The 144,179-nt window shown below is 38.1% G+C and overlaps 1 long non-coding RNA gene and 1 pseudogene across 1 annotated transcript; one reads left to right on the top strand and one right to left on the bottom strand.

Annotated features, from left to right (window-relative positions):
- Positions 1 to 25,250: 25,250 nt before the first annotated feature.
- Positions 25,251 to 97,699, top strand: LOC143666026 (uncharacterized). Its single transcript, XR_013167320.1, has 3 exons — positions 25,251 to 25,481; positions 82,675 to 82,854; positions 97,432 to 97,699. It is a non-coding gene; the product is annotated as an uncharacterized LOC143666026 (long non-coding RNA).
- A 4,285-nt stretch (positions 97,700 to 101,984) lies between these two features.
- LOC143666025 (G1/S-specific cyclin-D3 pseudogene) lies at positions 101,985 to 102,606 on the bottom strand (annotated as a pseudogene).
- Between the last annotated feature and the right edge of the window lie 41,573 nt (positions 102,607 to 144,179).

The following is a 144,179-nucleotide window of genomic DNA, read 5'->3' as shown; positions in this document are numbered from 1 at the left end:
TAGAAAAAAGAATTGTGACCAGATTTTAAATGGAAGAGGCTGTGAATTTACTGTTCTCTAAACAGGCTGATTTTCAAAACCCAGGCTAGTTCTTAACTATGAGAAAGTCATGAAAATCTTTTGAAAAGGCCTGGAATATTGTATTCAGTTTGAGGCCTTTTGCTGCCAGGAAGATGAAAGTACGCAGAGAAGGGAATTCAGAGGAAAGCGAAAACAAAAACAACAAAAGATTTCAGGGTCTGTGGACGATTGACTTTTCAAGAGAAATAACAAATAACTAGAATAAAGAAGAGCTTGGTTTGCAAAGTCTAAAGAGAGTGAGGTGATATGTCGTATGTGCCTAAAATTTAACAGAGCAAAATCACAAGGTAGCAGGCAGAGTCTCATTTAAATACTGTTAACTTATTTGTAGTCAGTGTGATTCTGCACTCATAGTAGGGTGGGGATTGAGCAAAGGACATTTATTTATCAGTAGTATTTGCATATATTGAACATTTGTAGACATGCACACACAAACCCACAAAGCCAGTCAGTGCCATCTCTGCTTTTCCTTTTGTTTTGAGTTGATGATCTCTGAGAGTATTGGAAAGAAAGCTTTATTTTCTCTAAGGAGAGTCAAAAAACTACACTCGATTGGCTGAACTGAAGGTTGCCCATTCAATTCTGGCTAAAGTGAGCTGTTATTATCCATAGGAGGATCCAATACGCTATTTTTGAAGGTTTGGTTTTGCTTACAGTGAATTACTGAGTCTTTACAATACTAAGAGAATTAGATAGATGCTCTCATTTTACTCTCTCTGTGAGATAGTTGAGAAACCCAGTGAAAGAAATTGAGAACTACAGAAGTAAAAATTTTAACATGCCTATTCAAATAAGAGGCTCAAAATATATAGATTTAATATTGTTGTGGCTGAGTTGTGACTGTTTTCTCCCATTTCATATTTTAAACCCAGTCATTCTCTTCTCTTACCCTATTTCAATGCTCTTTACATAGTAGGTGCACTGAATAAAAATGTATTCAATAGTTAAATGCTAATGGTTTTACAGATAAAATGGTCCCAGGAGGATAGACTGTTGTTTTCTAAAATGGTGGGATGTTTTAAAACTTATTTAAAGTCCTTTCTGGCTATGTAAGCTATAGATTACCTTGTGCTATGGTTGGGTGGCTGTGTATGCTCAATCCGGAAGGGCACTGGGCCAAGGCATTAAGCAAATGTTGTTTCGTGCTGCCAGCTGGGTTTTCAAAATGTGGCAGTCCCTGCGTTTGTTGCCGACTATTATTTTTTTGAGAAAATATAAAATTGTCATCTTCTCTGTCAGCGTGAGACTACTGAATCATTAAGACTCACCAGCATAGACTGTGATAAAAAGATGCTTTCGTTTGCCATGGATTTAATCATCTTATGAGGAGCAGTCTTCAAAAACCCTGGGTTTAATGCAATAAAAATGACATTTAATGCACAACAGGTATTCATAGAAGCTATCACAACTAAATAAAGGTGCATTGTATCTGGGAAAGTGGCAGTTACAGAGTGATAATTAGAATTAAATACAGAAGGCCAAGACTAAATTAAAAAAGGTTGTCATATTTCCTGTGACCAGCAGGGGTCACCCAATCATCAGTAAACCAGTTTTAGGTGGTTGCATTTTTCTGTGCTGAAATGAACTAAAAATGCTCTCGTGTGAGCTGTCAGAATGCCCTGCAGAGAAACACACAGAACGTGCCCACAGTCCAATCTCAAAACCGAAAAGCAGCAATTCACTTCTCATAACGATGGTTTCCGCTGGGTGATGGGGTGGGGGTGGGGGAACGCCAGGGCCGACTATGGGGCTCAGTTACAGAGAGGCAGGATGAAGAAAATTGGGGCTCAGTTACAGAGAGGCAGGATGAAGAAAAGCAGAGTCCCTCTGGGGATGGAACAAAAAAGAGAGGGACACTAGGAAAAATTCCCTGTTGGATTCAGATGCTATGATCTAACTTGAGAGGTCAGAGTAAGAGTCCAGCCCGGAGTTAGGCTTCCTTTGCTCAGTTCAAGTACGGAATATTGAAAATTGTTGTGAATCAATATATTTCAAAATACAATATATTTTGTAAAAATATATGCAGTATATTTTGTAAAAAAAAAGCACTTTTAAACCTTAACATAAGTTCAAATCATCAGGTTTCTCAACAATGATTCTTTCAGTCTTCTTATTTTCTCCTAGGAAAAGAAATCTGATTCTTAGTTGCTTATACGCTCTGGTATATGTTCTACTTCTTCTTACTCTATGCTTCCTTCTTTGTTCAATGTCTGTCATAAAACACACACACACACACACACACACACACACACACACACCCAAAACCAGAAGAAACCGTGTGTGCCCACTGATTCTTTGTTTTTAGATTCCTGAGTCATTTTCTGGGAAGATATTCAAAAGGGTGTATTAGTAGTAAAGGTAATAGCTAAAATTACTGAGAGTACAGTGTCATGCCCTGCCCTGAGTTCACTGAACATGCATTATATCTAATAACTTTTAAAAGTCTCCATGAGGTAGAAGCTATTTTATAGGTGGTGAAACTGAGCTTCACGGAGAGGAAAAGCAAAACCCATAGATAAGTCTTAATACTCATGCTCATGTATGACCACAAATCAACCCTCCAACCACCTGCTGTGTGATGCTCAAATTTCTCTGATGGCATTTCCAGCAGCTGGTCACATCTGCCCTGATGGGAACCGAAGACCCTATGCATAGGTCCATTCTGTCTTTGGACAGCTCTGACTGTAAAAGGGTTCTGCTTTGTGGTCAGTGGGAAAAGAAATCTGGTTCCTCATTGCTTGTACTCCCTGGTGGAGGCTCTTCTAGATGGTCAACATAAAGAAGACTGATTTTCTTCCCATGACAGTACTTTACACATTTGAAGGGATCCCCCAAATTCTCTTGATTGAAACTCACTAAGATCTTTCTTTAAACATGGTATTATTTTCAGTCCTCCTAACATCTGAATCAACTGCATTTTTCCATTTCCTTCCTAGTGTGTGGTTCCCAGAATGGAATACACCAGCTCAGGAATGGTTAACCAGGGTAAGCATGCCACAGGGCTATCTCCTCTGTTTTCATAGTTATTATATTTCTATTGATACTTGTTTACTGGAAAACACTCAAATTACTATTTTTTCTCTTCTGTTTCTTGTGTATTTTCTTTTTACTTCCCTAAAATGATGTGTGTGTGTGTGTGGTTTTTTTTTCTTGGCTAGGTCCAATAGTTAGAAAAAAAATGCACAATTACACGATGAAAAATATTTTAGCAAACATTAGGCTCAGGGGCAGACAATGGCAAGCCAAGCTAGAACCTCCGAAAACATTAACTGACTTTTCTTGTAACATCATGTGCTAATGATGCTTTGCAAATTGTGGTGAACACGTTACACTGGGTTGTAGTGTTTAAGTTGGCTATGTCCATCCCCAGTCTTGGAAGTTAGCACAATATTTCTGGCCAATTACCTCTATATTTTTATGAAAACTCACATTTAAGTAACTTTAAATGTATAGATTATAGAAAGAAAGCATGCTAAGGCAGGGAAATTTTGATATGTGTAACAACATGAATGAACCTTGAAGACATTGGGTTGAGTGAAATAAGCCAGACACAGAAGGATAAATATTGTGTGATTTCACTGATGTGAAATAATTAGAATAAGCAAACTCAGAATCTAGAATACAGGTTACCAGAGAAAGGGGTAGTGGTAAGAAATAGGAGTTAAGGCTTAAAATGTAGAGAGTTTCTATTTGGGATGATAGAAAAGTTTTGGTAATGAGCACTGAGTTATATATTTGATGAGGTTAAAAGGGGATAATGTTAGGTTGTAGATATGGTACTACAATAACAAGTTTTTAAAAGCCCCATGGGACTGTATGACACAAATAAGGAACTGTAAGTTAAACCAAGGGCTATAGTTAATAGTACAGTTATAAAAAATGCTTTCATCAGTTGAAACAAATGTACCTTACCAAAGTAAGGTGTTGATAATACAATTATATATGGGAATCCTGTATTTTATGCACAATTGCTCTGCAAACCCACAATTTCTTTAGGTATAAAACAAAAGGTAAACGTGCTTGAGCCAATGCCTTTTAAGAAAAAGTTAACAAGTACAATTTCTGACACAACCCAGCCATCCCAAATGGCTGCTTTGAACAAATTAGTAAACAAAGTTAAATGAGCATATCATGCAAAGTGGTGACTGAATTGTTTCTTTTGTTTTTCCAAAACACTTGAGAATTATATGAAAAAAAAAATCTGAACTAAGGTTACATAAGGTGTCAATTCAAAATTAGTAAAGTCATTCTACAGGTGATAAAAATACCTTGCATTATCATTCTCAAATTTTGTAAGTGGACAAAATCTATTTGCACCTAGTAGTACCCAGATGATACTAAATTTTAATGTAAACTCCATTTGAATGTGTGCCATGATTGAAGCAATGATCAGCTTATTTTGAAAATTGCTACTGGTGTTTTTCACCACTACTGATGACTTACATCAGAGTCTTCGTGAAGATTTCTTATGTGACCTCGAGTGGTCATAAAATTGAGCTTGACTGTCAGGCCTCCTCCTGACCCAAAGCAAATTAAACCTTCTACGGGATTTGACTTAATAGATATTGAATAATATTTGGAGAATGATCACAGAATTTAAACTATAGGGCAGAAGAAGATGCAGGATATGATTTAAGAAACATTTTCTTGCTTGTAAAGAAAATGGAGCCATGAGAAGTTCAAATGAGAAGGATCAAACTGATGGAATTTAGAATTAGGTGTCATCTGAATCTCTCAAAAAGGGCACATGCCACAGCTGTTTGGGTCTAAACAAAAATGAGTCTGAGATTGTCAAAACCTCAGGTAAGTTGAAGGGGTCTCCAGACAAAATCAGGACCTTTGCTCACCTAAAATCCAGAGACAAGGCACACTCACCAAATGGCTTCTACTAACCCTGGTAACTTTAGAAGAGAAAAAAAATGATGGTGTGATGTTCTTTATTAGTGGCAGTGTCACAAAATTGCATATTCCCTAAGGCAGTATCAGGAGGCGATTTCAGATTGTGTTATGGGTGCAGAGAAGGAATAGATTTGAGGTCCATGCCAATGGGACATTATCAAACACGATACAAGCAGAGACTGGGAAAGTACCTGCCAAGGGAGCTTTCCCTCTCTTGCTCATTTTGGAACCCTGAGACTAATATACGAAGAAGCCTGAGCTAGCTTACTGGAGGATAAATAACCACATGGAGCAGAGGCAAGTTCCCCGTGGGGCTACTTAAGTCAAAGAGGATGAGAATGAGGTCATCCCAGCCCATCAGCCCCAGCCTAGCCACCAGCTGACCAGCAGCCAAGCTGGCTCAGGCCAGAAAAACTGCCCAGCTAACCTAGAAAATGATGAGAAATAATAAATGATTGCTGCTCTAAAGAAAAAACAACTTCCATTATTATCCTCAAACTTCATAAGCAGAAAAAAATCAATTTGCACATTGTTTTCATCTAACACCACCCAGATGAAATTAATTTTTAATATGGTTAAACTCCATTTGAATTCTGGCCAAGATAAAGCACTTATTAGCTTATTCTCAGAAAATACTACTTTCATGTTTCATCATTATTGGACAGCCTCAAACTTTATAGTGTTAGAAGATCAACAAGAATGAGGCTAATGGTGTATACTGATGAAGGAGGAGGCTATTTATGTGCTGGGATTTGAGGGGTATGCTGACCACCCTATTATGGCAAAATTATGCCTGTCCTAGAATCATGCAATATTTGGGATTAATTCCTCAAGATAAAGGCATCTTAGACTTCTCTGAGATGTGAAGATCTAGAAAAACTTCAAAGATGATCTAGTCCACAGGGTGCCAGCTGGTATCTTGAAGGCCTGATTTGGCCAGTGGATGCATTTTATTTGGCCCACACAGTGCACACATTTGTGGACTCACAAATTTAAAAATTTGAACGAGTTATGTTGTCAAATTTTTGAAGTTAGGTAATTGCGTTTTAAAAAAAAACTCTGTATTTCCAGATTCTCTTGAAAAATTCTGGACGTTATGGCAATACTGAGCCTGTGGACAACAGTCCATTGAAGCTGAATATAGCCTGTTCCTTTCTTTCAAGACAGGAGCTCTCTGAGTCATGGAAGAAGTCGTCCCTCCCCATTGTCTTATACCTTAGTTTGCTTCACTCATCCATGTAACACATGCAGACCTGGTAAGTATTTAAATTTGCAACCGCTGAGCTGCTACAATCTACTCATTTTGCAGATGAGTAAACAGAGGCTCAGATAAAAGTGACTCACTCTAAAATACAGGTATAAGTTTAAAGCATTATCCACTGTGGAAGTGATATTAGGTCTCCTTCCTACCTGGCAGCTGGGAGACAGAAGAGTTAATATTGAATGAGGTGTGAGCACAGTGCAAGAGTTTGCGTTTTACAGGACAGGAAGACTGGAGAGTAGCTTGCAGATGCCAAACACCAGTGTGAAAGCTCTGAATTGCAAGAGGGTGAGCTGTCCCAGAAGGGAGAGGAGAGGAGCTAAAAGAGGACATAGAAGGACAAAATAATGAAGATAAGAGATGCTTTGTGGGTTTTGCCTTCTATGTCCTCTCTTAGCTCTTCCTCTCCGTTCTGGAGCCTCCCACCATAGAGCAACTTGAATTTTGCACATTCTGTGTTTCCCCCACTGAGAATATTTATCTCTTTTCCTTACCATGCCAATTTGGCTAAATCCTGTCCATCCTGCAGGCTTTATCTGGTAGGTTGTTTCTCTAAGATGTTTGCAGTGATTTTCCCAAGTTTGGGTAGTCGCCCCTCCTAAGTGTCTTCATAAGACCTACCTTGTACTTCACTGTTCATACGGTTTTTATGCTACATCATGAAATCTTATTTACTTTTCTGCCTCTCCTACTTTATTGTAAGCTCTGTAAGGGCATGGATTGCGTTTAGCTTGTTCACAATATTATCCTTAGCTTTAGCATGTGGTAATAAATATTACGAAATTAATCAATGTTGGCTAGACGAATGCCTAAATTAGACAACAAGAAATAGAAATATTTTAAAAATCAGTCAAGCAAACACAAATGACAAAACATGCCCTCTTTACTTATGATGGTCTTTATGTTTGAGAGCGCCACATTATTCAAAGACACTTTTAGTGGTCACAGTGAGATGAAGTAATTGGCTGGTGAATTTGTCATGACCTGTCTAATTCAGTCTAATTAGACCAGTCTAATTCATGCGAATTTCCTCACTTTATTTTTGCAACCTTTAAAACCCCACAGCTTAAAAACTCAGTAATAGAAGGACTTAATAGACAGTGTGCTCCAACAACACTATTTCTATATACATCATGCACTTACTCTTTACAAGCTTGGGAATGCTTAGGGCCCGCGAGGGATTATAGTAACTGAAACTATAATCATTTCCTTTGGCATAAATAAACTCAAGCAGTTAGTCAGACACCAAAGACCCTAGCAGTCATTTCAGTACGATTTGGAGAGAGGCAGATGAAATTACTGAGTCACATTTTATTTTTTTGGACGCTGTCCCAATTATGAGCTTAGTCACATCAGAGAGTTCAGAGAGCTCAGAAATGGGGGCGAGCAGAGGATAATTCCTAGTCCTTATTCCATGACAGGATCAGGTTTCCTTTGCTCTGACCGATATAAAGACTAGGGCTGGACCTCTGACCATCTGATCTTATATGGATTAAAAATGTCTCCCATATTCCAAAACCATTAGCTATGTTCTCTTTACAGAGCTCGACAGTTGCGCATCTGGTAGGGAGTGGGGGAAGGTGGGGGCTGGGGAATGATTGATCCCGAAGCTGTGATTATTTTGGGACTGGAAACAGAATTGAAATGACTCAGATGGTTAGCCTACTGAAGCCGATCCAAATTTGATGCCAACAGGAGGCAGAGCCATGTTTCTCTCTCTATGTGAGTGTGTGTGTGTGTGTGTGTGTGTGCAAGCACACGTGTGCATTCATGATTGATTTGGGGCTGAAAAGGACTTGGGGTAGTAGGAATGTTCATGTGGCAGGTCAAGGTGAACATGAATAGGAAAGAAATCTGTAGCAAAACGCAGAGCCTTTTCCTGGCATGGGTCTGGCCTCAGGCAGACCTCCTGCTCCATCTCAATTGAACCACTACAGAAAATCCTCTTTCCTTGGCTTTTAAAAGAGATCATACTTCCTGGGAGTGTGTGGTGCTTTTTGGATAAGGTGCTTGAGGCAGATCAAGCATAGCGGGGGATGTCTGTGCTGCTGACTTGTGCCAGGGCAAATGTCCAAAACTCCAGCCCTAGCAAAAGAATGGATATTGTGCTACACGCAGCAGCGACTGCTATGAATACCTTGTCTGTGGACTTTATGTATCAACAGAAGCTGACATACCTGCTGTAATTGTGTGAGGCAAAGGGCAAGGAGAGGGTTCAAGACTACCATAGCTACTTGGGTTTTATTGTTTTAAAACAATAAAAGTATGCTTTCTTTTAATTAAAGTAGTTAATGTATGTAACTGGTAACTTATGCCTTGCACAAGATATGCGCTAATTACATGCTACCTTTTATTATTATTTTATGATTCATTTAACATTTTAGCTGTGGTCCTTCCTGGGCTTCTAAACCAAAGATATTTTGTATTTTTAAATAAATGTAGAGAGTAGGGGCTTTTTGTTCGAAAGGAAGGGAAGAACTGATTACGGCAAGTACGTCGCCTTGGATAGATGAGACAAGCCTTAGTTTCCTTATCTATAAACTTTAATTATGATAGTGCAGAGTGTTCTTAGAATGTTCCCCTCAGTAGGGAAAAATAACATTTACCACGGACACACTGTATACTAGGACTGTATGGGATTTAATTTTAATCATTTAATTCTCACAATTCACTTTTTTTTTTTTTTTTTTTTTTTTTTAAAGAAAGAAAGACAGAGAAGGAAGGAAGGATGGAAGAAAGGGAAACATCTTTAAACATTTTCGTTTTTTATTATATTTTGTTTGTTTGTTTGTTTTTTACATGGGCTGGGGCCGGGAATCGAACCGGGGTCCTCCGGCATGGCAGGCAAGCACTCCTGCCCGCTGAGCCACCGCGGCCCTCACAATTCACTTTTGAAGTCAATTTATTAAGAGACTGAAATTCAGAAAACTCAAGTAACTTGTTAAAGATAACAACTACTTTCATTTATTGATCACCTTAATGTGTCAAGTTCTCTATACCACATATTATTATTTTCTCATGGTCACTCTCACGTTATATATTATTATCCTGTTTATAGATGAGTCAACCATGGCTCAGAGAGATTCAGTAATTCATTACAACCACACCACCAGTAAGTGCCGGGGTTAAGATTTGAACTCATGTCTCCTCAATTCTAACATCCATGCTCTTTTTGATTAAAGTAGACCCGCCTCATGAGACACCCTTCCTTATTAAGTCATATGGGTTCTAATCCTCCTTGAATGAGTCCAGGACGCATTTGCTTGATAATAGGTTCTACTGAGGCTATTCAAAAGCTCCGGGAGTAAAAAGCCTCCTAGAGAAAAGCATGTGCAAAAAGCACAGCTTGCCATATGTGCAGAGAAGAAATTAAGTGAGAAGAAACCAGATTGATGAGGACTTCCAGAGACACAGCGACACAAGCAATTTTGAAATTAGAGATGTGACGTGGTATTGGCCAGAGAATGTGAATGTGTATTTGTGTGCTGGGGGAGGAAAGAGACTCAAAGGATGCAGTTCTGCAGACTCTTGTTTGATAAGAGGAAAGAGCCGGGACTGCTGCTCACACCAGCGGCATGCGGATGGAGACGGGGCTGGGGGTAAGGGGGTCGGGGAGAATGTCCAGCCCATGCACCTCTGGCTGTGCAGTAGGCACTGTCATGTGGATTCTTCCCCGGTCTTGTATTTGGGAGGAGATTATTTGCGGGAATATATTATTGGCAGCGGAAGGGTGGCAGGATTTTTACTTTTGGTTTGAGTATGGGCTCCCCGCTTGGCTCCTGCTCAGCTGCCTGGACTCCTGCTGATGAATTGCTGGTAATGAATGGATATGTCTCCCAGGCTAGACAGCACACCGAAGTGCCAAATCGGCTTCCTTTCTGGTTGTGTAACCCCAAGCAAGTCGTTCCACCTCACTGAACTCTGAAGATAACAGTCAACCCCTACCTCCGAGGGATCCTGTGAGGAATGGCTAATCAACATGAATATAAGTGCTACCTGAATGCTAAATAATGCCATTAATCCTGCCGAGGACAGCTGTGTGTCTATCTAGTCTGCTAAATTTCTCTTGAGTGACAGGAACCCAGGGCCTCAGGATAGGATGTTCCTGTAGAAACACAGGTTAAACCACAAAGCAGGTCATGTTGGGGTTTCTCACGCCAAGGAGGGGCAGACGCGTGCAGAGAGAGAAGGCTGAAAAACCATCATTAACTCAAGCAAGCGGGCTCTGGGATCTGTAGCACATTCCATAGTGCTTCAGTGTCTTAGAAAAGTGACTTCCTCCGGTTACATCTCTTTACTTTCGTTTATCTGTCTAAACAAAACTTGATCTGAACTTTGTAAGTTTTTCATATTTCCATAAGAAAAATTGTACTGGTGGTGCAGAATAAGACAGAAGAATTTTTTTTTTTTTTTTGCCCAGTCGTCCTCTGAGCTGGTTTCAAACAGAATTGCTCAGCTGTTGGCAGTCATCTGTGAAGCTGCTGGCTAACCTGGGTTCCTAAATGGTTTTGAAAGCGGCTGGAAACCGTTGAAATAGGCAGCAGATGGGAAACAGCCATTTTTGCTGCAGGGAAACTCGGGGTTCAAGCTGCTGGCTCTTCCTGCCACCGTCATACCTCACCATGGCTCTGGGCGACGAGGCTTGCACATTTGAATTTTTAGGTAATGTGCTGATAATGAAAAATGTCTCTTCCAGTAAGATTCTGTCACATTATTCTTCGATTCACAAGTGATGAAATGGTTTTCACCCAAATATTCATTCATTGGACAAGATGCATATTTAACTGTTTGAAGATCTAGTTATCTGTTTCAGTTAACTGTTAAGATGTATAGCTCACTGTTTTAAAATTGGGATGGGGACAGATATTATTATTACTTTAAAGATAGAACTCCACTGTCTGATCTCCAAAGTCAGAGAGTTGCTGCTTCCAGAAAATTTTTTTGGCATGGTTTCCATAACACACACTGTTTCCGGGTCTATTATCTACCTCCTTGGTTATTTCTTGCTAGTTTTTTTTGTCTGGCTCCTCTGCCAGACCTCTACATTTTGGATTAATCCAGCATTTGGCCCTTGAACCCCTGCTTTATTTGGACCCTTTCCCTAGGATATCATTGACTACTGATAACTCCTAAAGTTATATCTTGGCTCTGAACTCTCCTTGATTTTCAGATTCATAGGTCCCATCTGACTACCTGATTCTCCACTTGGAAATCAGACTGGCCCTTTCAAATTAACATGTCCAAAAATGAATTTTGATTTCTTCTTGTCCAAACATGCTTCTCTTTTAGTTTCTCCTATCTTCCTTATTGCTAACATCCTCCATCTGATTGATGAGCCGAACACTTAAGGATTATCTTTGATTATTTGCTTTCCTTTATGCCCTTGTTGGACCCATTGACAAGTCCGCAAAAATACATTCAGAATCAGAATATTTCTCATCACCTAAACTACAACCAGCATGGTTCAAGCTACAATTACCTCTCATTTGGACTATATTGTAATAGCCTCCTGAATGGTTTCCCTGCACAATCACTCTTGGTCCCTACTTTTATTCTCTGCATAGCACAAGTAGAATTTGCCATTCATGTTTATTATTTATTTATGGTTCGTAGATGAAGAGACTTGAAGGAAGTGAGTGTCCTGTTTAAGATCATATGGGTATAAGGTAAAAGAAGGTTTTGAATCCAGTTTTCCATAGCCCTAAAATAGTTCGTCTTCAAATGATTTTAATCCTATCACCTAATTGTTTAAGTTACAAAGAGGTCAATTTAAGAATCTGCTAATAATGGCTATAACTTATATAATACTTAAATATGTGCTGGGCATGGTTTCAAGGGTTTTAACTGTATTAGACTCAATCTTCCAACTAGCCAAGAATACTATTCTTATCACTTTTTGAAGATGAAGAAACTGAGGCACAGAGAGGCACAGAGACTTGCCCAAGGTTATAAAGCTACTAGGCAACAGAAGCAAGATTCAAACCCGGGCATCTGTAGAATTATATTCTTAACTACTGTGTTTTACTGATCCTCCATTGTTTTTTTTGTTTTGTTTTTTTGCATGGGCAGGTACTGGGAATTGAACCCAGCTCTTCGGCAGGACAGGTGAGAACTCTGCCACTGAGCCCCCGTGGACCACCTGTCCTTCATTGTTTTATATCTATGTTTATATTTATATAGGCCATGAGTTTGATTCAGCATGACGCATTAGTTCATTTGGGGGTATTTGTTTTTCTTTCTGGTTATTGGCTATTTTATCGGTTAAATGATTTTAAATGATAGTAAAAATTATCCATTACTTTACCAATTGTACCTCAGGCACAGCTAAGGGAGAGTTGTAGTAGCTTTTAGATTTCTAATCTATGCACATGCTATTTTGGGTCCATATCTTTTTTTTTTTTTTTTTTCACATGGGCAGGCACCGGGAATCGAACCCGGGTCCTCGGGCTTGGCAGGCAAGCGTTCTTACCTGCTGAGCCACCGTGGCCCATTGGGTCCACATTTTTGAGTTTTAGGTGGTGTTACTCAAGGGGCAGGTTAAAAATGAATTCCCAGTGCTGGTGTTTGCGATAAAGAAAACTACATACACAAACTGTAATTTCTGTAGAAAAGTAGGGGGAGGGTGAATTTTTACATACATAATTTTCGTTTTGCTAATATGAAAAAAAGAGACCCAATTTCTTACTGTGATGGAATTGCAAACTTTGTTTTGATTGAAAATACCACTGAATATATATATATATAAAAGAAAGAAAGTTCACAATAGTTTTTTTTAATTGAAACTTGAAGTATTATTTTTAAAGAGATCAGTACTATAAATATGGGGATATCTTTACAAGTAATCTGTGAAGTATACTATTTGAGTGCAATAAATTAGCTTTATAAAAACTATAGTTATAAAAAAAAAAACTATATTCACTACTTTCCCCATAATACATAATGGACATAAACTTCATGTGTGTGTGTATGTGTGTCTATATATGTCTTTCTCTCTGTATATATGTTTATATATATATATTTTTTTTTACTTTTACCTTTCTTACCCAGGACCCAGGATTACACTGTTGGGTCCATTGGTCTGCAGTGCTATTTATACTTTGGGTGATGAAATAGGAGTTTCCTAGCTATAAACCAGGTTACTCATCTGTGCGTATAGTAATGAAATCAAAACAATTTCTTCAAATTTTAGACTATATCATGTTGCTTGCACTATAGGATTCATGAAAGAAATTTAGTTAAATATATTTGGGGAAATATATGCCTTATTCTAAATTAATTAGATTCTAAGTACTCTAAAAATATTAACTTAATCCTTAACTTTTTGTGCCTAGGAACTACAACGCATATAATATGCAAACACCAGCCTTATCACTGCATTTTTATGTTTATATTAGATTCAGATATTATTCATTTTGTGATCTTGTGAATTAAATCATGTCCCTCCTCTGGTATTAAATAATGATAACATTAGGAATACAAAATTCAAAACTTTTAGAACTTTAGTGTGAAGTTTTCACATTTTAAAAAGTTAGCATCATGTAAATACTCCTGTGTTTTAATTAATGAACCCTTTAGATACTGAATTTACCTAGTGTATCAGGACATCATAAGATATAACATTAAAGCTTTTTTAAAAAACAGATATAGTCAACTATATTTAAAATGCTTTCTTACAAAACAGATTAATTCACAGTTTCTTCAGTGTCATTTATGAACAGTTGAATGTTGTACAATGTTCTATCAATAGACAATTTGTCTAAAAACATACACAGATTTATATTAAAATTCAAAAATTAACACTTTTTCACTTGCAACAAATTTAGGTTTTAAGCTTTATTATAGCATGTGACTTTCATATTTTGTTACAGCTATCATATTTACATTTTATATTGTTTTAAACCATCTAACTAATATTTTTCTTGAATACTGAAATCTTGTATAATTGAAATTTTGCCCAGTGGTTCAAATAAGAGAGAATAGAAATAAAAAATAATGATAATTTAAAAAATGAATTCCCAGATTGCCTCAAGTGTTTTATTATTTGGTAAAATCTACCCCAAAGGCTCTGCCCTGAAAGCTGCTCTTTGAAACAGCAAATCCTATCATATCCCAAAGGGGCTGCTTGCAATTTAAAAAATAGTTGTTTTCCCTCTATTACACATGTACTGTGCTTAGTAGATTTATTTAGTGAGGGAAAACTTCAAAAATGTTACTCGATTGGAACCGAGCCTTGAAAAAATTGAAAGAAGTTTGAGTATTGATAAGAGGTTGCACTCATGCCAGCACCACATTGTGGAATGCACAGAAGCAACAAGTTTATTTGCCATTTAACAGTTGAGATGCTGATTTCTTTGTTCACATGTGTCCTAAGAGTAGCACACTATATACTTCACCTGGATAATCTGTGACGTAACATCATCCAGGAAGAGAATTTTGTTTCCTTTCAGTCCTTGTCTACCTCCACCTTGTGAATGATCTTTTGTTGATAAGGAATCCATCACCATTATTGATTTAAACTTTGTCATCTTAGTTTAATGTCAATGGATACTTTGCTCATTTTAATGTCTCAAGGCTGTGCTCTAGTTTGCTATGCTTAATTTGTCCCTCGATTGTGTTCACCTGATGCTGGTATAAAGATTGAGGACTCTCGGGGGCATTTGTGACTGACATTGAAGTGTCTGGAGATACTTGGATGGGCCTGGAGGATAAGCCTGGAGACTCATGAACAGAAGCCCTACTCAGGGACACGTCCCTGTGCCCGCTGACTTGAAACAAGACTCAAACTAAAGGAAGGATATACTAAAACCCTTAATCTGTTTATATGCTTTAACCAAAGCACAGCAGGATTTTGTTTTTCTTTTTGTTCTCTCCTCAACCCTGAACACTTTTTCTCCCTGTGGTGCTGAATTGTTCTACTGGCTTCTACAAGTAACAACTTTGTTAGATTTTTTTGTTGGGTTCAAGTTTCAGCAGATGCTTATAAATATGATGCTATTTTTGTCATTTTATTTTGAAATAATTTCACATTTACAGAGAAAATCGCAATAATAGAGCACTCTTCTGTATACTCTTTGCCCAGATTCCCCGATTGTTATTGTACTGTATTTGCTTTACATGATGCTAATTTAAAATGAATGTATTTAAATTCTCTATATTCTTTGCCTGCTTAGAGGATAGAAATCAAGATGTGAAGGGTGGTTCAGTGGTAGAATGCTCGCCTTCCATGTGGGAGACCCGGGTTCGATTCCAGGACAATTACACCTCCCCCACCCCCCAAAAAAGTGAAGGGTCCCATTTGGATGCTCATGAGGGGAGGGGATTTTTATTAGAAGAAGCAGGGGTCTTAGGATAGATAGCCTGCGGGTGCTACGGTCGTCCAACAGGGATCCTTCAAGTAGTGTAGTGCACCAGCAGCTCTAGTTTCTTCTAAGGTGCTCAGAAGATCTTACAAATAATTGAAATGTCTGCTTCCCCTTATAAATAGGTGACAAATAATGTTTCTATTAAAGTTGCAAACAGTGATGCAGAAAATAAAGTCAAGTGCGGAAGTTACCCCTTGGGGACCCTACATGGAAATGCGCAGTGCTTTGCCTCATGCTGGCATCTGAGGTCCCCTCGGATTAGATTTCTGGGTTCTTCCCCCTTAACCCCCAGTTCACACAGCCGGGGAGATTGTCCAGGAAGCAGCAGGTTGCCAGACCTTTCAGCCATGGGTTCGAATTCTGAAGGGTGGATTCACTCGCTTTCCTGCCTGGCTTGGGAGCGGAATGAGTCATGCGATTTGAATTGGCAAAAATCATGATTCTCACTTTTATAAGGATCTTTTATTACTGAGCCGAAGCCAGTGGAAATACCCTGAGCCTGGGCCTTTTTATTCAGACCAGAACAATGAGATCAATTTTCAACAGAAAATGATGGAAAGGGAGAGGGATGGCAGCTGAGGTAATAGGCTATAAAGGACAAAGTTTGAAATTAAATATTATGGCTTAAATAGTCTGTGATTCAAGGCACCCCACCTCCTCCTCTTCTAGTCTTGCTTTAAAGAAATAAAACAAAACAAACAAAAAAAAAACTCTCACTGTAAAATGGAAGACAGTCTTTCTCTAATAGAAGAAAATTCTTTCTGCAACATGAATTTGAGCTATAGCTATTTGATTTCTATGGCGATAAAGAGGCAGAGAAGTTAATGCTGTTTGGAAGGAAATGTAAATGTGGTGTTAAGGAGCAAGGAAGAAAACTTCACGCATGCTGGCTTATTAGAATTTGCTGTATTTTATCCTGTTTTCACTGAGCAGCAGAAGGAATGTAGGAAGCCTTTTATTTAATTCTTAGGGCAATTAGGGAAAGGAAACTCAGGCTGAGTGACTTTAGACTGCTTATTACCTTCTGGAGGGCAGAAGGAGAGTGCATATTTTAGATGTTAAGATCAGATTATTTATAAGTTTCACTTTGAAATTCAAGGGCATGGAAGGAACAGTAACTGATTAGCAGGGGAAACAGCCTTATGTGCACAACTGGTTTCATCTCTGTAATAGGTCAGAGGCTGAAAAGCCACATTTCTCAGTCTTTTCCTGGACATGACACATTCTGGGGAAAACAACCCTAGACACCTTTTCCCCCAAATCCTTTGATTTAACTAATGTCGTGATGGGAGGCAGGAGTTCCTAGATCTGAATTTGCTTATGCTGTAATGACAATTTTCATTCAACACTTTTCCTGGAATGAATTACTGACTCCTCTGGAAGTAGCTGGAAGACTCTGAAATCGGTAATTTCAATATCATATGTAACAGGATGTGTTGGATTGTTTCGTGAAACAAATGCCCCCACTTCTAAGAGAATTCACTGTTGTTTCATTTTCAGGCAACAGTGACTGGTTAACTACTTCCTCGGTCAGGGGACATGGGCTGGCCTGGGCATTCTGAAAAAAGTTGCTCAATGCCCTGCCCTGAGATTTTGTATGGCTCTCTTTGTGGGATTTTCTGAAGGTCTCTATTCATTAAAGGTCTTTCAGGTAAAGGTATTAAAAATGGACACTCATTTAAGCAACAAAGTGGTTTTGGACTGTGCACTGAATATGGAAAAGAGCAGATGAACCTAGCACTGAGAAGGATGAGAAAAGGGCACTCAGGGACCTCTTTGGTAGTCCTTCTCTCTGAGTGCTGACCCTATTGGGTCAGGTTCTCTCTCCCAAGAGAGAATCTGATTCCTCCAGCTTGTGTGGAGGTGAGGGGGAGTCACATAGTATAAATGTGACTAGGGCCGGCTGTCCCCAGCGATGTAGAAATTCCCACAGAAGGTGGAAGCCTTGTGTACCAGTTTGAAAGGATTGGTGTACCCTAGAAAAGCCGTGTTTTAATTCTAATCAATCTTGTGAGAGTAACGGTTTCCTCTAATCCCTATTCAGTACTGTAGGTTGGAAACTTGATAAGATTATCTCCATGGAGGTGTGACTCAATCAATTGTGGGTATTAAACTTGCTTAGATGGAGATGTGTCTCCACCCATTCTAAGTGGGTCTTGATTAGTTTACTGGAATCTTATAAAAGAAGAAGTATTTTGGAGAAAGCTTCAGAACACCATAGAACCACAAAGAGCCCACCAGCCAGCGACTTTTGGAAATGAAGAAGGAAAACATCTCCCGGGGAGCTTCTGGAAGGAAGAGGCCTGGAGAGAAGCTAGCAGATGCCATCATGTTCGCCATGTGCCCTTCCAGCTGAGAGAGAAACCCCAAGTGTGTTCACCATGAGCCTTCTCACTTGAGAGAGAAACCCTGAACTTCACTGGCCTTCTTGAACCAAGGTATCTTTCCCTGGATGCCTCAGATTGGACATTTCTATTGACGTGTTTTAATTGGGACATGTTTCTTGACCTTAAAACTGTTAAGTTAGTAGTTTACAATAATTTCCCTTTTTGAAAAGCCATTCCATTTCTGGTATGTTGCATTCTGGCCACTAGCAAACTAGAACACCTTGTGAGATGGGAAGCCCCTTACGAGTTATCTCTTTTACCCAACTAGTCTTTGTGTGTAGGAGAAACAATTTGTTGTTTAACATCCCAGTAGACTGCAGCCGCTTCTGAACCATGAGGAAGTGACAGAATTTCTCTTTGGAATAGATGAGTTGTTTGGCTTTGAAATAAGAATTTACAGGTTCCCAGGCCCTGGAAAAGGAAGAAGAGCTCAACTATAAAGGGAAAGCTAAGAAGTTTCACGGAATCATGGACAGTGAGTATGATTGAGGGGTATTTACAATAAGGGTATCTTATATCCAATTTTTAATTCAGTTTGCTGAGCAGGGCTGCAAAGGAACCCTCCTGCAGACTTCAACCCTTAGTAGAAGTCTGACCTATGCTGAATCTTCAGTTTGTTGGAATTTCAGTCAGGGAAGGAGTAGGTGGTTGAAGTAGCGTGATGCGGTAGTGAAATGATCCATTCAAGCCAACTAATGGAAGGCATAAGGCACTCAAAGCTAGAGCCAAGTAGAAGGAATATAAATGCTCTCCTCTCTTTCTCTGAGGAATTTCCTCCATAGGTGGCAAAGGAGTGCAGACTACACTCCTTTGAATTTCAAAATCCAGCTGAGTTTTGGGATAGAAAAGTAAGAATCATAAATATGTTGAAACAGTATGCATGTGGGAATAAAGAGGAATTTTTCAGGTGCCCTTGCAGGATTCACCTTGAACCTAAAACCATCATGGCTTCAATGTTTCCCAGAGGGAAAATGGTACGCATGCAGTGTGTGCTGTGAGAGCAGGGTGGGAGGCTGGTACAGCTTCTAAATGTGTACTTCTACCTCGAAAATGGTTCATCGTGAAGAATCCAAACTGTGTTTTATTTCTAGGGTTGCTCAGTTTTAACACTGACTATGTCTTTGGGCTAGGAAGGGACAAAAGTGTGGTGCCTCCTGGTCCTTTGGCTGCATTCTTGTGTCTGACATAAACTCTGAGCAGAAGTAAAATAGGCCATGTAGGAAACTCAGCTCAGTAAGTGGTTCTCAAAAAATGTTTTGCATTATCAATTTTCAATTTTTCATTCTGTGGAAGACGGATGAAATGCTAGGTGCCAAGAGAAAAAGGGTAGTTCTGCCGCAGTAATGATATAGTAGTTTATTCACCCATTTATTCCCTCATTAATTTTAGCAAACATATATTTAATGTATAAAATGTTTCAGAAAGATGCCGGATTTATAACAAGGCAGACATTGAAATAAGGTATTAGAATACTGAGATAAGTGCCAAGAGAAGGCTCTATAAAGTGCTAACAGGAATGCAAAGAACAATCAAATAAAATAATTTTGCATAAGATGAGGGACAGCACAAGACGAGAGAGAAGGTGGGAATTTCAGCTATGCATCACCCCACCTTTCTATCCTATTATTTGATTTAGTTTCCTAGGCTGCTAAAAGCAGATACCATGAAATGGGTCAGCTTGAGCAATGGGAATTTATCAGCTTACAGTTTGAGGCTATGAAGATGTCCAAATCAAGAGTTCATCAAGGCAATGCTTTCTTCCTGAATACCAGCTGCTGAGGGGCTTTGGTTCCTCTGTCACATAACAAGGCACGTGGAGCGTCTGCTGGTCTCTCCCCTCTCTTCAGGGTTTCATTGATTTCAGCTTCTTGCTTCCATGGCTTTTTCTCTCTCTATTCATTCCATAAAGGACTCTAGTAATAGGATTATGCCCCATCCTGAATGAGGTGGGTCAAACTTTAACTGAAATAGCCTTCCCAAACGTCTTCCTTACAGTAGGTTCACATCCATAGGAACGAATTAGATTTAAGAACATGTTTTTTTTCTGAGCTACGTACAGCTTCAAACTACTATGCCACTTATCAGAAAATCAATCCCTGTTTCTTATTGCTTCCAGTTCCCTACATCACTCGTTTTTTAAAAGACGCTCTCTTTTTGTTATAGGAAACTTGTTATAAATGGAGGTAGTATTTTTCTTTTTTGTAATTTTTTCCAGTGTTAACTTTTAATGGGCAGGCTTTTGGGTCCTGACCAGTAGGCATAGCATGACTTTAATAGTAAGTCATTTTTTTTTGTGATTCAAGTGAACCTTAGATATAAAATTTAAGTTAGGATTGTCTGTGATAATATTTTATTTATTTACTTATTTATTTATTTGCATGGGCAGGTACCGGGAATCAAACCCAGGTCTCTGGCAGGGCAGGCAAGAACTCTGCCACTGAGCCACCATGATCCGCCCTGTGATAATATTTTAAATGTGAATTTTTAGCTGTTAGCATAAATTTCAAGAATAGACCAATAGAAGTTGAACTGAACCTAAGAAAAAATATAGCTTTTCCCCAAATTGAAAAGGCCACAACACCAAATTCAGACTATCTTGTTATTCATTACCCTAATTGCTGATACCTACTTGAGGCTGGAGAAATCATTGTAATGTGTACTGCACTGAACACTGGTTTTAAAAGACTACTATTCTCTTTCTGAAATGGTAAATTTCTGTTTATGGGTTATCACAAGCCTATTCTTGTTTTCTGATCCATATCTTAAATGCAAATAGCAAATTCTGCATTGTGGTTTCAGGTAAGCTATTTTAGTAGCGGATAAAATAGTCTTGACTCAAGACATTCGTAGTGGATGCTGCGGTGTGCCCTGTGGAACTAACAGTCACATTTCTCCAGCTACTTGGAGAGTTAGCTGCCTGTGGCCACAGCTGAGTCCCTCCCCAGGAATTGCCTTCAAAAGAAGAGACATGTATTAGCCAAGGTTGTACCTCCATCCTCTATCTAGTAACTGGTTGATGTGGAAGCAAAAATGCCTGGCAACTTTGCTTCAATTTGGGATAACTCTAAAAGACTTATTGTAGCAGAGAACAATGTATCATTAAGAAATCTTGGTGACTATTGGGCCTTGGTAGAGATGTAATGCCTGAACATGCTGTCAGAGATGCCTCTTTTAAGGTGGATTGCTCTGACCTACCAAGTCATTGCAACAATCTGTCAAAGATGAAGCTGATACATTCAAGACCAAGCATGAGCAGGGACAGAGGGCAGAAGTAAACTGCATCATCAGAATTGCACTGGCATCAATCCCTCAGCTCACTCCTATGGCCACAGAGAGGATTTTTTATGACTAGTGTGACTGGAGGAAGAAAAATAAAAAGACCTGGCTCATTTTATGGATAAGTTGACTTACTACGTGGATCCATGTTGGAAAAAGGAGAGGAGCTGCAGTTGCATGATAGTGACAGGGTGAAAACAAAACCCAGATGATACAGTGGGACATCTGTTGATATGTCTATGACCAATTAAAAAAATTTTTTTTAACTAGAGAAGTTGTAAATTTACAGAAAAATTATGTAGAAATTACAGAGCTCACATATATACCCCCTCACACATGCAGTTTTCCCTATAATTAATATTTTACATTAGTGTGGTGCCATTTTTACCATTGATGAAACAATATTATTATAATTATATTGACTATAGTTCATAGTTTACATTATGGTTCACTGTGTTGTGAAGTCCTGTTTTTTCTTAGCTTTAATTCTAGTAACATACATACAATCTAACATTTTCCCTTTTAATCACATTCAACTACGCAACTCAACCTTGTTAATTACATTCACAAGGTTGTGTTAATTATTTCTTACACTGCTTGAGCTGTCTGCAAGCCGCATCTGTTTGCAGGGCAGGTTCTGGGAAGGTGAGTCACAGAGGAGATTCGTGGTTCAGCCTCCAGGCTGCCACCTGTTGGACTGGCACCAACATGCAGGCACCCTAGTTTGCACATAGGGGTTATTCTGCTCCCCTGGAAAAGGGCCAAGGATCTACAACGGAGCGTAGGCTGACTCCACACTGTGCTGTGGCGGGGTGGGGGAGTGTCCAGCAAGGGCATCATGAGCTTCTCCTCCTGTTTTTTTTTTATTACATGGGCAGGCACCGGGAATCGAACTCAGGTCTCCTGCATGGCAGGCGAGAACTCTGTCACTTAGCCACCATTGCCCACCCTCTCCTACTGTTTTTAAAGCTGTATTTTTTTGATTTGGTACTTCCCAGTTACTCCAATCCTTTAATTGTTTTCAGAGTTTTAGGAAGTTGGCTCTGCCAGTTTTGCAGGTTGTGCAAAGTTTCTGTGCAAGAATGGCACCCTGGAGTGTTTTACATCGCTCTCTTGGTCGACTGGAAGCCTCCCTTGCCTAATTTTGATGATGAATTGCACAGAAGCAGCAACCATGGACTGAAAAGGACCTGGAAACTATAGGTGCAGACTCCTCAGGGATGGGGTTGGGTCATATTACAAGGGAAACTATCTAGATTACAGTTAAGGAATGAGTAGCAGAAGAGAGGGATGGTGACCATCAGCTTTGGCACTCAGACCGGTTGAAGTGGTTCTTCTAATCTTCTTTTAAAAATTCCCCCAAGAAAAAAGACCAACTGGAATTCTGAAGTAGGTCTTTTATAGTGGAGTGAACTTATTACACGATGCAAGCAGATGCTTTAAAGAGTGGATTCAGTGGATGCTGCCCAGATGTTCCGTTCGGGAGTTAGATACACATTTTCTAGCTGCTAGAAGTGCTGGCTGCTGGTGGCTTATAGCAGAATTTTCCTTGCCAAAGGGAATTTTAGCCAAGTTATTCATCTTACCCCAGGCAAATTTCACCTAATGACAGATTCATGTAGGAATTCATGTAGGTGCCAGGGCTCCTCATGGGATTGGCTGGGCCCTTTCAGACAGTGTATTTCAGTTCCAGTTCTTGCTGTTCCCACTGCTGCTTCCCCCATTTCTTGAGAAGCATTGTTTCTGGGAGATTTCTCCGATAAATCTGCATACAAATCTCTGCTACATGGCATGTTTCCCTGGGAATCTGACCCTGACAGAAGATGATTTTTAAGCATGGGTACAACCCAAACCCAGGAAAAATGGTATTTTCCAGATGCAGGAAGTGAAGGATTCATAGGGATGCTGGGCATGTGGGGACATGGTCCCCAGAAGGAGAGGGTTTGATCTTCATTCCTGAGATTAATTAATACAACTTGGCTATACTATTTGAGTCTGTGACTCTCTCCATCTGTTTGCTCACATGTGCCAAATTCTTTATATACTCCCACATCAGATGGTATAGAAAGGGAATCTGATTGCCCCAACTGATAGCCATCCTTACAATTTAGACTGATCTTTCCACTCACTGGGGCATGGTCAACCAATGGATGATTGCGTTCAGGATACGTTTTGGCTCTGGGTTCTATCAGTGTCGCCAGGGTTGGGTGCCACCATCAGGCACAAAGTGTTTGTCTAAGTTTCTCTTGGAAAAGAGAAGAAGTATCTCTTTTCCAGCCAATGGGGGCACTGTCAAGCATGTCTTGTGTGTTTCTTAACACAGAACTTTCAATCTTTTTTCTTGTCATTAAAAATCTTATTTTTCACATTTTTTCCCCTAGTGCTGTGTTTCCTTGCCTACCAGATTTTGGATCCAAACAATCTTTATTGCATACAGGCTCAACTGCTTGCTGTGTGACCTATCATGACTCAGTTTCCCTTTATAAAACTGGTCTAACAATACCTAACTAAAGGGAGTATTGTGATGAGTAAATAAGTAATGGAAGTAAAGCACTCAGTTCAATGCCTGGCATATAGTAAGCCCTCTACAAATCACAGAGGTGGTGGGTAATTATAGTTTTTATTTTTATTACTTGCCATCTTTCAGTTGGGAGACTTTTTTTCATTTTAATAGTATTCGACTGATAAACGTTTGATACTTCTTACAAGGAGAGAGATTTCCTTTGGAAACTATCAGCCAGTCTTTTCTATCTCTATGCCCTTAGGTCTATAGTGAATGTTTTTTTTTTTCAATTTCTAGGGTTTAAATAAGGACAACACAATCTTGTTAGTATAGTATATAATTCTAAGACTTTTGGTTCTGTTCAGTTAGGTGCCTTATGATCCATTTTATTTGTTAGTCCTAACACATGGTCTTTAGGTACACGATTGCTTCTGTTTTCACTTGTAATTAGCTTAAGTGAGGTCATTTGACCTCAGGTAGGAACTTAAATTCAGTTCCTTCAAATCTTAGTATTTCACATGGTCCTCTGGACCAAGCCATTTCTCTGGATTACTGTGTTTTTGAGAAGGTTACAGATATAAGCTATTGTGCAAAAGGAAAGATCAAAGGAAGCCATATGACTTTTAATGAAAAACGTTAAATCCGGAAGACCCCATCAGTTCAGCATTATACTACTAGAGTTCTTTTTGTTTTAGTTTATGGATGCCATTTTCTTGACACTTTCTTACATGTTCAGTATTTTTTCCTTTGAACATTCATTATGATAAGCTGCTCAAATTTCATTTTTAATATTCGACTTCTTATAAATTGACTCCTCCCCAAAGCGTTGAGAATTCTTTTTCTTGGCAAGTCTGTTTCTTCTGTCAGGACAATGTAAAACCTACATAATAGGGCAGTGCAACAGTGGCGCTCTGCAGGCAGAATTCTCATCTGCCATGCCAGAGACCTGGGTTCGAGTCCCAGTGCCTGCCCATGTAAAAAAATAAAAAATAAAACAAAACAAAACAAAAAAAAAACTTCACTATTCTCACCTTCTATTGAAGGACGTAAGAAAACTAGAGAGAGAATGCGTTTGGAAATGTTGCAGTTCTAAATAGTGCTGTGCATTTTCCAGGTCTTTAAGGATGGCTTGGATCTTCAGAAGCTCAGGAGAAGATATTTTCTGGAAGCATTTTTCAGAGATATGAGGGAAACCTTTGAAAAGGCAACAAAGATAATGAAAAGGCAGTAGTCTTCGTTCCACTCCTTTCCACTCTCTAGCCCCGAAGTTCACTTTCAACTCTTTTTCCTTCGAATTTCAAAATAATAAATAAATACTTATTTCTTGATTATTCTTAATTTCAAGCTATGTCCATTGAAATGGAGTGCATTGACATTTTAGAAATGTGCATACTTATCTTTTACCATATAGCAAATTATCCCAAAATAGAGGCTTAAAATAGCAACAATTTGTTTTTTCACTATTTGTGTGTTTCAGAAGTGCAAGTACAACTTAACTGTCTACCTCCAACTAAAGGCTTCTCATAAAGTTGTGCCTAACTGTTGACTGTGGCCATAGTTTCATTTGAAGTTTCATCAGGAGTTGATACAATTCCAAGGCCACCTGAGTGATTCTTGGCAAAATTAGTTCCTTGCTGTCTGTTGGCCAGTGACCTCCTTTCATTCCTTGCTGCAAAGTGAAGCTCATGACATGAAAGCTGGCTTCCCTCAGAGTGAGTAAAAGAGAGCACCTAAGTCAGAAGCCTTAGTACATAGTATTTTATTTTTTTGCATGGGCAGGCACCGGGACTCGAACCTGGGTCTCTGGCATGGCAGGTGAGAACTCTGCCTGCTGAACTACTGTGGCCTACCCAATATCTAGTCTTTTTTATAACCTAATTTCAAAAGGGACATCCCATCACTTCTTTCATATTCTTTCAAAGTTAGTAAGATGGGTTGAATACCAGGAAGCGGGGATTCTTGGGAGCTATTGAAGAGATTGTCTTCTATAGTTCATCCTCTGCCATCAGTAATTGATGTCTATCCCTCATGCAAATGTATTCACCCCCAACCAATGTCTGCCAAAATCTCATCCCATTATAGTATAAGCTCAAAGTTGAGAATATTATTTTAAAAGGCCCAGGTGTGGCTAAGGCTCTTCAGGTATAGTTTCTTAAGTACTAGTCCTCAGAGATAAATTATCTGTCACTCCTACTCTCAGTGTATGTGGTGTGATAGGCGTGGGCTATCTGTTATAAACATTTCTGTTCAGAAAAGGGGGGAATGACCCAGAAAGAAATGGAGGATCTCAACAGCCCAATAACAAATAAATACGTAGAATTAATAATCAAAAACCTCCCACCAAAGAAGCTTCCAGGACCAGATAGCTTCACTGGAAAATTCTGCCAAATATTCACTGAAGAATTAACACCAATGTTTCTCAAACTCTCCCAAAAAAGCTTTAGAGGAGGAAAGACTTTCTAACTCATTCTATGAGGCCAGCATCACCCTTATACCAAAGTCATACAAATATATTACAGGAGAAGAAAATTACAGACCCATATCCTTTAAGAACATAGATACAAAAATCCTGAGCAAAATCCTAGCAAACTGAATTTAAAAATAGATTAAATGAATTATATGCCATGAGCAAGTGGGATTTATTCCGAGAATGTAAGAGTAGCTCAATAAGAAAACCAATAAATATAGTATTCTCATTAATAGATTATAGAAAAATGGCAGATGATTATTTCTACTGGTGCAGGAAAGACACTTGATGACATCCAGCACCCTGTCTTGTTAAAAACACTCAGAAAACTAGGAAGATAAGGGAGCTCCCTCAACATGATAAAGGGGACAAAACCCAAAAATAATATATTCAATGGTGAGACTGAAAGCTTCACCTCAAAGCTATTCAATGTTGCCCCACATTCAATATTGTAGTGTAAGCAGAGCAGTTAGACAAGAAAAAGGAAAAAGGCATCCAAATTAGAAAGGAAGAAATAAAATGATTCCCAATCACAGATTACACAAATCCTGTAGAAAGAAAGCTACTAGAGCTAATAAATGAATTTAGCACAGTGGCAGACTATAAAATCAATACTAAAACATCAGTTGTGTTTCCATACAACAGCAATGAACAGCCTGAAAAGGAAATTGAGAAAACTGTTCCATTTAAAATAGAAACTGAATAAAATTTCTAGTGGTAAAATGAATAAAATATCTAGTGGTAAATTATGTAGTGGTATAAATTATCTAGTGGAATAAAATTTCTAGTGGTAAATTTAACCAAGCATGTAAAGGACTTGGATATGGAAAACTACAAATGGTCTCTGTAAGAAATTAAAGGAGACCTAAATATGTGGAAAGATATTCTATGCTCATGGATTCAAAGAGTTAATATCACTAAGATGTCAATGCAGCCAGAATTGATTACAGATCTTGATGCAATCCCAATCAAAATTCAACAGCCTTCTTTGCAGAAAATGAAAAGTCAATAATCAAATTCACGTGAAAGTGTAAGGAGCTTTGGATAGCCAAAATGATCTAGAAAAAGAATAGAGATGGAGGACTCAAAATTCCCAATTTCAAAACTTATTGCAAAGCTAAGTAATCAAAGTGTGTGGTATGACATGAGAACAGCTGTACAGCCCAATGGAATTGAATTGAGATTTCAGAAATAAACCCACACATCTATGGCCAATTGATTTTTTTAGAAAATTTTTTATTAATTAAAAAAAATACAAGAAACAAACATTCTCACCACCTACACTCAACGATTCACAATATCATCACATAGTTGCATATTCATCATCATGATCATTTCCCAGAACATTAGCATCAATTCAGAAAAAGAAATAAAAAGACAACAAAAAAATATAACAAACAGAAAAAAAAAATTTACAGGCCATACCCCTTACTGATCCCTTTCATTGATCACTAGCATTTCAAACTAAATCTATTTTAACATTTGTTCCCCCTATTATTTATTTATTTATTTATTTATTTTTTTAAGAGAGAGGGAGGAAGGGAAGGAAAGACAGAGAAGGAAGGAAGGATGGAAGGAAGGAAGAAAGGGAAACATCTTTAAACATTTTCTTGTTTTATTATATTTTGTTTGTTTGTTTGTTTTTTACATGGGCTGGGGCCGGGAATCGAACCGGGGTCCTCCGGCATGGCAGGCAAGCACTCTTGCCCGCTGAGCCACCGCGGCCCGCCCTATTATTTATTTTTATTCCATATGTTCCTCTCTTCTGTTGACAAGGTAGATAAAAGGAGCATCAGACACAAGGTTTTCACAATCACACAGTCACATCGTGAAAGCTATATCATTATACAATTATCATCAAGAAACATGGCTACTGGAACACAGCTCCACATTTTCAGGCAATTCCCTCCAGCCTCTCCATTACATCTTGGATAACAAGGTGATATCTACTTAATGCATAGGAATAACCTCCAGGATAACCTCTTGACTTTGTTTGGAATCTCTCAGCTATTGACACTTTGTCTCATTTCACTCTTCCCCCTTTTGGTCGAGAAGGTTTTCTCAATCCCTTGATGCTGGGTCTCAGCTCATTCTAGAGTTTTTCTCAATCCCTTGATGCTGAATCTCAGCTCATTCTGGGGTTTCTGTCCCACGCTGCCAGGAAGATCCACACCTCTGGTAGTCATGTCCCACGTAGACAGGGGAAGGGTGGTGAGTCTGCTTGCTGTGTTGGCTGGAGAGAGAGGCCACATCTGAGCAACGAAAGAGGTTCTTTTGGGGGTGACTCCTAGGCTTAATTTTAAGTATGGCCAATTGATTTTTGACAAAGGTGTCAACTGCACTGAATGAGGAAAGAATAGTTTGGGGTGGGGAAAACTTTTGGTAATGAATGGCATGAGTATAATACAACATTGTTAATGTAATTAACATCACTGAATTATGCGCTTGAAGATAGTTAAAATGGGAAATGCTATAATCTATATAAGTTAACCACAATTTAAAAAAAAAAACAGGGAAAATGAGAAGCATAGGGAAATAATTGGTCCCTAGGAACTCTGAAATCCAGTTCAGCAAATATTTGAAGTTTTTTGATTAGGTCTAAAGGCCTTTAGTAGTTCTCCAAGGTTTTTTCCTCCAGCCTCTGAGCTCCTGATTTCACTTTCTTAATCAAATTTCCTTTTTCATGAAATGTAGTGTGTAGTTTGCATCTGTGTAGTTTTCTTATTCTTTTGCCAATGGAATCTCGATCCAATAGCTTCTTCTCATTTTTTCACAGTGTCTGTCCCTTTCATTTTGAGCGTGTGGTATTTCTGCTGCTAAAATTCTTTCAAAACTTTGTGAACCTCATTTGGAAACTTCCCATAAGCAAAAGTCAAAACCACATGCCTCTTCCTTAATCCTTCAGGAAGTTCTAGTATTTGACTGAGAAGATATGTTAGCACATCATTAATCTTTTCGGGGGCCTTTAGTTTGACTGAATGGTACTTTGAGGTACCACCTTTGATTTTTTGAGGTCCTAACAAGGATTTTATTGTCATACCTTCAACTTTATCTTCGGACCATGTTTTCCTGTAAATGTACTGAATTAGATCTTTTCTTGGGAGCCATGTTAAATTTTAGCATTGTTTTCCAGTTGGTGATTATGAGGGTTTATCAGCTGTAGCTGCTCAATAAACATTTTTTCCTTCAGTTTCTCTTTCTCCTCTTACGCTTTATTAGAAACAGAGGGGAGAAACTAGGTGGTACTTTCGATGCTGACTGGAAACATTTTTAGCCAGATCTCTCAGTTCACTAGGTAAATTTCTATTTTCCACATAACTATAAAATTCAGCGTTGCTAAAGTTTTTGGCACTGAATAACAAGGATCCCCCTTCCTTTCATTTGCCGTAAAGCTTTCTTCACTTTCCAGCAACCCCTCACCTGCAGCTCCCTCAGTCCAAAATTCTATGAACAGTTGATCAGTGAGTGTTAAGCTGTCATTAAGACCTTCCTCAGAATTCTCACAGCTTTTCAAGTTTTCAAAAGCTGCCTAGTACCAAAGTCACTCTGCATTAGTTAGGGTTCTCCAGAGAAACAGAACAAACTGGTTTATGTATTTACACACACATATATGTCCATATATACAAATATATGCACAGACATGCACACATAAATATATATAAGTATATGTACATATATATATAAATACAGTTAGCTAGAAAGAGGGATAGATGGTTGATTTATTATAAGTAACTGGCTCATGCAACCTTAGGGGCTTGGCAAGACTGAACTCCATAGAGCAGTCTGAGTGTTGGAAACTCCAATAAAGGTGAAGCCAAAGTTCTTATTCCAAATTCTCCAGGGGACGCTGGCTGCCTGGCAGTTCCAGCAAGAGCCAATGAAGTAGTTGAGTCTGAATTCCTCTTCTGGCCTCCAAAACCCTCGTTTCTGGCTTTTAAGGCCACTAATTGAATTGGATGAGGAGGCTCCCCACATTTGTTGTTCACAGGTGTTAGTGATTGATTATGCAAATCCCATCTTGAACTATCTCACCTTAACAAGCAGTGCTTGATGAAACAACTGGACACCATAACCTAGCCAAGTTGACACATGAAATTAACCATCCTACACTCTCACATTTCATGTTTTGTAGTGGGAGCACCTCGCTTTAAAGGACCAAAAAGTTACCCCTAATGTTAGCATTTAAGACCCCAGACATTTGTGATCTCGCAATTGCTTTGAGTCAGGAATGTGGGCATGGCATGGCTGGGTGCCTCTGGCTCAAGATCTCCTGTAAAGGTGCAATTAAGTTGTTGATTGGGACCACATTCATATCATATTCGTTTTATCCTCTCTAATAGAGGAGAATCTGATTCTGAGCATATTGATGGCTGTTGTTGACACAGTATTGTTGGTTTGTCTTTTATTTCCTTTTGTCTTAACTGAAAGCTTTTTGTATTGCATTTATCACTACTATTGATTATTGTTAACATCTCTTTTTTCATATTTTAGTATTTTCACTAGGATTTGCTTTTCACCTTTAACTTATCTTCAAATAATATTATACCATTTTACACAAAATATAAGAACCTTAAAACAGTATTCTTTCATTTTCTTTCTTCTATCTTATGTGCTATTGTTGTTACACATTTTGCTTCTACTTATGTTGGTACTCCCCGATACAGTGTGGTAATTTTTCTTTATACGGTCAATTCTATTTTAAAAAACTGGAAACTGAGAAAACAAGTTTTTTTGTATGTATTCCCATATTTACTGTTTCTATCAGTCCTCATATTTTTGTGTTGATCCAAGTTTCCATCTGGCATAATATTCTTTCAGCTTAAAGAACTTCATATAAAATTTCTTGTAGGGCACTTCTGCTGGATAAGAATGCTCCCATCTTTTGTTGACTGATGTTATTTATTTCAACCATTTGGCTTCGTTATTATTTAATATACTGTAAAAATAACTTTTGTACACTTATAAGAGCTGATGACAGAAACTGCTGAGGACTCCTGCATGCTGTGAAGAGAATGCTGATGATGGGTGTTTGCTGGTGTGAAAGTGTTACGAACCCCAGAAAAGTCATGTTTCTTTTAACCCTGATTCAATACTGTGGGTGGAAGCTTTGATTGGATTGTTGCCATGGGGATGTGGCACACCTCATTGTGGGTGTGTCCTTCTGAGTTGATGGAGATGTGACTCCACCCATTCAAGGTGGGTTGTGATTAGTTTACTGGTGTCTTTAAGAGAGCTCATGGAAAGGGAAAGAGCTCAGAGCCTACAGAGACATGGATGCTTAGAAATTTAGAAACCTCAGGAGATGCCAGGAGCTGAGACAGCTGGCAGAAGCTAGATGGTAGCTTCAGAGCCAAAAGAGATGTAGACATTTGAAGATGCTTGGAGTTCTGACAGAGAGAGCACATGCCTAGACAAGGATGTTTGGAGATGCAGATCCCAGCACATGTTGTCATGTGCCTTCCCATGAGATGCTAAACAAGCAAGAACCCAGAGTTTTATCCTGGAGGAGCTAAGTGAAGACCCACAGATACTTAGAGAGGAAACCACTGGCATCAGAAGCTGGAGGCAATGGAACTGGGAACAAGGACCAGCAGATGCCAGCCATGTGCCTTCCCATGTGACAGACATTTTCCTTCCTTGAGTCAAGATATTTTTCTCTGGATACCCTAGTTTGGACATTTTTATGGCAACTGTAAACTTGCAACTTGATAAATTCCCTTTATAAAAGCTGTTCCATTTCTGGTATATTGCATTCTGGCAGCATTAACAAACTAATATAGGTTTCCTCCTTTTTCAGTTCTAGAAGCTTGGGTTAAAAGCATCAAATAATAGACAATTATATTGAGAAATGCTAATGTTATCTTTGACATACATACCAATGACATTCCCTTCCTCACAGATAACTACTTTGATCAGTTTGGCATGTATCATTATAGACTTACTATGTATTTCCCAATATATGTATTTGGGTAAAAATATTTTTTCCCTCCAAGCATTTTTTATAAATCACGGTAAATAAAAAGTTATAACAAGGATGATACTTAATACTTCACAAATAATATACTATCTATTATAAAAATATTCTATTTCATTTAGTAGTAAATACTTGGTTGCCTCTTTACGTGTCTGTATACTTAGATTTACTGTATTATTTTTATTTATTTATTTATTTATTTATTTTGAATGTTTGATAGAATTCAGATGTGAAGCCATGTATTATTTTTAGTTGCTGTGTAAGAATTTCTTAGTATGGATATAATACAATTTGTGTAACCATTTCTCTGATATGCATAGATTGTTACCAGTTTTGGATGAATTTTTATATCAGGCAACTATTTTGTTTGACAAAAAGTATGCCAGTTACAGAGAAGAAAAAGAAATTAATAAAGGTGTATTGTATAACTCATGAAGTTCCTAGGAGGACTGAATAATCAGGTTCAGGTTTTATGTAGCTAGAAACATTGCCAGAACCCATACCACGAAAAAAGCTCCACTTCTGTGTTCAGCAAGTATCTGACAATGCAGTTGGCATGCCAACATGCATAAATTGGGTACTTTATATTGCCACCAGTGTAGCTGCCAGCACTACCCAAGATTTTGACCTTATTACAACTATATCATAGATTCTTCCCTTAGCTTCTCATTCCTTATATCACCAGCTCACTATCAATCAAAGTCTAAGCTATTTGATAAAGCCCAGACCATATTACCCTATTTTCAAGGGAGGTTGAAGTTTCTAGTCTGGAATGCTGAGTCTTTCAAGACTCAAAAAGTTGAGAATTCTTATAACACAGGGGACTGTTCTAGATGTTTGTCAGTCTGAAGAACCGAGAATGTTCCTTATAGAGATTTTTTTGTGCTTAAAAATGCCTTTGCTTATATATTCACTTTGGAAGAGTGCTAATTTTTACACCAAACCTTTACAATGATATATTTTTATTTTATCTTAAACTCATTTTGATGAAACTCAGCCCTGTAGTAAAGTAAACACTGTAGTAAAGGAACAAAGCATTGTAGTAAGGTAAAAAGGAAAATTTTAATTGGGAAATTATTGTACTTATATAATAGAGTTTTTTTTAAAACTAATATCTGTGTTTAGTGTCTTTCTTCAAGGGACTTTCTAGCTAATCAAAGGACAAGGATGATTAGTGATTTGGTCAGTCTGTACTCACTTGGGAATCCATTTTGAGATATCTTAGAGATCTTTGAGGACAGACAACATTGCTTTCAATGAATGACATATGGTTGACCTTTGGAGAAAGAAATCTGTTGTTACATTCTATTTGAAGGGCAATTGTATGTGTTTCTTAAATGCTCATCCAGCATAATATTATAAGTAGACCCTATCTCTCAATGATCTATTACTGAGCAATTGGTAGTTCAAGTTTATGAAGAATTCCTATTAAAAAAAGACCTTTGCATCTTTATGGATCAGATAAGACCAAGGTGAGACTTCCCATTCATTATTACATTTCTAAACTTTGGTGGAAAATACAGATTCCAGATCACTTTACTTATTAAAGACCTTTGATTTCCACAGTTAGTCGTTTTTAATCACATTCTTTGGAATATGAGTCCCTGATTTTTCTGTGATTTTAGTGAGTCAAATGAAACATACTTTCCTTGGCCACAATGGCAAAAAAAAAAATACTTCTTGCCTGCAACATCACAGGTGACTTTTGCTTAATACTTTAGGCCAATTACTTAGCAGTCACTTCTACTGCAGCAAAGTGTTAATTTACATGACAATCTAGTAAAATGATTGTATCAGCTAGAATCTCAGCAGAAAACAAAATTCAACTCAAATGATGAAGATCTTTAAATAGAGAGAGTACTTACAGAACTATGTATATTTGGGTGTGGGGGCTTAAGGGAATTTACAAGGAATGCTGGAAAATCCAGATATGAGCACCAACAGGAAATAGTTATCACTTTTAGTACTGAATGGGCAAGAGGAGAAAATATTCTCAACAGGTCTCAGTGAGTTTTGGAGCTAAGGAGAAACAACCTGGGACAGCAGCTAACCCCAAAGGAAGTTGCAGCCATTGCTATATAAATGGAAGCACAGCATTGTGAACATAATAAACTACTGAAATATACATATCTGAATGTGACTAGAAGCGGAAATGATAGATTGTATATATGGTAACAGAATAAAAATTTAAAAATATCCGTGGAAGGGTGCACAAGTGGTTCAATGGTAGAATGCTTACCTTCCATGCAGGAGACCCAGGTTCTATTCCCAGACTATGCACCCCGCAAAAAATAAATAAATAAGTAAAAAAATATCCGTGGAATTGCGGTACACAAACAATGAGCCCTAAGTCAAAGCGTCCGCTATAGTACAATTACAAAAATGTGCTTTCATCAATTGTTACAGCTGTTCCACACCAATGCAAGTTGTGCTGATGGTGGGTGGTACACGGGAATCCTGTATTTTATGCATGATTGTTTTATAAATGCACAGCTTCTCTAACAAAGAGAAAAAAAGGGGAAAAAGTATTCCAAAGTGGGTAGGGATGGGGAAGAAATACCTCTACCTCTTTCTTTTCCTTTCCTCCAGTTTCTGGCTAAGAAACTTTATTGTTGCAACCTAGTCAGAATATTGTTGCAATGTAGCGGGAGGTCAGCTAATGAGTGGTAGCTGTCCAAGGTGATGCAATTTATATTAGTTGGTCTCATGGGGGCAGGATCAAGGTAGAGAAGGACAAATAATAGATGAGGACGTGTTATTCTCTTACAGTTGAAGATGTTTTATTCAATCTTTTCTTGTCTCTGCTGAGATGCAAGGAAATGAGGCATTCAATATTTATGAACTGTCTTTGTTTTTCGTAGCAATATGTCTTTAGAAACTGGATCAGAAAGTAAAATGACCAGAAGTGGATCATTCTGCAGTATGTACCCAAAACATAAACACTTTTCATTTATTTATGCATTAAGCCAACTCCTGAGAATGAATTGAAGGCTGCTGTGTATAGGATATAGTCACAGCTTTTATCCTTGGGTAGGTTCACACACTGGTGGGGAGAAATGCTGGCTGAAGAAAAGAAATTCGGCTGAAATGGAAGAGAATCTGTCAAAGTGATGAAAAAGGAACTCTATGGGCTTTAGATATACTGCATGACCAGATGGACAAAATTAGGGATTTCTTGAAGGAGCTTCTACCCAGAAGATGTGATTGAATATAATTCTTTTGTGATGTACAAAATGCAAGTGGTGTGTGTGTGTGTGTGTGTGCATGTGCCTGGGGCAGCAGAGCAAAAGGAGAGGAATCAATAATACTGAAGGCAACACACAGAGAAAATGTTAGGGATACCTAATAGTTTTCTGAGATCTTAGAGGTTACATGACATTATCGGGAAACCCATGGTGAGGGAATTTCTATATTGACAGAAATTTTCATCATATTTTTATCTTGACTCTTTTTTTCATCTTGAAGAACCTCTATCAACATCTCATCAATTTTCCAATTCTCCAGGAAGGCAATAGCAGAGGGTAGTCGATGGCATTGCTGGATTTGCACATCAGAGAGTTAGAGTGAGATTCAGATTCTGACCCAAATTTAGATTCCAACCAGATTTTCTGACTCTTTATGTTCAGTGCCGAGTAAGTAGATCTTACTGCCTCTCATGAACTTCGGCTCGCCTGCCCTTTTGATGTAAACACTCATGCCTATCAGAGCTTCCCAGCGCAATTTGCCACAGGTGACCCCACTTCAAAGCAATGTTTGCTTAGCAAAGGTAGTTTACCCTGGCAGAGTTTTCTAAATAATTCACAGACGACTTCTAATAACTGAGAAGAACATGTTGTTCTCAATGTATAAAAAAAGAATAGTTTAAATGTCTGTTTCTAGTCAGGCAAAAAATGCATTAATCAGGGTGCCTAACATGCAATGAGAAATTGACGATAAATAAGTGCAAATTCCCATAATCCCATTATCTGTCACATATAGTGATGAGTGATTACAAAACACTTTCCTCGTGGCAGTTATTCCACAGCTTGGAACTGTGAGACTCCTGGTGTTGGGGTATTGAAAACTTGGGCTTACCTATAATTTTACATTCAGTAAACATTATTTAAAAATGTGAATATGGTCTTCAAATAGAATATTATCAAATTACTCTTGCTTACTTACAAATTTAAAATAAAAATGAGTGAGGAAAAATAAAATAAGGAGTGAAATGAGAAGGAGGCAAGGAATGCTGGAAATCAGTTGGTCTTGCTAATTGACCCCCTACCACTGACAACCTTTCTGACCCCTTGGAGCTTTTCTGATTCTAAAATTTTATGTAATTCTGTGACAACAACAGAAACAAAAGTAAACCCCTGGTGCTTATCTTGCTGAAATTAAGCATTCTTTGAAGTCCCTAAGTATATAAGTAATTCAGACCTCTTTATTTACCATGACTTGTAGAAATGGATTGTAGAAAAAAGCCAATCCTCAGACAAATCAACTTTTATGTGAATATTTATGCATTTAATGGATTTATCCTAATGTGAATAGCCTTAGTTCTTTAAACCTCTTGAGCATTCTTAAAAGCTCCATGGTTTTCTTGTTTGGGAGCTTTTGCTTATAGTTTTTCTTCTCCCTATTTCCTGCCTTCACCTGGATAAATCATACCCATCCTGAATCCTCTCCCAAACTGCAGTCGGTGAACTGTCCTGACCTGTACGTGGTATACCCATGATGGATAGGCTAGTTTCTATGGCAGTAATAACTAACCTCCAGTTCTCAGTGGCTTAACATAAAAAAATCTTTATTTCTCATCCTTACTATACATGCCATGACGGTGTACAGGAGGTTTCTGCATATCGTAACCACCCTGTCGATGAAAGCTTTACTTGTTATACACGTTCATGATTGCCTCCGTGGGGAAGTGTGACCTGGCTGCTGAAATCTCTGGTGGAAACGACACATGCCCCTGCCACGCGCTGCTCACACATCGTAAAGCATGGGACATGGCCACTCCCCACTAAATCCATAGAGGTAGGGAAGAACAATCTTCATATATGATTGGAAAGTGGAGAGTTGTACACGTTTTAAAGAGCAGGAGTAGTTATCAAATTTCCCAGTTGTAAAGAGCAGAACTTGAGCAAATTCTATCTCTGACTTTTCCATGCTGTAACTTCTGGCAAGTTAATTAATCTTTCTTTTCTCATCTGTAAAATGGTGCTTATAATAGTAACTTACATGGAGTAAATTATTTGGATTACTACCTGCAAAGCACTTAGAAGATTACTTGACACTGTGTTAAATCTATACTATCATTTTGCTCCATATTTAGCTTTTGCTGCAATATAATATACTTTTTTTGTTTATATATATACAACCTTCTCATCCACGTAAATGTAAGCTTCCTGTTAGTGGGATTCTCTTTGTTGAATGTTGTAACTCTAGCGCTTAGAGAGTAGGGACACACTCAGGTACTTTATTTTCATTGAGTTTTAGATGTAAGTATTAGCTATTTCAAATCACCAGGGTGCTGTTTATGAAAATTACTTCCTCAGCACAGCAAATTGTACTTTGTGATATGAAGAAATTAATTTAGTTTTTGCATATACTCAGCTAATGGAAGAGGGTCTTATCCTCTGAGATAATTTGGGTTAGTTATTAATAAAGAAGTAAATAGCTGGTTTCTACTTGCTTATCTTGTATTTCTAGGACAGTTAGAAGGACTTGTGAAAAAGAAAAAGACCCCTAAGACTCTTCACTTCGTTTTAAGTAAAATAGTTCCATCTTCCTAAAAATGGAAAATACTTTCTTCTTCCAGATGCTTTCAGTGAATTTTCCTGAACAATGTATGAATTACCTAGAGCAAAGTTTAATGGCATATGGGCAACTTCAATACAATTTTATTCGCAATTTGATTTGGCAAGGTGAGAAAAATAGGTTACTTAAAATCTGTCAGAATTGCAATGCAAGGTTGTTGACAACTGTGAAGAAAAGCTGAAAAACACTGCGCTGAAAAGGTCAACGTTTCTTGTTGATATTTGTTGGTGGGATGGGAAGGGTCTTCGGAATTATCAAGGGCTTCCCACCAGGGACATATATTGCAATAAAAGTTTCAGAGGTCAGGCTTTCTGAGATAAGGTGCAGGACTTGCTTTTTCGCAATAATTCTGAACTCAGAGGTCATTCATGAACTCTTTGGAACCACTTTTCCTCCAAAATCTCAGGTAAGAAAAGTGGGTTAATAAAACTGGGTATTACTAAGGTTTGCAGGAGACACAGAAATCATTATTCTGTGTGTTTTAACTCAGTTTAATATTGTGTTTGGAGACAAAGTGAAAACATAAAAATGCAGTAAAGAGACTTTTGATAAAGTGAATTAATAAATTAACAGATCTAGTTCCATTCTCCCCCTCCCATTATGGTGGATTGTCCTCCTTTAAATACCTTCTTCCTTTCTGAGCCTCGTGGTTTTTGAGGGCAGATCCATAGTTCAAATAAAATGATTGGCGATTGCCAAACAATTTCATTATGTGAATTAAAACACATAATTCCTTACTGGGAAATGTATCTTTTTGGCTTGTAATTTCTTCTGACGTGGACATTCCACAGGGTTTTATATCGGGGAATTAAGGATACTTTGCAATATGCCTTATTATCCCCGGTAATTAGTTATACATACACATATTGTTCCTTTATACTGTAAAACTACATGATAACAGGTATTGGAGTGAATAAAAAATTCATCTATATTTTCCATTAAAAAATAGGTCAAGGCTTTTAAGATTGAAGGCTTAAATTTTTGTTTTCCAAAACTTTCATCAGATGTTAGCATTGCGTAGACTTGGATTAAAAAATGATTTTTTTTTGGCCTACTCAAGATTATTCTGCAGCTCTAGAATTTAACTTAGTATGGTGGCAGAGGTAAGATTAATCCATGATTTGAGTCACTAGCTCTCATGCAGTTTGTACTTTCACCTTGCCTGACATTCTCAGAGCTACATGGATTGACTGTGGGCTGCAGTGAACTGGAATTGCTCAATTCTTAAATTGTCCATTTCTGTTGCAGTAATTGGGTAATACTTATTAAACACTTACTATATTCCTGGCACCTTTATGATCCTTTAAGTGCATTGACTCATTGAACCTTCACCCTCAAGTTAGCACTATGAGACACTTTTATCCTCCCTTTATAGATGAGCTAACGGGATACAGAAAGGTTTTCCTAAACGTGCCACAATTCTAGTAAATGGCAAAATCAGATTAAAATCCAAGCAGTCCTATTTCAAAGCCATTAGTCCTTAAATTCTCAGATACTTTGTCAGGCTTGACTTACTGATTCTCAACTATGTGAATGAAAACTGTGAATTATGTATATACAAATATATATATTTATGATATCTGGGAAGTTCTACTAGCTTGAAAAAGAGTACTATAGCATGAATGTAATATAGCTTTAATCCATTGGAATGAAAATCTTATTTCAGTCTGCTGTCCCTTCCACTTTGAGTCTATTTCTCATAAAAATGTTTTGATATATTAAACATTTTTCTTTGATAATTTGTAGGAAGTTTGTAGAAGTAAATATTACAATGCTTTAATTCTTAGATTTAAATAATGACAAAGTTGAAGTTCATTTATATTTATCTGCATCAAGTAACTAATTTGTTGCTTCAATGATTTCTTCTCAGAGGCTAGATAGGAATATACTATAAAAAGGCTTTGATTTTCTTTTTATGGTAGTAAGAATGCATTGAGGGATCAGTAGTAAGAAAGCAGGATTTAAGTTTCTCTAAATATCAGTTTTCTTCTATCACGTTTGGGATATTGAAAATATAAAGTGACATTCTAAAATCCTCTATGTTAACAAATGAACTATTCAACAATAAATAAGAAAAGCTGAAATGCATATGCTTACAGAAATAAAATTTGGTCTCATTTATTTTGCTAGGTATGTGTTCATAGAATGCGTGATGTTTGCCTCTGTGTATTTCTAATATGGAAGAGGATTATTACAGGTCTGGGTAAAATAAATGAGAATCTGGGTAAAGTGGCTAAAAAATTATTTTTCTCAAAATATAAAAATAGAAAAAAACCTCAAAGTAAATATGTACATTATTCCATTACTCACTTTGTATAGTCAGATGTCTCATTGCATGTCTTTGCCTTTTCCATTTAGAATATTCCAGGCAGGTGGCATGCTAGCTCACGTTTATCATAATTACACTGCATCTTACCACCTGAGTAGAAAACTACTAAAAGGTTGCACATAAATCTTTCGATGTCCTAAAGCTGCATATCAGGACATACATATAAAGGTAAGGAAGATGTGAACAGAGCATTAGATATATTACTAATGTTGACGATATAGTTTCTTGAATGATTAATAGTACTGCTGTCTTTCCCCTACCCTTATCCCCTGTACAAGAGGAGAGTAGATGCTCAAGGTCACTGTTATTCATTCTGTGAAGTCCTAGGGACCTTTGAATGATTCAACATAACCAAGTGACTGTACTGTATCAAAGCACATTAACATTCCTATTAAGCTCTTGAGAGTTTTGGCCTTTCTTAAATGTCAGAACAGGGATATTCAGCAGATAAATTTTCTTCACCTGGATGCATGATATACCAAATGTTTGGGCTCTTGTATCTACCTCAGCCCCCACGGGAGGTGGTGGGCTTAATGAAATGCTGCTTTCCATTATGCAAGAGTTTTTGAGAATTTGCTTAGTGGCGCTATTGTCACGGAAAGTACTGCAAGATGTGACATTGGTGATCAGAGTTGTTTTCATTGTAACCACTCCAGGAATTTTACAAATGAGAAATCCGAGGCTCAAAGAAATAAAATGATTTGCCCCCCAAACAGCCAGTCAGTGGCAGAGCTGGGAATAGAATCCATGCCTTTTGACTCCCAGACCAGTATTCTTTTTATTTTATGACCGTGAACTGCATTTCTCACGCATGTGCTTCTCTGTCCTTTTACACAATTCACTAAATGTTGACAGTCTAAGCAGAGGAATTGAATTTTTCATTAAAATTATAGCAAGGTGTCACATTACACGAGATTCACATTTGAATTTCAACTTTCTTTCTTAAACCATACAGAGGTGTGAATAGTAAAGACCTAACCAGGTAAATTATCATTGTGTCTGGACTTCCCAATTTTGATGTTTTTTAAAATATATTACTAAAATTGAAACATCACTTTTCCTCTACTTTTCTAAGATTTACAATCCTATAGATAGCTACTTATCATCCTGTCAGCTCTTTGCCTAATTTTGCTTTCATCTGGTTCAAATATTCCTTGCATAGGTCCTAGAAATCTCTTTGGTTTTCTTGAAAAATAGCAAAACATTTGTCAAGAAAATGAGAATATGTGCATGTATGTGTGTGTGCTCTTGACCTGTGTGAGTTTCCTGTCCCTTCATAAAAATGCAAGGAATTTTTTTTCTCCAGAAAACCCCACAAATACTACCATTTCCTAAGTGTGTTGATTCTCCTATGCTTAAACTGCTAGTTTCCTACATGAAAGGCTGGGTAGAATTGTGTTTGGTAGTTTCTGAAATAATTGGCATTTGCTGGGATTAAGTGAGAAATCCATTGGCTAAAAGATAACATTTTAAAAAAGGATGTCCTAAACCAAATAGGAAACTACATGAAGTCAGATTTATTCCTTCTTAAAATTAGCTGGAATCCCTGTAAACTGCACTTTAATCTCAAAGAACACACTTGTAATATTATCTATGGAGCTAATTTTAACACTTCTATGATATTTTCAGTTCTGAGAAGATGCTTTTATCTGATTTCAATTTATTATGCCAAGTGAAATACCGCAGTTTTGGACAGTGTACCAGTTTTCATATTATCGATACAAATTTTGAACACTGAAATGGCAGTTTCTGAGCCTTCCTGCTAGCTGGCATCCTCCCTCCTCTCACTTTCAGCTCTGAAAACCACTTTTTCTTTTGCCCAAATCCTTTGCTGGGTCCAAGTCACCCACCAAGTGAGGCACAGCTTTGTCTCTCTCTTTTATTTATGACCAGCCTCCTTTTTTCAGATTGCTTAGAGAACTGCATGTTATTACTGAAATAGAACGTGAAAACTGAAAAAGTTATTGGCAGTCACTCAGTCCAGCCCTTTGATGTGATAAATAAAGACCGGAGAGTTTTAAGTGACTTGCCTAAGTTCAAAACTTGCCAATGACATTGCTGGAGACAGAACCCAAGTTTCCCAATGCTAACTTCTTTTTAGCTTTGCTTTTTCTCTTCATCTGTCTTTGGAAAAGCTACATGAATTCAGTCAGATTTATATGATAAAATTCTTGATAGATCTGGTTGGCTGTTATAAAGCAACATAGTTTTATCACCAACAGAAGGCCCTAAAGTGCCCATACTTGGTGATCTCTGGAGATTTCTTTGAATTTTATACATTGAATCTTTTTGTCTTAACAGATGTTGAGACATCTCACATATTGCCTCAACCATGTTTCACTGAAGACCCAGCTTGAACCTGACCTGCAAACACTGCTGGGGACACCTGGGGGTCAAATGAGGGGACCTACCAGAAGCATATTTAAATTAAAGACTGAAGAGGTTTTTGAAATGAAAACCTGTGCTACTGGAGGATGATGGAGGAAAATACAGAAGCTGGCAGGTGAAGTGTAGGGATAGGGGTAGGCAGTGACGAGAACATCTTGGCTTCTCACTAAAATTTGTCCTCCAGCTGTGCTGCAGGAGCCAGTGAATAAAACCAGGGGCAGTAAGAGGGCTAACAAAAGTTTGTAAAAGAATTTAACCTAAAAAAAAGCTGTTTTAACTAAAATCTCTATAAGAGATTTAGTGTACAATGCAACACATTTTTTTTGGAATCTGGTTACAACTGGAACACAAAAATGCACTGAAGTCGGTCTTTTATCTTCAGCATGGAATTCAGCATTGCTTAAATCTATTAAAGCCTTCAGATAATCCAATGTCTGGCATCAGTGTGATTTATTACTTGGCTTTTTCCCTATATCAGCCCCCAAACTCTTAACCAAGTTCTTGTGTGAGAAAGAAAGCTTAGAGTCTAAGTTTGAAGGGTACAGTCTATTTGAATAAGATACTGAAGCACTTTTAGGAGAAGGATTTTTCTGTAAGGTCTGGGGCACACACAATCTTGCTTTGACATCTGTTTTGGGGAATGTGCACCACAAAAAGAGGGTGAAGTTTTCCTCTCCTGTGCATCATTGACCGCCACTTAAATTTTGTATTTTGAAGGGCCCATGGTGTTCTGGTGGTAATGATGGTGCCCAGTGTTACGTGCTGGGAGTGACAATTGAAGACCTGCTTAGCAAAGAATGCAGTGTCTTTTGAGAGCTACACATAGTGGGGGCAGCATGCCTGGGGTGGTGTGGACGCCAAGCTGATATGGCATGGTTACCCAGGGGGTGCCCATCATAGTCTCTGCAAACACTTGTGAGACCTTCTGTGGCACCTCCCAAGGACACATGGTGAGGTGGATTGACTCATGCTCCCAACAAAGACATGTGCAAGCCCTAATCCTTGGTCCCCTAGGTGTGGACTCACTTGTATGTGGCTCTTCAAAGATCCTATTAAGATGAGGTAAAGTGAATCAGGGTGGGCTTCAATCCATCATGACCGTAGTTCTTATAAGCAAAGGAGTAGAAACCAGAGGAGGAGACAGAAGAAGATGGATGGTCACATGGCAGAATCTGAGACTGAGCCGCTACCAGCATGCTGCAGACTTTGGAGAAAGCATTGCCTATTGATACTTTGATGTTGAGCTCCTACCCTCCAAACGTGTGAGACAATAAATTCCTGCTGTTTAAGGCCATCGGTTTGTGGTACTTGACATAGAAGCTCTGGAAAACTTGGGAAGAGAAGTCAGAGGCTGCTGTGATTCTACGAGAGCAGGTGGAGAAAAAGTGTCAGAAAAATTTTATAACAGCACGATTATTATTGTTAATATGACCTCATTTTTACCCATAAGTTGCAGAAGCCTGGGGAATCTTGAGTTACAGTGTTTGCTCTCCATTTCTCAGGGTTTTTTTGTTTATTTCATTGTTTTTTTTTTAATCTTATTTGAATTGCCTAATTTGGAGTTTTGAAGTACATCTGTTTACTTGTAGTTTCAAATTTATTTATTAAAGGACACGTTCATGGATACTGCAATTTTTATTAATGATCTCACATTATTGTTTTGTTAATTCTTCTAGAATAACATCCTCTAATGAACAAAATGAATGTTAACTGCTCTGTATTTCCTATTAGAATTATAGAGTTTATTTCTAATTTTCTCTTTTGTAATTCTCACATGTCTAAAATTTTCAAGTACGATTCTCAATTCTAAAATTTCAGTTGTCTCTGCTCCAATGACAAATAGCCTAAGGGTAAGGAGAGGAATAGAACAACTTCATCTGCAATATTTTCTGTGTCTGTTTCTAATTTTCCTTGAGGTCATGTGCCCTTGGTCAAACAGGGTCTCCAGATGGCACTGCTGTCAGAAAGATCTAGGGGAATAAGTGATCCAAATGTATTTTTATATCTACTTTTAGCTTCATAAATCACTAGTTTTGTTTTTGAAATGTTTTTCAGGTCAAAGCAGTTTTAAGATCCCTCTTCAGCAGTTACTTGCCATTCTTGCTCTATTCTTCCCATTTTCTGTGTATTAGATACTTTTTCAGTCTAGAATTTATAGTTCCCCGTGCAATACCAGGCATAGAGTTTGTTGAGAATCCACTTTTCATTTCCTGGTAAAGTTGCTTTTAGCAGCAACCAAAGCACTTACTGTTTTGTTTTAAAGAGTTTCTACTAACATAAATCACTATTATCAACACAATCGCATACAACATAAACCCACAAATAGTGCGTACTTTTTCATTTAAGGAGATTTCTGAGCTCTTCTCCAAGAGTTTCCTTTTTATGGCATATTCTTTATTTTGCAATAACCTTCATGCCCATCAAAGATGGAACTTGTAAGCAGAAAGCGTGTGTGCTTTTGTAAAAGTTAACTAAACATGGCGTGCTTTCTTTCCATGCAAATGTTTGTATACCTTTGTTCTGGGAATTACTTCTCTGGGCCAGGGTGAGCTTTTTGTGCATGTGAGGATGAGAAGGCAAATGTTTTTAGGTTTTGGCTATTTTGCTGAAATTATTCATTACTGTTTCTTACGAATAGGATCTCCATTAACATGACAAATAAGATGCTAATTAACATATTCTCTGTTGAATAAGTGATTCAGACAGCTGTATTCATAAATGACCTTAGAGGCACTACAAGGTTCTCCCTCCAAACCACTTGCCCTGGTTCTAAATCCATCCTGCTCTATCTTGGTGGTGCTCTTTGAACAATCACTTTTGCATTAAAGCACCGGTGCAAGGTGTTCTGCAAGCCCCTGTCAAAACCTGCATGCTGTGTGGAGGGACAGGAGGGTTGTTTCATTAGCATTGGCTGGCAAACTGCCACCTTCAATCATTTAACAACTAATAATTGAGCTCCTTTTATGTGCAAGGGAGTGTAGTCAAATGATGGGAATGTGATTCCCTGAGGACATGGAGGATTGTTAATATTTGGTGACTATGAAGGCAAAAAAAAGTCTGAAGCAAGGGAAAAATTGCAGAATGCAGGGCAAAGAAATATCTAGATGGGTTGTTGCAGCTGGGCTCACTTACACATTGGTGAATATAATTTGGGTATGTGTAAATAATATCAAAAGGGAATGGTATTTTTCTAGGGATCTTTTTATTCATCCAAGAATAGTTATTGATCACCTACAATGTGTTTGGCATCAAGAACCTAGGGATTCAGAAGTGCACAAAACTGGGAATTCCCTACCTTCAAGGAACTTACAGTCTAGTGGGGAAAGCCACAAAGTCATAAACAAGTAAATATATAAAGGCAGATAATGATAAGTGATATAGAGAAACCTAAGGGGGAGAAGGAGGGAGTGCTGGGTGAAGAGGGATGAGAACTGGGTGAGATGGTTGTTACTACTTTGTTTAGGGAGGGCAGGAAAGCCTGGCACAAGTGAGAGTTCGAGCCCTGCATTTTGGGAGGGAGGGCAGAAAGGGATCATTCCAGGATAGGAACAGCAAGTTCAGAGGCAGGAAAATACTCAGTGTGCCCAAAGAATTGTAAGGAGGCCAGTGGGCACAAGGCGAGTGAGCTAAGAGGAGAGTGTGGGAGGGGACGTTAGAGAGGAAGGGAGTGAGAAGCAGATCATGGAGGTCTTTGAAGCTGTGGTCAATACTTTGAATTTTGCTCTGAATGGGCTGGTAATTCATAGGCTTTTGAGATGAGGAATGGCATTATCAGACTGGCTGCCATCCTGAGATTGACACTAAGAGCTCAAGGACAGAAACAGGGGGATCCATTAGGAGCATGTTATAAAAATACAGCAAAGAAATGATGGTAGCTTTGATTAGAATCATGTTGGTGGAGGAAGTGATTAACGCTCAGATTTTGGACTTTTATTTGAAGGTAGAACTGGTGAGATTTGGCTGGTCTTTAACTTGTAAGTACATGAGTGCTCTTCTCCCTTCAGGGTGGAGATGTGAGTTGGGGATGGAGGGGGGCAGTGGGCTCTATGTAGAGAAAGCAGTCATGTATTTTCTCCAACTAAGACTTGATCATTTAAAGCCACAAAACTCACAGCTATGTGACACTGGAGCCATGTGTAAAATTTCCAGTAATGAAACTAGCCTACATGATTATAGTCTATCCTTTGGAGTCCAGTATAACAGGATATCTTGAGAAGCCATGCACTGTTCTAATGACCTACCTATTACCACTGTAAGGACAATGCTTGTTTCAAGGGTCAATGCAGGATACAGGACAAGCCAGTATTTTCCTCTAGCTCAGGGGTTGAAATTCTTCTTTTGGAGACCATTAGGCTACAGAAAGTTTCTATTTGAGGGTTCAATTATTTGGAAATAAAGTTTGGATAAGTTTTAAAGGAAGTAAGAATCGCCTTTCATCTGCCTCCACATTCAGGGACTTATCTCTCTACTGCTCCTAACAAATGCATACTATATCACATTCACATTTATCTTGACCCTACCTAGCTGCCAATAAATTCCAATTCCTAGCAAAAGTATTTACTCATACCTTAATAGAGTAACTCAGAGACCAAACTCTTATATGACCTGTAAAAGAGTCTCAGAAATAAAGCTTTGAGGTTGATGGTGAGTAGTGGCTTGATTTATTTTTCTGGTGGGTGGCCCTACCTGGTGCCCACACATCACACTTTTTGTGCAATCTCTCCTTGCAAGTGAGATGCATTGTTCTGTTGAGCATACTTGCTAAATCCAAATGACCAATCTTTTATCAATAAATGTTTACTGAGTGCTTAGCATGTCCTAGGCCCTCTGCTGGATGTGGGGACATGGCTGTAATGAGGCAGGCAAGACAAAGGTTCATATGGAGTTACTTATTCCTGGAGGGTGGTTCAACAGTGGCTCGGTGGCAGAGTTCTCACCTGCCATGCCAGAGACCTGGGTTTGATTCTCAAAGACTGCCCATGCCTATATATATATATATATATATATATATATATATATATATATATATATTCCTGGAAAAAGCATGTTAGGTAGTGGGGAAGTGAAATGAGGAGGGAAGAGGCCCAGCAAGCATGTAGTACTAAATCGTACTAAATCAGAGTCCCACAGTAGGGAACTGGATCAATCTCACAGCACACCTCAGAGTTGTCCAGACCTTGAAGCAAAGGAGCTGGTGTACTTGTCTACTAACGGGTTGCTCCTGGAGGAATGCAGATGCCAAGGAAATTCCAGCTCTCCCCCTCTGGCAGGCAACGTGGGTTTGGACAACCTGATGGCAATCCTCCAACAAAAAAGTGCACGGGTTTAATGTTAATGTTGGGAGAGAAAACACATCTGCGAGGCTGTGAGCATGAAAATTGGTAAGGGGATCAAAAGTGATATGGGCAGAGTAATGACAGTGTCTGAAACAGACCACTAGTTATACCACTTAGGCCCATTCTTACTGCACATTACATTTATTCTACTTCCAGGATCAATTTCTGCTCTTCTCAGTGTGGAATGGATCTGATGCAATAAGCTTGCCACCAAGCCGTTGTTGGTTTCTGTTCTAGTTTACTAGCTGCTGGAATGCAATATACCAGAAACAGAACAGTGTTTAAAAAGGGGAATTTAATAAGTTGCTAGTTTACAGTTCCGAGGCTGAGAAAACATCCCAATTAAAGCAAGTTTGTAGAAATGTCCAATCAAAGGCATCCATCCAGGGAAAGATACTTTGGTTCAAGAAGGCAGATGAACTTCAGGGTTTCTCTCTCAAGTGAGAAGGCACATGGCAAACACAGTCAGGGTTTCTCTCTCAGCTGGAAGGGCACATGGTGAACACTGCATCATCTGCAAGCTTTCTCTCCTGGCTTCCGGTTTCATGAAGCTCCCTGGGAGGTGTTTTCCTTCTTTATCTTCAAAGGTTGCTGGCTCATGGCTCTCTGCTTTGTGGTGCTGCAGCATTCTCTGCTCTCTCCGAATCTCTTTCATTCTCCAAAATGTTTCCTCTTTTATAGGACTCCACAAACTTATCAAGATCCACCCAAATGGGTGGAGACATGTTGTCACCTAATCCAGCTTAACGACTACTCTTGATTAAATCATATCTCCAGGGAGATGATCTGATTGCAGTTTCAAATATACCATATTGAATAGGGATTATTTTGGCCTTTATGAAATGGGATTTTGATTAAAACATGGCTTTTCTAAGGTCCATATATCCTTTCAAACCAGCACAGTTTCTGTGAAGGATGGCACTGTACTGAGGGCTCAGTGTCTTTCTCTGCTGCTGCCTGGTTGGATTTTCAACAGAAAGAATAGTCAGCTTACCCTTGGTTACAGAGCCCATGCTGTTGACCACGTCTGCTTGCTATATAACTTATTTGTGGTGTGCTGTCCTAGGATCGGGTGAGCAAGAGCAGAGGCTTCCTGACATCGCCAGGATGAGACATCCTGTTCACAGGTTATCACGTGCTCTACAATAGATGCTGACTGGTGGACATGAACATGCAACACAAACATTCACACTTTGTGTCCATTCTCATAGAGTGATTCATGCACCTTTTCCTTGTCACCAGTACTCCAAACTTACTGCTTTCAGGTCTCTAGCCAACTAGCTAACCCCTCTGATACTGCCTGGAAAAGTACACATATAACCTTGACTCAGTCTACTTCTTTCGCCACCAGTGTGGAAAACCAGACATCCCACTTGATGCTCTGCCATTGGAAGATTTTCCCGCAGCAGCATTATCTTTCAGGGACACCCCTGATTGTAAATATAGAGTGACAGCAGTCCATTTTAAGTAGAATCCACACACTGAGCCGTTTTCAACCATAAACCAAGTTTGGGTTTTATGTTACTTTACAGCTGGTGCTAGGAATCATCCAAGAGATTGAGGTGTTGGTACAATAGAGATGGATTATATGGGAGTCAGAGACACGTGTTTGTGTAACTTGTACTGTCTGGACATGCTTAAACCAATCCTGTATGTATAATGAATGGCTGCTTACCTGTTGGGCCTTAAGAGATTTTTCAGGGCATATGGTCTTCTTCTGAGTTCTCAGATCTTACATAACCAGCTTGCTTACCTCTTTGACCGTGCAGATCTCTTTCTCAAAACTCTGCCATTGGAAGTTCTGCATCTTTACCTCAATTAATGTGGGTCATTGTTTTTTCTAAGTTTTGAAGAGCCCAATCAGCAAATGTATTAGGGCTGGCTGAAGATCCTCCTGCAATGGTTTTGAACACTGGGTCACAGGAAGGTACTGCAAATCAACAAACTGTCCCCTGTCTGGCCTTCTTGTCTATTTTTATTTTTTTCTTTATATTATAATTCTATATCTTTTTCTGTTGTTTTGCTAGTTCTTTTCCTAAATCGATGCAAATGTACTAAGAAATGATGGTCACACATCTATCTGATGATATTAAGAATTACTGATTTCATATGTAGAATGGAATGATTTCTAAATCTTGTGTTAGTTAATTTTTTTTTAATTAAAAAAAAAAAAAAAGACAGTACAGCCACATGTCAGAGCCTCCCGAGCAGGGGACAGGGTAGCGGGAGTATTTGTACTTCTGAGCCTGTGAGCCATTGGTAAAGGTGATTGCCACGCCTGGGAAATAAATTCTCAGGCAGTTCCAGTTTTCTGTGTGCACAAAAGGTTCTGACACCCTGAGGTCAGTCCTCAGACAAACTGGCTGTTGAGAGCGAAAACACACGGGTGGCTGTGTCTGGTATGAGCAAAAATAGTGTTTTAGTTTGTTAAATGCTGCCTGAATGCAATACCAGAAATAGGTTGGCTTTTATAAAGAGAATTTATTAAGTTACAAGTTTATAGTTCTAAGGCCATAGAAATGCCCAAAGTAAGGCATCCAGAAAAAGATACCTTGATGCAGGAAAGGGCAGATGCTATTCAGGGTTTCTCTGTCAGCTGGGAAGGCACATGGCGATGTCTGCTGGCTTTCTCTGCCAGCTTCTCGGTCCAAAGGGCTTAGCCAGGGGGTGTTTCCCTTCTGCATCTCCAAAGGACTCTTCTCTGTGTCGGCTCTAAATCTTTTTTCCAAAATGGTTCCATCTTGAAGTACCCATCTTGAATGGATGGAGACACATCTCCATGGAAACCATCCAATCAAAAGGTCACCCACAATTGAGTGGGTCACATCTCCATGGAAACAACTCAATCAAAAAGATCTCACCCAACAATACCGAATTAGGAGTAATAAACATGGCTTTTTGGGGGGGGGGGGTACACAACAGATTCAAATCAGCACAAATGGTAAAGAGATTCAAAAAGATTTGGGAGGGTGTCTTCTAAAAGAGTGATAATGGCATCCAATAAACAAATTATTAACCCTTTGAGAGAAAATATTTATTTAAAATTTTATTAGAGAAGTTGTAGGCTTCCAGGAAAAAACATGCAGAAAATACAGTTTCCATATTATCCCCCCGCCCCCGACCATGCACCCTCATTATTAACACCTTGACTTAGTGTGGTTCATTTGGGGAACAATATTTTTTGAAGGTATTTTACATCATAGACAGTATTGCCACCTTACTACCTCAGGAGGTTAATCTTCAGAGCAGATTTTAGCCTCAAAATTTCAAGATGACATCTCATTGTCAGTTTTCATTGGATAGCTACTTAAACAATCCCTTATTCTTTCTCTTCCTCTGTTTTCACATGCTTGTTCAAGAAATTTAGGAAACAATCAGTCATTGACTGTATTGTGAACATTTTTGGTGTTTGGCTTCCTAATTTTTTTCTGGGTATAAATTTCAAGAAATTTTATTTAAAGAGATTTCGAATGGCTGTTTTATTCCCAAAGAAACTGTACTAATATGGATCAATTGTTCAAAAAACTTATTAAGCACTTTTTATATTCTTGACTATATTTTAGCCACTGAGTTAAGAACAATGAGCAAAATATACTTGTCTTGTAGTTAGGGGAGAAAAATGATAAACAGATATATAATATGCTAAATAGAAATAAATGCTATGGAAAAAATCAGATATACGAGGTAAGGGGGTTGGGGGTGTGTGTGTGTGTGTTTTATTTTATGGAGGGTGGTCAGGGCAGGTCTCTGGATCCCAAGACAGTGAGAGAGACCTGAGGGCAAAGCTGAGGAAGGTCCAGGCAATGGGAAGTTCGAAGGCCTGGAGGCAGGAGCATGCTTGATGCAGGTAGAGGGGAGCTGGGAATCCCCTGTGGGAATTAGAATTGCTGTCAGTTGGAATGGAGCAAATCTGGAGGGCAGCTGACACTATAACAGTTGTGACCAAAGCAGAGTGTGGGCTGCAGAATAGCCAGGTCTAGGGACCATTTTTTTTTTTTTTTTATTAATTAAAAAAAGGAATTAAGGACCATTTTTAAGGCTCTGTTTTTTGCTTCATTGTTTGCTTGTTTTTAAATTCTGAGATGGGAGGTCATGGGAAAATCTGAAAGACAGGAGTGTCACTGTCAGACTCACATTTTAAAAGGCTCGCTTTTGCTGCTTTGTGAAAAAGGTTCCCTAGGGAGCAGAGGCAGAAATGCAGATTCTCGTCAAGAGGCTGCTGGAATAATCATAGTTAGAAATGATTATAGCTTGAACAAGGAATAACAATAATGGAATAATGAAAACACGTAAGTTTCTGGGAAAACAATTATTTTGCCCAAAATGTTAATAGGATTTGATGATGAATAATATGGATCAGATTTGGAGTTTATAATTTGATATTTCACACTTTTTTTTCTAAATTCACTTCTAACTTATATCCTACTTAGTTTTGTGTCATAGTTTATACTTTGAGGAAGAAATTTTCTTTATGGGTAATTCAATTACCGTGAGTAATACTAAAACTACAGGCATTTCCATGGGTTAGTGATAGCTCATAGAAACAGATTAATCAAGCAAGGATGGTTTTAATCATAGTGAGAGTTACACAAAAAGGAGGAGACTTATCTCTGCCTTTGCTGAGCTATTGAATACATGGCAATAATTTATACCTAAGGTTAAGATATGTGGAGTAGGCATAATGTATCTGGAGAGATTTATAACTATAAAACATCTATGGAAAACACTTATTCTCCAAGTGATTTCCCCAGACTCTTAGTACAATAAAAATTCAGAAAAAAATCAATCTAGATTAAAGTCAGTCACTAAAATCTCTTTACCAGGGAACAACTTTAGAGTTGACTTCCAAGGAAGTGCAATATATGTAAGAGAAAGTGGGTGAATAAAAGAAGTGAAAAGAGGGAACAGGCAGAGCATATAATGGAACAGAGACTGGTCTGTTGTGAATGAACAATAGCGAAACACGTATGACTGAGTTTTCTTGAGATAAACATTTGTGAAGAAGACAGTAGTTTTACAGATTTTTTTTCAGGACTTTCAGAATAAGTCTGACATTTGGAAAATCTAATAAGTGAGCAACAGGAACTCTCATTCATTGCTGGCAGGAATGCAGAATGGTTTAGCCACTTTGCAAGAGAGGTTGGCACTTTCTTACAAAGCTAAACACCAGTTTACTATATAATTCAGCAGTTACATTTTGTGCCGGTTTGAAACTGTTGTGTACCCCGGAAAAGCTATGTTCTTTAATCCTTGTTCCTTATGGTTGGGTGGGATCTTTTTGATTAGGTGGTTTCCATGGAGATGTGTCTCCATCCGTTCAAGGTGGAGTTGCTTACTGGGGTCCTTTAAGAGGGAAGCATTTTGGAAAAAGCTGACAGAACCCGCACAGCCTGACACCTTTGAAGATGTGAAAGAAAATGTCCCCAGGGAAGCTGTTTTGAAATGAGAGGTCTGGAGAGAGAGCTAGCAGACATCGCCATGTGCCCTCCCAGCCAACTGTGGTGTCCTGGACCCATTGTCTTTTCTTGAACCAAGGAATCTTTTCTGGATGCCTTAGTTTGGATACCTGTCCTTAGAACTGCAAACCTGCAACTTAATAAATTCCCTTCTTAAAAGCCATTCTGCTTCTGGTATATTGCATTCTGGCAGCTTTAGCAAACTAAAATACACTCCCAGGTATGTACTCAGAAACCCTGAAAATTTATGTCCATATGAAATGTGCACATGAATATTTATTGCAGCTTTTTCATAATTGTCCAAAATTGGAAGCAACCAAGAGGTGAATGGATAAACAAACTGTGGCACATCCATATAATGCAGTATCATTCCTTGATAAAAAGAAATGAGTTATCGAGCCATAAAAAAAAATGGAAGAACCTTAAATAAAAGTGTTAAGTGAAAGAATCCATTCTGAAAAGGCTACATTATGATTTCAACTATATGACATTGTGGAAAAATCAAAAGCATAGAGTTAATAGTAAAAAGAGCAGTGGTCTTCATGGGTTCAAGGGGCAAAGTGGAGGGAGGGGATAAATAGTTTGAGCACAGGGCATTTTTAGGGCAGTGAAACTGTTTTGTAATACTGTAATGGTGAATTGTGACATCACCTTTTTGCCCAAACCCACAGAAATGTGTATACAAAGATGAACCCTAATGTAAACTTGGACTTCAGTTACTAATAATGTATCAATATTGGTTCAGTTACTAATAATGTATCAATATTGGTTCATCAATTGTAACAAATGTACTGTACAAAGGCAAGATATTAATAACAAAGGAAACTGCCTGTGTATGGGAACTCTGTACTTCCTGTGCAATTTATCTATCAAACTAAAACTACTATAAAAATAGCTTATTAAAGAATCTGATCAGTGGTAGAAAATGCACATTCACTCAAAATTTAGGTGCAAAGAGTTCATAGATATTCTGAAGCTGGGGGATCCATGGAATCCAGATTGCAAATTGTTCAGAATGTTTTTTAAACCCTTTGCTTTTGCCATCAAGCAACAACAATGCTTTCATAAGCCTTTTCTGCTGAAACATTCCAACCAACTTTTTCATAAACTGTACCAAAATGAGAAAATTACACATCCAACTAGCAGTTAAAAAATAGATTAATTCTGTGACCTGAGAATGATAATTAAATCCCTAAATTTCTTCCTTTTTTGATGAGTAGAGAGAGGAAAAATGCTTTGGTGTTTGTAAACATTTGATTGGATTGCCCAATATAAGCTGGGTGGGCATGTAGGGGATGTTAAATGCATTGTTATCTATGCATAGATGCAGCTGCTCAGTGCAATATGCTTACCTTAGAGAGACGAGCAAAGACATTTGAAGCAAGCTAAGGAGAGATCCGTCAGCTAATAATTTTAAGGAATAAGCTAAAAAATGAAATTCAGCTTTTTCTGCAACATAGAATTCTGCAAGTAATCACTAGAAGCGTCAGGCTAAGAAGGGTAAGGGCAGCAAGCCATGGTGTTTTTTTTTTCTCTAGTAAATTATATATCACCTATGAGCTATTTATTTATTTACCTACTTCCAGGCTTATTAAAATGCACCCTTTATAGAGTTTTCTGGGCATAGGTACAAAATAATAATGGTTTGGTAAGCTGTGTCCTCTGAAAACCCTGCATGTAAGCAGATTCAGGTAGAATTGACACAGCTGAACTGAGCTATCTATCAGCGAAGTGTGGGTGACCTCTAAAGGTGTAAGGGTCGCTGAAGGAAAGCACTTTGTGAGCAGCGTGAGGGGAGAAGCAATTGTCTCTTTCAGAACAGCAGTCTTGGGGACAATCATTTTCTCTCTCTGATTGCTGGGTCGAAAACTGTACTAGACATTTTAGGAAGATGTCTTGAGTTTTATGCACTGCATTGTACTTTGGCATGTCACCTGGGTAGGAATCCAAATGGCAACCAGATGACATTGGTCCCAGCCAACAGAGAAGTAACAGACCGTGTTGATTTGACTAAGACCATAAAATTAAGACATGTGGGTCCAGAGGCAGCGCCCACATTATTTTACCGGCATATACAGAAATGGTTAAAAAGCAAGGTCTTAGAGTTAGCTAGGTCTGAATTCTTGTCTAAGTTTGCCTGAGCTGCTATCACAAATACCATATAATGGGTTGGCTTAAACAACAGGAGTTTATTGGTTCATGGTTTTGAGGCCAGAAGCCCAAAATCAAGATGTCAGCAAGGTTTGGTTTTCTCCTTAAGACTGTGGCATTCTGGTGCTGGCTGCTGGCACTCCTTGGGGTTTCTTGGCTTTTCCTGTCACATGGTCGTCTCCTTTCTCTTCCACACCCCCAGTTCACTTTATCACACCTCCAGTGATCCAAATTAAGACCTACCCTCATTCATTTTGGCCACACTTTAAAAATAACATCTTTCGTAGGTACTATTTATATGAATTCACTCAGGAATGTGGATTAAGACCAAGCACAAGTCTAAATTTGGGTGCATAATTCAAAGTTCTGGTATGGGAGTGGCCACTTTACTAAATTCATTTATTAGTTCTAATAGCTTTCTTATGTATTTTTCAGGATTTTCTGTACATGGGACCATGTCATCTGAAAATAAGGAAAGTTTTACTTCTTCCTTTCTAATTTGGATGTCTTTTATTTTTTCTTGCCTAATTGCTGTGTCTTGAACTTCCAGTACAACGTTAAATAATGGCAGTGACAGTGGGCCTCTTGTCCTGTTCCTGATCTCAGGGAAAGCTTTCAGTATTTCATCATTAAGCAGGACATTACCTGTGAGTTTTTCATATATGTCCTTAATCATATTGAGGAAGTTTCCTTCTATTCCTAGTGTTCTAAATGTTTTTTTATCAAGAAAAAGTGCTGGATTTTGTTAAATACCTTTTGTTCATCAATTGAGATGATCGTGCAACTTTTTTCCTTCACTCCGTTAATGTCATGTATGATATTAATTGATCTGCTTAGGTTGAACCAATCTTGCATACCAGGGCTAAATACCACTTGATAATGGTGTAACGTTCTTTTAGAATGCTGTTGCATTTGATTTTCTAGTATTTTGTTGTGAGTTTGGCATCTATATTTATAAGTGATATTGGTCTGTAGTTTTCTTTTCTTGTGGTATCTTAATTCAGTTCTGGTGTGAGTGTGATGCTGGCCCAATAGAATCAGTTAAGGAGTGTTTCCTCCACTTCAAATTTTTGGAAGCGTTTGAGCAGAATTGGAGTTGAATCTTCTTGGAATGTTGGGTAGAATTTCCCTGTAAGCCATCTTGACCTGAGCTTTTCTTTGTTAGAAGGTTTTGATTACTGATTCAATCTCTTTATTAGTAACTGGTTTGTTGAGATCTTCTGTTTCTTCTTGAATAGAAGAATGTAGTCTTGAGTCAATGTAGGAGTTTTTGTGTTCTAAGAATTTGTTCACTTGATATAGGTTATCAAATTTACTGGTAAACAATTGTTCATAGCATCCTCTTACAGTCCTTTTGATATCAGCAGTGTTGGTAGTAATGTCTCCATTTTAATTTATGGTTGTCTTTATTTGTACCCTCTCTCTTTTTCTTTGCCAGTCCACTAAAGGTTTGTCAATTTTATTGACCTTTTCAAAGAATCAACTTTTGGTTATGTTGTTTCTGTCCACTGTTTTGTTTGTTTGTTTTTTTCTATTTCATTTAGTTCCACTCTAATTTGTGTTATTTCCTTCTTTCTGCTCACTTTGGGTTTAGTTTGCTCTTCTATTTCTAGTTTTTCCAGGTTTGAAGTTGGGACTCCGATTTGAAGTCTTTCTTCTTTTTTAATGGAAGCATTTAGAGCTATAATTTTCACTCTCAGCACTGCCTTTGTGGCATCCCATAATTTTGGTATGTTGTATCTTCATTTTCATTCACCTCAAGGTATCTCTTTATTTTACCTCTGATTTCCTCTAACCAATTCGTTATTTATGAGCATGTTTTAATCTCCAATATTTGTGAATTTCCCATTTTTCCCTGTGTTACTTATTTATAGCTTCACTCTGCTGTGGTCAGGGAATATACATTGTATGATTTCAATATTTCTGAATTTGTTGAGACCCAACATATGTAGCAACCTAACATATGTTCTATCTATCCTGGAGAATGATCTATGTGCACTCAAGAGGAACGTGTAACCTGGTTTCACTGAATGCAATGTTCTACATATGTCGGTTAGATCTAGTTGGTTTAATGTATCATTCAAGTCTTGTACATCCTTATTGATCTTCTGAGTAGATGTTCTATCCATTATTGAAAATGGTGTTTTAAAGTCTCCTACTATAAATGTAGAACTGTAAATTTCTTCCTTCAAATTTGTCAATATCTGCTTCATATATTTTGAGTCTCTGCTGTTAGGTGCACATATATTTATAATGGGTACATCCTCCTGTTAAATTTTCACCTTTATTAGTATATAATGAACATCTTTGTCCCTTGCAACTGTTTTTTATTTGAAGCCTATTGTATTAGTTAGGGTTCTCTAGAGAAACAGAATCAACAGGGAACACTTGCAAATATAAAATTTATGAAAGTGTCTCACATGACTGTAGGAATGCAGAGTCCAAAATCCACAGGGCAGGCTACAAAGCTGATGACTCCAATGGATGGCCTGGATGAACTCCACAGGAGAGGCTTACCAGCCAAAGCAGGAATGCAATCTGTCTCCTCTGAGTCCTCCTTAAAAGGCTTCCCATGATTGGATTTAGCATCACTAATTGCAGAAGACACTCCCCTTTGGCTGATTACAAATGGAATCAGCTGTGGATGTAGCTGACGTGATCATGACCTAATCCTATGAAATGTCCTCATTGCAACAGACAGGCCAGCGCTTGCCCAATCAGATGAACAGGTACCACAACTTGGCCAAGTTGACACCTGTCCCTAACCATGACAGTCCACCCCTTGTCAACTTGGCACATATATATATATCACCTTAGACCATACTTAATTTCCAAATGAAAACAAGCACACATTTTTTCTTTTACCTGACAATACTCAACTGTCCTGCATACAACTGGAAACACATTAAATCTCTCCAGAATAGGGTGCAAATCCTTGGGCAACATTCATTCTTAAACTTGATATCTTACAACTTAAATAGTATAACACAAACAAAACAGCATTACAGTCCTCGTTTCTGTAACTGATCACGTGGTCAAAGTTCATATTTATCACTACCTTCTTCCACTACCCATTCCATGTTCCCTTTCCCCTCAGCAAGCACTTCAGCTGGCCGTGGTTCTTTGCCTGGTGGGGTGACCCAAACCTTCATTCCTGAAGTCTCAGAGACATTGGTGGTCCTGCCTGGATTGTGTTGTTGCAGTTTTCCATTGATTTTAATCACAGGGCATGGTAGTACTAATAGACGCCCCAGGGGATCTCCTATATTCCAAGAAAACTCTTCTTTACCTCCATTATGTAGTTGCAGTCCTACTTCCTTCTGATAGTCAGGGTCAATTACCCCAGACAATAATGTAATCCCCTTCTTGGTGTGTTGATCCAGAGGCATAAGTAGCCCAAAGTGGCCAAGTGGCAATCTTAACTTCCAGTTCAGTGGTATCACTGTTGTTTCTCCTGGAGAAAGCACACCCCGTTTTGGAACTAAAACCTGTAGACCAGCAGAACTCAGGGTAGCAGGGACAGGAAGCAAAAATTTTCCTAGTGGATCACTAGGAGTAATAGTGGGTGGCACCACACCCATTTCCACCCCTTGGTTCCTGGACCCATGGATCCTGGCTATGGGAGAAACAGCACCATACAGTGGACGCTGATTCAGAGCATACACAGCTTCCTGGAGAACATTACCCCAACCTTTCAAGTTTTTGCCACCTAGTTGGCACCGTAATTGAGTTTTCAAAAGGCCATTCCACCGTTCTATCAATCCAGCAGCTTCTGGATGATGGGGAACATGGTAAGACCAGAGAATTCCATGAGCATGTGCCCACTCCCGCACTTCATTTGCTGTGAAGTGTGTTCCTTGATCCGAAGCAATGCTATGTGGAATACCATGACGATGGATAAGGCATTCTGTAAGCCCACGGATAGTAGTTTTGGCAGAAGCATTGTGTGCAGGGAAAGCAAACCCATATCCAGAGTATGTGTCTATTCCAGTTAGAACAAATCGCTGCCCCTTCCATGAAGGGAGTGGTCCAATGTAATCAACCTGCCACCATGTAGCTGGCTGGTCACCTCAGGGAATGGTGCCATATCGGGGGCTGAGTGTGGGTCTCTGCTGCTGGCAGATTGGGCACTCAGCAGTGGCTGTAGCCAGGTCAGCCTTGGTGAGTGGAAGTCCATGTTGCTGAGCCCATGCATAACCTCCATCCCTACCACCATGACCACTTTGTTCATGAGCCCATTGGGCAATAACAGGAGTTGCTGGGGAAAGAGGCTGACTGGTATCCATAGAACGGGTCATCTTATCCACTTGATTATTAAAATCTTCCTCTGCTGAAGTCACCCTTTGGTGTGCATTCACATGGGACACAAATATCTTCATGTTTTTAGCCCACTCAGAAAGGTCTATCCACATACTTCTTCCCCAGACCTCTTTGTCACCAATTTTCCAATTAGGGTCTTTCCAAGTCCCTGACCATCCAGCCAAACCATTAGCAACAGCCCATGAGTCAGTATACAAACGCACCTCTGGCCAGTTTTCCTTCCAAGCAAAATGAACAACCAGATGCACTGCTCGAAGTTCTGCCCACTGGGAGGATTTCCCCTCACTGCTGTCCTTCAAGGACACCCCAGACAGGGGTTGTAATGCTGCAGCTGTCCACTTTCGGGTGGTACCTGAATATCGTGCTGAACCATCTGTAAACCAGGCCCGAGTTTTCTCTTCCTCAGTCAATTCACTGTAAGGAACACCCCAAGAGGCCATAGCTCTGGTCTGGGAAAGAGAAGGTAATGTGGCAGCAGGAGTAGAAACCATGGGCATTTGGGCCACTTCTTCATGTAACCTACTTGTGCCTTCAGGACCTGCTCTGGCTCTATCTCGTATATACCATTTCCACTTTACAATAGAGTGCTGCTGTGCACGCCCAACTTTATGGCTTGGTGGGTCAGACAACACCCAACTCATGATAGGCAACTCAGGTCTCATGGTAACTTGGTGGCCCATGGTTAAGCGTTCAGTCTCTACTAAGGCCCAGTAGCAGGCCAAAAGCTGTTTCTCAAAAGGAGAGTAGTTATCTGCAGCAGATGGTAAGGCTTTGCTCCAAAATCCTAAGGGTCTGCGTTGTGATTCTCCTACAGGGGCCTGCCAAAGGCTCCAGACAGCATCTCTATTTGCCACTGACACTTCCAGCACCATTGGATCTGCTGGATCATATGGCCCAAGTGGCAGAGCAGCTTGCACAGCAGCCTGGACCTGTCGCAGAGCCTCCTCTTGTTCAGGTCCCCACTCAAAATTAGCAGCTTTTCTGGTCACTCGATAAATGGGCCGGAGTAGCACACCCAAATGAGGAATATGTTGTCGCCAAAATCCAAAAAGACCCACTAGGCGTTGTGCCTCTTTTTTGGTTGTGGGAGGGGCCAGATGCAGCAATTTATCCTTCACCTTAGAAGGGATATCTCGACATGCCCCACACCACTGGACACCTAAAAATTTTACTGAGGTGGAAGGCCCCTGTATTTTTGTTGGATTTATCTCCCATCCTCTGACACGCAAATGCCTTACCAGTAAATCTAGAGTAGTTGCTACTTCTTGCTCACTAGGTCCAATCAACATGATATCATCAATATAATGGACCAGTGTGATGTCTTGTGGGAGGCAGAAACGATCAAGTTCTCTGCGAACAAGATTATGACATAAGGCTGGAGAGTTGATATACCCCTGAGGTAGGACAGTGAAAGTATATTGCTGAGCTTGCCAGCTGAAAGCAAACTGTTTCTGGTGGTCCTTACTAATAGCTATTGAGAAAAAAGCATTTGCCAGATCAATAGCTGCATACCAGGTACCAGGGGATGTATTGATTTGCTCAAGCAATGATACTACATCTGGAACAGCAGCTGCAATTGGAGTTACCACCTGGTTGAGTTTACGATAATCCACTGTCATTCTCCAAGACCCATCTGTTTTCTGCACAGGCCAAATAGGAGAGTTGAATGGGGATGTGGTGGGAATCACCACCCCTGCATCTTTCAAGTCCTTAAGAGTGGCAGTAATCTCTGCAATCCCTCCAGGAATATGGTATTGCTTTTGATTTACTATTTTGCTTGGTAGGGGCAGTTCTAGTGGCTTCCACTTGGCCTTTCCCACCATAATAGCCCTCACTGCACGAGTTAGAGAACCAACGTGGGGATTCTGCCAGTTGCTCAGTATGTCTATGCCAATTATACATTCCGGAACTGGGGAAATAACTACAGGATGGGTCCGGGGGCCCACTGGACCCACTGTGAGACGGACCTGAGCTAAAACTCCATTGATCACCTGGCCTCCATAAGCCCCCACTCTGACTGGTGGTCCAGAGTGACGTTTTGGGTCCCCTGGAATTAATGTCACTTCTGAACCAGTGTCTAATAATCCCCGAAATATCTGATCATTTCCTTTTCCCCAATGCACAGTTACCCTGGTAAAAGGCCGTCGGTCTCCTTGGGGAAGACTTAGAGGAAGGTTAACAGTATAAATTTGTGGCAGTGTAACAGGTTTCTCCCCCATAGGGACCTGGCCTCCCCTTCATTCAAGGGGCTCAGGGTCTGTAAACTGTTTCAAGTCTGGAAATTGGTTAAGGGGCCGTGACTCTGTGTTTTTGTAATTCAGGTTAGACTTCTGTTCCCTTGACCTAGAACTCTTTTGTTTATACAGCTCCAACAAGAATTTAGTAGGCTGCCCTTCTATTGTATTTCTAGGCACCCCATGATTTACTAGCCAATGCCACAAATCTCTGCGTGTCATATAATTTTGATGCCTCCTTTGAGTTTGTTGTCTATTATAATACCCACGTCTACCCTGTCTTTGGTGATTAAGTGCTGCCACCTGGCTTCTGCCAACTCGGGATCCTGTCATCCCCATTGTGTTTAAGGATTCCAGCTCAGTGACAGCAGTTCCTACAGTAATATCTGACCTACAGAGAAGTGCAACCACAGAGCTCTTGAGGGATGATGGTGCTAGTCTCACAAATTTATTTCTCACTGTTCTGGTAAAAGGTGCATCCTCTGGACCTTCCTGGGGTGTAAGGGTAGGCTTTGCATGATAAATCCACTCTAACATCCCAATCTCTCTAAGCCTCTGGATCCCCTCATCTACATTATACCAGGGAAGTTCTGGCATTTCAACCTCAGGTAATGTTGGCCACCTTTTGATCCATGTTTCAACCAACCACCCAAACAAACTGTTAACACCTTTTCTAACTGCTCTAGCTATAACATTGAATGCAGAATCTCTGCTTAGTGGGCCCATATCAATAAATTCAGCCTGATCCAGCCTTATATTCCTCCCACCATTATCCCACACTCTTAAAATCCATTGCCACACATATTCCCCTGATTTCTGTCTATATAAATTGGAAAACTCACACAGTTCTTTTGGAGTATAACGTACCTCCTCATGTGTGATACTTTGTACCTCACCTTTAGGGGCCTGTTGAGACTTTAGTCTAGTTATAGGTCTAGAGGAAATGAGGGGTGGTGGGGGTGGGTCATGAAAAGAATTAGAAATATCTTCCAAGCCATTTGCTTCAGGGCCTTCATTTGCAGTTTCATCTGGTGAAACAGGATTAATAACTCTAGGGCTAATCCCTTCAGGAGGAGGTTGGGTGGCCAATTCCTCAAGGCAGGCTGGAGGTGGGGCGGCTATGTCCTCAGGGCAGACTATTACAGGGTTATCTAAAGAAGGCTCAGCATGGTCTAGGGTTTCAACCTCACCCCCAACATCATTATCAATCCATATGTCACCATCCCATTTTTCAGGGTCCCACTCCTTTCCAATCAATGCCCTCACTTTAACGGCAGACACCATGGAAGACTGAGATTTCAGTTTACGTTGTAAAGTTGCTACTCTAACAATAAGATTCTGAGTCTGATTTTCAGAGATCTCAAGTCTACGGCTACAGGAAATAAAATTTTCCTTCGGGATACTCATAGAAACCTCTACATCTTTCAGACGGCACTTAAGCTTCTTGTTTGAAGCCTTAAGCCCATCCCTTTCACCCTTTAATGTAGACAGTATATCTAACAACAACCAACCAACATCTCTATAACTCTTATTTCTACAAAACTCTGTAAAGGTGTCAAAAACGTTATCCCCCAGAGTCTGGCTTCGTACAAGCAAAGCATTAGGAGAATCGAATGATGATATTTTGACTATCTCCTTTGCCAACACAGTCCATGGATTGGGAGTGTCATTCTGATTACGGGAATCAGAGTCCTTAGTGTCTCTGAGCCCAGTCAGAGTAGAAAACCATTCATAAAAACCCATTTTTAAGATTCTGTTCCTTAAGAACCACTCCTGGTACCAAGATGTATTAGTTAGGGTTCTCTAGAGAAACAGAATCAACAGGGAACACTTGCAAATATAAAATTTATGAAAGTGTCTCACGTGACTGTAGGAATGCAGAGTCCAAAATCCACAGGGCAGGCTACGAAGCTGATGACTCCAATGGATGGCCTGGATGAACTCCACAGGAGAGGCTTACCAGCCAAAGCAGGAATGCAGTCTGTCTCCTCTGAGTCCTCCTTAAAAGGCTTCCCATGATTGGATTTAGCATCACTAATTGCAGAAGACACTCCCCTTTGGCTGATTACAAATGGAATCAGCTGTGGATGTAGCTGATGTGATCATGACCTAATCCTATGAAATGTCCTCATTGCAACAGACAGGCCAGCGCTTGCCCAATCAGATGAACAGGTACCACAACTTGGCCAAGTTGACACCTGTCCCTAACCATGACACCTATTTTATCTGATATTAATAAAGCCACCTCAGCTTTCTTTTTATTACTACTTGCATGGTGTATTTTTTTCTTCCTTTCACTTTCAACTTACTTGTATCTTTGAATTTAAAGTGGTGTCTTGCAGACAGCATATAGTCGGGTAATGCTTTTTTCAAAATTCATTCTGCCGTTCTCTGCCTTTTGACTAGAGAGTTCAATTCATTTGCATTTAAAGTCACTACTGATAACACAGGACTTTCTTCTGCCATTTTGCTATTTAGCCTTTGTAAATTTTATACCTTTTTGTCCTTCACTCTGTTAAAGCCTATTTTATATGTATTTGCTTTTTTTCATATTGTACCTTATTGAATGCATTCTTACTACTATATGGATGTATATTTTCATATATTTTCCTTGTGGTTACCATGGGGCTAAAATTTAGCATTCCATATATAAAACAGTGTTTGGTTGGATACCAACTCAACTTCGATAACATGCATGTATAATTTTCCTATAACCTTCTGTCCCTCCAACACTTTTTCATACTTGTTGCCACATATCTTCATACATTGTATGTCCTAACATGTATGCTTATCATTATTTTTAATGCATTTGAGTTTTAACAACTGTAGGATGTAGAAGTAGAGTAACATATCAAACAATATAGTACAATAATGCTGACATTTATAATTATCCAAATGGTCACCTTTACTGAAAGTCTTTATTTCTTTATGCTGCTTTGAATCACTATCTAGTGTCCTTTTCTTTCAGTCTGAAAAACTCCCTGTAGCATTGTCCGGTCTAGTGGTGATGAATTCCCTCAGCTTTTGTTTATTTGAGAATGTCTTAATTTCTTTCTCATTTTTGAAAGATAGTCTCTTCAGAAAAAAAATTATTGGCTGGCAGTTGTTTTCCTTCAACCCACTGCCTTCTTGTCTCCATGGTTTCTGATAAGAAATCAGCACTTAATCTAATTGGAACTTCCTAATAAGTAGCATGTTTCTTTTCTCTTCCAATTCTGGAATTTGCTCCTTGCCCTTTGCATTTAATAGTGTAATCAGTATATGATGGGCTGCATTTTTCCTTATGTTTATCATGCTTTGTTTTTTCTCAGCTCCTTGGATGTGTGTATTCATGCCTTTTGCCAAGTTTAGGAAGTTCTCTATCATTATTTCTTCGATTATTCCTTTTGTATCTTTCTCTTTTCCTTCTCCTTCGGGGGCGTCGGTGCACTTGGTTGTGCCTCATGGCTGTCTTAGGCTATGTTTGCTTTTATTATTCCTTTTTTCTTTTTGCCAATCAGCCTGGCTCATTTCAAGTATTTGGTCTTCAAATCCACTGATACCTTCTTCTGACAGCTCCAATCTGCTCTTGAAATCTTCCTGGGCATTTTCCATTTCTGTTATAGTGACCTTCAACTCCACTGGTTCTGTTTGGCTCCTTTTTAAAATTTCTATCTCTTTACTTAGAGCTTATATTGTTCATTATTTTTTTCCCCCTGATGTTCTTTAATTCTTTCTCTGTACTTTGTTTCAAACTCTGAGCATTTTTAAGGTTTAAAAGCTTGCTTAGTATGTCCACATTCTGATCTTTTTTGGTGTTTTCTGTATTTTTATTCTCTTCCTTTAGACGGGCCACCATTTCCTGTTTCTCTGTTTTTCTCTTTTGTTGCACAGAGCACATTGTAATATTTTAAAATGTTAACTCTGGCATTTACTCCCTGAAATGTCTGTTTCTTGGTTTTGTACCCAGCTGGTGATAAGACAGAGGTTTTCCTGAGCTTCAGCTCTCTTATCAGGAAGCTCTGCCCAGGGCAAATGCAACGTACAGGTTTTTCCCTGTCTTTCTTGGTCTCTAACTTGTCCTGGGATTTTGTTGTTAGTTGTTTTGGAATTCCCTGTTGACAGGTATTTGGCTGTTCCTTCTGTTTCTTAGGGACAGACTTCCCTCTCTTGGATATTGCATTCCCAGCCAATGCAATCCTTCAGTCAGCTTACCCTTGTAGCCGTGAGGAAGTGCTGTGTCTTTAAATCACTGCTTCAGCCCCTGTCCAGGGAGCATTAGCACAATGGCTGCTCTCCGTGCAGAGAACCAACTACCTGAATACGACCATCAAAAGCCACGATGGGCTGTGCCCATCCCTGCTCTTGGGGAAGAGGATTTTTATGTCCCTTTCTGTTCTCAGAAGCTAGTTAGAGACTGGAGCCCACAGTATCCTGCTGTGAGAGTGGGGACGTGGGTGCCAGTAGCAGCTACACTGGAGAGAGCAATTAGTTTCTTACTGTAATTTATCTGTCACTCCTTCCCACTCTCCCAGATGGTGTCCAATGTTCTTCTAGCCTCTGGAGTTTCAAAATACTTGTTTCAGACAGTTCCTGCCTGTTTGATAGTTGTTTTGGTAGGAGGACTGGGTCCTGGAGCTCCCTACTCTGCCATCTTCCCTGGAAAATTCTGAAGCATTAACTTCTTGAATATTGGATTCTTCTTCCCAACGATAACAGTAGCTTATTCCTAAGGTTGTTTTGAGGATAATAGGGGTAATTCATATGTAGAGCTCTTAGCAGTGTGCACAGTATATGGTAAGCCCTCAATATCTGTCACTTTTCTTGTCAGTCTGACCTTGGACATCTCAATATCATGGACATCGCAGATGCTCTCCCTCAGGTCATCTCTTTCCTAGATGCTAAGTTTGCTCAGTATTCCTCCTCTGCTCTCTGTGCTGTCCTTGCAGTCATGGGAGTTTTGTTCCAGGTGCTAAGACTCAGTGTATAGGTGACTGCAGAAACATTCCTTCCTCACTGCCAAGGCTTCATGGAGGCAGCTGGATTCCTAGTCTTGTCCATCAACTCACAATTTGGATCAATTTTCCCATGAAAATGGCACTGTAAACATTTTGGTGTATAAAAATGATCTTTTTTCATGTATAAGTAAGTTTGATAATTATATTGTCTATTCTGGCTGGGGACTTGGTTCTTTTCACTTAAAAATAAATTGTGAGCATTTTCCAGTTCCACGAAGTATTTCTTCAATGCAATTTAAAGTGAGTTGTCCTTTATTCTTTGAAAATAAGATAAAAAAGAAGATATCTTTGTTTTAAAATAATACATGACTAATAGCCCCTCATCCTACTTCCCCCAAATAACCATGCATAAGAATTTCATTTTGTATATTCAATATATTTCTATAAGTTTAAATTTATAATATATATATTTTATTTAAATAGTTACCCTAAGCATTCTAATTTGTAAGCTGCTTTCTAAATCAAAAAAATATTGTGGACATTTTTCCATGCCAATATAGCAAAAAAAAAAAATCTATGTTAAAAAAAGCTAAATACTGATCCATTCTATGAATGGATTAATATTTATTTACACAAATCTCCTATCTTTGGACATTTTGAATATTTTCAGTTTTCACTATTGTACAAGATGGTAATAAACATCTCTATATCTGTACACACCCACTCTTATCTCCTTAAGATAAATGATGAGAAATGGAATTTCAGGATCAAATGTTTTGCACATTTTTCATTCAAGCAACCCTTCAGAAACGTTGGCTGTTTTACAATCTCTTTCAAAATGCATGCGATGTCTCATTATTTTCCATAGTTTTGAGAAAGATGGACTAATGTCTTTTAAAAATTCCTTGCTATAGTTAATATATCTTTGTAAGCTGCCTTAAATCCTTATTGGAATTCAATAGTGTATAAATAAAAAAGTCAAACATTGGACAAAATATTACAGCTGATTAGTCTGGTCCAGAGCCTTCCCTTTCTATAGCAACCACATTATTCCCAAAGGAAAATGCTTTCTAAATTTTAGACCATGGACCAAAATATCATGCTTGTAAATTTTTCTGATTCAATGGTTGAATTGCTCAGTAAATATTTAATCAATACCTGTAATAGGCAAAAGTTCCCATGCCAGAAAACTTATGAGCCTGACTTCTGTGAAGGTATTGCGGCTCATTTTAACATTTTCAGATAGTTAAGAAATTGTCTCAATGGGTTAACTTTCAAGGACTTCACCGAAGACTTTGGAAAACTTGAGACCCAGTTATTCCTTCTAGACATGCCATGTAAGATGCATTTATTTGGTCTGCTACCATACTTATCTTGAGAGCTCATTATCTGGGAATGTGCCATGGTTCTGTGGATTGAAGTCCTAAGGGAAATATTTCCACCCAGTATAATATCAGCCTCTCAGTTTCGAAAGTGGAATGTGAATCACAAATTTATACTCTAGTCTTCAATTTGTAAAAAGATAGTGCATAGATAAGATGATAAAAAAGTAAGTGGATGAGAAAGCTCTTGTCCTTATCTCCAGCAGGCTGAGTGTTGTGTGAGGCTACAGACACTGCTGTAAGAGGTTGACACATTCAAGTCATGAAAAGTCTGTTCAATACGAAGAGGACTTTAATAACTCTGCCATCAGTTGAGCACGAGAATATATAACAATGCTCTTAAAGTATCTCCAGGAGATATTTGATGATACACAAGTGCAGCACTCAATTAAGAGCTGTGCCAGACAGCTTAGGATATAAATCAACACATGACAGGTCCCTGAGGATATGCTGGTTAGAATTGATTTATTTTCTCCTTCCCTCCCTTCTTTCGCCCCTCTATCCCTCTGTCCATCTGTCCCTTCCTTCCTCCTTCCTTCCTTTGGATGAAATCATGATCTTTAGGTATGGCACAATATTAAAACCTTGTTTTTTATCTCTTCACGTTTTGGAAGAACTGTAAAAAATTTTCTTTTCAGGGCTGGAATTTGGGGAGTCTTTAGTATAATGGCCAAGGTACTTATAAAGGAGCTAAAAAAAAGAAACTAGTCTTACTTCATACAATTGTTTCCACACATACGTATTGTGATCCTATAGTATTATGCTCATGCCTCTAAATAGCATTTTTCACATTATGCATTCCACTGGTTTGTCTCCTTTAAGCAGGAAAATTATTTCTCTGTCTCCCAAGAGCACCTTACAGAGCACATCAATAAATATTTAAAGAAATATTTTTAATGGTCAAGCAATTTATGCCTTAAAAACAATTTAGCCCCATAACCCTTTCTTCTTTAGAAAAGAGAGAAAGGGGAGTTTTAACGTGAAGATCCTCGATACACGAAGAGAATCTCAGTGGGCATGAGGAGAACATATGAGGGAATAAACATCATTGAGTGGGAGAATAAATTGAAAGAACTTGGCATAAAAGAGTTTGAACATGGTGATTCTTAGAAAGCAGCTTTGGAGGGAGTAGGGACTATCGCAGTAATAACGTGATCCCCAGAAGACAAGTTGATCCTCTCATATTATAGTAGAGATCAGTGATCTCTCATTCATTCTCTCACCTTCAGGGATATTTCAGTATCCAAAAGGTCTCTTGGGGATGTTCATCTTGTGGAAAATAATGTGCAATGTACAACAAACCTATTCATATAAGGATCTTCACTAATCCAACAATTTTTTTCAAAATAAACCTTCACCAGTCAACCAGACAAACACAAATCTACCGACTATAACTCAAAAAACATCCATAGACTCTGGTGAATAAGCACTAAGTAGTTTATACACAAGTTGTTTCCTGACCTACACACCCAACCCTCTACTTCTCATGGGAGGTAGGAGGTGATGACTAATTCAATTCTGCCTGGCAGAACATTCTAAGCTGTGGGGTTTTCTTTGAACAGCTGTGGAAAATGGCTAAGACACTGATTCTTAAAATCCTTTTGGAAGACTAAATAGGGATTTCATGCAGTATTTCAAGCACTTGTAAGCAATCTCTATTTGGATGCTTTTCAACCTTTCTCTCTCCCTTATGATAATTAGGCTGTAGAATATCATCTACAGAAAACACACACAACAAAATTTCCTGGACAGAATCTCAGTTCTGAACCAAAAATATACTTCGAAACCATTTCTTAATTCATGGACTGTACTCCACACCTGCGTCTTTTTCCTTTTCATCTCATTCTAATTCAGAGATAATTTGCCTGAAAAACTATTTGTCATTTCTTTCCTTTTCAATCCTATTGCTTGGAATATTTGGGGAATAATGGCTGATAATGTCTTCCATGGGGAGGACAAATTTAAGACTCTTCACCTAAAACCACAGGAAAATAGTTTGAGATCTATTGTTACATCAGTAATTATCACAATTGTCTTTTCTTTCTGATTCATATTGACTCTGGAGATAGCTAAGTGGACTAAAGATCAGTAGATAATATTTTGAACTTATCTTAGAATGAATTTCTCATTCAATATTCCACTGTTTTTTTCTGCAAGTGATTGAGCAAGTCAGATAAGCAGAAATTCTTATGAACCTTACCTTACATTTTTGACCTCTGTAGTCACAGCATTGTAGGTCCAGTCTCACTATTTTCATTTATTTATTTCTGTCCTAGAGACAGATCAAAGTCGGACGCTTTAAGAGCAATACAGGACCTATCTTCTTAGCAATAATAATAATAGCTAATATTTACTGAGCTTTTTTCTATGTGACCTTTTTCGTATTTGAGCCTCTTACAAACATAGTGAGGTAAACTGCATCATTTTAATCATTTTACAGAGGAGAAACTGAAGCTAATAAGGTTAAAAATTGCACAAGGTCAATTGTGCAATTTCCACTTGGGTCACAATTCTTTTTCATAACCTTACTGTCCATGGAAGAGTCAATCATTCATCATCGCAATTAAGAGCCAGCAAACTTTTGTTAGAATTTATCACATCTACTGTCCCCACCAAAAACCTGAATTCTAGCCTCATGGATCCAGGCCATACAGTGCAAAACTGTGGGGCAGGAAAACATTTGGATAGAGACAAACATCCGAGCATTCTAGTGAATGTGGGTCAGAAATGCGTGGGGAAAACTAATATCTCCAGGAAGTGTTTTTTGTTTTGTTTTGTTTCCTCCTAGCATGGTCATTTTTTTTTTTTCAGCTATAGGAAAGAATGTTATTTAACAGTAAGTTTAAACAGAAGCATGAAGGTATGCAATGAACCACAAATGCCATTACTGAAGTCACAATGACTAAGAATTTCCAGCTCCTTAGAAGATGCAAGGAACTCAGTCTGAACCCACGTCTTCCTCCTCTTCCTGTCTCCCTCTCTGCAAGTTTCCACTTGGCATTGATCTGCATCTGCATCGCTTTGGCCGTGCAGGGCTGCTGCTCATGGGGTTCCCGGCTGCGCGGGTCCGGGAATGGCTGAGTGGGCGCCGGTTCGCATGCCCGGTCCGGCTGTGCAGGCGCCCCTCGCTGCCTCCACGTCCGCCCACCCTCAGCGCTCGGGGCATCCAGGGCTGTCCAAATATTCGTTAACCTCCCAGCAGTGCTTCTCATCCTGCTCGGCCTTTGGTTCCTGTATCTGAAAGAAGAGCCTTAAACTTCAGCATGTAGACCCCCCAGCTGGGGCACCTGTTTCCATATCTCAGGATGTCCCGTCTTTTCCTAAGAAGTGAGGAAGGGACTCGCCCGTCTGCTGGGTGTATGCGAGTCCTCTCCGTTTATCTAGGCTGACGGTAATTCCTTTCACTGACATCTTACCCCTTCGAGACTCTGCAAACACTTGTTGGAGGCTGGTACAGGTCAATCAACATACTTAGTAAATTTGCCTTGACCCAAAATTCATATATAGTATATACCAAAATATCACAATTTGTTCCAATGCTATGCTTGATAGCCTTACCCCGGTCCCCCGGATCCAGGGACCAAGAGCGTCGTGCATTGCATTTAATTGTCATGTCTCTTTAGTCTCTGTCTGGCTGGAACAGTTACTCAGTATTTGTTGCTGTTGTGGTTGTTTTTGTTTTGTTTTGCTTTTGTCTCTGATTGCCCTGATATTTTGAAGAGTTCAGGTGCATTATTTCATAGAATGCTTCTTAATTTGAATTTGCTTGCGTCTCTTAATGAAAAAATTTAGAGTATGCTTTTTATTTTCCTTTGGTCAGAAATGCTACTTAAGTCATGTTGTAGTTTCTGTGCATCAGGACTGGAGGCACGTGATGTCAATTTGTCCCACCATTGGTGATGGTAACTTTGAATAATTAAGGAAGGTGGTGTGTGGTGTACTTTTGGCTATATAAATATCCCATTCCTCAGTAAACATCTGCCTAATGGATTTAGCAACTATTTATGATTTTCGCTTAAAAATCATATTGTGATGAAGGTTGCAAAAGGGTGATTTCTTGTTTATTGCTAATTTTACGTTTATTAGCATTCCATTGTAGGGAAGAGTTATTGATTGATCAATTGGATGAAGTCAGAGATTTCTATAATCAATTATCTCTATTACTGTTATTGTTCATTCTGATATTCAAATTTTGCCAGATTTTAAGTTGGCTTCTGTATCCTTTTGATACAGCTCCATAATTTTTGGATCTATTATCTATTTTCTCACTAAACAGTGTGTCCCAGGCTCATCTTGAGCTTTCTTTGCCTTAGCTCTGGAATCAGACATTTTCCCACAAATTTCTAGATCTTTTTAGTCAGGAAAAGTTTTTAGAAACCAAGATTAAAACACCCTTTGTATTTTAAATTATGTTTCTATATGTTCAATTTGCATTTCCAATTGTATTTTGAATGCTTTGGTGGAGGCTGTCCAATGTCTGATTACATGTATGTTTACACCTACTACAGGATTTAGTACAGAGACTCTCTTTCACATAATCGTATTTTAGAAGTAGAAGTGGCCTCAGATAGCCCTTGCTCAATTATCTCATGTTATGAGTGGGACTCAGAAAAATTAAGTGGTTTAATTAAGATAGTTTTGTAATGGTGGATTTGATTCTAGAGTGTAGCTATTCTGTTTTCCAGTTCACTTTTCTTTTTCATATATGTGCAATACATATGCTCAGAATGAAGGTATGCTATTTGTCTTGGTTTCCCAGCTGCTAAAACAAATACTGCACCATGGGCAGGCTTGAACGGTGGGAATTTATTGGCTCATGGTTTTGAGGCCAGGAGAAGTCCACAATTGAGGCAAAAACAAGGCAATGTTTTTCCCCTGAGGACTTAATGCTCTGGGATGTCTTGCTTGGCTTTCCTGTCCCATGGCCATGCACTTGGTGGCATTTTCTCCTTTCTTGTCTGGATTCCATTGGCTTCCAACTTCTTGCTCCTCCCTAGCAGCTTTCTCCCAGTGGCCTTCTCTATAAGATTAGTAGGATTCAGACTCATTCTGATTCAGTCGGCAATACCTTAAAAAATAACATCTTCAAGAAGTTCTGTTACAATGGTCCATACCCACAAGAATGGATTAAGATTAATAATATTCTTTTCTCGGGTCTGTAATTCAACCTACAATTATTTGATGAAAGTTGAAATTGCCACATTTGGTAGATTAAAGATGGTCACAATTCTTTGTTACTCCTCCCTCCAAAACCTGTTTTTTGCCTTTGAAGGTCTTGGCTTTGAAGATGATGGGTGTCAAGGGCTTATTTTCAGAACTCAAAACTAAGAATTTGATTCTTTCTGGCTAAACCAGCTCTCCTAGGAGGAAAGAAAAAAAGAGACATGAAAGTCTGAAGGGAAATGTTTCATTTAACACCTCAAAACATTATTCCGCTACACAAGAACAAAAGAAATTAAGGTAAGGTGCAGTTTCAAATCTTTAAGGAATACAGATAACATAAAGTTTAAGGAAGACTTTGTCTTGCCAGATGATGACAACATTCCAATGTTTCCTGAATAATGTGGTAGGGTTATTAAGGAAGGTGCTGGCAAATTGAGCAGGTTTTAACATCTTGTCCTCTGTTTATTTTGTAGGAAGCTAGTTTCTATAATTTGTATTTATGTTGGGTTAAAACAATATCCATAATATAATTTGTTGTTTTCCCCAAATGTCTTATTTTCCACGAGATATCGATCTTTCCAGAAGTAGTGTCAATACCTGTGCTTTTCTGTAGTGTAACTGTGGGGTTGAATAATGATTAAAGTGTTTGATCATAGGTCTATCACAATCGCTAGACTATGCATCTCTAGGGCAGGATCCTTTTGCATATAATTCATCTTTAAATTCTCAGTCTCTAGTCCACTGCTTGTGAAAAATTGCACACAAATGTTTTACAAATGAATGCCAGGCCTTTGAAGAGTTTAGTTTTATGTGAATGATGTACGTGCACGTGTGTGCATGTGTGTGTGTGTGTGTTTAAGAGATTTACTGTCTATTGCTTTCAGGTTGACTGTTCTTACTATAGAGAAATTAGCTCTGCACTCAGATCCTGCTGGAGGTTGGAGACCAAAGTAAAGTTCATGCGTTCCTGGAGGTGAAGAGATTCTTTCCTACCAATTATCCAGAATTGAGTTTCAACAGGGTTGTCTTTGTAAGGATTCAAAAGAAAAACATTTTATGAAAGAAAGCAGTATACTATTGGTTTTAAAAAGTTTGGCATCTTCTTTTTGTGCTACTACTAGTTTTCTTATTTTTAACTTCATTTAATGGTGCACTTAAACTCTCATGTTGATTCAGCATTTTCAAAGAGCGATTAACTTCATAGTTAATGATTTTTCAACATATTTTTTTTAAGCCTCTATGTGTACATGCACGTGCTTATGTCTAACATTTAAAGAAAATAACTTATCCATGTAGATCAGTTCTCTAAAGGTATCCCTGAACAACTCAAGTTATATTCATGTTGGTTCTTCAAAGTGACTCAGAGTTGCACTTCTCTGAAGTACAGAATTACACGCAGCTGCCTTCATGTAGCACAACCCAAAATAATTACCATCGCTGTCCAACATCTACATTTTAAAGCTGAAAGTGTGGAAGAGAATTCATGAGGGAAATAAATTGAGTGTAATCTTGTTCAAAGCTTCTCTTCCTTTCTTCTTTCTAAACAGCTAGTATAAAAATTTCACTAAACATATGTGTGTGTGTGTGTATATATATATATATATTAATAAAAGCTGTGGCATCTTATCTCCAACTTGACTCTACATAATACTTTAAGGTTTAACTGTGTTTAAAGACACCTTCTAGTTTTCTCCAAAATCAGAATTATTAGGCATTACTTTCCACCTCTCTCATACAAATTTGGGATACATTTGCCAACAGGATTTGATGTAAAAGTTTGAATTTTTAAAACAAATGACCATGAAATGTGATAATATATTGGCCTTCTCTGTAAAATTATGTAAAGTAGATGACTTGTGGTTGAGAATTACTACACTGACTGCTCTACTTTTTGATGTGTTTGCCATATGGGAGAAATGTAATGATAGCATCTACTGCTAATATTTGAAACCTATGGTTTTTTTAAAGTGTAAATAATTTTTTTTGAAGACCATTCAAGTTAATCTTGATACTCAGATGATGTTGTGCATCCTTAAACTGTATACATAAAAGATTCTGAGCAGAATATTGAAAACCTTAAATTTTGAATCTGCTGGCTGCAAATTTCTCGCAACAATGTCCTTTGACCTTTTATCGTCTCTTGCTAGATCTCATCCAGGATCATGTATTACAGTTCATTTACACTGTCTCTTTGTTGTTCTTTCTTTTTCTTTTAATTATAGGAATATATATATCACAAGCTTCCCCATCTCAACCACTCCCAAGTATAACATTCAGTGGTATTATTCATATTTCTACTGTTACAGTGTCACATTTATCTTCCATTACTAAAACTTTTCCATCTCTACAGACAGAAACCCTACACCCATTATGCATTAACTCCCTGTTCTTCCTGCCACCCCACCCCAATTTCTGAAACCCAATTTTTGTCTAGGAGTTTGCATATTTTCTGATTTTCCTTGTTGTATGGGCCCTACATTTAACATCCTAAACCTATAACACACCTGTTGCTTAGAGACCAACTTAATATACCTATGTTTCTATAACTTTCTCACCCCCACTTTTATGTAGGTTTTTCAAAAATCGTATTTTAATGCCTTGTGAGTCCCAAACCATTGATTTATCATTACATTTATGCATTTGCTTTCTAGACCCTGTAGAATATGAAAAGTGGAGTTACAAACCAAAAACACAATAATACTAGCATTTGTATCTATCCATATTATTATCCTTATTAGAGATCTGTATTTCTTCATGCAGCTTTGAACTATTGTCCTCTCATTTCAACCTGAAAAGAATTCTCTTTAGCATCTCTTGTGGACCCAGTCTTGTGATGACAAAATCCTGCAGATTTTGTTTATCTGGGAATGCCTTAATCTCACCTTCATTTTTGGAAAGACAGTTTTTCTGGAAATTGAATGCTTGGCTAGCAAGTTTTTGCTTTCAGTATTTTAAATATGTGACACCATTGCCTTCTTGCTTGCATAGCTTCTGGTCATATACTGGCATTTAATTTTATCGAGACTAATTTGTATGTGACACATTGCTTCTCTCTTGAAGCTTTCAGGATTCCCCTTGGCATTTGACAGTTTAATTATTCTATGTGTTATTGTGGGTCTATTTGGGTTTATCCTGTTTGGAGTTCATTGAGCATCTTGGAGGTATATATTCATGACTTTCATTAAATTTGATGAAATTTCAGCCAATATTTCTATGACTATTTTTCTGCCCCCTTCACTCTTTCTCTTCCTTTTGGGATACTCACAATTTGCATATAGATATGTTTCATGGTGTACCACAGGTTTCTCAGGCTCTGTTCGTTTTTTTTCATTCTTTCTTTTTTTCAGACTAGATAATTTCAATAGCCTTATCTTCAGGTTCACCGATTCTTTCTTCTGCTACCTCCAATCTGTTGCTGAATCCTCTTCAGAATTTTTAATTTATTGTGTTTCTCAGCTCTGTTTGTCTCATTTTTGATAATTTCCATTTCTTTTATTGATATTCCTTTTCTGTTCATCTATCATTTTCTCGGTTTACATTAATTCTTTGTCCATATTTTCCTTTAGCTCTTTGAGTGTATTTAGGGCCATTAAAAAAATCTTTGTCTGATATGTCCCAGCCCTTGTCTTCCTTATTGATAGTTTCTAATGTTTTCATTTTCAGCTTTGCCTCGGTCTTCCCTTCTTGTTTCTTTGTATTTTTTTTTTAATTTTTTGTTGAAACCTGGGCATTTTGATATTATAATACATTATCGCTGGAATTTAGACTCTGAGGTGTCTGAGGTTTATATTAAGCTAGTGTTATGACAGAGCTGTCCCTGAAGGCCAAAAGCTAACCAAAAAAAAAAAAAAAGAAGAAGAAGCAAAGAAAGAAAGAAAATACCTCTCCCGATGTTTGCAGAATGACCATGCTACTGTTCTCCACAGATTATCCATGCAGTGAGTTTAGAGACTAACTCCAAGCTTAGGGCTTTCCTGATGCCTTGGGTTCATGCATCCTGTCCTGAGCAGGTGCAGGTGACCTTAGGAATTCCTCCATTTATAAAGATATGACTATTTCTTCCTCCCTAAGAAATAGTTTTCTAATGGCCCTAGGTGCTGTGCTGTTGCCCCTCAACCAGCAATTCCTTGCCCCAGGCAGTCATTTGACTACACTTCCACAGGGTTCTGTGGGAGTACTCTGTGAACTGCCTTTGACATGGAGGGTAAATTCATGGAGAGTGAGTCCCTGAGGCCACCACCAGGCAGACTATGCCAGACATACATGCCCTTGGTACGTGCACCAGGATTGCTCTGCCATCTCCAGAACTGGGCACTCAGGGAGGCTCTGAACTGAGCCAATGAGGAGTGGGGGAGGCTCAGAACATCCTGAGATCTGACTGTTTAAGTAGCTTTTTTCTTGATTTAGTGCTCACCGTTTTACTGCAGTTCTTTAAATGTTTTCTGGAGCTTTGAGAAGATGTTTTCCCCAGTTCTTGCTGGTTGTTCCAAGCACTTGTAGGTCAGAGCCTTGAAGTTTGTCACTTCTCCATGTCAGCTGGAGTAGAGCCCTCAGTTTTCAAAAGTGATTGCAAAATCATGAACAACAGTAATTTGACACAAAAAACTGGTGCCACATAAATTTAAATTGCTGAAATAATTCTTCATTGAAACAAGTGAAACTGAGCAGTGTAGGGTAAATTTGCGTTTTACTTATGGGTGGTAGATATTCTCTCATAGGAAGAGTAGAAGCAATGACCCTGACTGATATTTGGTCCTAGAGTTCCAAAGGCAGAAACTCAAATGGTTATTATTAACATAGTCTTGGGGAAGAAAGAAGAAAGAAACTAATGTTGAGTCTCCAATATTGCTCTGGCTGCACTGATATTTTGGAATGCAATGAAAAATGGAGGGGGCAGTACACATCTGCATTTTTCCCTCTACAGAATGCCTCTCCTGCTATTTTCATTTGGTCCCAAGGTTTTGGAGAGATCAATACACATACTTTTCAAGAAAGGAAATAAGACAGGAAGGAACATGTGCCCTGGTGGAGATACTTAGAATATTGAATAGTTTTTGACATAACTCGATGTAGAGACAAGGCAGTACTCTCCAAGGAGAGAATTGCTTCTGTAGTTTGAAGCTCATAGGGGAAAAGGAAACTAAATGAAAACTGGAAGGAGAATGAGTGGAATTTTTTCTCCTCCCCACCTCTCCAGTTGGAAAATAGTATGGTGAGTTGAGAATGCAGGAGCTCAAAATAAAACAAAAACAACAATACTTTACTCTGATGAAAACTGTTTCCCACCCCAGCATCTCTACAGAAGAGGGCAATGAAAATGCCGCTGCTATTGCTTTACATCAAAATCCATTCTTTAGGGTAATATTTGCTTTCTTTCCTGTTTCATTTGATGGTTGCGCTGCTGACATGGATTCACAATGGTTACTAAAATATTCACTGCAAAGAGCTGGTGTGAAACAGCCTCACACTCTGCTACTTTTTTTACTCATCTGGATTAACCTTTCTGCAGCAATCACAGAATTGTAAATACCCTTCAGCATTAAATAAAAAGCAGCAGTGTGAAGGTTTAAACGATTGCTTCAGCTTTTTTTCTGGCCCAAAGCGTGACTTGTTTTATTTAGCAGTCCCTGCATTCCCCCACTGTTTAGCAATCATGCACAGCTGAAAGTTTTGCCTTTACTTTCTTTCTCTTGTCTAATGAGGTCCAGCATAAAATGCTCACATATCCTTTTTTTTCTTAAAGGTCAAGACTTGAATCAGAATCTGATTTGAAAAGTCAGTGTTCAAAGGTTGCTCTTTTAGCCTAAGTAGTACCAAGAAAATCTGCAAGACAGTAGCACAGAGAGAAGCAAAAATTAAGACATGATTGGTTAAAAAGCTTGTATATATTAATGCAACATTATGGCTGAGAATTTAAACTCATAAAAGTCAGTAAAATCAAAGTTATGATCCTCCCAGCTATCGTTATTCGTTCCTTGCACACATGATAGTATTTTATGTACTATATTTGCTGTTATATTTATGCCCTTATATAGAATGTGCCAAGATATAGTTATTAGGGGAAGCATAACTTTTCATTTCTCACTGTCCTGCATTCTAATTCCTCAGTCCAATTAACATGAAGACGGGGTTTAGCAAGAAGTAGCTCTTTGCTTTCCACCCTAGTTCCCTAAAGAAAAGAGTATGAGCTGAGCAGACATCTCCTTGTTCTAATTATTGACTGACCTTTGGGACTTAATATATATTTGCTAGTAGGGCTGTAGCTTTGAAATTTTTTTTTTTTGTTTGGAAGAAGAGCTTTCTGAAGCTTGCTGATGCTTTCTGCAAAATCCAGCAATCGTTTGTGGAAGAAACAGTCAGAAACTGGATCCCCAGGGACTTGACACACGATCCTGGCACTACCCATGGCTTTGGGTACACTGCGTTACACTTTTTCCAGCTGGTACTGTAAGCTTGAAAATAAGTATAGTAAATAATAGAATAAAGAATATTGTAGTATATGTATGTGTCATTTCACAAGTGTGAGAGTGAAATGGGAAGTAACCAGCTTTCACTACATTGGACATTGTTCTGTTTTAACGAGAGAATGAATGGACTTTGCAATCCTAGGCATAGATCATCGAAATAATCTGTTCTAATCAGACAGACTAATTGATAGGTGGGCAGAGACAAAAGTTTCATTCAAATTCAAGACAGGCTATGATTATTCAGCATGATGTAGGTTGTGGTAATATATAATATTAGAAGAATGGAGCAAGTGGATCTGGATTTAGTCTTGATTCCGACACTTACTAATAGGTTGATTTTGGACAAGTGACCACCTTTCTGAGTCCTGGTCCCTTAATGTATTAAACTGGTAATAAATACCTTGCCTCATAGTATCATTTAAAGTTGAATTACTAATTTATGTAAAAGTAAATTGCCTATCACCTGACGGATCCTCATAAATGAAAGCAGAATTGTTAGAAGTGGGTGTCCTGGAGCCAGACTGCCTGCGTTTGAATTGGAACATTTGCCACTTATTAAGCTGTGCAGACTTGGGCAAGGCAGTTGATCGCTTCTTTCACTTTTTTAAATCTGTAAAATGGGGATAATCATAACTCAGGGAGTTCTTGTGAAGATTAAATGAGTTAACGTGTGTAAAGTGCATGCATAGTGCCTGGCACATCTTAAGCACCATATGGATGTTAGCTTATATCATTGTTTCTTTCTAGATATTTAGTGCTCTTATTAACCACCTTCAGAGATTTCCCATTTATTAAATATTTTGCACATTTTCCAAATTGCCTATGTTGTTTTCCAACTTCAGAATTCTCCTCTTATGATAAATAATTCCTTTACAACTTGTTTCTAATGTCTGGTAAAACTGTGAATATTTGTGTCTAGTTAAGATTCTAAACAAAAGGCAAATTGTTTAGCATTGTTTTGACACCACAAATCACTGCTATTTTTGCTTTTTTAATCTGTGTTTTTCTTTTTTATATCATTTAGACATTTTATTAAATTTATTAGCATTCAGATTTTGATTAACTTAAATCATGAGTTTGTATAAGCTATTTTTAGAATAAATCACTCAAATTTCATATAAATTATGTTGATTTTTAAATTAAAATATCAGCTTTAACCAGCCTATGTATGTTCTTTATGACATACATTTTACTTGTAAACTCTCTTCCTTCTTTGTCTTGGTATTCCAACTTTATTCAATACTTACTCTTTGTTTTGAGTACAATTCTTTACTTTTCAAATTTATCTTTCTTAGTACTAAGCCTCTAACATGCCGATTACCCATTTCTGCACACTTATGAAGCATTTTTGTTTCCCTGGAGAAAGTGATAGCTAAGAAATCCTTATTTACTTTCATTTATTCTTTTTTTAAATAAATATTTATTGAACAGCTACATTATATACCAAGGGCTGGGGATTATGAGAAAATCTCCCAAATTAGTTTGGGTAATAGGAGTAAAGAACACAAACACTGAACTTGCCATGATAACATTAAAATTTCTGTGTCAGGGGGCTGCAAGGGTAGTTCAGTGATAAAATTCTCGCCTACCATGTGGGAGACCTGGGTTCGATTCCCGGTCCATGCACTTTCCCCCAAACAAGCAAAACAAACAAACAAAAACAAGCAAACAAAAAAATTCAACAAATAGTGCTGCAATAATGGATATTCACATGGGAAAAATAATGAAATATGACCCACTATATAACATACAAAAAAATCCCACAATTTTTTGGTATTAGTACTCTTCAGTAGAAGTATAATGTGAGTAAACATGTAATTTAATTTTTTTCCCATAGACATATTAAAAAAGTAAAAAGGAACCAAGTGAATTTAATTTTAGTAATATAATTTATTTAACCCAAAATATCCATAATATATCATTTTGACATATTAGTTATTTAAAAATTATTTATGAGATATTTTACACTATTTTTTCTCCATACCAAGCCTTTAGAATCTGGTGTGTTTTATTTATTTATAGCACATATCAATTCAGACTCGTCATGTATCTATTTCTCAATAAACACGTACGGCTACTGCTACTATACTGAAAAACACAGGTCCCTTTAAGATGGGAGTTTCATGTCAAAAAAAAGGACAGCAAAATGTGGAGTTAAACAGCATTAAAGCAATATAAGAAGTACGTTTCCCTCTGCCCTCAGTAAAATGGCCTTTGATATTTTCCCATAAATCAATAGATGCTGGTTTTCCCAAGATAACAATTAACATTAAGAAGAAATTGTTTACATCAATGTTTCTTTGATGAGAATGTTTTAATCAATTAGCAAGTTATAAAAGCTGTCTATAGTTGAAATAGTCTTGAAGATCTGTACATTATTACCTCTAAAAAATATTTTTTACTCTTGGTTTAAAAAAATGGCTGAAGTTTAGATTTCAGAATGGCATAAATTGAATTGAAAGTAAATTCTGGGGGTCTAAATTGGGATTTTTTTTTTCTTTAAAGAAAGTAACACAAAAACATATAGGATCAACGATAAAGTATACACAGGCAGGAGACGCTGGCAGTGAAAGAAGTTTCATCTTCAAGACAGTCACATTTTCAACTAATCCAAGGAAGCTCTGAAATTCACCTATAAAAGGCTGGCAGTAATGGCCTGTGCAGTGCTACATAGCAGCTCCCAAGGTATTTTAGAATGCTGGTTAGAATATTATCTTATATTTCAAGGTGAATCCTGGTGCCCACGGAAATCTATCAGTGTATACTGCAAGCTAGTCATTTAAAAATTAACAAGAGGGGGTGAAAAAAGGAAAAAGAAAATGAAAGGTCTGATTGAAAAACCCAGTGACCTTCAAACAAAATACCCAAACTTTTCATTAAGCTTTTTTTTTTACTTCTCAGAGTAGTTGATTAATATTTCTGTTGCTATTTCTCTTATGCAGAAAATAAGGATTAAAGACACATATTTTTAAGTTAAATTTAAGCTACTTAGCTTGTCTCCACTTTAGTAAAGTGTTTTTCTGCAAATCAAAAGAGGGATTGTTCTTTTGTCAAGGCTGAATTTTCTCATGCTGCGTGGGTTTACCTTTATTGCAGGCACAGAGGCAGGTGACTTTTGATATGTGCATCTCTAAACCTGTTTTGGGAGCAGAAGAATGAAATGCACAAGGCAAACTTGTGAGTTCTTTTTTTACGGTATCAGCTGCCCCATTTTCTTCATTGACTGTGTCAGTTCCACGCTTTTGGTAGGAAAAAGTAAAAAAGGAAGGACATTGTTCCTATACGCGGAGAAGTGGAAATCTATATGAACTTATGATAGTCTTTTCTTTTTTATTGTCAAGCGGAAGGAAATACACTAAAATTTCCCTAAGGAAAAGGTGGGCTATAAATCTGTGGTGGGGTAAGTAGAGGTCTGAAGGAGAAAAGCTCTTATGCCATCATTTTCAGTATGGCCATTACCCATAAGAAATGTGAAATGAAAAAAGGGAAAGCGTAGTGAAAATTAACTTTAAGTCATGGAAACTGACAAGCAGCTTCTGTGATTCAAGATAGAGTCATGTCAAGTCCAGCGTTGAAATAAGAAACATGGAGAACAGCCGTTTTTGTTATCTGTAATTGGACAAGTGGAGAAAATGATTTGTTGAAGGTGATGCTAATGACAACAGAACAATGTCAAGTTGTGGCCCGGTTTTCTTATGGGGGAAGAAAGGATGGAGAAGGAACATACTGTGCCCAGCTTGAGTTTATGAGCCAAAAGAATTTGTGCCAGAGGGAAATATCTTGTGACCACAAAAAAGTAAATGAGGAGAATTATCTCTCTGGCTGTGTTTTTATTTTTATCGCTATCACCTCTCTCGTGTAGTCTAAATGTGTTGTGTTTTATTGAACGTACTCCTGACTTGTCCTGCAATTGCTATTACAGGTGGTATTTAAGAACTACCTATTTTCAATTATGGTAATATATGCCCTGCAATCTGTTGGACTGGAGATAATTTCATGTTTCAAAAATAGCCAAGCTGCCAGAGGGATAATTTTTTAGTAATCATTGTGGCCACATTTTATTTCCAACCCTCTCAGACACCGTCCATCTCTGGACCAGACTCAGCATTAAAATAATCATTCAAGTACCTCATTCACATTAGCCTTTTCTGCCGACTCCTTCCTTTGCTCCCATCCCATTTTCCTCAAAGCTTAGCCATTCTCTTTATACATGGTCTTTCTTTCAGTTAGGACGGAATATTTTTCTCCGGCTAATATTAAAGAGCTTCCAAATTAAAAAAAAAAAATCCCATGAAAATGAAACACAGAGAGAAGGAAGAAAAAACGTTAAAATATTTACATTTACATCCAACATCTAGCTCGACTATTAAAAAAGTTGACTTGTTTTATGTCCACAATTTTTAAAGAGGCTCCATTTAAAAGGTTCTACCCCAGTGTCAGGCCATATGTCAGACAAATCCTCCCTATCTGAGAAATATAGTAATTATGTCCTGAGAAGGCTTCATGTTGAGCAGACCTGGACTAATTCCATAAAGACCTCAGGCAAAGGCTGTAAGTCATTATTCATATTTTCTAGAGAAAATAATGAAGATGCCTGATACTATGAAGGCAGTAGAGGCATGCAATGGGGGACGAGCTGAGAGCATTTAGAATTCCATAACAGGAAACTTTCCACGGGCAGCTCTAAGAATTGCTCTCAAAATTACATTCTTAATATTTTTTATCCAAATCATAATTTTGATTATTTTTCTTCCATTGTCATAGGAGTTAAAGCTACCGTTAATAAGTAAAATTCATAGAGAATTTAAATGCACTAGCTTAGCCAATAGTTTCCTCTACTTGTCTGTTTCTTTTAATAAAATGTATTTCTTTACTCTATAAATAATAAATTATGGGGTTCAAAATTCAAAAGCATAAAAGGTATTTATCATAGATTTTTTTCCCTACTCTGTTTCTCAGCCAGATAATTCTCCTCAGATAGAGAATCTGAGTTTCAGATATCAGTTTCCCATGTATCCTTACCTTATTCTTGCATATCTTTTTCTTTTATTATAGTATTCTTTTAAATATTTTTACACAAACATTTTCATTTATTGTTATATATATACTACTTTATTTTTTTTTGACATTTGCAGAATCAAAAAAGCTGGAAGTGGCTGCCATTTGTTTTGAAGTAATCAAACCACAGACATTTTTTTTTTAATGAGAGAAATTGTAGGCTTTGGGAAAAATCACACAGAAAATGCATTCAACATGATATCTTCAAGGTTCATCTAGGCTGTTGCATATGTCAGAATTTCCTTGCTTTTTTATGGCTGAATAATATTCCATTGTATGTATATACCACATTTTAGTAAGTACATACCAAATTTTATTTATCAGTGGACATGTGTTCTTTCTTCTTTTAGCACTTGTGAATAATGTCACTGCAAATATTGGTGTTCAAATATCTGTTCAAGTCCCTGCTTTCAATTCTTTTGGTTATATACCTAGAAACGGGATTTCTGTGTCATATGATAATTCTATACTTAACTTTCAGAGGACCCAAAAGACAGTTTTGCTAAAGGGCTGCACCATTTTACATTCCAGCAACAACAATCGCCTGTTCTTATTTCCCCATATCCTTTCCAACACTTATTTTCATTTTTTACAATAGGAATTGCTATAGTTTCTTTGGCTGCTCACGCAAGTACTATGCAATGGATTGACTTAAACAAGAATTTATTTGCTTATGGTTTTGACATTATGGAAAAGTCTAAATTGAGGCATCATCAAGGCAATACTTTCTCCTCTAAGATTGTGGCCTTCTGGGGCTGGCTGCTGGTGATTCCTGGTCCTTAGCTTGCCCGCGGCAAGGCATATAGCGGTGTCTTCTGCTCTTTCCTTTCTCTTCTGGGTTCTGTTGATGATAAGCCTCTGGCTGCTCCCTCTGTGGCTTTCTCTTTTATGTCAAACTTTCATTCCACTTATTAGGACTCCAGTAATAGGGTTAAGACCAGTCCTGGAGGGTTCAAGGGTAGTTCAGTGGTAGAATTCTTGCCTACCATGCAGGAGACCTGGGTTCGATTCCTGGTCCATGCACTCTCCCCAAAACAAACAAACAAGCAAACAAACAAACAAACAAACAACAATTCAACAAGTGGTACTGCAATAATGGGATATTCATATGGAAAAATAATGAAATGTGACCCTGCCATACAGCATACAAAAAAAAAAAACAAAAAAAACTTGTCCTGATTGAACTGGGACACACCTTAACTGAAGTAACATCATCAAAACGTCCTACTTGTAATTGGTTCACACCCATAAGAATTAAGTTTAAGGAACACTTTTTTCCTATGGTATATACAGCTTCAAACCACCACTGTAGTTGAATGTGAAGTGGTCTCTCATTGTAGTTTTGATTTGCGTTTTCCTAATGGCTAATGATGTTGAGCATCTTTTCATGTGCTTTTAGGGGAAAGGTTTAGTCAAGTCTTTTCCCTATATTTTAATTGGGGTAGGATTTAATATATACTGGATATTAAAATCTTATTGGATATGTAATTTCCAAATATTTTCTCCCATTCTGTAAGTTGCCTTTTTACTTTTGTGATGAAGTCCTTTGATGCACAAAAGTTTTAAATTTTGATGAAGTCCCATTTATCTATTTTTTCTTTTACTGCTCATAATTTTGGTATAAATCTAAAAATCAATTGCTTAGCACAAGGTTCTGAAGAATCTTCCTGTATTTTCCTCTGGGAGCATTATGTTTTGGTCTTCATGCTTAAGTGTTTTTTTTCTTTTTATCCATTTTGAGTTCTTTTTATATAGTGTGAGGTTGGGACCCACCTTCATTCTTTTACATATGGACATCCAGTTTCCCAGCACTATTTGTTAAAAGGACTATTCTTTCCCAATTGAGTGGACTTGACACCTTTGTCAAAAATGAGTTGGCGATAAAAGGGAGTTTTAATTTCTGAACTTTCATTTCAATTCCATTGGTCTACATGTCTGACCTTGTGTCAGTAACATGCTATTTTATTTACTGTAGCTTTGTAATAACTTTTAAAATAAAGATGTATGAGTCCTCCAACTTCATTCTTTTTCAAGATGGTTTTGGCTATTTGGGGCCCCTTACTTTCCATATGGCTTTGGTGATTGGTTTCCATTTCTCTAAGGAAGGCAGTTAGAATTTTGACTGGGATTGCATTGAATCTGTAAATCACTTTGGGTGGAATTGACATCTTAACAATATTTAATCTTCCTATCCATGAACACCAATTACCCTTCCATTTATTTAGGTCATCTTTAATTTTTTTTCATCAATGTTTTGTAGTGTTCTATGTATAAGTTCTTTATGTCATTGGTTAAATTTATTCCTAGACATTTTATTCTTTAGTTGCTGTTGCAAATGAATTTTTTCTTGATATCTTCTTTAGATTGTTCATTACTAGTGTATGGAAATACTACTGATATTTGCCTGTTGATTTTGTATCCTACATTTTGCTGAATTCATTTATTAGCTCTAGTGGCTTTGCTGTGGTTTTTCAGAATTGTCTTTATAAAGGATTATGTCATCTTCAAGAAGGGAAAATTTTACTCCTCCTTTTTAATTTAAATCCCTTTTCTTTTTCTTATCTAATTGCTTTAGTCGAACTTCCACTACAATGCTAAATAAAAGTACTGATGGCAGGCATTCTTGACTTGTTCCTGATCTTATGGGGAAAGATTTCAGTGTTTCATTGTTGAGTATGATGTTTGCTGTCAGCTTTTCATATATGCCCTTTATCATGTTGAAGAGATTTCCTTCTATATCTAGTTTTCAAAATAATTTTATCAAGAAAGGCTGCAGGATTTATCACGTGCCTTTTCTGTGCCAATTGAGATGATCATGTGATTTTTTCCTTTGTTCTATTTATGTGATGTATTATGCCACATTAATTAATTGATTTTATTACATTGATCCACCCCTGAATACCTGGGATAAATCCCACATGATCATGGTGTATAATTCTTTTAATGTATTGTTGGATTTGTGTTGCTGGTATTTTGTTAAGGATTTTTGCATCCGTATTTCTAGGAGATATTTGTATGTAACTTTCTCTTCTTGGGATATCTTTATCTAGCTCTTGCTTTAGAATGTTTGTCCTCATAGAATGAATTAGGAAACCATTCTTCCTCTTCAATTTCTTGGAAAAGTTTGAGCAGGAGTGGTGGTAATTCTTCTCTGAATGTTTAGCAAAATTCAGCAGTGAAAACTTCGGTCCTGGGATTTTCTTTGTTGGGAAATTTTTGATACTGATTCAATCCCTTTACTATTTGTATGCTAAGAACTTCTATTTCTTCTTGAGTTAGTGTAGACAGTTTGCATGTTTCTAAGAATTGGTCCTTTTCATCTAGGTTATCTAATTTGCTGATGTACAGTTGTTATAGTATCCTCTTATAATCTTCTGTTTCTGTAAAGGCAGTAGCAGTATCTTCCCTTTCTTTGCTGATTTAGTCATTTGCATCTTCTCACATTTTTCCTCGTCAGCCTTGTTGATTTTATTGCTCTTTTCAAAGAACCAACGTTTGTTTTTGTTTATTCTCTTTCTTGAAAGAATTTATGCACTCCATAAGTTTTGTCATGTTTTGTTTAACATTCATTTGTCTCAAGATATTTCCAAATTTCCTTTATGATTTCTTCTTTGACCCATTGGTTGTTTGAGAATGTGTTACTGAATTTCGAGATACTTGTTCATTTCCCAGTTCTCCTTCTGCTTTTGATTTGTAGCTTCATTAAATTGTGGTCAAAGAAGACACATACGACTGATATGTTTGAATTTATTGAGACTTATTTTGTGATTGATCTATGTACACTAGAGAAAAATATGTATTCTGGTATTGGGTGAAGTGTTCTATATATGTCGGTTAGGTCTATTAGGTTTGTACTATGGCTCCAAGTCTCCTATTTCCTCATCGATCATCTTTCTAGATGTTGTACCCATTATTGAAAGTGGTATGCTGAACTATCCTGCTATTAATGTAGAACCTCTGATTTCTCTCTTCAAATCTGTCACTAGTTGCCTCATATATTTTTGGGCTTTGTAATTATGTGCATACACATATATAATTGTTATGCCTTTGGTTGAATTGATCCCTGTATCAGTTTATAGTGATCTTCTTTGTCCCAGTTTTCCACTTAAAGTCTATTTTATCTGATATTAGCATAGCTACCCCAGCTCTCTTTGTTTACTACTTGCACGTAAATAGTATTTTTTCTATCCTTTTTTTTTTTCGGACTACTTGTGTCTTTGAATTTAAGGTCTCAGGTAAACAGCATATAGTTGAGTCATGCTTTTATAAAAATCTATTTTCCAATCTCTGCCTTTTGACTGAAGAGTTTATTCTATTTGCACTTCATGTAACTACTGATAATGCGGGACTTTCTTCTATTTGCTATTTGGCCTTTGTAAGTCTTATACCTATCTTGTCCCCTAATTCTTCCAATTAAGACATTTTCGTATTTGGGTTTTTTTTTTTTCGTATCATAAAATTTTGGGCCCCTTTTTTTCTTTCTCTATATACTTTCCATATATTTTCTTCGTGGCTATCCTGGAGCTTAATTTAACCTCCTAAATCTACAACGATCACATGTTACATGATACTTAGCTTCAACAGTGTGCACATACACTGTTCCTATACACGTCTTCCTTCCACCTTTTTCCTGTACTTGTTACAAATTATATCTTTATATATTGTATATCCAGAACCTACATTTATTATTACTTTTTTGCACATTTTCATTTTAGAGTGTGTAAGAAATAAAAAGTGAAGTTACATACCAAAAAATGCAATGCAACAGTATAGGCATTTATAGTTACCCATATGGTTATTTTTGCCAGAATTCTGTATTTCTTTATGCCACCTTGATCCACTATATAGCATCCTTTCCTTTTGGTGTGAAGAGCTCCCCCTAGCCTTGCTAGTAGGGCTGATCTGATGGTGACGAACTCCCTCTGCTTTTGTTTTTCTTAGAGTGTCTTAATTTCTCCCTCAATTTTTAATGGTAGTCTTTCCAGATCTAAAGTTCTTAGTTGACAATTCTTTTCCAATAGTACCTTAAATATTTTGTCCCACTGCCTTCTTGCCTCCACTTTTCTTCTTTTTCTTTTCTTCTTTTTGCCTACGTTGTTTTTGATGAGAAATCTGTACTTAATCTTATTGGGACTCCTTTGCACATAACACATTGCTTTTCTTTTGCAGTTTTCGGAACCCTCTGCTTGTCTTCGGAATTTGACAGTTTGATGGCTATGTGTAGGGGGTGGTTCCTACCTTTTAGGGTCTTCATTGACCTTCTTGAATGTGCATATTCATATCTTCCATTAAATTTGGGAGGTTTTATGCCATTATTTATTTGAATAATTATTTCTCCCTTTCTCCTCCCTCTGTAAATTTCACATGCATATAGTGGTATACTTCATTGTGTACCACAGGTCTCTTGAGCTATGTTCACTTTTTTTCATTCCTTTTTCTTTCTGTTCTTCAGGCTGAATCATTTCAATTGTCTTGTGTTTGAGTTAATCGATTCTTTCTTCTGCCACTTTCAACTTGCTGTTGTAAATCTGTAGGGGATTTTAAATTTGAGTTTTTGTGGTCTTCAACCCCAGGATTTCTGTTTGGCTCTTTTAAAAAAATTCTCTTTATTGAGATTCTCATATTGCTCATTCATTGTCTTCCTGGTATTTTTTAGTTCCTTCTCAGTGTTTCCCTTTATCTCCTTGGGCATATTGAAGATTATTTCTAATCGTTGTTCCATACGTCAGAAGTCTGCTCTTCTTTGGTGACATTTTTGGGATTTCTATCTTGTTCCTTTGGTTGCAGCATCCTTTCCTGTTTCTTTGTTTTTCTTGTAATTTTTTGTTGCAATCGTACATTTTAGTTTTTAATAGTGTTAACTCTAGGCCTTCATCCCTGAGCTATCTGTCCTATAAGTTTGTATCTAGCTAGTGATATGACAGAGATTTTCTTGAGCATCGGGTACTAACAAAAACAAACCAACGCAAAAAACATGTTTCACGGTCATTGCGAATTGGCTCTGCATTGGGTGCTGCTTCAGAGTTTAGCCTTCCTATTGATACAGTTGGCCTAAGGTTAATGTGAAGTGCAGGGTCCTAACTATCTTACATGGACTTATGTGGAGCCTCCTTCTCGTCCTGAGCTTATGCTTACTGATGGTTTTAGGATTCCACCCCTCATAGGAATTCAAATGCCCCCTCTCCCTCCTATGATATAGACTTTCTCCCCTTCTGGGGTGCTCCGTTCATTAGTTTAATTGTTCCTATGCTACTTTAGCTGTCTGCATGCTGCTTCTGCTTGCAGGGCAAGTTCTAGGAGGGGCAGCCAGAGACAGGATTCCTGGTCCAGTCTTTACCTTCTACTCAACAGGTTGGCGGACACATACATTTACCCCAGTATGGGAAAGGGATTAATACTCCTTCTGGAGCAGAGGAGGGCACTCACAATGGGAACTCAGGATGGCTCCACCCTGAGCTGGGGCAGGTTTGGGGGAAAGGTCAGAAAGCGCTTCTACAGTTTTTTTTTTTTTTTTGAGGGGTGGGTTGCATGGTCTGGGAATCGAACCCAGGTCCCCTGCATGAAAAGCGGGCATTCTACCACTGAACCACCCGCACATCCACTTCTACTGTTTTTGAAGCAGAATTTTCTTGGTTTGACACTCACACAGTTACTGCAACTCTTTAACTGTCTTCTTGAGTTTTGAGTAAAATGGATCTGCCAGTTTTTGTCCATTGTTCAAGGATTCTGTGGGAGAACATTGCCATTTCTAGATATGCATATTTGTGCTTCCAGTACTTTGTAGTCACCTCTTTTCTTTGGAAAATATAAACAAAAAGTCCTAATCATCCTTTAGTAGAAGGTGGTGAACTATTTCTTTTTTTTTTTTAATTTTTTTTTTTATTAACGGAAAGAAAAAAACAAAAGAAATTAACACAACATTAAGAAATCATACCATTCTACATATGCACTCAGTAATTCTTAACATCATCACATAGATGCATGATCATCGTTTCTTAGTACATTTGCATCGGGTTGGAGGAACTAGCAACACAACAGAAAAAGATATAAAATGTTAATATAGAGAAAAGAAATAAAAGTAGTAATAATAGTAAAAAAAAAAAAAAAAACCCTATAGCTCAGATGCAGCTTCATTCAGTGTTTTAACATGATTACTTTACAATTAGGTATTATTGTGCTGTCCATTTTTGAGTTTTTGTATCTAGTCCTGTTGCACAGTCTGTATCCCTTCAACTTCAATTACCCATTATCTTACCCTGTTTCTAACTCCTGCTGGACTCTGTTACCAATGACATATTTCAAGTTTATTCTCGAATGTCCGTTCACATCAGTGGGACCGTACAGTATTTGTCCTTTAGTTTTTGGCTGGACTCACTCAGCATAATATTCTCTAGGCCCATCCATGTTATTACATGCTTCATAAGTTTATCTTGTCTTAAAGCTGCATAATATTCCATCGTATGTATATACCACAGTTTGTTTAGCCATTCTTCTGTTGATAGACATTTTGGCTGTTTCCATCTCTTTGCAATTGTAAATAACGCTGCTATAAACATTGGTGTGCAAATGTCCGTTTGTGTCTTTGCCCTTAAGTCCTTTGAGTAGATACCTAGCAATGGTATTGCTGGGTCGTATGGCAATTCTATATTCAGCTTTTTGAGGAACCGCCAAACTGCCTTCCACAGTGGTTGCACCATTTGATGTGAACTATTTCTTAATTTCAAGAGGAAAAACAAGGCTTACCCGGCCTGGAAACAATTAAAATGGCACACAGACATTAGTGTTTTGTTCTAACAGAATTCACTTAGGATCTGATTAGAGAGGTTATCTGTTGTGAATTGGGTCCTGCCTTTGTTTTCTTGACCCACTGCTCTTGAAGTGGAAGGTTTCTCAAGCTGGTAAAGATGTTATACAGGGATAATTGAGGATAATATCTCCCTCCTGCCCAAGAATATTACAAAAATAAGAACTTAATATTAGTTTGTGCAGTGCTGTAGAAAGCAATTGGAAGCACATACACTGTGGAATAGATCTGATATCATTAACTTTCCGGCTAAATGCCTTCTTGGTGAGCTACCTGTGCAAGTAAATTAAATCAAACATTTAATGTTAACTATGCAGGCGACTTCATTTATGAAGGTTAAATAGCAGAATTTAAATATAAATTTTTTAGCCTTGCAGTGGTGGAGATCTAGAAGGAATTCCTGTTGTATATACTCTTCTAAATGGTTTAAGGAAAGCATCTATGCATATTAATGACTTATTTTCTCACCTTTGCAAAGTGGTAATTAAATGCCTCCAGGTGGAAAGTAATATAAATTAACTGCTTGTTGATTAGTTAAAAAATACACAGAACAAAAATAATCTCCTTTGTAAGTATGAAAGCAACATATCAGTTAAAGGAAATCCTAAAAAGTAATTGTCTAAGGAATATGAAAGAGTAAAATATGTTTTTTTCTGAAAAATAGAGGCAGTTCTAGAGCTGGAGGTAGTTTTATTTTAATCTGCTTCAAATATTTACATTCTTAAAGATTATACAGCCATTGTTAAATATGATATAGTGCATACAGGGTTGCCATTTTTATAATAGTGGTCTTCCAGCACTCTCAGTGAAATGCAAAGATCCCTTCCTGGCAAAGATTTTCTGTTTCAATAAAGAAAATGAAATGTCATTACCTCCTGTTTGATCAGCCACCTGTATGGTGGATTAATGCCAGTGTATTAATGAGTAGCATGTATAGTGAGGATAATTTAGGTGGCATATGTCTAAAGAGGGACCTCTCTCTACTTCCTGGGACAGGGATATGCATTGTTCTTATGTAGCGCGAAACCAGGGTTGAGGCTACAAGCCTCCAGGAACATTCTGTGAATCACTGCAAGAACCAGGATCGAGGCTCCAAAGTTTCAGGAAGCAAGCTTTATTAGTTTGTGCCCACAGGGCTCAGCCAAGTCACCTCTGAAAGTCTGAGCCCCGAACAGGGGCTGGCACAGGGTTCTATAGGCAGAATGGCTCGTTTGGGACAGGTTTTCCTAAAATGGTAACTTAGCAATGCTTGAGGAAGGGGATTGGCTGCCTGCCGATGATCAGACCCAGAAGGATTGCAAAGCTGAGTTTACAGAAGTGGATGAGCAGTCACTGGGGAGGGGGCTCCTACAGAGGCCTCTTATCCTGCCTGCGTGCACTTTCAACCATCCTCCAGGGCTGGGAGACTTTGCAAAGAGAAAGTGGCTGGGGAAACCGGGGCCTGCTTGCTGCCAGGGGCCTGCCTGCTACACTTAGTTATTGATTATTTTTAAAAGGTATTAAGGGAAGTAAGTAAATCAGAAATAATATTCATAGTTTCAGAGAGATTGGGCCATATTCCAGGGATTAGAAGACACATATAGCTTCATTTCAGCATCCAGATGGCATGCAGAAGGTTTCCGTTATTCTTAAGTCTTTGACTACTACAGTTGAAGCTTCCATTTTAACTAACTTTGCTCTACTTTCCTTTTGTCTCTCTTATGTCTTCTGCTTACTCCCAGTTTTTACTGCTTTATGATTTAAGAATACTACTTTTTTCCTGTAACTTCTGGCTTCTATTTACTTTACAATCTGCTTTCATCCCTGTGTGTCTTTCATTCCATGTCCAAAGAATTAGATTCAGCCAGTTTTCACTATGTATGGAGTACCCCACTGGGCAGAGTTTTGGTGCTAAATTATCTGGTAAGCAGGTAGAGTCTTACTTTCAGGTTAGACAATATAGTGCAATAGCTGAGTTTACTGACTTGGTAATCAGACTGCCTGGATTCAAATTCTGATTCTACTCCATCCAGCTATGTAATTTTAAACAAATTAATTATCTGCTCTGAACTTCAATTCTCCCATTGTATTATGGGATGAATCAATTAGTATAATGAGCATTTCCTTTATGTTTGACACTGCTCTACGTATACCTATTCTCTAATTAGTGTTCTCTAACTATTTTACAGATGTAGAAATTGAGGGGCAAAGTGATTACGTAACTTGTCCAAACTAACCCAGTTAAAGGAATGGAAGGGGTCAAGATCTGACTACAAGAAGTTGGGCTATAAAGCTCATGAATGTAGACCCCACTCTGTGTTCTGTAATACTTGTTCTAAGTGCTTTATTTAGAGCACAATAATGAGAACTTATTAATTAATAATGGTCAGAATAGTAGATTCACATTGAATAAAATATGGAGAGGTGTTCATCTAGCACATTTTTATTGATTATGTACATGTGCAATGTGCTGTGTTGAACACTAGTGACAGATAGACAGTCGCTGTCCTCTAGTTTACATCCTAGAAAACATGAAACAATGAATTACAGAATGAAGTGTTTAATTTTACTTGGGATAAGTTCTACAGAAGAGGATCATAAATTTGGAAGCCCTAATGTGGTTGGAGAGTCTGGGGTGGTGGGATGGGCATGAATGTTTTCACAGGCATCTGAAGGATGAAGGTTGTAGAACGTATGGTCTAAGCAGAGCAAATAGCATGTTCAAGGAACCCAAAGATGGGGGAGGAAAGGAAATTTTGAAAACTAAAGAAATTCCAGTGTGACTAGAGCATAGAAAGCAGAGGAAGCATGGTTTCATAGGTGCCTGGTGAGGCAAGTAAGGACAACATTTTGCTGGATTCTGTGAGCCATTTTAAGGACTTTGGATTTTATCTTATATATGATGGGCAGTCATTGAAGTATGGAAAGCAAGAGGTTACCTCTGCAAGTAATTGAACCAAAACCATAAATCTGATTTTGCTTTGATTTAATTCACTCTACATATTGTTGGTAGGATGAACTAGGTATTGGAAAAAGAGAGAAGCATGGAAAGCTAGGAGACCAGAGGAAAGGTTCTGGTGGGAAATGCTGGTCTTGGTCTAGGGTGGTGGCACTGAGGATGGAGAAGTGGGCAGAGTCAGGAGATATCTTGTAGGCATAAGGGAGCAGGCTGCGGCCATGCTAAAGTTTCTTGATTAGTGGTGGAAGGAACTGGAAGGTGTCATTTATGATTTATTTGGCATACTAACATAATCTCAGTATTTGGTAATTGGTAAATAATCACTTACAAACTCCAAGTGAACACTGTACTTAAACCAGGGAATCTAGGTTCAGTGTTGACTGTGCATTAGCCATAAGAATTTTATAGTGTGAAGTCTGCACACTGTGATTTTCACCCACAGCCATAAAGCCTGCACATTGGAGCTATTCACTAGTGCACTGATTTTCAAAGCACAAGGCTCCCATGGGGGTTTATAGAAGAGGATTGGAGAGATTAGAAGGTGGGACAGGATAGCTGGGCATTATTTCTCACTGTAGAAGTATTGCAGAGTGAATGTTAATCTGACTTAATATTGTATTGATTCACTCAAACCCTGTAAAATCTAAAATTACCTCTAGAGAAAGCCTGCTGTCATGTATAAAACAGATGTAGTCCTGTTCCTTGACTCAATTGTATACAGCTTTCAACACCAGGCCTTGAATTTTTTGATACTTCAGTGTGTTTTTTAGCTTTACTGCCTAGCTTGATGTAAGTGAAGTATTCAATTCCTGTACTTTGACCTCCTCAAAGGAAAAGACCTTAAAACACCAAATGTATAAGCACTGCAAGGTTCAACTCAATAGTCTTAAAAAATAATAGCCGACAGTAAGAATTTGTTGTTAGAAAAGAAGAAATGAAGCTAAGTGAAGTCTCTAAACTTAACTGCATTAAAATGTAATCTATCTTCCAGAGTTCTCTTTTTAAATTTAATAGTTAATCAAATATTAACATTTCCTAGTTATTTTACATCACACATGCACTTTACTGCCATGTGTTTTGAAGTTCTAAAATAAGCACATAAATAACTTATAATGTGAGCAAAAGCCTTTTGTTAGATTAGCTGATGACAGGAACAAATTTTCTTAAAAGGGCAAAGGAGTTATATGAAACTTAATCAACCACATTTCTAGGTGTGATTTTTAAGATACATTATCATTACCCAGCTGAATTTAATTCCTATAATTTCTCATTTGCATCTAGAAGACTAATAGCAATATACCTACTTCAATATGAAAAGAGAAGATATTCTGTCCATTTCCTCTTTCCAAATTCTTTCCCCATCACTGAGGAAATCAGTTGCATGAAGATGTATCAGTTGAAGCCAAATGTGTGGTTATTTGCCTCTGGCTTGACTTCTGCATTTTCTTAACTTAACTTTCAGGACATCTCCGGTATTTTGGAAGAACTTAGAGTCACTCCAGTTCTGGGCAGTGTGATGTGATATGCCGGTGGAACATCTTGTCTTGACTGCCTTGGCCGAGAACCCCATTCTCAGAGAGCTAATTCCTTCTTTTCTGCCCATGGAGATGGTCCACCACAATCATGGTTATATGATATTATTACTCTCTCACCATTGCAAAAGGATCTTAGATTAACAAGGCACAGCAGACCAAAGTGGTCCAGTCAGATTTATTCTTAAAAAAAAAAAGTCTACGGAAAAAGAATGGAGAGAGAGAGAGAGAGTGAGAGACAGCTGAGGGCACAAGAGGTGCTTTGCTACCTGATTATTCCCAGGTCTTGGATCTAGTTCTTCATGAGATTGGGACATACTAACTCCTCTTATAAAAAAAAATTCTCTTTTGTGATTAAGCTAATTTGAGTGGATTCCTGTTCTTCTCAAAAGAAACTTGATTAAGACAAAGGAAATAGTGACAGCATGGTAAGTTTAATTTTCTTGGCGTAGGTCCTGTGGCTGGCTTGAAAGGATTAGGTACACTAGAAAAGCCATGTTTTAATCCTGATCCATCTTGTGGAGACAGCCATTTATTTTAATCCCTATTCATTATTGTAGGTTGGAAACCTAATTAGATTATCTCCACAGAGATTTGACTTACCCAGTTGTGAGTATTAAATTTTTTGGGGGGGGGGGTATTAACCTTTGATTAGAGGAAGATGTGACTCCACCCATTCCAGGTGGGTCTTGATTAGTTTGCTGGAATCCTTTAAAAGAGGAGATATTTTAGAGAAAGCTTTAGAGCCACGGGAAAGCCCAGGTAGCCAGAGAGACGAAGAGCCTTTGGAGATGAAGAAGAAAAATGTCCCTGGGGTAGCTTTATGAAACAAGAAGCCTGGAGAGAAAGCTAGCAGATGTCACCATAGTCATCATGTGTCTTTCCAGTTGAGACAGAAACCTTGAACTTCATTGGCCTTCTTGAACCAAGGTATTTTTCCCTGGATGCCTTAGATTGGACATTTTTAAGACTTGCTTTATTTTGGACATTTCACAGTTTTAGAACTGTAAACTTGCAACTTAATATATTCCCCTTTCTAAAAGCCGTTCTGTTTCTAGTATATCACATTCTGGCAGCTTGCAAGCTAAAACACTTCCCTTCTTATTAAGTCAAGCGTTAAAGGGTAAGAGAATAAGACTGATTGTTAAATCACTTCAAGATTAGAGTATGAGGTTTACTATACTAAGATGGAATCTTTCCATATAAAGCTCCCTCATGAAGAGAGCCCTAAAAAGTGTAGTTCCTAGCAGATCCTTGAGAAGAAGTGCTTGACCCCAGGAAGGAGGGGTTGCATATTAGAATATATTGAAACGCTCACTGAACATTTACCACACTGCAAACCACTAAATCTTTTCTGATTTAGTGGTTTGCACTAAAATCTTTTATTTTCCTGAGTATCCCAAATTAGGATTTGTGCTTGAAGCAAATATATAGATTGATTCTCCGGCCCTCCCTCCCCCCGGTTTCTCATGGTTTTTGTTTGTTACAGTTGAGTAGTATGTGGCTATTTGCCACATACACAGTGAAATCCACTGGCTAGTGTATAGCATTTATCAGAAAATCCTGTAAGTGGCATAAATTTCCTTCCCCTTTAGGCTGTGTTATTAGGATCCAAAACATTGTTTGGATGATATTTTGTGCCTATTATCTCGCAAAATGATGCTAAAGTGAATTCATTAATTTTTAATCTGAAAACACTTTAATTAATTCAGAATGTGAAAGGTTAGTTTGAAAATAAGGTATGATACAAAGGGGATGGCAGGCACCCTGTTGTGCAGCAGATTGGCTCTGATCTTTTGCAATCCAAGTGAGAGGTTGTTGTTCTGTTATGGATGAAAAGGCTCATTATCTCAAAGATAATTGCCCAGATGCCATACCAGTGAGGTCACACTAAACGGGGTTGTGGTTCCTGAACCAAATATTTGAGCTAATTAACAGTTAAAGGTGTAGGGACCCATTTTTAATGTGCGATAGAGAACAACCAATAAATATTTCATTTAACCAAGAGGTTTAACCATTTAGGGAGGTCGGATGAAACTACATGTGAAATTGTACTAACTAGGAAGAAAGAAAAATTGTCCTTCATCCTGGTAGGCGTGTGCTTTCTCCATTGCTTAAATTTTGTCTGACATTTCTCCAAAGGTGTAAATAATTCTGTTAACTTTTAAAGGAATTCGTGCAGCATGAAAGAATAAGCAGTGAAATATTTTAATACCTTTAGATTTTATTTTACATTTTTAAGCTAAGCCTTTGGATTCCAAGGTTTGTGGATACAATTGAAATGCTGAGTCCTAGACATTGAAATTTTCTGGAAAATAGGCTTATTGAAAGCAGCAATTCAATGGGAAAAGGCAGGGCTAGAGAAAACATAACAAAACATAACAGTTCTTTCTCACACTCTTGAAAGTAAATACTATGCTTGCTTGGTGTTTTGAATTGCAAAATGCCATAATTACTCTGCAGGTGGTGCTATCAAATTGAAAATGGAATTTTAGAGTTAGTCTCATAGTCTTTGTCTATTGGGAAAACTATTAACACTTTAAATCAAAACTAAGAGAACTGCATGGGAATTATATGATTTGCTTAAAAAAAGATCAAGGCTGCAAGTTTTTTGTTGTGTTCCATCCTTGTACTGATTTTTGGAATGGCCAATTAGAATCAGCAATAGTTAGCGTGAAAAAAAAGTGTGAAATTTCAAGAACCTGCAGATAAACATGGGAAGATAAAATTCTAGTAAGGTCAGATGTGGTACATGGAGTACACTGGCGCGTAAAAGAGGACAACTTCAGCATCATAGAATCAGGGCAGTGAAAGAACAGGTTCCAATTAGGAATGGGAATCCTTTTCTTCAAACTGCAACTGGCTCAAAGCTTTATCTGTCTTTGTGAGAAGGGTTAAGCTAGGGCTTCTGTACTGGAATTGTGGAGGATTTTTGTAATTTGTTTATATAAATCAATTAGAAGTGATTTTTTCTTATGGTGTCGATTTAGTTGCTTCCAGTCACACCTGAATTGTTTTGAAGGAGCTCCAGCGTGGTGACTATAACTTTTGACCAAGGCCCCATCTCCTCTTCTTTGAAATAACAGATCCCACCTGCATAACTGAGTGAGTCAATAGCATGTTCCATTCTCTTGGCCAAAACAATTGATTCAGGGATATACCCAGTTGAAATTTTTGTATTCTGGCTGGAAGCGGTGGGGACTTATCCATTTCCTCTCTTTTGGGGGATTGTAAACCTTTGCTTGCAGATCTGCCTATAGCACTGGCACACTTCACAAGGAGAAAGCCTGAGAGAATGAAGCTGATGCCCAGGGGGCTGACATGATTGAAAAAGCCCTGCTGCCTTTGAAGTTCCTAGTTCTAATCCCTTAGGTCCTCAGGGTTACCCTGGTTTTCTGCAACACTTCTCAGTCTGTGTTTACTACAGGAGCTTTGCAATAGATCACCCTCTTCCTTTACATTTTTTTTCAATTTTATTCCAGAATATTTATTAAGGGAACATGATGGTCCTGGGCTACCAGTCTGGACCTTGTGGCCATAGTGAAGACCTGTGTCAACAAAGCTTGCATCCCTCTCCAGACAGCAGGCTCAGCCACCTCCAGGGCATCCCCACTTCATCCTCCTGGCTGGTGAAGAAGCAGAGGGCCAAAGGAGAGGAGGGCATGGTCCCACCCCAAGACTGTAGCAGCAACTTGGCCACAGTCATTTCTCTAGCCAGCATCAGAGGGGAGAGGAAATAGCAACTACCAGGGTTGTGGGGTATAGGGCCCCAACACACCCTCTTACAGTCGTACACAAAGAAAATTAATAAGTGAACACAACTCCTCAGCACTGACCCCTCTCAATCACATGGGAGAAGCTGAGCAGAAAGCAAAGCAAGGTGGAATTTGTTGGTTCTGTCTCTGAGGCCCAGGCTCCTCTCTCTAGGAGCAGCTGAGAGCACAGATTATGCAGGTGCTTCCAAGGTGTGGTGAGAGGAGCCACCCAGATTACCTCTCCCAAAGACCAGAGTGTCTGAAATTTCCTCATTAGAAGGACCCCCATCCAAATGCAATAACCCTAGAAGGGGCAGCACCTTTCAAAAGCACTGGGGCATCTTGGCAGTTGAGAACGTGAGAGCCCCAGCAAGAGAAGGGCCTCAAAAAGGAATGCTGGTGCATGTATTTTACTTGGTTCAGTTTTGTTCTTGACCAGCCTGGACCATGCCTAGGTCCAGGAAGGAGCTGGCCAGAGGCAAAAGTGGGGAGAGGGTGGGTAGGGGAGGAGATCCCTGGTAGCCCAAATCAGCTGGTCTAAGTTCCCTAGTGCACAGTGCAGGGGTAGGTAGGTCCAGGCCCCTTTGGCTTTGCAAGGGGCAAATAAGAGCCCTCTCGGGTTTCAGACACATGTGGTGTGGTTCATTCCTGGAAGGCAGGTAAGGGGATGGGGTGGGGGGCAGCGTTCCTTTTGCTCTTGGTGGCCACGTCAAAGGCCCTTTCCAGGGCTACAGGTGGATGGCTGTGACCCCTGTGGGGATGCTGTTCTGGCTGGGTCCTTGGCTGCTGGAGCTCCCGTGGTCTTTGGGCAGTGGGCTGGGGCTGGTCTGGGCAGCTTCTCTGAGGCTCTCTCTGACAGCAGCTTTGATCTTTTCCTAACAAGCCTGCAGGTACTCCACTTCAGTGCCCATGGTCCCTGCCATTAGTTCCGTGAGCTCATCACCAGGTATGGGGCAGGCACCCTGGCCATGCACTGCAGCCCAGTGCTGCCCATTGCGATCATAGGTGGTGGGTACATAACAAAAGTATAATCTGTAGTGCCGAAGGCCAAGAAGGTCTGGACATGCTTTTTGACTAAGGCCTGCTGGTCACAGGGCAGACAGAGTCAGTGCAGAATCAGGGCCAGGAAACCACAGGCAATCACAGCAGCCAGGTCCCATTTAAGTTTTCCCAGGACCAGCACCTCCCAAACCTGCAGTGGCAAAGAGAGATGGAGTGGCAGGTGTAGATGCACAGTTTTTTGATGGTCAGGGGCGTGGTCTCACGCAGCTTGGAAACCATTATCATGCACACCGCACCCAGGAACTGCAAGTACACCTTACAGGTAGTGAGGCAGGGAAGGTAGTCCATGGAGTGGGGGTGGGGGAGACTTCCTCCTCACAGAGCTGCTGCTCACATGCCTGAATCCCAGGAGACAGCCCACAGCAAAAGTGTGACGGTAGGAGCTCAGAGAGGAAGTGGCACATAAGGAGCTCCCTTTTCCTTTTAATGGTTTTATCTTGGGCTCTGTCAATTGCAAAGTACCTGTGTCTTATTTCACTAAGGAACTAGAACCCATTCAAAGGGAACCCCTTAACTTGCTGTCACATGTCTGCATATGAAGTCACCTTTCTTACTTGTCTCTCTCTTTTTTGTTCTGGCATGGACAGGAACCTGGAACTGAACCCGGGTCTCTGGCATGGTAGATGAGAACTCTGCCTGCTGAGCCACGGTTGCCCACCCCTTACTTGTCTCTTGACACAGAGATGAGGTGTCCTTTCTCCCATGTGATGTCCTCTATCTTGTCTCAAGACCTTCCTATGCTTTTCCTTCTGCCTCAAGTGCCTGTCCTTTGTTTACCTCCCTTTTATGTTTCACACCTTGGCCTAATGTTAGCTCCTCAGAGATCTGAACCACTGTACCTAAGTGCTTCTCCCCATATTTTCCAAGTACTACACTTGATTTGTGTCTTTCTTAGCACTTATCTGTAATGTGATTATGTATTCATTTGTTAGCCAGCATTTATCAGTCTTCCTTATCACAGTTTAAAGTCCACGAGGGCACTGGCCATGCATTTATTTACCATTTATTCTAGCACCTACCTCATTGTTGAGTAAATTGATGAATAGAAAAGTCTATTTGGGTCTTACTAAAGATAAATATCTAATTAGGGTGAACCCCTAATACAATTATAATCATGATTCGTTTCCTTAAATGGGCAAATCAGAGAATAAAAATGCTATTGAGACAGATATATTTAGTTGCCTACGAAATTCCCACTGTCTCCCATCTCCTTTGCAAGCAGAACCCCTACATCTTTCCAGATACCAGGCAGCCATTTGCTCGGGGAGAAAGAGGGGAGATACCTTCTCAGTGCAAGGGTCATCCTGACTACTAAAAGGTCACCCTGGAGTTCCATTCCCTTTGCCAATGATCAGCTTAGGAATGGGCATGAGTGGGGAGGGGCTGCTGGGATACTCAAGGACAGTTTTCCTCTCTCTCAAGAAAAGGGATCCAAGGAAGAGAGCTGTTCTCTTTGGGACTTTTGATGCTGTTGATTGAAGATAATATGTTCAGAGTGCCTTGTGATTATGAGGCAAGGAGCCACCATGCAGAAGGCAGCAGAGGGGAACTGTGGAAAGAATCACAGAGCTATCTGGCTGTGTGAATTAATAAAATACATTTATTAATGAAGGAATTTTAAATGGTCTTTTTTTGTTACTTGCAGCCCAAACTACTACTCTTACAGAATGGCATCTTAATAAAGGGCATAATGGGCCACATGTAATGTAATATAATTATGATTTAATGTTTTGCTAGAAAAAGAGCAGTAAATAAAGCCTTAATCAATGATCAGATTTTAATAAGCTGTTAAATTATTTTAATTGGGTTGAGAGAAATGTCCCCAGATGCTATGCTGAGGGGATGTGGAGAAGTTCTGGTCACTATTATAGACAAAATGCATCAGGAAGGATTTTTCAGTGAGGCAACGCAATTTAAAGTAAATGCTCCCCTTCCCCCATTCCATTCAGTAATAAAAAATCAGTACCTACCTCAAGAAAACCTGGAGAACTGAAATGTGTGGTAGTTATTATACTGAAGTATCTTCAAGAAAGAAGTGATTTTTAACAATTACATCTAATTATAGTTAAGGAATAAAGAGGTTTTCGGTATTTATGAATTAATGAATATTTCCCAACTGTTTCCTCTTTCAGAGGTCTGTTCAATAGAAGAAGCCCATTTATTATTAAATTTAAAAATCTTTTTATTTTTTATTTAGAAAGGCTTCTCATTATTAAAAATAAAAATTATACAACAACCTGCAAACAATATCAAAATCCAGCAATGGAAAAGCTGTGTCAAGAGAGAATTAAGCCCTTTTCCCACCTTAGAACACAGGTCATTCCCCAGGGACAGCGATTCTTATTCATTTTCCACTTCAAATATCTTATGAATAACCTGAGTCATAAGATGAACGAGCAGATTAAATCATACACTAAACAAATATTTTTGAGCACTTCCTACGGCTAGTCACTGTCCTTGGACCTGGGGATATTGAGTGATAAAGGCTACTCGCGAGCTTGCCCTCAGAGAGTTTCCTGGGGAAGTAGGGAAGGAGGAGTGTATTTAAATAAGCATTTTCCTAAGGCTGAGTATTGTCTGGGTAGGGGAAGTACAGGGTCAGCAGAGGTACCTAATCTTGCCCAGAGGATTGCAAAAGACTTCCTTAAAGAAATGACAGATACTGAGGCCTGGGGAAAGGAGGCAATGGTTTTAACAGATTCTTTCATCTGTTTGAGGCTTGGAGGTAGAACGAATGACATGCAGTCATATATATCCAGTTTAAGTAGTTCTTGTGTTTTAGCAGCTTATTTTGGTCAGATATGTTGAACACATTTAGCATCATTAGGCCTTGAAGTGAATTAAACTTTTTTTTTTTTTCTTAAGGCATAGGCTTTTAGAAGTGAAAATTCTTAATTTGGAATTAAAAATAAATTGTATGTGTGACTTCTAAAATACGAAGAAATAATAAAAAATAAAACCAAGTGAACTTTAACTGCAATATATAGGATTTAGGTTGAACATTATCTAGACTTTCCAGGAAGAAATTCTTAAATCAATCACTTGTTCAACCCATGTTATCGAAGGCCTTCGCTAGATTAGATGTATGTTGGGAATTTAGGGTTTCTCATTATTATTATTTTTAAACCTTGAATTTTACCCACTGTTAAATTCTTTAATATCTTTCATGAAAGGCTGGTTTGACTGGAATTTTTAGAGTAAGGTATAAACTTTGTGTCACAAAGTCCAAGGAAAATCACAGAACTGATGGCTGTTTGGCTGAAGAACAAAATATTTATGAGGGTGCTTAAGTACTTTGTTTTGATGGTGAGGTGTATTGGATTGTAAATTTTAGGAAATAACTCAAGTAAGGAACATCTGTTTATTGGCAGGGCATGTCTTCTCCACCTCTGCCTTTGCCATGCCTTTGTCCATGCACTTATCGTTTCTTGCCTGGATTGCTACAATAAATGCCTAACCAGTTTTCCTCCCTTTAATCTTGCCCCTTTCAAATATGTATTTCACTCTGCTGCCCAAGTGTTCCTTTCAAAAGGCCATGCGTGCCCATGCCAATCTTTTGCTTAAAAACCCTCTTGTTGCCTTGGGAATTACAATAGACTTCACAAACAGCATGTGGCATCCTCTGACTCTTTCCTTCTTACAAAGTTACTCTTTCTACTGCTTTATTCTCAACTTTCTATTTAGCTGGATGAATTACTTGTAGTTCCGTGAAGAGTATATGCATAGGCCTGTCCTTTTTATTTTTTTCCCATCTGTGAGCATAGCCTATATGTCATGCTCTCTTAAGAGCCATTTGCAGTGTTACCTTCTTAGGCTGAGATAAGTGTCCTTTTCTATTTTTTCTCATTTCCTTAACTCACCTTTTTCACAGGTCTATTAGAATTTCTGCTTTTCCTATCCTGAGTTCTTTGGGCAGTATTTGGAAGCATAAAGTTTAGTGCTAGGTAGTGAGGGCAGGAGGAGGCAAAGATGATGAAGGCATGTCCCTACCCACCAAATCAGGATTAGATTAGGAAGTGAAGGATAAAGGGAGATTCCTTTCAGTTATGGTAGGGATTCTCAACCTCAGCGCTACTGGCATTTTGACCTAATTCTTTGTGGTGGGAGCTGTCTTGTGCATTATGAGATGTTCAGAAGCATCTTTGGTCCCTACCCTTTAGATGCCAGTAGCTCTGCCCCCTGCCCAGTTGGGAAAAGAAAATCAAAAAGTTCCCAGACATTGTTGAATGTCCCCTCTGCAGCAAAATTGCCCAGTTGAGAAACCCTGAATTAGGAAAATTTGGTAAAACTTGGTCTGAATGCATAGGACATTGTGGGGTGAAGTGAGGCCAAGTGTGGAGGTAATTTTCAAATGAATGGCAAAGATCAGAAGAGGCTTTGAAAATTCCCCTTTGGGGGATCTTTAACAAATCTGCTTGATCTTTATCACTCTAAAATAAGTGAGGGATTGAGGTTGATGGATGAATGGATTCCCTGGGTTAATTGTTAACATTTTCCCGGCACAGAAAGCAGATGGATTATCTGGTTTATTCTCAATGAAGTAAAAGACTAAATGCTTCTGACTCTAAGGAGCTGCATATTGAAGGCTGAAGCTACATCTTATGGGACAAGTTTATTAAGATACATTAAATAAACACTAGAGAGTTAGATCCTACCGTATTTAAATAATAATTTAAGATATTGAAAAAAGATCTTTCATAAGATTACTAACACATTTTTTTTTAGGAGTTTAGGGAAGGAAAGAGTCCTTTCAGGCTGGATAGTAGAGGAAGGTTTTACCCAGATTGATAAATCAACAGAACCTTGAAAATGCATGGAATTTAAATGAGAGGGGGCAGGCATTTCAGGTAGGTGAAAAACTCTGAACAAAGAGATTGATGTAGGAATGCACAGGACAGTTTTAGCAGAGAATCACCTGGGCAGGAGTTGAGGGTTAGGTGAAAAGTAGATGATGGGGCTAAAGAGATTTTCAAATTCCGTTTGCTCAAAGCTGTGCATTTTCACTTAGGTGGGCAGTAGTAAAGCACTCTTTGGGGCTTCGGTGTGATGCTTTTGAGAGTCACCTGCCATAAGCCTTCACAGAGGCTTTGGATGGGACTCAAAGGAACAGACAAAATGTTGCTTTAGTCCAGGCCCATGTGGTTTTCTCCATGATGTGCTGGCGTTTAGTCTGCAGAATGTTCCTATTTTGATCTTGCATTCTCTTCTCTGATATCGTGATGTGCAGAGACTATTTCTTCCATGCCTGTAGAATAGTTTTGCTTTCCAAAGCATCTCCTCTCTCTCTCTTTCCTCAGATTCACACTGCTCTGGTCATGTGGTTTATGGTAAAAATATCCTCTTTCCTAAATAGGTTCCAAGTATTCTGGGCCGCTTTTGGGGTCACAGCAGCAAACAAAACAGAGCTATTTAAACACGATAGCACTCAAAGCCAAGTGCCAGGCACGTTATAATATTCTACTTCCTATTTTACTGAAAACAGTGCCAAATTTTAAAAAATCAAAATGTATGTGAAGGAATATATTTTTAAAATCTTGCACGTTTCTGTCTTGTTCTTATCTGAACAAGTTCTTTAGAAGCACACTGCTCCAGTTTTGCCTGTTTCTTGTCCAATGTTTTCTCACTTTTGAAAGTTGAAATTGATTCTTATGTTCCCATAGAGATAAGCATGTATCACTTGTTGAATCTATGGGCATGTTTATGTATGAGTGTCTCAAAAATGAGAAAGAAGGAGAAACAAAATCCCTACTCACTCAGATGCCAACTCATGCCATGAGTTATGTTGAGCCTCATAACTAAAATTGCAATAATTCTACTGGTAATTTAGACTTGAAAATTCATGTCTTGGACTTCAATTTTCAGTGAGCAAAATAGTGTCACATTGACAGTAATATGTAAATCTCAATGATTTATGAACCAATTTCTTGTGGAGAAGGAAATCAGTTTTTTCCTAGTATCTGCCTCCCTAAATACTAAAATTAAATCCTCATCCGGGTAATCAAATGGCTGCTATGTCTCATCAACTGTAGTTATGGGTAAGATCATTTACCTGTTGGGAAGTGGAGCCCCTAGAAGAAAGAGAGTGATCTACATTTACTCAGAACCAAGACTGCAGTGCTGGATTATAAAAGCTCTGCTGACTGCTGACCTCAATGTCCTTCTTTTGTACTGACCACTGCTGCTTGGAAGCCTGTAGGTCACTGCCTGTGCTGCTATTGCTAGTTTTTTTGGACCTCTGACTTCCATGAAGCTCCTATTTGCCCATGCTACTGCTGACTTCCTCCAGGCCACTGACCCTTACTCTCTACGAATTACAGCCCACACTGCTGCTAACTTCCTCTGGAGAATCAACTCCTGCCATCCTTTCCCTTCTGGCCAGTTGGAAAGAACCCATGCCTTTGATCCTTTCATGATGATCTCTTAGAGAAAGTCTTCCCCAAATATGGGTTTAGTCTCCCTACATCCAGGGGTTGGCTGCCCCAAGGGGGAGGTACTGTATACTTCAGAGTAAACTGGACAATTACTTCCTCTGAATTCAAGCCCTGCTGCTCATTCTTGATTGTTTTCTTCCTTAAGTAAAGCAAACATCATAATTTAACAAGTAGAATTCACTTTTTCTTTTGAGGGTTGGTGAAAAAACCTGATGGTAGTTACAGAATGACAGTTGGCTATCAAGAAATTGGATAAAGTTATTCTATTTATGCAGCAATGCCAAATACCACACTGCTTCTCGATAATGTATCTGTCCATTTAGGAGCATTCCATTAAGTATTATTAGACAGAGCTAATGCCTTTTTCACTAGCTGAAGATAGCCAAGATGGAGTTGCCTTTACTTGGGGAGGGTGGCAGTGAACTTCCAGGTTTTGCCACAAGGGCATCTACATAGCCCCACCATCTCTCATAGAATGGTTGTAGTTGATCTAACAAAATGGGAAAAACCACCGAATGTTGGTGTTTCTCTCTATTGATATTAATATGCTTACTTCTGATAGCCTTTTATCTCTAGAAAGGGCAGCCCTGCCATTAAAATGCCTTCTAACTGAGGATGGGCCATCAATGATGCCAAGATCCAAGGATTCAGGCAGTCTATAAAACTTCTATGGGTAGTTTGGTCAGGTAAGATAAAGGTCATTCCAGCTGCAGTCATAGATAAAGTACAAATGTGTACAACTCCCTGTACCATAAAGGAACTGCAAGCCTTTTATAAGCTTATTAAATTACTGGAGACCTTTTATACCCCACCTAGCTCAAACATTTTGACCATTATGAGGATTCATATAAAAGAAGCTCAGTGCCATTGGGAAACTGAGACTGAGCATGCATTGCAATAAGCAAAAATAGCTGTATGACAGATCCAGTCTTTAGGTACTTTTATAGCATGGCAAGCTTGTGAATTGGAGGTTGCCAGCTACCCAGAGGGGTTTCAGTGGGGCCTGTGGCAAAAACAGAATAGAAAGTGAGTGCTACTCAGGTTCTAGCATCAACCATGGAAAGGAACGGAACAACAATGTGGTCCTAATGAAAAATAACTTTTACCAGCATATCTAGGTCACAAGCAAACTAAGCCTATATCAATGGCTTTACTAAGAACTGTGTAAATATCATTGTCCATAAGTGGATGGGTCAAAGACACTTTTATTTAGCCTAAAAGTGCTTGTGCACAGGGTAGCACACACAGAAGTGGCATGCTTATTTGCAACAACATAGTTCTCTCCATACACTATCTGAGGCGTTACATACATTATTGGGGCTGGTTATGTACGTAGAGAAGCTGAACCCTCTATACCATCCATGCCAGCAAAGAGAAAGTAGCTTATTATTAGAGGGTGTAGGAGTCCCATCAGAAGATGCCTGGTACACTGATGTTTCTGCAGAGGACAGCCATTGTTCTAGTTTGCTAGCTGCCGGAATGCAACACACCAGAGACAGATTGGCTTTTAATAAAAGGGGATTTGTTTTGTTAGTTCTTCAGAGGAAAGGCAGCTAACTTTCCACTGAGGTTCTTTCTTACGTGGGAAGGCACAGGATGGTCTCTGCTGGCCTTCTCTCCAGGCCCCTGGGTTCCAACAACTTTCCCCGGGGTGACTTCTTTCTGCATCTCCAAAGGCCTGGGCTGAGCTGCGAGTGCTGAGATGAGGAATGCTGAGCTGCTTGGACTGTGCTACATTGTGCTCTCTCATTTAAGCACCAGCCAATTAAGTCAAATGTCATTCATTGCAGCAGGCATGCCTTCTAGCCAACTGCAGATGTAATGAGCAACAGATGAGGTTCACATACCGTTGGCTCATGTCCACAGGAACAGAACTAGGTGCACAAGTTGACAACTGAATCTAACTATGCAGCCATCCTGATGGCACGCAATAAAAGTTCAAATAACTACAGACACTATATGGATGGATGAAAGAGACCATCAGAGCAGTCAGTGGGCTGAGCTGTGAGCCTTCTGGATGGTTACAGTCCATAGGAGCATGCTGATTTCCATATGTACTGATAGCTAGGCTGTGTATCCTGGTCTGACTTTCTGGATGGGACAGTGGCAACAAGAAAAACGGACCACAGCCTGTAAAGACATACAGGGTAAGGTCCTGTGGGAAGATATGTGGGTTAGGGAGGGCATGTTTTAGTTTGCTAGCTACCAGAAATGGAATGGCTTTTTAAAAGGGGAATTTAATAAGTTGCAAGTTTACAGTTCTAAGACTGTGAAAATGTCTGAATTAAAGCAAGTCTATATAAATGTCCAGTCTAAGGCATCCTGGGAAAGATACCTTGGTTTAAGAAGGGTGATGAAGTTCAATGTTTCTCTCTCAACTGGAAAGGCACATGGTAAATATAACAATATCTATTAGCTTTCTCTCCAGGCTTCTTGTTTCATGAAGCTCCTTCTGGGATGTTTTCTTTCTTTATTTCCAAAAGTCTCTGGCTGAGTTGCCTCTCATATTCTTGTCACACCCACTGCTCTTTCCAAAAACTATTACTTCTTTTAAAGGATTCCAGTAAACTAATTAAGACCCACCTGGGATGAGTGGCATCACATCTCCATCTAATCAAAAGTTAATACCCACAATTGGGTGTGTCACATCTCCATGGAGATAATACAATCAAAAGATCCCAACCTGCATTATTGGAAAGGAAATGGTTACTCCCATAAGACTGGATCAGGATTAAAACATGGCTTTCCTAGGGCACATAATCCTTTCAAACCAGCACAGGGCACAAAAGCCTCATGCCAAAATAGCAATCTGGCACATTCTAGCTCATACTTCATACACACCACTGGGAAACCTGGAAGTTGATACATTAGGTAAAATTAGATGGGTTGATGAAAACTGTGACTACAGTTTAGCAGGTTGGCTATACCATAAATTGGGACATAAGGTCCTAAAACTGTATGGAAATTATGTAAAGGGTTACATCTCCCTTTGAAATATAGCAATGCACTTACATACAGCCTGAGTCCTATCCAGCATGTGCACCACGGAGATGCCCCTACTCCATAATATGAGGCAGATTACACAGGGAATGCAGGTCAGACAATGCTGCAGATAGACCATCTAGGACTGCTTCCTCTGTCAGATGGACAAAAGTGTGATAACCAATGTAGATATTGCTTCAGGTATTCTGTGGGCTTTTTGGATGTCAATGATCAGTCCAAGCTTCAACTATACAAGAAACTCAGGAAACTTTTCTGTATGTTTGGGTATCATAAAACATTGCACAGTGACCAAGGCACCCACTTTATAGGTCATCAAGTCCAGGACTGGATAAAAGAATGAGAAATTGCCTAGGACTTTCATCTTTCATACAACCCCTAGGTTGCTGGCCTAATGGAAAGGAAGAATGGTATTTTAAAATAATAGCTACAGCAGTTACATCCAAACTGCACATTGCACTGATGAGAACCTTGTCTACAGGAAACAATTATGCTAATAAATAGCACACCGATGACTGGACAGACCTCAGCTATGACTATTTCAGGACGCTGTTGTCCATTCCAGCAACAATAAGAGTAGAAGCGACATCAGAATGAGGTATTCCTCTAATTATAACAGAACACGAACTCTTATCGAGATTGCCACAGACCACAAACAAAGGCCATCACAGCTGCCTCTTGATTGTTGCTCTAAGATATTCTCAGAAGAAGGGCATGTAGTATTAAGGGTGTGTTTTTTGAAGGGTGGATTATGAGGCCATAAACCAGAAAAGCCGTAAATTCTTAGATAAGTAAAAAAAAAAAACAAAAACAAACCCTCCCTGTAGGTGCAACTTAAAGGGGATATACACATTCCTAAGCTCGATAGCTCTCTGTACTAAACTACTCCTGCTACATATCAGTAACTTCAAAGAAGCACGTTGACAGTCTTGCACATCCCAACTTGGCTTGTACCTTCCTTGTCCTTGCCCCATATAACCCCTGGTAGATCCCTGGCTGGTGCAGAGCACTATTCTGTGGCAGCCCAGGACCAGCCTCCTGATCTGTAAGTTCTCTAATAAACTGTTACTATTTTGCCATATGGAGTAGCCTGCTTCATTTTTTGGTTTTAAGTGCCCATCAGACTTCATTGGAACCTATTCTGTAGGTTCATGGCCAGTCTGAAAAAGCAAGCTAATGTAAATTTGTAGCACTTCTACAAATTCCTTATAAGAAAGATGACTCATGATGGAGGGTGTGCCAGTTTGAAGCTACTATGTACCCCAGAAAAGCCATGTCCTTTAATCTTCATTCAATATTGCTAGGTGGGATCTTTTTGATTGTTTTCATGGAGATGTGACCCAATTGTGTGGTTGCTTGCTAGAGCCCTTTAAAAGGGAACCATTTTGGAAAAAGCTTTAGAGCCAACAGAGCCCACAAAACCAGAGACCTTTGGAGATCCAGAAGGAAAACATCCTGGGGAAGGCTTATGAAATGAAGAGTGAAAGCTAGCAGACATGTGCCCTCCCAGGTGAGAGAGAAACACTGAACTCCATAGGCTCTTTCTTTGGAGTTAAGGTATCTTTCTTTGTATGGTTTAATTTGGACAGTTTCACAGCCTTAGAACTGTAAACTTGCAACTTATAAATTCCCTTTTTAAAAGCTCTTCCATTACTGGTACATTGCATTCCAGCAGCTTTTACAAACTAAAATAGAGGGAAAAACATCAAGTCGGTCGGCCTAAAGATATTTCAGAGGCAAGTGCCTGTTAGAGAAAACAAATGGAGGAAGTTCTTGTTTCAGAAAGTGTCAAGGGAAGAGACACTTATTACCTCAGAGGAGGAGTCCTGTTGCATGGAGGAGGGCAGAGAGATGTTAGCCCACTCCACTATAGTATTGGGGTTGCTAAGAAAGACATGACTTACACAGGCACTGGATGGAACAGCATTTATTCACCTAGACAGCAGACAAAGCAAGGTCAGCTTCACCAGCAGGTGTTGGCCCCTTGACCAGTGGGTCTCATCCCACAGTGGACACAAGGAAATGGTTTACATGCACTCATACCTTGTGTCCTGTTGGTGAGGGGCCCATCTCCCTGCTTGACAAGAACAGATAAAACAGCAGGAGTGGGTCATGCTATAAAACACACATGCTTAGCCAAGCTTGGGGTAAAAGGGGAAAGGATGTGTAGACAGGCCGCTGTCTACAGGAGGATGTGCTTTATCTCCAGGCACTCCTGAAAGTGAAGTCAACCACATTTATCATCCTGTCCCAGAAGCCAGGCTAACTCATAGCATCTCAAACACAGGGCTTATCTGTGTGTCCTAGAGAAAGATGGCGGGCCATGCTCAGACTGTTTCCTACCACAGAAAGGAAATGCTTCATATAGGTCCAGAAAAGGAGAGAAAGAAGCAAACAACAATTTTCCTTGAATTTTTGACTTGTAAGAGAATAGTAGGAATAAAGATAAAATATTATGAACTATGTGAAAGCTATGTTTAAATGGACTACATAAATAACAGTTTAGGCTCATATAGTACCTCCCAAGTAAGTACTTAATTTATTTAATACTCAAGCCAACTCTGTGAAGAAAGTACTGTTACAATCCCTGTTTTATTGATGAGGAAACTGACAGGTTAATTAACTTTTCCAGAGTGCTCAGCAAGGAAACAACAGAGACAAGTTTTGAATCTAGATAATCTAGCACCAAAGTTGTACTTTTTGCAAGTTCAGAAATGAGATTTAACTCTTCAAAATTTATCTATGAACAATGCATTTGAGAGAAACTAAGTTAAATTCAATGTTAAAAATTATTAAAAAAAACAATACTCTGCTTATGCTTCATTTATTTTCTTTATCCTATATTTTTTATAAGGTTGTGGATAAAAAATTATTTTCTTAGCAGCTAGTACAAAATACCTTCATTAAGCATGACTAGCTTCGCAAAGAAAATAGCATATATGCTCTCTTATCCCTCATTTTCTTTAAGAGAAGTCCCAAAATGCAATTTTTTGATTGATGGGAATATATAACCTTTTAGGGCTATAGAAAAATTGAATACAATATATGGCTATAATTTGAATTATTATTCCTTACAGGTGTGTGTGTATATATGTAGTCTCAGGACTGAAAGTATATATAACACTTTTGAGGGAATTAGAAAAAGTTGCCTTCTTCTTGGTTGGTTTAGAAAATACACTTTGCTGGGTAATAAAAAGCCTTGTGAGCCCGCATACTTCCAACCCAGAATGCCTGTGGTTCAAGCCCCAGCTCTAGCTCATCCTGTGGTATAGCCTGGGTAAATTACTAAACTCTCTGTACTTCAGTTTCCTCATCTGTAAATTGTTCTCTCCACTATTAACTGTATGGATTAAATGAGATTTTAAGAATAATGCTTAGTCTTTAGTAAACTTCAATAACTATTAACTATTTATCTTTTAAAATTACATGTGGCATTAATATATAAGTATTGGTTTTTCCCACTTGCATTTTATGAAAAGAACTTAAGACTTTCCCCATTCATCTTTGATATCTCTGACTTTATCATCATTAGATGCATTTTCTGAATCTTTGAATTATTTAAAACTGTTTTTCAGAGCCAAGGATCCTGAATCTCCAATTGTGACAAAGCACTGTGATTTTGTGTGTGTGCGTGTATATGTGTGTATGCGTGTGTGTATGTGTGTGTGATGCTACAAAAAACTTTATTCCAAGTCACCACTACACTTCACAGAGTATTAGATAGGACAGTTTTTCCCCCATCTAACTACATGTTTAGTGCTCTCTAAAGCATAACTATTTTAAAGTACTATTGAAAAGGTTCATGTATAATAATATCCAATGGTTCTTATGCAAGCTCATGCCAAGGAATAATGATTAAATCTATGAAGTTTATTTTTTTTTAAGAAAGACAATTTCTTCTCTTTCAGATGACTCAATAAGCATCACAATATACACTGATTGAGGTCATTTGAAGCTAATGTGTCTTTCTCAAATGGTACTTTCTTGGTCAAAATAAATTTAGAGTGACCTTCATATTGATTATAATGTGAATTCTCTCTTCTAAGTGAGAATTTGGGTAAATTTCTGCAGAGGCATTTTACATTGATAAACTGTTACGGTGCAGAGGGAGGTCTCCCCCAAAATAGATGGGGTTCTGTTGAAAGCAGGGATTCTGTTGTCTGGGAGAGGACTTTAAGAATGTACCTTTCGGAGTAGAATATGATGTTCAAAGTATAGTACTGGGTTTAACTTCAGTCAGAATCACTACATAGAGGCACTTATTAGTGAAAATTTCTAATTCCACTTCTGAGTTACCCAACCAGAATTTTAAGAATGGAACTCAAAAATCTGCATTTTAAGGTATTACCCACTCCAAGTATTTTTGTGCACACAAAAGTTTGAGTAATTTTGCATTATGTGATAGAGGCTATGTGTGGCAGAAAGGAATGGAAGGCAGAGAGGGGAAAGAGTGAGAGAAAGAACAGACCAAATGATCAAGACAGGGAGGTGGGAACTGGGAAAAAAAATAGATGAATAATGGAGACTTTCTTTTAGTGAAATAGTTATTGTATAATGCTTCTTTCCTTCTGCTGCGTTCCCCCAATCTTCAATAAAACGGGACAATTTTGTATATTTGGCATGATAGAATTTCTTGAGGAAATGAGTGAAATTGTGTATTGATTAAGGTTGGAAGAATGTCAAAACCTCTGCACCTAGGAGACCAACTGGCACTATATAAGTTATGCAAGGATTTCAGAAATTACTTGTTTAATGTATTCAAGGAACTCATTGCTTACAAGGCACTCTATTAACTATGCTTAAATATACAATAATAATAATGTTTATCTCACACTCAGAGACCATGTAATCCGGCAGGAGAGAGAAATCTCTTAGAAAAACACTTAGAGTTAAAGGTAAAGATAGAATAAATGCAATCACTAGGCTTGAGAAGGATGGGAGGCCAAAGAGGTGAAAAGAGAAAGAAGGTGACTATCAATAAAAACATATAAATATTTACAAGTGGTTGGTTGGTCTGAGCAAAGCTCATGTTTTGCAGGACGTGAGGAGGTCGTTCTTACTGCTCATGAAATGTTGTTATAGTTTCATATAAAAGATAATTATATATAAGGAGGACTAATATTCCTGATAAATTATGCCTAATAGAAGGGTTTCTCTCCTATGGATCACAGAATCACCGTTGACAACACTGTAACGGAGATAGAGTGTGCTTCAGGTATTCAGTCCTCTCCTTACTCCCTTTGGCCAAAAAGGCTCCATTCCCTGTTTCCAGGGGTCAAATGCACCAGTTCTTGTCCTTTCCCCATGCTGTCACCATTTTAAATCATTGCATTGTGGTGGTTGATGGATTATACTTTATTACAAATAAATTTCAATGACTTCATTTGTATTTGAAATCATTTTACCGGATTTTTAGAAGGATATATTTTATTCACAACTAGAAAAAGTCCAGGTCTGGATGCCCATGTTGGGGCTTGAGAGGTTTGGAATGACAAAGAGAGGTTTGGAGTTCGGTGTGGGATTGGAAACCTCTTATGCCTCTTGTTTCTCTTCCTCCCCTTCTTTCCAATCTGATACCTTTCAAAGTAAGTGTTGATTTTACCTTGACAGAGGTGTGTTATTATCGGTAAAGTTGGAAACTGTTAGGAAAGACAAATGATAAATATTGGTTTTAGAGAAGTTGTACGTTTACAGAAAAATCGTGTAGAAAACATAGACTTCTAATATACCTACCTCACCCCACTCTATCTTTTTCCCATTAGCGTGTTACCCTTGTTACAATTGCTGAAACAATATTGTAATTGTACTACTGAAACCGGCTGTGAGGGGGCCCATTTCCTAACCCTTCCTTTGCTTGCTTGAGCTCGATCTACTCATGTTTATTAATAAGTAACTTGTTTCACCAAAAGCTCAGCTTCGGTGTCCTTCTTCCCCTGTGAAAACTAGTCAAGACCAGTTCCAATTAGATCTGGTAAATGGAGCATGTGCAAAAGGATAAAACTTTGACCTAAAGTTACCTATGTGTAATTATAATACTAAAACCCATGCCCCTTATCATGCCAAGGCCACTATTTAAAAATATGTGATGTATAAACTGACATAATCTCTCACTGTACATGCTTGGCCACTTCCTGTCCCAACCTTACCTCATATCATGCCACCCTGCATCACTGCATCCCCTATTCCAGCCTCCCACTAAATCATATAAAAATCCTAAGTCTTTTCAGCTGGAGAAGACAGATTTGAGTCTGGTCTCCCGTCTCCTTTTCTGACTGCCTTGCAATAAATGAATTCTTTTCTCGAAATTCTGGTGCCATTAGCTTCTGTGTGCATTGAGCGATGGGAGAACTTAGGATAATGTTGTTAAACAGTGTATAGCTTACGTTGGCTTTCACTGTGTTGTATAGTCCTATGTTTATGTGCTTGTTTAGTTTTTATTCTAGTAACATATAAAATCTAAAGTTTTCCCTCTTACCCCTATTCAAATATATAATTCAGGGGTGTTAATTCCATTCACAATGTTGTGGAATGTAATGGACGGCTAATCAGCACCATCCATTAGTGAATGATATAATTTTGATTTATGTCAGTCAAAAATTTCAGTATTTGAAACCCTCCTGTTACTGTTCTTAATAGTAAAGTCACTATAACGGTCATATCTATAGGCCCAGGCTCAATGTGCTGCTAGGTACATGTGCCAGCACGTTTTGTCCTCACAAGAGCCCTGAGAGGTAGGTTCCTCTACAATCCCTTTGTCATATACGCTAAAACTGAAGCACAGTGAGGTGAATTGAATTCCCAAGTTAACAGCCGAGACTGGATTCCAACACCAGAGGCCATCCTCTTCAGGCTAAGCCATGTTGCCCTATTGTGAGCGTCTCACTCAGGCCAAGGTGGCTCTCTCTTAAGTCCTTTTTCTCTCTTTCCTGATTTCAGAACCTGTTCTTTCATCCCGATATGGGTCTCCACTGCCTCTTTGCTGTGTAAGATGGCAACTTGCCCACCAGCCACATAGCCACATGGCCCAGGGCTTTGCTACATTGAATCCTACTCAAATATCCTGCTTGAATATCCTTAAATGCTACTCAAATATCCTACTTGAAGAATGTATGGTGCTGTGCAGGAGGCATTTCCTTGAAGTAGGAAAATGAAGCCATTGTAATTGCATCGTTGGCTTTAGAGAACGATCTATTAATGTGTGCCACTGTACATGTGGCCTATATTGCATGCAATAACAGGAAAAAAAATAGGTCAACTTTGAGGGAGACGAATAATACCAAATAACTAATAACTTATAAAGAGAAAAAAGTTATTAACTATTAGGTTCTCATAAGAAAGTAATCTGAAATTCCAAATTGATTACTATACATAAAGAATCAAAACCATCAAAGGGGAGGGACCCTGGAATCTACTTCGTAAATAACATTTTTTAGTGATTCTCATGTTCATTCAAAAAAGCAAAATATTGCCTGGAAAGTGCAAAAGCTTTGCTTTTTTTCCTTTAATGATAATACACTTTAATTTGTCACTAACTGATATACATAGACTGATAAGTAAACATAGACTGGCCAAAGGATGGAACAAAAGCAGGTATGGCCAGATTACGTTTTATTTGAAAGAACCTTGGAGAAATAAGATTAAATTCCATTTAGGTCATTTTGAAAGCATTTCTCTCTCCTTTCATTTTTGCAGAACAGCCATGAAATGGCTAAAATCTGCCCACTTGAAAAGCTGGGTTACAACCTGGAGATGAACCATTTTGCTGAAATCACTATTTGCAGAAATATGCAGGTCCTTAGCTGAGTGAAAGTGCTCTTGTCGTGATCAAAAGCAGGTGTGACACAGCTGGAGGCGAGGGTTGCCATGGTCACAGCAAAAGCCCCGAAACAGCTCAGATGCTTCTAGAATAGGTCTGCCATAACCCGGAAAGCCTGATCCTGCCAGAGCCAAGACGGAGGGCATTTCTTAAGGAGTCTGAGTGCTCACCCCAGTAAAGTACATTCACTCTCTCAGGTGTTCAAGTTTCATTTGATGAAATGATCTTAGGACATTCAATTTTGCCCTTGTGGTTTGTAAAGTAAAAGCAGCTGACCCGGATTGAGAATGTGCACGATGTTGAGAGCCTTGAAGACAATAGATGCTCATTTACGTCTTCAGAGGTGGTATTATCTAGTGATTAGGATTCGATTCTGGAGTCAGATTTCCAGAGCTTTAACACAGGCCATAGCTTTTTATTTTTTTAGCTTGAGTGATTCTGAGCAGCCTATTTTGTTTCTTGGTGCCTAGTTTTCACCTCTGTAAATCCGAGGGGAATAATCATGCAGGGTTTTCATGAGGATTCAATGAGATAATGCAGGTGTTGCATTTGCAGCTATGTCTGGCATGTACACACTGTTCAGTAGTTGTTAGTTAATATTTTCTAAGATGTGCAACAAATTGAGCTATTCACATTTAAATGAAGTATCTCACTTCTAAAAATGTTTAATTCCTAAGTGTTAGGATTTTTAAAATACATTGAACCTAGTGTTTAATGTGCATGTGTGTGTGTGTACGTGTGTGTGTGTGTGTGTACATGTTGGAGGGTAAACAGTGTAAATCCAGGGGGGGACCATTTCCCTGCTTAGCATTATCAGGGATAGGGAAGTATTGAACCCATGGTAAAGGAGTACAAGTTTGCTTCAGAAATTTTTTTTTTACCTCTGATGAGTTCTAGTTCTAGAGTTGGAGTACTTCTCTGTTGCATTCCACTGTGATAGGTGATGGATTGAGGCTGCCTTATGGCGAGGCACAATTTTAGTGCCCCATTTATTCCCTTTATCTAAGGAGAGTTTATTTTCTTTGATCCATTTCCTCATTTGCATGATGCAGAGAGAGGAATTTATGAAAGGCAGTATAGTTTATTAAGGTGCTCAGTTGCTGACCCTTGAGGGCAGAGGAGATTAAGAGCCTCTCATGAACTTTGACGTAGGACTTTGGGGTTCAGAGCAGGAGCATTCACTAACTCTCTTCCCTTTTCCAAGAGAGGTTAGGTGTCGGAAGCCAAGGACTCATTTCTTACTCTCCAGATGGTATTTCAGCTACACAGGAATGGCTATGAGGTAGGAATCAGTAGACTTAAAAGAGATTCCCTAAATGCTTTCCCTAAAAAGGAAAGAACATGGCAGAACTAGGAACAGTTTTTATATGGCTATCTCTCTTTCAGCTTAGAAAGTTTTGCTCTTGTTAATCAGTCTTCTTTCCTTGTCATCAGTGAGACTTTTTTTTTTTTTTAATCTCTTGTTCTCTTTAGGATAGTTTTGGAAGAATAGAGTAGTCTTTTATTGGCCTGTTACATGGGCTTCTCGATCTCAGAGCTGTTCACGCACAACCTTAATTATTGTTTGTAAGATACACACATATTCCAACCAAAGTTTTTGCATAACTTTATATAAGGTGATCTTAAATATCTGGATATTTTTAAAGCTTAATTTTCAAAGCCTTCTTCAAGTCCTGGCAGCCATGATGCTCAAGTATCAATGAAGATAAAAACATTAACGATATGAAAAATTGTAGGCTCCATATACTTCTTGGTTCTGTACTTTATTTATTTGAGTTTCATCCATGATGCCTATGCTGTTTTATCCCTCTGATCTGTCTCAGTGCCTCTAATTCAGTCCATTATTCTAATTCCAAACAGCTAGCACCTACCTACGTTATAGCTAATTTCAATTTTGGTCTTACCCTCCACTTTTGATAATTCCAGGATATAGTTATGTGTTTGCATTGCACATGCATGTGTATGTAGGTGTGTGTAAGGGGAGATACTCTAGATGTTTGTCACTTCTCAGGGAGCCCAACTCTTACCTGGTAGACACTGTGTGGTTTAGATTCAGTTGTCAACTTGGCCAGGTGAAGGCACCTAGTTCTGTTGCTGTGGCCATGAGCCAATGGTGTGCAAACATCATCTGTTGCTGATTACATCTGCAGTCGGCTAGGAGGCGTGCCTGCTGCAATGAATGACGTTTGACTTAATTGGCTGGTGCTTAAATGAGAGAGCTCAATGTAGCACAGCCCAAGCAGCTCAGCATACCTCATCTCAGCACTCGCAGCTCAGCCCAGGCCTTTGGAGATGCATAAAGGCATCACCCTGGGGAAAGTTGTTGGAACCCAGAGACCTGGAGAGAAGGCCAGCAGAGATCATCCTGAGCCTTCCTATGTAAGAAAGAACCTTAGATGAAAGTTAGCTGCCTTTCCTCTGAAGAACTAATGAAATAAATCCCCTTTTATTTAAAGCCAATCTGTCTCTGGTGTGTTGCATTCTGGCAGCTAGCAAACTAGAACACACTGTAATGAGAAAGCCTTGCTTACTTTCTCACTTGAAAATTTTGGTTTTCAGACTGACTTCATATAGAGCACAGGGCATGATATCTTTATCAATCGTAGTTCCCTTAAAGATTTAGGAACATTTATTGAAGACCTAAATAGAGGAACTATATATCTCCTATATGTTGAATCAAAATGATCAGATCTGCAGGTTAAGAAAACTGTTCTTAGCTTTATACAGATAATTATACAGATAGCAAAAACAGTCACAATAGCATAGGATTTGCCTTAAATGTTCAAAGATTAAAGGGAATACATGAAAGTTAAGACAAAATCTGGAATGAGCTGACAGGCCATTTTAGCATTAGTACATGCTAATTAGATTGTGATCATTAATCATTATGGTCAAATGTCTTCACACGGATGTGCAGCACCCCTCAGACTGAAATGTGTGGGGAGAACTGGTTTGTTCCTTAGGGTTTTGCCATTTACTAACTGCACCAGTCCTTGGAAAAGTGATATCATATATTCTTATAGATATTACATTCCATTCATATCCAGGAATAAAAAAGGCATTTTTATAGAATTTATTGAGGGATAAGTGGTACATATTTAAAAGTATAATATGTGAGAAAAAATAGTATACTGTGTGATGAATTTTGACATCTGTGAAACCGTCACCATCACCAAGATAATGACTATATCTGGCAGCCCCTTAGAGTGTTCTTGTGTTTCTTTGTAATTTCTCCCTCTCTCTATCCCTGCTTATCCCCAAGGCAGCCACTGGTTCCTTTTCTGTCAGTATAAGACAGTTTGCATTTTTTTGAGTTTTATATAAATGCAGTCATATGCTATGCACTCTTTTTTGTTTGTTTTTTTCCACCCAACATAATTATTTTGCAATTCATATCTGCTGTTATATGTGTCAGTAGTTGATTTTTTTTTATTTGAGTATTATTCCAATGTATGGCTATATAAAATCTGTTTATACATTTACTTGTACATGGACTTTTGGGTTGTTTTTTATTTTTGGCTAATACAAATGAAAGCTTTAAGATCATTCATGTACAAGCCTTTGTGTGAACATATGCTTTCATCTACTTATATAAAAACTTAGGAGCAGGATGACTGGACCAAATGTTAGTGTTATATTTAATTTTTAAAGAATGTGTCAATGGTTTTCCAAAGTGGCCATGTCATTTTGCAGTGACACAGGTACGGGAGTTCCACTGTTCTTTGCTAACACTTGCTATGGCCAGTCTTTCTAATTTTAGCTCAGCTAGTGGGTGTGTGTTGGCATCTCATGGCTTTAATTTGTTTTCCCTAATGACTAATGATTTTTACAGGTATAAATAAACATATGTATATTTTCTTTGGCCAAATGTCTGTTCAAATCTTTTTCCATAATTTTTTATGGTTGTTTGTCTTCTCATTGTTGAGTTGTAAGAATTTTTATATTCTACATGCAAGTCCTTCATTTGATAGATATTTTGCAAATTTTCTTTCCCAGTCACTGGTTTTTCCTTTTATTTGTTTTCTTTAACAGTGAATTTTAGTAGCAAAAGCTTAAAATTTTTAAAAATCTAATTTAATGATTTTTAAAATAGATTTTTGTAATTTATTTAAATAATTGGAAATTTAATTTTGCTGATCCAGGAATTATGATAGGTATAAAAATGGGAATTCAAATATTATATCTTAAGAATATGCATTTTTAATTTATTATTTAGTGTGGTCATTGCTTTCCATCTTCTCTTTACAGTATAGATATCTTTTATTTGGTAGATAATTAAAAATCTTATATTGATTTAAGGATATATTTTATATATGAAATAGTTATTTGCCACAACCATTATTATATTTAGAAGTGAAGAAGCTATCACAACATGAAATCTTAGTAGTGATTCATATAGCAGAGATTGGTGAGAATTCAAAATAAGAATGAGTGAGGCATAGTTGAGTAGTGAGGAAATAAAGGAATGTACAACTCTTTTTCTAGATATTTTTCTGTGAAAGAAAGGAGAGCTATGAGGACTGCAGTCAAAATAAAATTAGAAATAAAGAAAAAAGCAGCACCAGATTTCTTTTTCTCCTGAATGCAAGATGCAAAGAAAACAGTATAGTATTTTTAGTTACTTTTGGAGAGCGTTGTCTGAAATTGTTAATCTGCCTTCAAAAACAAAACTGCTTCATTCCAGAAATTAGTGAGCACTTTCTCAGCATGCCAGACACTCTTTTAAGCCCTGTAGATAGAATTTGGAATAAGTTACTGTCCCTGTCCTCAAGGAGTTCACAGAAAATTACCAGCCTCTGTGACGTGCCAGGTGATAGAGTAAACACTGGGTTCCTGGCAGCACAGATGAGGTATCCTCACCAGCTTTGGGAGAGAGCTAAGGTATCCTCGAGAATGTGAAGTGAGTTGAGGAATTAGCCAGGAACAGGGATGGAAGTCACAATTTCCTCCTGTTTGAGTTTGAAAGCTACCGGAATGCGATATACCAGAAATGGAATGGCTTTTAAGAAGGGGAATTTAATAAGTTGCAAGTTGATCGTTCTAAGGCTGTGAAGATGTTCAGATTAAGGCATGGCTATGAAAATGTTCAAGTTAAGGCATCCAGGGAATGATACCTTGGTTCAAGGCTGATGAAGTTCAAGGTTTCTCTCTCAACTGGAAGGGCACATGGCGATGTCTGCTAGCTTTCTCTCCCAGCTTCTTGTTTCATGAAGCTCCCCTGGGGATGTTTTCTTTCTCCTTCTCCAAAGGTCTCTGGCTCCGTGAGCTCTAAGGCATTTTCCAAAATGATTCCCTCCTAAAGGGCTCCAGTAAGCAACCCCACCTTGAATGAGTGGATTCACATTTCCATGGAAACCATTTAATCAGAAGTTACCACCAATTGGGTGGGTTGCATCGGCATCGAAACAAACAAAGAGATCCCACAGAACAATACTGAGTGAGGATTAAAGGACATGGTTTTTCTGGGGTCCACCACAGATTCAAACTGGCAGACCTCCTAGCCATTTGTTGGAAGCCACTTGGGTGCTGATTTCATTGCAGTTTCAAATCACTCATCTTGTCTCAGGCTCCCAAATTGAGCATTATATGGTCCCTCTGGATCTGAACCAGAATCAAAAGCAAAACTGAGAAGAAAACAAAGAGGTAAACATTGTTTTCTTATTATTTCCTCATATTCTACTGATCATTAATAATCACTCCACCTTTTTTTCTGTTTGTTACATTTTACTTGTTTCTACCATTTTCTGCCAGTCGGTTTTTTCCCATAGTTATGTGACTCTTAGCTTTCTATGTCTGCCCTTAACCTCTGCCTTAGAAAATATCCAGAACTAGCATCAGTTCTAGCTGGTGAAATCCTGCTATATAACGGCTATAGACTTAACTTTAAAAAGCATTTACTCTCTTTTGATTTATCTAACACCAAAACTAAATGAGAGTCACCAGAGTCTAATCCATAGAAAAATAAATGAAATGTACCTAATATGTTCAAGATTCTTTATAAAGATCACTGTATGACATTATGGAAGTCATCTGATGGTGATGTTAGTAGGGGCAGTAACGGCTTGAAATGTATTGGTAGAAAGCCTGGAGGCTTCTGGAGACTATAATACTTATGGAAAAAGATATTTCCCATGTTATCTGTGAATAAAGGCAATTTTATTTCTTTTCCTCCCATCTGTGTGATTTTTATTTCCTTTTTCTCTATTGCAGTGGCTAGGATGGCCAGTACAATGTTGGATGGAATTGGCAGGCAATATTGTGAATTTGACGTGGTTTGGAATTATTATCAACCTTATATGATCTCTGGAATTTCTTCATATTTTCACCAGTTCTTCTCAGCGCCCCCCCCCCCCAGCCCCCTGATTGTTTCCTCACATATATGTGATAAAAGTATACAACTGAAGATGGGAGTAGGAGCCCTTGCAAATCTTCAGATGTCTCTTTCTTTCTCAGTAGCTCTCTCTTAGCTGATTCTCCTCCCTTTGACTTCTAGCTGCTTTGAACTTCCAAAATTCTCAACTCCTTCTCCTCAACTCAGGCAGAATTCCAGGTTCTGTTTAGTTTCCAATATTCTGCACTGAGGCCTGGAAACCCTTCAGGTAGTAAGCTGGGGCAAAGTATGCCTCACCACATTTGTTTCCTTTCTCTCAGTGACCACTGTCCTGTTCTATCTTTTGTGCAATGTCTGTAAACTGCTTTTTCATATGCTTTGTTCATTTTTTTTCACTTCTTTATGGTGAAAGGATATCTGTTTTCTCTTACTCCACTGTGGCCAGAAGCAAAATTCATTTGTGTGAATATTTTGAATTTATAAAGTTTGTCAAAAGTATTAAGACTCATTCATTTGCAAGAAGCAGAAACCCAACTTATATTGTTAAAATATGAAAAAGCGCATGCTATCTCATCTAAGTAGGAAGGATTCAGAGGTTTAAACCTCTGATTGTGACAAAATACACAATCACATATTTGCTTGGTTCTTGTTTCTGACAGTGATGGCTTGGTAGCTTCAAGCTTATGTGAAACTTGGAATGCTGATCTCAGAGGAAGCATGAACATCTTTCTTGATAGCTCTGATAAAAACTTGGGAGGAGGATTTTGACTGGCCCAGTTTAACTTAAATGACATCTCTGGAAGCAATTGCTGTGGAAAAGTATGGCATATGCTGATTTGCTGGAATGGTTCTAGGTCTCCTTGTGTAAAAGCCAATGATACTTGGTATCTCTTGAATTGAACAGGATTAATATAGTGTGGGGAAAGAGTAAGTGCATAAAGCAAGGCATGTCGGGGCAACACAGAACATACGCAGTATATTTAACAAATAATATTATTTAGGGCTTGTATTAGTTATCTATTGCTGTATAGAAAATTATTACCAAACTTAGCAGCTTAGAACAACAAACATTGATTATTTAATAGCTTCTTTGTATCAGGCATTTAAAAGCACCTTAGTTGGGTGGTTCTGGTTCAGGTTCTCTCATGAAGTTGCAGTCAATTGTTGGCCTGAAAGCACAACTGAAAACTCACTTGTATGGCTGTTGGCACATTTCAGTTCTTTGCTGGCTTTTGGCTATAAATCTCAGTTCCTCATTACATGGAGCTCTCTATTACTGCTTCAGTATCCTTGTCCTCAAACATAGAAGCTGGATTTTCCAAGATTGAATGATCTAAGAGAAAGACACTTGGTGCACCAAAGATGGAAGTGACAGGTCCTTAATAACCTACTGTCAGAAGTGTTATAACCATCACTTATTCTATTCATTAGAAGCAAGTCACTAGATCTAACCCAAAAAGGAAGGGGAATTAACCTTCACCTCTTGCAGGGAGAAATATTAAAGAATTTGTGGTTATATTTTAAAACCACCACAAGACTTATAAGTAGAATCCATAACTTATAATAATCACTAAGAATTTGAATTTTTTTTCAATTCTTTCTTCATACACAAATTCACCTGATTTGTGGTCTGGAAAATTGAGGCTTCATAGAGTTACTATCTCAAAAGGAAAATGATGCTGAAATTTAGAAGTGCTTTTAAGTTTTTAATGGTGATAATAGCTGATTTTTTGATATGCTTTATTAGTAGAAAGAAATATAAAGTAGTGCTAATATGCTACATTTAAAACATGTTGAAATATTTCATAAAAATTTGAAAAATTATAAAATAGAAAAATAACTGCAACCTTTTGCCTTCAGAGACTCGATAGCTCATCTGGGCAAGTGTCAGTTGAGGTCATTACTAACTTCACTACAATGTGAAGATGATATTTTGCATTCCATTGAAACCTGTGGCTTATAGACATATACTCTGGTACATTTTACGAATAATTTCCTACCCTGTGCAGACATTTTTAAAAATGTCATATGGAGATCTCTTTGGAATTAACAGCATGATAATTAATCAAAGTCACCATTTATTCCATTAGTTGTTTCCTAGCAGTGAAATATTAACCTTGACTATAACCTGTTACTTGTTCTCAAACCGCATGTTTACTCTAAGAAAGGGTCAGAAAATATTTAAAAATGCTTTCTCTTCTATTTGCCTTTATTCTATTTTTCTTTCAGTTCAAATTTCAAGAATGAAAATTTAATGACAGAATATACCCAATGGCTTTGAACATTTCTTCAATCTTCAATCCGAAGATTGTTAAAATTCTACTCTTTTGCAAAGATATTTTTACATAAAACCAATTCAAATAGTGCATGAGGCTCTATTGGAAGTAATCCTTTTTTCCATCCCTGGCCCCTAGTGCTGCTGCTTTCTTGCTCAGAAGGAACAACTCGTATAGATTCTTATGTACTTCTCCAGGATAGTCTGCAAACAGAGGGATGTGTATACATATGTGTGCATGTAAGTATATGTTTACATGTGTGTATGTGCATATGTGCAATGTTCCCCTTGAATTATATCTGTGGTTTTCTAAATTTAGCATGCCTCGCAATCATCTGGCAGGCACATGAAAACATGGATTGCTAAGCATCCCACCTCCCACCCCCTGAGTTTCTGGTTCATTAGCTCGGGGTTGGGACTTGAGAATTTGCTTTTCTTACAAGAACTCAGGTGATGTTGATGCTGCTGGCCTGGGGAATCACACTTTTAGAATCACTGAATTATACAAAGGGCAAGAAATTTGCTTTGTTCTGTAACTACTTAAATTTAGTTTGTGTCAGTTTGTTTGAACCTGCCTCATTCTTTCTCAGATACTTAAATTGTATGTAATGTGGTTAATGTGTCCCTATTGATGGATACTTAGGTTGTTTCTTATGTTGGCAGGTTTAATAGAAGCAGGCAAATTGATCTATATTCAATTTTCCCAAATGGACAAGTTGCCTAATACAGAATTCAGAAATCAAATCACAAAAAAATGGATTCAAGGAATATTCAATCTGTAGAATGCCTAATTTGACAAATTTATCAATTGTAGCTTTAACAGGAATGATCTAACAGCCTCATAGGAATATTCAATATTGGTTACTGGTAATGAAATATACTTTTCTTAAAGTTACCTAAAGTAAAGTTGATATACCAATGATGAAATAGGATAAAGAATCCTGAAATCACTTACAGTATTAATTTAAAATCTCCCTTAACTAATGCTCTTATTCTAACCAAAATTTTTCTATTTTTATATCATCATATTTAAATGGCCTGTAATTTTTATTCATATTCCATTGGATATAATTTTCTAGCTTTTAAAACTTTAACATACCAATTATTCTTTGTATATTCTTTAGTGGTACAGCAGGTTTAATTTTGTATGTCTAGCAAATTACATTTCAAAGTTGAATATGACTACTGGTAAGTTTTCAATAATTACCCAGTTTAATTAAATTTGAAAGAAACTGAGAGAAACAAAATAACTAAAATAACACTATCACATATAAAATGTCAAAATTTTGGTTTCAAAAAGCAGTTGACGTGTTGGCTAACAGTTGTCAGAAGGATTATATTTTAAAGGAGAAAATCATGCAAAGTATTAGGGGAAAAAATGAGGTTCTGTAGAAGGAATTTGTGATTAATAGATTAAGTTTGATATATATTTATCATAAATTGAAAACTCTAGGAGTTTCACTTGCCTGAGATGTAGAAAGTTAGAAAGAACGCTTCTACCTTAATAACGAGAAAAAGTCATGTCAACTGCAAAATCTAAACTTTTTTGAACTCTGTAATAGATGTAGCAGGACATCCAAGAAACCTGAAATCTAATGGAGAGGAGGGTGCTAGCACTGAGCCATGGCTAGCAGAGTGTGATAGGAAGAGATATTGTACTCTACAAGCTTTTAGAAAGAATTCTAAAAGTTTTAATGCACTGTTAAAGAACAAGGTAGAGCATTGAAACCTTGCGAGTCACAGATACAAGTCAAGTGGAGTTTGTGGCCACTTTCAGGTTCTTCTCCACAGATTCCCCAAGTTGTGTCCTTGTGAAAAATTAGGGGCAATGAAGAAGGATCAAGAGGAACTCTCTCAGCAGTCAGGCCTGGGTGAGGGGAGTGACAGCTTCTGTGGGAAAGCATGAAGACTTTCCCAGGCTCTTCTCTTAAATGGCACAAAAAAGGTTTAAGAAGATGGGAGAGGGAAAGAAAATTTTGTCACCTCCAAGAAATAGTGAAGACCTGTGGCAGTTCGAGCAAGGGTAAAAAAGAAAAAGAAACCCTTTAGCTTTGGGAGAAGGTCAGACAAAATTCTGGTGCTATGATCCTATATCAATACCATTATATTCCCCTTCCACTGAAAAAGAGGCAGAAAACTATTGTCAACAAGCACCAAATATACAAGACAGTTTGGCTGCTGTGGGGAAGAAGAGCATGATAAATAAGAAACTCCACTCCAGAGACCAAGTCATGAAGGTCTTGCTTAAGAATGAGGCTGCACCAGACCACAGAGAAACACCCTGCTCCCCACTGCCTCTGAGCATTAAGCACTAAAATGGGTAGGAACAAAGGAGTGGAGAAGGAGCCCCTTTATGGTGCAAAGGGGCAGAGAAGACTGAAGCTTGAGAAAAGAGAAAAAACTACACATGCAAAAAACCCACTAAGAATGGTTGCCCACCCCCACCCACAAACTGACGATAACACTAGAGGAATTTTAAGTCAGTGGTGCGATGGAAGTTACCATAACATCAAGAAAACTCAACTACAGCTCAATTACATTAAGTTGACTCACCTCCCTAGCAATTCCCCTTGCCCCCTCACCACATTATTAACCTAGCAGAAGAAGAGGCATGCACATTTCCAGACATAAATACCATATGCCTCTATCTCTGTGGCATTCAATGAAAACATAAGATGTATAAAAAAGCAACAACACCCTACTCTCAAAAGGCAAGACAATAAACAGAACCAGAGATGACAATCAATGTTGAATTATCAGAAAAGAATTTTAAATACTATGATTAATATGTTAATGTCTCTAGTGAGAAAAGTGGAGAGTAGGATTGGACAGCCTGGGGATTTCAGTACGGAGATGGGAAACTGTACAAAAGAAACAATTATAAATGCTACAAATAATTTTATAAGCATGAGAGCAGAGATGAAGAGTGCCTTCAGTGGACTCATCAATACTTGCAACATAGCTGAGGAACAAATTAATTAACTTGAAGATATAATTCCAAATGGAGAAGAAAAGAAAAATAAGGCAAAAAATATATTTGAAGAGATCCTGGCTGAGGATTTTCCAAAAATAATAAAAGATGTTGTATGAGATATCTATTGCTGTGTAACAGATTACCCCAAAACTTGACTTAAAATAACATACATTATTATCTCACAGTTTCTGTGGGTCAGGAGACTTGACCTGACTTATTTAGGGTCTCTGCTTCAATGTCTCCTACAAGGCTGCAATCAAGGCGTTAGCAGTCTCCTCTGAAGGCTTCGCTGGGGAAACATCACATGGTTCTTGGGAGTTCATTGATTGTTGTTGGACTCAGAACCTCAGTTTCTCACTGGCTATTGGCTCGACACTACCCCTGGTCCCTTATCACGTGGTTTAAACACTTGAGAAGAGTTGGAAAGAGAAGACCAACAAGACAGAACTCACAATCTTTTGTATTCTAATCACAGAATTGACATCCCATCACTTTTGCCATGTTCAGTTCATTAGAACAAAGTTACTAGCTCTGTCCAACATTCAAGGGCTGGGAATTACACAAGGACATGATTTTCATTATTAAGAATATTATTTCCAATATGTTAAAAAAGAAATAATACCAATTCAACACAGACTCCATCATTAAATAGAAGAGGAAAGAGCTCTTCTTAACTCCTCTTATGAGATCAAAATTATTGTGATACTATATTAAAAGAAAAACACAAGAAAAGAAAATTACACACCAATATGCTGAGGGCATAGAGGCAAAAATCATTAACAAGCATTTGCCAATCGAATTGAGCAACATATAAAATAACAATATATCAAAAGAAAATAAGGTTTATTCATGATAAGGAAGGGTGGATCAACATTCAAAAATTAACCAGTGTAGGGTGGGCCAAGGTGGCTCAGTGGCAGAGTTCTCACCTGCCCTGCCAGAGACCCAGGTTTTATTCCTGGTGCCTGTCCATGTAAAAAAAAAAATTAACCAATGTAATTTATCATATCAAGAGACTGAAGAAAGGGTTTGAGAAGATGGCAGAGTAGGGACCTCCAGGAATCAGACCCCCACCAAAACAACTATTGAACTGGAAGAAACTTTCCAAATCAACTATTGTGAAACTGTAGTAGAATACTGTGCAGCATCCAGGGTGGAGCAGGAGGAAGAGGCTGGTAAATTGTGGTAGACACCAGTGAATTTTACTCTCCATGTAGCAGCTCCCATTGCCCATCCCCAACTCCATGCAAGGCAGCAGTAGGGACTGCAGCTCAGGCTCCTGGTTCAGCTTGCTGCTGCCAAGGTAGGACATAAATATGAAGTCATTCAAATGCCAGGGGCATGTAGTCTGATTGCTGATCACTATTTTTGATCAGCCACTTCAGATCACTGGGAGCCAGCTCTGTGGGCAGCCATTACTCCAGCCTTCCTCAGACAAAAGCCACAGAGGAATCTTAAAGACAGGATCCATTCTCAAAACTATGGAAAATGGTTAAAGGGTTTCATAACCCATGGGAGAGATGCCAAGAATCTTTGCTGGCTTTTCCCCTACCCCTCTTCAAGGACCCATTGTGAGTCCTTGGTCCTGTTCCAGGGGGAACAGAATAATCCTTAAGCCCGTACTGGGGTGCCTGCATGTCAGTGTCAATCTAACAGGAGGAAGTCTGAAAAAATCGAACAAGGCTCACCCTCCCAGAATTTATCTTGAGTCCAAGAGAAGCACATGGTAGACATTACAGCAGTGTAAGAAACAAGTCAAAGTGGTCTGGAGCAAAGGATTCCCTGCATTAAGTTATACAGCAAGCTCCCAGGAGGGTTAAAAATTTCTTTTAAAGGGAGTAGAGGGGACATGTAAACTGTAACTGATGGAATTCTGAAAGCCATAAGCAAGCACAAGCCCAGGCATATGCAGGCTCTGCTGCTCCATGTAGGCTCAGATGAAACAGAGAGGACCCCACATTTCACATTTGCATTGGGCTGATCTTCATGATAGGGGGACTAGATGCTGAAGGAGACCATCATCCAAAGCAGAGACAATTTTCAAAGACTGCTTTTTGTGCTGGTTTGATTGTTTTGATTAGCATATGTTTTAGCTTGTAAGCTGTCAGAATGCAATATACCAGCAATGGAACAGTTTTTTAAAAAGGAAATTTATTAAGTTGCAAGTGTATAGTTCTAAGGCTGTGGAAATGTCCAAATTAAGGCAAAGCTATAAAAATGTCCAAACTAAGGCATCCAGTGAAGGATACCTTGGCTCAAGAAGGTCAATGATGTTGGGGTTTCTCGTTTAGCTGGAAAAGCACATGGTGATGTCTGCTAGCTGTCTCTCTAGGTTTCTTCAATGGCTTCCTTGGAGACTTTTTTTTTTTTTAACTTTTTTTATTAATTAAAAAAATTAACAAACAAAACATTTAGAAATCATTCCATTCTACATATATAATCAGTAATTCTTAATATCATCACATAGTTGCATATTCATCATTTCTTAGTACATTTGCATCGATTTAGAAAAAGAAATAAAAAGACAACAGAAAAAGAAATAAAATGATAATGGAGAAAAAAAAAACTATACGTACCATACCCCTTACCCCTCGCTTTCATTTACCACTATTTCAAACTGAATTTGTTTTAACATTTGTTTCCCCTATTATTTATTTTTATTCCATATGTTCTACTCTTCTGTTGATATAGTTGCTAAAAGGAGCATCAGACATAAGGTTTTCACATTCACAGAGTCTCATTGTGAAAGCTATATCACTGTTCAATCATCATCAAGAAACATGGCTACTGGAACACAGCTCTACATTTTTAGGCAATTCCCTCCAGCCTCTCCACTACATCTTGAACAACAAGGTGATATCTACTTAATGCATAAGAATAACCTCCAGGATAACCTCTCGACTCTGTTTGGAATCTCTCAGCCATTGACACTTTGTCTCATTTTACTCTTCCCCCTTTTGGTCGAGAAAGTTCTCTCAGTCTCTTGATGTTAATTCTCAGCTCATTCTAGGGTTTTTCTCAGTCCTTTGATGCTGAGTCTCAGCTTATTCCAGGATCTTTGTCCCACGTTGCCAGGAAGGTCCACACTCTGGGAGTCATGTCCCACACAGAGAGGGGGAGGGTGGTGAGACTGCTCATCATATTGGCTGGAGAGAGAAGCCACATCTGAGCAACAAAAGAGGCTCTCTTGGGGGTGACTCTTAGGCCTAAATTTTAAGTAGATTTGACCTATCTTTTGTGGGGTTAAGTTTCATGTGAACAAACCCCAAGACTGGGGGCTCAGCCTATAGCTTTGGTTGTCCACACTGCTTATGAGAATATCAAGAATTCAACTTGGGGAAGTTGATATGCATCTTCTAAGGTCTCTGGCTATGTGGGCTCTGTTGGTTCTCTAGAGAAACAGAACCAACAGGAGATATCTGTAAATATGAGATTTATAAAGTTGTCTTATGCAACTGTGCAAATGTAAGAGCCCATCTGTAAGACAGGCCACAAGCTGGCAGCTCCGATGAAGGTCTTCAATGAATTCCCTGGAGAGGTTAGTTGCCTGAAGTGGAAAGAGAGATTCTCTCTTCTGAATTCTCCTTAAAAGCTTTGGGTGATAAGATTAAATGTCTCTCATTGCAGGAGACACTTCCCTTAGTTGACTACAGATGTAATCAGCCATCTTGTATGTGTTCATACATCTGTATGTGTGTATGAACACATACAACCAATGTGTTCATGATTTAAGTCCATAAAATGCCCTCATAGCAACAGATAGGCCTCAGCTTGCTTGACCAGACAACTGGGCACCATCATCTGACCAAGTTGACACAGGAATCTGACCATCACAGTATATAATATATATCTAGTGCTGGACATAGATGAACATAAGGACTCTTGAAAAATATAGCATTCAAGAAATTTTCTGTCATATCACTATCTGGATACAAATGTAAGAAACAGACAGCTCAGGAAATAAATCAAGAGTTACACTTTAAAATATTAAAATGTACAGTGTGCAAAAGAAGATTACAAAATAGGAAAAGACAGGAACAAAATTAAAATTCAGAAACCATCAATAAAGAAGATCAGACCTTGGCTTTACTGGACAAAGACTTTTAAAAAATGACTGTCAGTATGCTTAAGGAGTCAAAGAAAAACACAGAGAAAGAACTAAAGGATATGAAGAAAACAATGAATAACAATATGGGAATATTTTTGAGATTCTCAATAAAAACTAAACAGAAATACTGGAGTTGAAGAAATGTAAAATTCCCTAGAGGGTTTCAATGACAAATTGAGCTGTCATAAGAATCAGTGATCTAAAAGATAAGAAAATTGAAATGATTCAGGCTGAGGAGCAGAAAGAAAAAAGAATAAAAGAGAGTGAACAAAGCCTTAAAGATATATTAGATATCATCAAACATAACAATATAAGCATTATGGGAGTTCCAGAAGGAGAAGAGAGAAATGGCAGAAGGAATATTCAAAGAAGCAATGGGAGAAGACCTTAAAAATCTTTTGTTCATATTTCATTGAGATAAAAGGCATCCTATTTGAAAAGAAATGAAACTTTCTCTGTTTGCACAATACATGATCCCATATGCAGAAAATGCAGAAAAATGCACAACAAAGCTATTAGAACTAATAAATAAATCCAGCAAAGTGACAGAGTATAAGGTCAACATGCAAAAAGCAGTAGTGTTGTTTTACACTAGTAATGAACAATTTGAAGGGAAAATCAAGAAAAAGATTCCATTTCCATTAGCAACTAAAAGAAGCAGATATTTAGGTATAAATCTAACCAAGAATATAAAGGACTTGTACCCAGAAAACTGCAAAACATTGCTAAAAGTAGTCAAAGAAGATCTAAATTAATGGAAAAACTGTTCTTATTTATGGTTTAGAATGATAAGTATTGTTAAGGTGTGAATTCTAACCAAAGTGACTTAAAGATTCAGCACAATGTCAATAAAAATTCCAAAATTCTAAGCAGAAATGAAAAGCTAATCATCAAATTTGTATTGCAGGATAAGGGGCTGTAAATGTCCAAAGCCATCTTGCAAAAGTACAAAGTTGGAGGACTCACACTTCCCAGTGTTAAAACTTGTTACAAAACCACTGTAATCAAAACAGCACAAGGACAGACATATAAGCCAATAGAATTGAACCGAGGATTCTGAAATCAACATTCAACTTTTATGGCCAAGTGATTTTTTGACAAGGGTGACAGGTCCATTCAACTGGGAAAGAGTAGTCTCTTCCACAAATTGCACTGGGAAAAATGAATGTCCATATGCAAAAAAATTAAGGTGGACCTCTACCACCTGCCATATACAAAAATAAACTCAAAATGGAACAAACACCTGAATAGAAGATCAAAAACTATAATACTCCTAGAGAAAGACATAGGGTAGCATCTTCATGAATTTGTGTTAGGCAGTAGTTTCTTCAGCTTTATACCCAAAGCACAAGACACAAAAGAAAAAATAGACCAAAAAAAAAAAGATAAATGGGATCTCATAAAAATTAAAAACTTTTGCACATCAAAGAACATAATCATGAAAGTAAAAAGATAATCTACAGAATGGGATAAAGCCTTTGGAAACCATAAATCCAATAAGGGCTTAATATCTGGAATATATAATGAAATCCTACAATTCAACAACAAAAGGACAAACAACCTATTTAAAAAATGGCCAAAAGTCTTGAATAGATAATTCTTCCAAGAACACATACAAATGGCCAATAAGCACACAAAAAGAAGCTCTACATCAATAGCCATTAGAGAAATGCAACTCTAAACCACAATGAGATACCATTTCATAGCTACTAGAATAGCTACTATGGAAAATACAGAAAATTATAAGTGTTCAAGAGAATGTGGAGAAATTCATTGCTACTGGGTATGTAAAATTGTGCACCCAACCATGGAAGACAGTTTAGCAGTTCCACAAAAAGTTAAGTGTAGAATTACCATCTGATCCAGCAATCCCATTTGTAGACATAAACCCTGAAGAACTGCAAGCAAGGAGCGAACAGATATTTGCATCCTGATGTTCATAACAATATTATTTACAATTGCCAAAAGATGGAAGCAAACAAGTATTAACAACTGATGAATCATTAAGCACAATGTAGTATACACATGCAAGGAGATATTATTCAGCTATAAAAGGGAATGACATTCTGATACATGCCAAAACATAGGTGAACCTATGATGTTGTGTAAATAGAACATAATACCTAGAGCAACAACTAAAATATATATATACATACACTTAAAAGCTCTATAGTTAAATCCAAAAGAATTCTAAAAATGTTCAAGAAACTCAGAGGAAGGCTGGAAAAAAGAGTGACATTTACCATATTAACAGGCTAAAGAAGAAAATCACATGATCGTATCAACTGATGCTGAACAAGTGTTTGACAAAATGCAATACCCATTCATGAATTTAAAACTCTCAGAAAACTAGAAATAGAGGTAAATCTCCTCAAACCAATACAGAACATCTGAAAAAACCTCAGAGCTAACATCATACTTAAAAGTGAAAGAAACAATGTTCATCTAGGTTCAGGAAGAAAACAAGGATGTGTGCTCTCACTACTGCTACCACAGCATTATGTAGGTGGAAGTTGATAAAATGGAAAATTTTAGGTCATATATATGTTACCATAATTAAATTTTAAAAAATATATAACTGTAGAGTACAGGGAGGGTACCCTAATGAAAATTATGAGCTGTAGTTAACAGTATAATTATAATAATGTTATTTCACCAAATGCTTTTGGGTAATATATTTACAATCTTTATGGGGTCTTTAATGAGGAGAAGTTTTCAATTTTAGTGAAGCCCTACTTATTAATCCCTTCTCTGTCATTTTTCTTGTCTTGTTTGAGAAAGAAGCTCCTCTTTTACCCTTGGGTCATAAAGAGATTCTGTTTTTCTCCTGAAAATTTTTAGCTTTGAATTTTACATTTAACTCTAATTCACCGGAAATTTATTTTTGTGTATGACGTGATCTATCACTGAGATTTCATTTTTCCCCTATGGATAGCCAATTGTTTCCACATAAATTATTGAATAATACCTTTTCCCTCTATGTGTTAACAATACCACATTTGTCACAACTTAAGTTTTAATATATTCATGGAACTCATTCTGGGTTTAATCTATTTGTCTCTCTCTGACTGCCTTCAAAGCAATTTTATTTAATATAGCTTTAGAATTAATCCTAGCATAATAAATCCTGTAGTTACTCTGATCTTACTTTTCTCAAAAACACTCAAGTGACTGCAATCTTTTTTAGCTATCATTATTTTTAATAATAATATATTATTTTTATTTACTTACAATTGATTTTTTAAAGAACAAAATTTAAAGATCAGAAAGTACAGAATGAACAGTGTTAAGGAGGCGCACATGTGGTCTGGACTAGTAGGAAATCTTCCATGTTCTCAGGAGAGTTCTATAGGATAAAAAGTCTTTGTATGTGTGTGTGTTAGTTTAATTTTGTCTTATTTTTAGTTAATGAAACTTGGGTTGTAGGTTTCTGTCTTTGATTTCAGTGATAAACATTTTCTCTTGCTTCTCCCTTCCCTCAATGGATAGAACATCTAGTCAGAGGATTAATAAGGGAACAGATTTTGAATAATACAATAAATGATTAGTCTTAACAGATATTTAAAGAACATTGCACCCACAAAGGCAGGATACATATTTTCCCCAAGTGCTCATGGATCATGAGATAGACCATATGCTGGGTCACAGAGCAAGTCTCAATAAACTAAAAAATTGAAATTATACAAAATAATTTCAATATACAAAATAATTCCTCATATCATAATGGAATGAAGTTTGAAAATCAATAACATGCAGAGGGTCAGAAAATTCACAAATATATAGAGGCTAAAGAACACACCTTTAAACAATGTGTCAAGGAAGAAATTACAGGAGAAACAGTAAATATCTGGAAGTAAATAAAACTGAAAACACAGCATATCAAAATTTATAGAATGCAGCAAAGGTGGTACTGAGAATGAAATTTATTGCCTTCAATGTCTATATTAAAAAAGAAGTTTAAGGAGAAGGAGGAGTGTAACAGAGAAGACAGGATTGAAAAATGAGTTTGAATTATTATATTGATATTTCTGTTGAAATATCTAGTGTCTTGGAGCAGCTAGAAGAAAAAGCAAAAAAACTGTGGAACTGTAGCTCATACCAAACTTTAAAATATGTCCTATAGCTACTTGTTAAAATGAACTTGGAAATATGTTATATTTCACAATAAAAAAATGTAAAAAGGGGAAAACAAGAAGGAAGAGCAAAAATTGAAGAATAAACTGTTCACTCAGAAGAACTAGAGAAAGAACAGAAAACTAACCTCAAAACAAACAAAAGGAAAGAAATAATGAAGATTAGAGGAGAAATAAATGAAATTGAGAATATGAAAACAATAGAGAAAATCAACAAACCATTAAGTGGGTTCATTGAGAAAAATCAATAAAATTGATGAACCCTTACAAGGCTGACAAAAGAAGAGAGAGAATGTAAATAAATAAAATCAGAAATGGAAGATGGCACATAACCATTGGCCCTACAGAAATAACAGAATACTATGAGAGAATACTGTGAGAGGATTTTATCCCTTCATTATGAGAGCATACTATGGCCAACTATATACTAATAAACTAGACAACATAGATGAAATGGACAACTCCCTAGAAAGGCATGAACAACCAGGCTCGACTGAAAAAGAACTGGATGACCTCAGCCATCACAAGTAAAGAGATTGAAACAGTCATCAAGAAGTTCCCCCCAAAGAAGTCTAGGGCCAGATGGCTTCACATGTGAATTCTACTAAGCATTCAAGAAAGAATTAGTACCAATCCTACTCAAACTCTTCAAAAAATTGAAGAAGAGGGAATGCTACCTAACTCATTCTTTGAAGCCAACATCACCCTAATACCAAAAGCAGACAAAGATACTGTATAAAAAAGAAAATTACACACTAATATCTTAAGTGAATATAGATCAGAAATCCTCAATGAAATACTTGCAAATAGAATCCAGCAGCACATTGAAAGAATTAGACACCATTACCATGTGGGATTTATCCCAGGTGTGCAAGCCTGGTTCAACAAAAGAAAATCAATTAACATAGTATAACATATCAATAAATCAAAGCAGAAAAACCACATGATCATCTCAATTGATGCAGAAAAGGCATTTGACAAAATTCAACATCCTTTCTTGATGAAAACACTTCAAAGGATAAGAATAGAAGAGAACTCCTTGAACATGATAAAGGGAATGTTTGAAAAACCCACAGCTAACATCATACTCAATGGGGAAATAAATACTGAAAGCGTTCCCTTTAAAATCAGAAATAAGACAAGTCACCACTGTTACTCAGCATTGTGCTGGAAGCTCTAACAGTTAGAGTAGAAAAAGAACTTAAAAAGAAAATCCAAATTGGAAAGGAAGAATTAAAATTCTCACTGTTTGCAGACGAGATGATACTACATGCCAAAAATCTAGCCTAGTAGCAAAGCTATCTAGGGCTAATAAATGAGTACAACAAAGTGGCAGGATACAGGATCAACACGCCCAAATCAGTAGTATTTTGATACCCTAGTAATGAGCAATCTGAGGAGGAAATCAAGAAAAAAATTCCATCTTTAACAGCAACCGACAGAATAAAATATTTAGGAATAAATATAACTAAGGAATATATTTATTTAGGAATAAATATAACTAAAAAACCTATACAAAGAAACTATAAGAAATTACTAAAAGAAATAATGGAAAACCTAAAGAAATGGAATGGCATACCATTTTTATGGATTGGAAAACAAATATAGTTAACATGTCAGTTCTACCACAATTAGATTCAATGCAGTACCAATTAATATCCCAACAACTTACTTTGCAGAAATAAGAAAAACCAATAACCAAATTTTTTTGGAAAAGCAAGGTGTCAAAAATAGCTGAAAATATCTTGAGAAAGAAAAATGAAGTGAGAGGTCTCACACCACCTGACCTTAAAGTGTATTACAGCATGGTATTGGCATAAAGATAGATAAACTGACCAATGGAATTGAACTGAGTGTTCAGAAACAGACCTTTTCAACTATGGACAATTGATCTTTGATAAGTCAGTCAAGCCAAACCAACTGTGACATAGCAGCCTCTTTAATAAATGATGTTTGAAGACTGAATGTCCATATAGAAATGAATGAAAGAGAACCTATATCTCATACCCTATACAAAAATTAATTCAAAATGGATCAGAGACCTAAACATTAGGGTTATGATCATAAAAAATTTAAAAGAAAATGTAGGAAAGTATTTTATAAATCTTGGGATAGGAGGTTGTATCGAGGACCTTAAAGGCAAAGCACAAGCAATGAGAAAACAAATAGATAAATGGAATCTCCTCAAAATTAGGCACATTTGTGCATCAAAAGAACTTTGTCAGAAAAGTAAAAAGGCAGCCTACACATTGGGAGACAATATTTGAAAATCATATTTCAGATAAGGGTTTAGTATCCAGAATATATAAAGAGATTTACAATTCAAAAACAAAAAGAGAAAAAAACCCAATTAAAAGATGGGCAAAAGATATGAACATACATTTTTCAGAAGAGAAAATATAAATGGCTAAAAGACGCATGAGACAATACCAACCTCACTGGCTATTAGGGAAATGCAAAACAAAACCACAATGAGATATCATCTCAAATCCACTAGAAAGGCAGATTTTAAAAGTCATGAACTTGGCTATAAGGCAAAATAGATTTCCAAGCTGAATGTGGAAAATGCAGCCTGGTTTCTCCTTGCAGTTTATAGTGAAATGCATCAGGAGAAAGATAAATTGAGAACTGAAATCTTGGGCACAAAGAAACCAGAAGTTGATGGCTTGAAAAATTCTGGGCTTCCAGAAAGGGAGACCCCAGAGAACAGTGCCCTGCATGAGTTTTTAACCAAACAGAACCAGTCAGCCATTTCAGAAAAATTCAGGAGATGGGGTTATCCAGGAGGGATTTCTGGAAAGTCCTTTTGTCTGATCAGCATGATCCTGGTGTACTGCATAGGGAACCAACAAGAGTGTTGCAGGATCTGTATAAATGGAACCACTGCTAGTCTGGACTAAAAGGGACAGAAAAGGACAAATTGAATGAAAAATAACTTCAGAGGCAGAACCATGAAAGCTAAGATCTGAATCCAAGAAATCTTGAGCCAGGAGAACAGACCCACTCAAGTACTTGGAAAGGATGAGTTTGTCCCACAGGCAGAAGGTGGACCTTCTACCTCAATGCTCTGGGAGAGTTGTGTCTCTGACCTTGGAGAAGGTGGAGCACATTCCTTGGGAATTGGGAAGAGCCTGCTGCTACCACATTGTTCCGGAGGGGTTGAGCATGTGCCCCAGAAATGGCAGAGACGCTGGGTGAAGCTCTGATGTTTGGAGAGGGTGAAGCTGAGAAAAAGATGGTCTCCCCAATGACTCCCAAGGTTTGAGAGAGCTGGGCCACTGGGTAGGCCCTTGGAAAGTGTGGAACTGCCACTTTCTAAAGCTCTGAGGATGAATGACTCTCAGATTTTGAAATCTAATGGAGTTTGCCCTGCAGGTATTCAGAATTGGTTAGAACTGGTTAACTCCTATTTTCCTTCTAATTTGTCCCTATGGCACTGAGATTGTTTATCCTATGACTGTTCTTTCTTTCTATACTAGAAGCAGATAACTTGCTCTAAGTTCACAGGTCCACAGCCAGAAGAGAATTTTGCTTTGTGTCAGACCATGTCTATAAATGACTTTGATGAGATTTTATACTATTTTTGAGTTGGTATTGCATTGGTATTGTTACTGAAATGATATAGGGTTTTTGCAATATTATGATGAAATGAATGTATTTTGTATATGGAAATATTTAGCACATTTTATGCAGGACAGATGATCATTATTGGGCAAAAAATATTTCTATTATTGTTTTCTATTTAGATTAAGCATGGTTTAAAGTGACATGTATAGTTGCCAAGTTCACAAGGGGTGGGCACGTGATAGGTTCAGGTGTCAACTTGACCAGGTAATGAGTCCCATTGTTTTGTTCCGGTTGACTTAAATAATAAGCATGTGAAATTTCATCTATGGTTGATTACATCTGCAATAGGCTAAGGGGAGTGCCTTCTGAAATGAGTGACATTTAATTTAGTTAGCTGGAAGTTAAAAGAGAGAGGTCAGAAGAGAGCTTAACAGCTCATCATACCTCATCTCAGCACTTGCAGCTCAGACCCAGACATTTGGAGATGCAGAAAGAAATCACCCTGGGGAAGGTCATCTGAGCCCAGAAGCTGTGAGGGAAGCACAGCAGATGTCCACCATGTACCTTTTCAAGTGACAGAGAAAGCCAAAGGAAAGCAAGCTGCTTTTCTTCTGAAAAAAGAACTATAAATTTGTAACTGAATGAATCATCTTATTAAAAGCTGGTTCATCGTTAGTGTGTTGTTTTCTGGCAGCTTTAGCAAACTGAAACACTTATTATTCTGAAGATCCAAGAAGATGGAAGAATAGGATAGGCCACATTGACCCCTGCTCAAAGGAACAGCTGGAGAAGTGACAGAAAAATGGCTGGGACAGCAGTTACAGGGTGCAAATGACCTGAGAGGGTCTTATGTACTATATAGGGAGGCCCTGGATGAAAAAGTTGAAGAATTGATGCTCAGAGAATCAGAAACCATTAAGACTAAACATTAAGGAAAAGAGCCTAGCATGTCCCTTTTCAGAGGCCCAGAGCCCTCATTAGTGCATGGATAGGGAGATGCGGAGGAGGATGTTAGCCAAGCTGTACTTCTTGAATGATCCATATCCATACACCAAAACAAGCCACCCCACCCCATACCCCATACCTTGATCCCTGTATCCCTCACCCCACTTCTTTATACTTATGCACCTGAGCATGGCCTCCTGGTGCCACAAGCACCCCCATCCAGACCCACCCAGGCACCTGCACCTGCGTACTCCCCATCCCATGCACATCAACTAGCATGT

This window comes from Tamandua tetradactyla, chromosome 22 (assembly GCF_023851605.1).
Source record: "Tamandua tetradactyla isolate mTamTet1 chromosome 22, mTamTet1.pri, whole genome shotgun sequence".
Classification (NCBI taxonomy): domain Eukaryota; kingdom Metazoa; phylum Chordata; class Mammalia; order Pilosa; family Myrmecophagidae; genus Tamandua; species Tamandua tetradactyla.
This window is presented reverse-complemented; position numbering and strand designations above follow the sequence as displayed.